General features: G+C 42.7%; 1 protein-coding gene across 1 annotated transcript; it reads right to left on the reverse strand.

Moving 5' to 3' along the window:
* Positions 1-37242: 37242 nt before the first annotated feature.
* FAM20C (FAM20C golgi associated secretory pathway kinase) lies at positions 37243-120618 on the reverse strand. Its single transcript, XM_065412385.1, has 10 exons — positions 120071-120618; positions 117566-117744; positions 105184-105262; positions 58488-58580; positions 55325-55440; positions 44444-44624; positions 43681-43790; positions 39870-39951; positions 38980-39039; positions 37243-37495 (listed from the first exon to the last, which is right to left on the reverse strand). The coding sequence occupies exons 1-10, from the start codon at positions 120616-120618 to the stop codon at positions 37243-37245; spliced, it is 1701 nt and encodes a 566-aa protein (XP_065268457.1).
* Between the last annotated feature and the right edge of the window lie 23561 nt (positions 120619-144179).

Below are 144179 nucleotides of genomic sequence, written 5' to 3' on the forward strand. Positions count from 1 at the left end.
TTTTCATGCATTGTTAATTGCAGAAACTGGCACAAATGGTGCAGTGCTTTCTCTTTAAGCCCGATTAATTCTTGTTGAATATAAGAGTAGGATTTGACCCAGTGCTGTGCTTTATGTACACCAGCATAAATGTGGAGTAACACCACTGAAGTCACTGGGGCTGATTCCCCATTGCTCGAAAGACCATTTACAACACTCTTGTGGCATAAATGGGGTGCAGTGGGAATACCTGCTGTGTAATGGGGCTTCCCCACTGTCATAGAACTAACTGACAGAGCAACCCTACCAGCTCCATTCCCACACCCCAGCATTTAGGAGTTTCTGGGACCAGTTCCAGGTGGGGAGAGGGTGTGGCCAGAGTGCACTGTGCTCCTGCCATTCGCTGCTTCCCATGGTCCTAAGGCTGATTTAAGTGACATTGGAGGACTGAACTGGCCCCCAAACGCAGTGTGCATGAAGGTGACTTAACACTCCCCCTCCTCCCCAATCTGCTCCTGTACCCAGCACAGGGACAGACTAATAATCAGGGCCCTTTAATGTGCCCTGGAGTTTCATTGTTGTAAGTGGGAGCATCATAGAACAGTGGTTCTCAAACTTTTGTACTGGTGACCCCTTTCACATAGCAAGCCTCTGAGTTCAACCGCCCTTATAAATTAAAAACACTTTAAAATATATTTAACACTATTATAAATGTTGGAGGCAAATCAGGGTTTGGGGTGGAGGCTGACAACTTGTGACCCCAATGTAATAACCTCATGACCCCCTGAGGGATCCTGACTCCCAGTTTGAGAACCCCTGTCATAGATGATCAGGTCTACGTCCTTCCTCTGCCTCATCAGCCGCAAGGCAAACAGGCACAGCGTGGCTGATGGCTCTTGGGCTCTCTACCCAGACTCAGCCTGCCTCTTTTCCTTGCAGCCACACATCTGCATTCCAGCCCTCGGCCTGCCTTTCTCCCAAGTAAGCTAAATTCCCAGGCCTGCTGCGTGTTGCCTCTTTTGCACTGCAGGGGCTGGGCTGGCAGCCAACGGAGGACTGTTTGAAGACCTGCAGCTCTCTGCCTTGCATCTGCCCAAACTGTAACTAACTTGTCCATTACAAAGGCATCATACGTTCACCCCATGGAATACTTAAAATAGACTTGTGTGTCTAACCCTGAGGTCAAGGCCACCACTCAGACCATTTGCTGATATGCACCAACTGGGTATGCATGTTCAGAACACACCCAGCCAGCTCCTTTGAAAGGGCTAGATGCATCTCTAACCCAGCAATATTTTGTTACAGGGCTCCCTCTATGCCAACTCACAAGTGAGATGGATGTGTTGCAGCCACAGTTAGGTCACTGTAGCTCAAGCTATCTTAGTTCATGCTTTTTGCTCTGGAAGTCCCTGGTTCAATCCCCAAGGGGTCAGTCAAGATGGCAACTTTCACATACCCTTCTTCTGCTTGCACCCCAACTACACGCTCATACAAAGAGATCTACCTGAGGGAAATTTGGCTGCCAGTGAGCCAAAAATACATAAGATAAGACAAGGAGAGAAACGTAGTGAGGACATGAGACTGGCCAAAGAGGAAAGGGGAACATTTTGGTTTCCTTTCTTCAGTGTTGAGTGGGCCAGCCCCTATGCTGGTGCATCAATGACTTCAGTCACCTAGCCTCACAGGCACAAAAAGTTCCTCTCGTGGTCCACAGAATTCCCTGAAACCTCCCCTCTAGTGACTGCCACACAGACCCTTCCTGGGCTGCTTCCTAGGCCTCAGTCTGGCTAGTATGGAGGATTGTCTCCATGCTGATCCCCCTTGACTATGGTACAGGCCTGCCTTTTAGCCTACAGTCCTGTCACCTGGCCTCCCTTGTACCCACCCTTTCCCATTTCCCCGCAGAGCAGGCTGCAGCGTGATCATGTAATCCTCCCGGGGTACTACAAGTTCCAGAATGCCTGCCCACAAAGGAGCTAAATGTAGAACAGGCCACAGCGACCCTTAAAATGGACAGACTGTTACATCAACTGAACAGCTATCAGAGGGTAGTAACTTTTAGCCATTACCAACCAGCATAGGCGCCAACTCCATGGGTGCTCTGGGGATGGAGCACCCACCGGAAAAAATTAGTGGGTGCTCTGCAGCCAATCTCCTCCCACCCCACCTCCTCCTCCTCCTCCTCTCCCGCCCCCCGAAGCACGCCGCATCCCAGCTCCTCTGCCTACCTCCCAGCGCTTCCCCCTGGCTGCCACCAAACAGCTGTTTGGTGGCGTGCTGGGAGGGAGGGGGGAAGGAGCAGGAACATGGCATGCTCAGGGGAGGAGGCGGGGCAGGGGCAGGGATTTGGGGAAGGAGTTGGAATAGGGGCAGGGAGGGGGCGGAGTTGGGGTGGGGACTTTGGGGCAGGGGTGGGAAGAGACGGGGCAGGGGCGGAGATGTGTGGAAGGGGTGGAGTGGGGGCGGGGATGGGGGCAGAAGGCAGGGTCGAGCACCATGGGGAAAGCAGGGAAGTCGGCGCCTATGCCAACCAGGGTGGTTTGAGGAGAGGTGATCCCTCATCCCATAGCCCATCTCCATTGCCCTGTAAATCTGATTTGCTATATTTGTCTTGAAAAAGTTAGCTTGTTGAGGTTTTTCTTCATTTTGGACGGGTTTCATTTGTTGGTAATCGTATCAACTGTAGTACTCGGTTTGCTTCCAGAATAAACACTTGGGGGCTGGTATGTCAGGAACACCTCATTAAATTTTCCAATGCCAGACACTTCAGCCCTTCTTCTGTGCCACTGAATTAGAATAATCACTTACAGATAATCATTTATCATCCTTCAGGTATTTGACCATCTATCAAACGAAAGTGACTCGCAACAGAGAACTCTCTGTTAACTTTGCATTTTGAGGCTAGTGCTGATGGTTCCTTGAAAAAGTTTACGCTCCCTGCTTGCGTAGCCTTTCTTTTCATCTTGTGAGATGATTAGTGATGTACGCGCGGGTTTCTGAAGAAAAATATGATTTAGTCTCTGCTTCCTGCAGTGTGTTCCCATCATTAATTTGACTGTCATTCAGGAATATGGGTGAGGACGTGTGTTCCATTTAGTGACTGGGGGAAGATTTTAAAAGCCACAGAGGGCAGTTGGACATTCATTGCAAATCAATGGGAGTTGGCGGCCTAATTCCCATTTTTGCTTTTGGAAACCTTGCCCCCTAAAGCTTTATTGGGGGATCCAATAGTTGGTGGGAATATAATTTGCAAATTTCCTCTTGGTTAAGTATTCATGTATCTGATGTACTCCATGGTTCGCAAGTCTTTAGCAAGGCTGTGAGCTATGCCTTATGTTTCTGTTATTGCAGTTGTACTTTATATGTGAGCTGGTTGAAAAATGGTGGGGGGAAATTGTAAACATTTCATTTAATTTCCACCCACTTTTTAATCAAAATTTTCATCAAGATTTCAGAATGTGAAATTTTGTTTACCAGATGAACTTTATAATTCTGATACTTAGCTTTAGTTGGATTTTTTAAAATACCTGTTAGAAACCAGATAGTTGGGATGAGGCACTACTTTGTTACCCATGGCATGACCTGTTCAGGCACTTCTTGGTAAGTTCTCATCACATTTCCTAATTTCAGAGTGGAAGATCTCCTTCTCATCCTTAGTGTCAAATTCTGTTGTACTTTCTGTCCAACCTGCTTTTACAATGGTTCTGTATGTATAGCAGCGAGCAGCGGTCGGCAAACAGGGCGGCTAACAGGGGAGTTTAAGTGGGAGTGAGTCTCATTGGAGGAGAAGGTATCTGTACTTGCGTCTGTCTTTGTGGTGCCTGTCTGTGTAGAGGCCTGTAGGGGCAGTGTGCTGAGCCCCGAGCCCTGATTAGGGGGCGGAGCTTGGCTGATTAGGGGACCTATAAAAGAGGCCTCCCAGCCAAGCAGCGAGCAGCTAGCAGCGGTCGGCAAACAGGGCGGCTAACAGGGGAGTTTAAGTGGGAGTGAGTCTCATTGGAGGAGAAGGTATCTGTACTTGCGTCTGTCTTTGTGGTGCCTGTCTGTGTAGAGGCCTGTAGGGGCAGTGTGCTGAGCCCCGAGCCCTGATTAGGGGGCGGAGCTTGGCTGATTAGGGGACCTATAAAAGAGGCCTCCCAGCCAAGCAGCGAGCAGCTAGCAGCGGTCGGCAAACAGGGCGGCTAACAGGGGAGTTTAAGTGGGAGTTTACAGGGGGAGGTGGAAGGGGAGGCAGGAGGGCGCGGTGGTCGGTGTGCTTTGTTCCCGCAGAGGCTGCAGGCAGAGACCATAGCACTCATGAGCCAGGCAGCAGGGGACACAATGCAGATGAAAGCATGTAGCAGCTGCGGTATGTATATAGTCCTAGCAGGTGCAACGGATCAGAGGTATGTTTGTATGAAATGCCGCCTACTTGCTCTGTTAGAGGAAAAGGTCCGAGGTTTGGAGATGCAGGTAGAGACCCTGGTAGAGTTCAGAAGGGGGTTTGAACAGCTAATGGAGCAAAGGCAAGGGGTAATTGAAGAGAAATGCTCAGGGGTGCAGGTGGAAGCGGGGGCTATGGTCTGTGAGGGGGGAATGTCGGGGGGAGAACAAGAGCAGTGGAAGCATGTGACCGTGAGAAGCAGGCCAAGGAAAAGGAGGGCTAGTGAGGGGGAAATAGAACTCAGGAACAGGTTTGGGTGTTTGGATAACGAGGAGGGGACGCAGCAGGTGGTAACTGATGGTGGGAGGCAGAGGAAGAAAAGAAGGGCAGCTAGTCCAATAGACAGGGGGGAGGAGTTGATGGAGACAGCATCAATACTCGGCCCCGGGAGGATACAGGATGGCAATAGGGGGACTATAAGGGTAAATGGAGACAGACAGGACTTACGGCCACAGGGAACAGGGGATAGACTGGTAGATTGCGCTGCCCCTAGGCAAAGGCAGGTGTATGTGATTGGGGACTCCTTACTGAGGAGGTTAGACAGGCCTGTGACCAGGGCGGACCCAGAAAACAGAAGGGTGTGCTGTCTGCCGGGCGCTAAGATACGGGATGTGGACCTGCGGTTGAAAAGGATCCTAAAGGGAGCAGGTAAGAACCCCTTGATCGTCCTTCACGTAGGAACGAATGACACGGCTAGGTTCTCGCTAGAGAGAATCAAGGGAGATTATGCCAGGCTGGGGAAGACGCTTAAGGAACTTGAGGCTCAGATTATCTTCAGTGGGATTCTGCCTGTTCCTAGAGAAGGACAGCAAAGGGCAGACAGAATTGTGAGGATAAATAGCTGGCTGAGGGAGTGGTGCTATAAGGAGGGCTTTGGGATGTATGGCCACTGGGAGGCGTTCGGGGACAGACAGCTGTTCTCGCGGGATGGACTTCACCTGAGTAGGGAAGGAAATAGACTTCTGGGAGGGAGGCTGGCTCATCTCATCAAAAGGGCTTTAAACTAGGAACTTGGGGGAGACGGTTGGGAGATGTCCAGTTAATCTCCACGCCAGATTCCAACACTGAAAATGAGGGCAAAGAGATAAGCACAGATATAGATAGGGGTAGGGAATTGGACATTAGAAGGAGGGGGCGGATGGACACTAGGGGGTCCGTACCAAAGTGCATAACTAATGGGAGAAAGGATAGACAGCATACGGTAAGATGTTTATACACCAATGCGAGAAGCCTAGGTAACAAAATGGAGGAACTGGAGCTCCTGGTCCAAGAAATGAAACCTGATATCGTAGGAATAACCGAAACATGGTGGAACTGTAGTCATGACTGGAGTACAGGTATGGAAGGGTATGTGCTGTTTAGGAATGACCGGAAAAAAGGTAAAGGTGGGGGTGTGGCACTGTATGTGAATAACGAACTAAAATGTAAAGAAATAATAAGTGATGGAATGGATAAGACAGAGTCTGTCTGGGCAATGATTACACTGGGTAAAAGAACTGCTAGAGCCTCCCCTGAGATACTGCTTGGGGTGTGCTATAGACCGCCGGGATCTAGCCTGGATGCGGACAGAGAACTATTTAATGTTTTTAAGGAAGTAAAAACTAATAAGAGCTGTGTGATCATGGGGGACTTTAACTTCCCGGACATAGATTGGGGAACAAATGCTAGTAACAATAATAGGGCTCAGATGTTCCTAGACGTGCTAGCAGATGAATTCCTTCAGCAAGTAGTAGCTGAACCGACGAGGGGGGATGCCATTTTAGATTTGGTGCTGGTGAGTAGTGAGGACCTAGTTGAGGAAATGATAGTAGGGGACAACCTTGGCTCGAGTGACCATGAGCTAATTCGGTTTAAACTAAATGGAAGGATTAACAGAAATAAAACTGTGACTAAGGTTTACGATTTCAAAAAGGCCAACTTTAATAAATTAAGGCAACTACTTAGGGAAATGGATTGGGCTAACATACTTAGAGAGCTAAAGGCAGATGAGGCCTGGGATTATTTCAAGCTGAAGTTGCACGAGCTGTCCGAGGCCTGTATCCCGAGAAAGGGGAAACGGTTAGTAGGCAGTAGAATTAGACCTAGCTGGATGAGCGGGCGTCTCAAAGGGGCGATTAAGAAAAAACAGAAAGCGTACAAAGAATGGAAGAGGGGGCAGATCGGCAAGGAAACCTACCTTATGGAGGTCAGAGCATGTAGGGATGCGGTGAGAAAGGCCAAAAGCCGTGTAGAGTTGGACCTCGCGAGGGGAATTAAATCCAATAGTAAGAGGTTTTATAGCCATATAAATAGGAAGAAAACAAAGAAAGAGGAAGTGGGACCGCTGAAGCATGTAAATGGAGTAGAAATTAAGGATAATCTAGGCATGGCACAATATCTAAATGAATTTTTTGCGTCGGTGTTTAATAAGGCTAATGAAGGGCTTAGGAATAGAGGGAGCGGGACAGAGGGGAATAAAGGAGGGGCGATTGACATTACAGTATCAGAGGTGGAAGCCAAACTTGACCAGCTAAATGGGACTAAATCGGGCGGACCGGATGATCTCCATCCTAGAATATTGAAGGAGCTGGCGCGAGAAATTGCAAGCCCCTTGGCGATAATTTTTAATAAATCTGTAAACTCGGGGGTGGTACCGATGGACTGGAAAATAGCTAATGTGGTTCCTATTTTTAAGAAGGGGAAAAAAAGTGACCCGGGTAACTACAGACCTGTTAGTTTAACTTCTGTAGTATGCAAGGTCTTGGAAAAAATTTTGAAGGAAAAAGTAGTTAAGGACCTTGAGGTGAATGGCAATTGGGACAAATCACAACATGGGTTTACGAAAGGCAGATCGTGCCAAACCAACTTGATCTCCTTCTTTGAGAAAGTAACAGACCTTCTAGATAAAGGAAATGCGGTGGATCTAATTTACCTCGATTTTAGTAAAGCGTTTGATACTGTGCCGCACGAGGAATTATTGGTTAAATTGGAAAAGATGGGGATCGATATGAAATTCCAGAGGTGGATAAAAAACTGGTTAAAGGGGAGACTGCAGCGGGTAGTACTGAAAGGTGAACTGTCGGGTTGGAGGGAGGTCACCAGTGGGGTTCCTCAAGGTTCGGTTTTGGGTCCGATTTTATTCAATCTATTCGTTACTGACCTCGGAACCGAATGTAGGAGTGGGCTGATAAAGTTTGCGGATGACACAAAGTTGGGAGGTATTGCCAATTCGGAGAAGGATCGGGATATTCTGCAAGGAGACTTGGATGACCTTGTAAATTGGAGTAAAAATAATAGGATGAGATTTAATAGTGAGAAGTGTAAGGTGATGCATTTAGGGATGACTAATAAGAATTTTAGTTATAAGTTAGGGACGCATAGGTTGGAAGTGACGGAGGAGGAGAAGGACCTCGGAGTCCTGGTTGATCGCAGGATGACTATGAGTCGGCAATGTGACGTGGCTGTGAAAAAAGCTAATGCGATTTTGGGATGCGTTAGGCGAGGTATTTCTAGTAGGGACAGGGAGGTGCTGCTTCCGTTATACAAGGCGCTGGTGAGACCTCATTTGGAGTACTGTGTGCAGTTCTGGTCTCCTATGTTTAAAAAGGATGAACTCAAACTGGAACGGGTACAGAGAAGGGCCACTAGGATGATCCGAGGAATGGAAAACCTTTCCTATGAAAGGAGACTCGAGGAGCTCGGTTTGTTTAGCCTAACCAAAAGAAGGCTGAGGGGGGATATGATTGCTATCTTTAAATATATCAAAGGGATTAATACCAAGGAGGGAGAGGAATTATTTCAGCTCAGTAGTAATGTGGACACGAGAACGAATGGATATAAACTGGCCGTGGGGAAGTTTAGGCTTGAAATTAGAAGAAGGTTTCTAACCGTCAGAGGGGTGAAATTTTGGAACAGCCTTCCGAGGGAAACGGTGGGGGCGAAAGACCTTTCTGGCTTCAAGATTAGGCTTGATAAGTTTATGGAGGGAATGGTTTGAAGGGATAACGTGATTTTAGTCAATTAGGCATTAACGTGCCATCGCGGGTAAAATGAGGGTCCGGCTGTAGAATCTTGCCTGTATGCTCGGGGTACTGCTGATCGCCATATTTGGGGTCGGGAAGGAATTTTCCTCCAGGGTAGATTGGCAGAGACCCTGGAGGTTTTTCGCCTTCCTCCGCAGCATAGGGCAGGGGTCGCAGGCTGGAAGATACTGTTGTGGGTGGGTCAGCTTTTGTGGCCTGCATCATGCGGGAGGTCAGACTAGATGACCATATTGGTCCCTTCTGACCTTAAAGTCTATGAGTCTATGAGGTTGGGGGCTTTTGGGTGAGCTGGTTGCTTCGATAATATTTGTTAGTCTTTCTTGGGGTTAGTGAATTGTTTGTGAGCTGATCCTGGTTTTCTTCTAATGTCTCCATTATTCACAAGTATTCACCTAACAGTTGAGAGCAGTAGTTTTCAAGGTTGTTCATGAACTGTTTGTTAAATGTTTACCATTATTTGGTCACCTAACTCATATGATTTTATTTCTGATCCCTGATTTGTTGAATGAATCATTTTCCATAGGAATAACAAATGATGAATAGCAGATATTGAATAAGGAATGATGCATTTCTGGCATGAATTTCTGGACAAATAATAATTTGGGAAACTTTACAGACTCATGGGCTCAGTGTTTGTTTGTCTACTCAAAACTTAACAAATATTATGATCCTCTGAATCACAATGAAACAAAGTTAACACTTTTACCACAAAGAAGATATTCATGAACCAGATTAGGTAAGATTTAGCGCCAATATTAGTGAATAGAGGCCACCAAGATGTACAATGTACAATGGTCTGTCCTTTTAAAGTTATTACACAGCTGTAACCTGAAAACTTCAGCATTGGTGGTAGAAACAGTCAAAATACTGCATGAGCTGTTACAGTGTGAAGCTGTATGGCTAGCAAAATAGTGTTTGTGCCCCATTTATTTCCCACACACTAGTACACAAGGCATGGCCACTAAGGTGGCCCAACACTGTACAAACAAAAGACTTCTCAGAAAGGATGACAGGCAGCAGATAAATGCTTGGGGTTGTGATGCATATGTGGGTGGCTGAGAGAAGCAATGACAGGACTCGGGAAATAACAGCAATGTATCTATATATAATTGCGAAATCTAACAGTAATAAGAATTTCAAATAATCTTTGCCAGAGTTTGGTTTTCAGTGGTATAAAGCAGAGGTTCTCTACTTGGGGGTCATGACCCAGAGAGGGCTCATGAACTGGTTTTAGGGGATTGTAACCACTCTCCTGTTCTTTATGGCTAGATGGGTGGGGGTCCTGAAACTTTTTCCTCTTGTAATTTGGAGTCACAGTATGGATAAGGTTGGAACTACTGCTATAGAGTAATTTTAATCATCCCAGGCCTAGTCCTGAGGATTGTATTTGTCTTCAAAGGCACACATCATTACACCCTGCACTGTCCATTGATATTAAACTGAGTATAGTCCTGAATATTTCCCTCTATCTCTATAGCTTATAGAAATCAAAGGGCTTGGACCAAATGCATACTGTGCTCATTGTAAGATCAGGAACAGGAAGCCCTGCTCTGCCAGCACTGCTCCTTCCTATGCAACATCTGGATTACGAGAGAATCCGAACATTCGCTCACTGACTCCGCTGATTCTTGCAGAACTGCAAGCAAATCAGTTTATCTCTGCACAAGTCAGAATTATTCACATACCAATTAGCTGTAGTGAAAGCAAGGAAATAGCCAGTTAAGCAGGAAATGAACCCTATCTCCTCCTGAAATCCCACATAATTCAAATTTATTTGGTTATATATTGTCTTGTCTACCTGAGCTTTCTGGCATAAATGAGTTGTTGGATTAAATTCATACACTTCTGTTTTAGGAGATCAGATATGCCCAGCTGCATCCAAATTCTGCTTAGCACTTAAGGCCAAATTCTGCCTTCAGACACATGGGCCTAATCCTGAGCCCACTCAAATCAATGGAGTCCCACCACTGTAAAACTGGCGTAAGTGAGGTCAGAATCAGTCTACACGTGCAGCTCTCATTATTGTCAATGGTTAGAACTTGGCCTTCTTTATGTAGCATACTTGCAAAATGCAGAAAGAAGCCTCTAACTGCTTCTGGATTCCAGGTCGCTGAAGGCAGGTTACATTTCAGAGGCAGCATGTAATAGAAACAGTCTCAGGAATCACTCAGATGTGAGAGGTAAATGGGTAGTTATGAGGGATAAATATTGACTTTGACAGAATTATGCTGTTCGGGAAGCAGGATTCGTTAGTAACATGGCTTAATACAGGCAGAGACTCCAGTCACTATGTATACTGCACAGTCACTGGTTAGTATGTAATGCTCTGGTCTTCAGGGAAAAAAACAGAGTATGGAATGCCATAGAGCCTGCTTTTGTGCCCCGCTGAGCTGTTTTGCAACAGTTAGGCCTGGACAGAGAACATTTTCGGTCACCTTCTGTAATTCCTGCCACTGAAACTCGGTCCAAATCAGATACGAGGATCTGAACATTGTAGAATGACTGGGTTGCTTGACACTGGACCACGGATCTGAATTTTGACATGGCCTTTGTCTTGAGTGAGACTAAACAAAAACCTTGGAGCCAAATAACCCCAGATTTGGGATGTTCAGAACCCAGACCTGGATCCAGTTTGTGTGGCTTACACCCTTCCTTATCTCCTGTGAGTCTATCAGGGCAGACATTCCTTCTAAATAAGTCTCTGGTCTCACAACTTGTTCTTCACTTGCTACAGGATGGAATAGCATCAAGTGGCGAGCCAGAGATTTATTAAGAATGACTCTTTTCCCCCCTACAATGAGGCTCTAGGGGGGGAGATGTTCTTGATTAAATCTATATGTGTTTGGATAGTTTTGGCTGTTGGAATCCAGATCTGAAGTTTGCAGCTTGGCTCCATCTCTAATTTATTTATTGTTGTAATGGATGATTTGGGAACACTGATTAGACAGGCCAAGGCTTCAGCATTATTTGAAGGCACAGAAGAGGTCCTGTCTATAATGCAAAACAGAAGCATGTTTTAACCATGTCAGGGTTCGACCAGTTGTACCCACAGCGCCCCCCTCCCCCCCCCCCAGTTATATTTGTGAGGTAGGAAGGATAGTCCAGTATTTAGGACACTAATTTGGGAGCCACGTGCTCAGTTCCTTTTCTGACAGAGGCTTTGGTGTGACCTTGGGAAAGTCATTCAGCCTCTCTGAGCCTCAGGTCTCCATCTGTAAAATGGGGATAATAGCATGGCATAAGGCTGTTGTAATGATAAATATATTAAAGATTGTGAGGTGCACAGATACTCCAATAATGGGAGGCATATAAATACCTTAGATAGGTACGTAGATAGGCCCTTAGTTGAATTTGTATTGGCCTTTAGCGATGATGTTTAGTTGAAATAAAATAACGGTGTTATCATTATTATAATAATAAATCTGATTTGATTTAGAGCCTCTCCAAATTTCCCCAGGACAGTGCAATTCTGCTCCCAACACTGTCTTGCACCTTAATAGCACAATCTGGCCTCATAATCACCTCAGCAATTACCTAGTAAAAGGCGAATATTATTCGGTGACAATGTAATCTGCTAATTAGAATGTACAATTCTTACAGAGCTGCATGATTCTATTTCCATAGTTCCAACAGAAAAGATGGGTCTTCTGGCTCACATTTTAAAAATAGGCTGCCTGCTATATGCATATTTCCAGTCATTAATGATAGGTGTCTAGCAGGTCATAGGTGCATGCACCTGTGTGTGCGCACTTGATTCAACTGTATGCACAAGTTATGTGCATGCATTTTGCATGTGCAATTAAACACAATTTGCATATGCAATGAGCCACAATGTTACAACTTTTGGAAGATGGTTCTGCTTTCTTTTGGGCTGTCAATTACATTGTTTTTTCCTAGTTGTAGAGCTTCCCAGTGCAATAGTATATGGTATCATTTGATATAAAATGACAATGAAAAGTAATGAAAAATGAAATGGTGCTAGTTTAGAGTGTAAAAAAAGGGTTTGGCTGACAGATCCTGTGGCTGCAGTGATACGTAAAACCTCACAGTCTGCAGTAAGAAAGCAATTCGCAAATCATTCAGTAGGCAGCATTTGAAATTTACAATTGATTATCCATGTTAGATTTATTTAATGTGATGGGAAGGAGCAGAGCTGCCTAAACATGCCAAATAGCTGAAAGAAACCGTTTGATGAGACTAACGCAATAGTGGCTAATGCAATAATCAGCGGCCTTGTAATTACATGAGGTCATTGACAGCTATGTCATTTTTCAAGCATCAGTGTTGGATAGAATTCAGGACTTTGCAGAACTGCCTCTGTGCAGCACGCTTCTGTCACTGTGAAAATGTTCTGCAGCCTTCCCGACCATTAAGAGCTCTGGTGTGCCCTTGGGGATGATGAAGAAGTGGACCAGCCAGCCAATGAGAGCTCTGGGAGGTGTCCCTGAAGCAGGGACTGTGCCTCCTGGAGTTCCGTGGAGTGCAAAACCTGCGAAACCCTATGCAAGTATACAGTGGGTGCCTCCGCCTTGGTGCTGGATTGGAAAGAAAAGCCCCAAAGCCCCACTCCTTCCTCACCCAGTTTGGCGATAGTAGCCCAGCCCTTGTCACTAGCTGTCACCGTTTGTGCTCAGAGGAGTGAAATGGCTAGAACTGACTGAGGAAGAATTGAGGTTGCTTATGCACTCTTTCCCCATTGCCCGTTGAGGCACACTCTTGCTGTTAATTGCCACGTGCCAAATTCTCTCCCACCCCCTTGCAGGTACCAAAGACCCTAAATGCTGTGTGGTTCGTTCAGCTACAGAGAGACAGAGCGGGGAGACTGCACACCCTGGAGGGTAACTTTGGGGGCTCATTTCATGGTCTTTATTAGCAGCTGCATTGGTGCTCTGTGGCCTGTTAAGGAAATGTTTCTTTGCATAAAGTCCATTTAATGTAGCGCTGAGTGGTGGCCCAAGATTTGGCCCTGTGCAGAAAAGCCAGATTGCTTCTTTATTATTAGGCGAACTCCCATTTGGGGGTAGCCAAATGATGCCTCCTCCATGCAAACTACAGCTCCTCCTGCTGAGAACTCGGGTTAATACAGATGAAAAATGTGTGGGATCACAAAACCAAACCAAACCTGTTCTTTGGAGCTGTACAACAGCTGCAGGCGAAACTTGTTAGAGCTTGCTCACTTTCCGAAATTTTGTTCCTCCAATAAGCCAAAGGAAGACGATGTTCTGATTTTAGGCTGGAATAATTACACTAAAATAAATCAGTAAAAGAGTTTCTGGCTTTATCTTTCCTGGATGTGGCTCTGGAGTCTAGCTTCAAACCACTCCTCGATTGTCACTGATTTTACTTGGGAGTTTTGCTTTGATTGGGAACAGGCTGTTGCTCATAGTGATTACGGTGTGCTCTGACATTAGCGGAGTCCCTTCAGTAATCAGACGAAACGTTGATAAATAATTGGAGGGTTAAGGAATAGATAGCTATAGATAGATATTAGCACCTGATCGTTATGTCCCTGTCATTCCTATCACCATTTTACCTGTATATTTTATCCTTTTCCCCCTACTCTCTGTTTTTTGCCTTTTGTCAGCTCTTTGTGAGAGGGCCCATCTCTTCCTAGAACATGTTGTACTCTACCAAAACAGCCAGAAGGGAGAGGATTGTTCCTCATTGCTCCATCCAGATCCCCAGTGCTCAGTTCGGCTGCTTGGTCCGTGGTCTGGGAACTGGATTTGCCCATTTGGGGTCTAAACATTCTAAACATCCCAGCACTTGCAGTATTTTCCGATTCACAAGTGACCTCAGCTTCATCCAAGATTTCATAGTTCACCACCTCTCCCTCAGCCGAAGAGCACATTTATTAATAAAGTAGCCCATGCTAATAGCCTAGTAATAAACTGATTAATAGTTTGGTTCATCAGTTGTCACACAGCAAACCGGGAAATGCTTCCCTGCTGACTTAAAGGTTGCTATTGAACTAAATGTGAATATTAAATAAGTGAGCCCAAGAATCTGCATGCAAGTGCTGGCTCCATTTTTGTCTGCTCAAATGCAATAATTAAGCTGAAAAGGTCTTGTGCTGGGTTATGTAGTTAAGATAGGTGTAAGATAAGCATGACACCTATCAGTTAAGAGATCGGCAAGAAAAGGATTAAACCTCACCCTGCCCCACATGTAAGAAGGACCACAATTGCTTGGCCTAAGTAAAGGGGCTTCCAAGTCCCATGGTTGGACCAGCTTTGGGAAATTAATCAGTTATCCCCACTGGATTCTTTGAGAGGGATGGCTTGCAGGAAGTAGGACTGTGAAGGTCAAGGAGGATGGATCTTTCTAGAAAGATAACTGGGGTGCTGTGCTGGATGGGATGGTGGGAGGTTCTGGTTGCTGGAGTGAGTGGCGTTCAGCTGAAATGAACGCCACCTAATTTTAGATCTCTGCTTTGAAACAAGCCACTTGTTGACCTTGATTTTGGCAAGACATCCTTAGTAGTAAAACCCACCAGGAAACTGTGTAAGCTTCAAGGTAAAAGTGCAGAACCCCTTTCCTGCTTCAATCAGCCTGTCACTGGCCTACAAAACAAAGACTTATGTGAAGTATATTCTGCATGAACAACAATGCTGCTTGGTCCTTCTAGTGGAAATGTGTTGCTCTACCAATCAGGCAACATTTCTTGCTATTAAAGGAAGCAGTTTCACCTAGTGGACGGGCACTGGATTAGAACTCAGGAGACCTGGCTTTAATTCCTAGCTCCACCCCTGGCCTGCTGGATGACCTTGGGCAAGTTACTTTCCCTCTCTATGCCTCAGTTTCCCCTGTATTATTGTAAAATAGGAATAACGATACCGACTGCTTTGTAAAGCACTTTGAGCTATGCAAAGATAAGAGATAAGTGTTATAATTATTTATTATTAAAGCATCTCATTGAGAACAGACACAATCTTCAAGCAGCAATATGAGCCGCTGGTAGGAATAGATTTTTTTTTTTTAAAAAAAAGGAGGCTAGGCTGTTACAGCTCTATATGTAGAACCTTCATGCTACTAGGTTATCTTTCTAGAGTAAAATGGCCTCTTAGTCAATGGAGAATCAGTGAACATAAGCTAGATGTGGATCCACACAGTACAGTGCAAACTCAGACAAGATTGATTTTGCAACCAGCGTTTAAGGAAAAATTAAAAACCATGAGTCCATTTTTAAACACAATGTCCAAAATATGCAGGAGTGTGAACAATATATTTCCTCAGACAGAAGTGTTTAACATGATCCAATGGTTGGAAGATGAAACTCGACAAATTCAGGCTGGAAATAAGATTGAGCTTTTTAACATCGAGGGTGATTGACCAGTGGAACAATTTACCAAGCTTTGGGGCGGATTTGCCATCGCTGGACATTTTAAAATCACAATTGGATTTTTCTTTTTCTAAAATATCTGCTCTAGTTCAAACAGGAATAATTTCAGGGAAGTGCTCTGGCCTGTGTTATGCAGGAAGTCAGACGAGATGAGCACAACGGTCCCTTCTGGCCTTGGAATCTATGAAATGTATGAGAAATGATCAAACACTTCATGTAAAAATGACAAGGAAAAACTGCAAGACACAAGGAGAAAGGAAAGAGATGGCAAGAAAACAGCATCCTGTACAGAAACTTGTCATTTAATCAGAAGTGGACAATAATGACAAATGGACATCAACCAATATTGTGAAGTCTTAACCTTGTGTGAGCCCTGGATGTAGTGTATGGAGTTTATGCCTTCATACATTTTGAAAACACTTCCATAGCTCAGAGGGGTAGCCGTGTTAGTCTGGATCTGTAAAAAGCAACAAAGAGTCCTGTGGCACCTTATAGACTAACGGACGTATTGGAGCATAAGCTTTCATGGGTTAATACCCACGTCGTGCGTCTGATGAAGTGCGTATTCACCCACGAAAGCTTATGCTCCAATACGTCCGTTAGTCTATAAGGTGCCACAGGACTCTTTGTTACTTCCATAGCTGTCATGGAAGTAACAGTCTTCTGAATGTGCACATTGCTTTGAAGCTGATGAATGCTCAGTAGTAGTACTGCTCCCAACAGAACAGGAAGACAGTGACATTTTATAAATATTGTATTTTCGGTGTGGCCATACTTTCAAATCAGGTGCAGTAGAATCCAAATTATTCTTATCCTTTTTTAAACAGTAATTTATGTTTATAGTGATACCAATTTGGCACTCAGATTGTATGGAGGTAGGAGCCCTAAACAACCCAGATTTGAGAGAAAGTCATGCTATTCCTTTATTCTTCTCTAGATGGTGCACTCTGACTAAGAATTCAATGGAGGCCTATGTATTACAAAACATTATTGGGGGTGTGTGTAGAAAGAGAGAGAGAGAGAGGTTTTTATTTGCAGGGGCAGAAGGGCATATTGTTAGGAGCTGAGGACTGGAAACGCCATTATTTTGAAAACTTCCTAGTTAGAACGAGAGCCAGGTTCTGTATCTTTTGCGTGAACATTTCTTAAGACATTTCTTAATGCCCTAAACTGCATTGAATCTTGAACTATTTTGCATGCCCAAGATTCTCCCCTTGTGATTTTTTTTTCCTCCCAGAGTTTGAATGCTCAGAATTTTTCCGACAGTTTTAGAACCCTTCCACAGGGCAGGTTGGAAAATATCACAAATGTGAGGGAATCTTTTTGAACAAAGCTGGGTCCAGTTTCCAGGTGAAAATAGCTTTTGAGTCAAATCATGCACAGATTTATATTTTCACCAGTTTTTGATGCAACCTCCTCGCCCATTTTATATATACTTAAAACAACATTTATAAGGCTGAAAAATCATAAAATGAAAAATGGCCAAACAGTCTATGGGAAGTCCTGCGAAACAAAACTTGTTCTTTGCAAAATTCTAATCAGGATTTACATTCTGGTGTCAAAAGTAGGTTCCAATCTTTGCAGAGTTCCTTAAAGCCCATCAACCACAGATTACTAGGTTCACTCGTAGATCCCAATGGTCAGTCGTATCAGGAATCATCCAGAGGTTGTTTCTAACTCACCTCTGGACTTGTAAATGCTGCTGTTCCAAACACAACTGTCTGGCAATGAAGGTGAAACTGATGATGACTTGGAAAAATTGAGGCTGATGGTATTATTGAAAAGAAAAACCACAGACATCGCTGAAGAAAGAAGGGGAGAGAAAATGGCTGTGTAAAAGGGGATAAGTGGGATAAATCAGAAATTTACTTTTCCATCTTGCTCATATAGTTTGAATTTAGTTGCTATTAAACTCAGGTCTGGTACATTTTTAACTCCCCTCTTAAATGCTATCTGTACTTTGAAAACATTGATATTTTTACATTGACTGTGATGATCCATTAGGAGGTGCTAGAGCCCACCAGTATGATAAAGTTTAAGGCGGCATACGTGACTGGGAAGTCATGAGATTTGGGTTCCATTCCCAGGTCTGCTGCAGATTTTCTGTGCATCTTGGGGCAAATCACTTAACCTGTCTGTGCCTCAGTTTCCCCACCTATAATACTTACATACATCATAAGGGTGCTGTACAGTTAAAATAGTTACCAGTGATCTGAGATCCTTGGAGGAAATGTGGGATATTAGCATGAGTGAAAATTAAAATTAAGTGGAAGGGCCAGATCCTTGGCTTCAATGGATTTAAGCCTATTTACACCTACTAATGATCTGGCCCAACAAGTCTGCTTCAGGATACCTGGTGGAGCTCTGTTGCTGGGATATTATTAGTTTCATATTCGAAAAACACGTTAATTCCTTGTAAATGATGATGATATGCCAAGCAAAAAAAATGTTCTTTTCTTGCACTTCCAGTGACCTCAGCCTTGACCTGTTAGACCTATCTTCACGCTGGAAGAGACATGGTGAGAGGAGTTACTTCACCAAAGCAGCTGGGAGTCCCTTCAGTGCAGGGAATGCAGTAGCCAAACATATGGTTGTTTTTGCAAAAGACTATAGACTTCAGTCCAGTGGGTTTAAAAAATGTGTTATCAGAAGTGAAAGGCTGCTTTTAAAAATGGATAAGCAGAGGCTCACAGCGCTGCGTGCCGTCATTCATAATTCACCCATGCTCATTTCCAAAAGAAGATTTGATATTTTTATAAGGTAAATGTATTTTAAATCCATTCTTTAGTTTGCAGTGAATATGTGATTCTCTGAGCTTACCAGAAACAGGGGGGCTGGAAGGAGGGCAGACAGAGAGGGATTGATGATTTTTTTGTAGGTTAACCAAGGGTGGGCAAAATTTACCAGGTTTGGCCCCATAATTTAGTTATAGATTTTGCATCCCTACAGCAACTTTCCTCCAAGAATCCAGTGGCACATTACAAAGGTGGATGGGTGACTGGGTGTTATTAATCTCATTGTACGGATTGACCAGGTGAGGAGGGAGTGGAGGTTGGGTGCATGGCCAGGGTATGCCTATGAACCAGAGGTTTCCCAGCAATGCAATAGCCCACATGTTCTCTTGAAGCCAAGACACAAGTTATGGCCAATCACAAAGTTGCTCCAACATGCACCCAGGGCTAAACTAGCCCCCAGCAGCTGCCCAGGATAGTGGCGGCACAAAATACAGCACCCTCAGACCCTGGGACAGGCTCAGCTCTGAATAACTCCCCCCAGAGAGTCTATAGATATGTCTTCCCTGCAGGGTTAACTTGGCCTCTTACTTGGGTGTTGCCTCTAGCTTAGCTGGACCTCCTCCTGCATCCACACACAAATCCCTCTCATCTGAGTTTAGTAGTGTTTTCAAGCCAGGCCTGCTGGCCTGGCTGAGCCTGTAGGCTAAAATCCATGTGAGCTTTCACTCATGCCAGTAACCTGCCCCCTTTGTAGTGAGGACCGAGGTTACCTCACTTGAGTGCTGATAGCCCTCCACTGTGTTTCGATGTGTGCCAAGAATAGACAAGTTCTCCCACAAATCGCTGTGAAGGAATCATAGAGCAGTTCATCTTGCTGAAGAACAAAAGAAAAATGGGATATGTCCCCCCAAATCCTAGCAACACATGTAGGGGAATTCAGCACCAATGAAGTGGCTGTAACTTGGGTAGCACTTTGCAGGGGGCTGCTCACACCCAGGCTATGCTAAGCCGGGTGCCCAGACTAGGTGCTGATCACCCGAATGAACTCTGCAGTGAAGACATACCCTGATTTACCCTATGCCACTTTCAGTAGCAGAGTCAGGAACAGGACTACAATCTAACCAGGACCTGGGCTCCACCTGGGGTGTTGTAAACATTATCACATCACACCACCCACCCAGCAGACCATCCGCCTTGGGAAAGGAGTGCAAGTGGAAGTGTAGGGTCAACATGATGGGCAAGTGGCCGATCCTTTGCTGTCATCCAGGCCTTGGGGATCAGTTCCCAGAATGCTAGTCTCTTTCTTGGGCAGTGTCATGAAGCCTGTGATGATGCTTCAGTGCTGATGTCAGCACATAGTTATCACCGCGTCTGCTGAACTCAGCCCTGTAATGTGAAGTCTGTCTGATGGTGCAAACCACCCTGGATCAGATATGTTCCTATGATCCTTCAAACCATTTACCCAGCCCTAATTTTAGCCCTGCTTATCAATGTGAACAGTGTGTGTGTGTGTGTGTGAGTGAATGATGTTTACTCTTCAAGAAAGAGCCCCATTGTTTCAGCCCCCACATAATTAACGGTAAAGTACTATTAGAGCACCTTCCCTGTACCTATTATACTGTCACAGTGTGAGGTGCAGCCATTAATCAGACAAACTGCTGGAGAGAACTACTAATTGAGAGAGATTTGAGTCCCTGAAGTTCCTTTCCTTTTTTTCTCCCAGGGTTTAAATATATAATTAGTTCTATATCATTGGCTCTCATCGGTACATCGGGAGGTTGTATTGTTATACTTTTGTCCTGTGGGAGGCCTAGGGGTGTTTTATTATTTGCATTCATTGTGTTTACAGGAGTTATGCACATAGGGTGAACCTTCATACATTCATGAAAGGCTATCACTGCTGTGGGGGTTGCATTCCAGTTCGGCTGGGTCCAGTGAAAAGTGGGTGGCTAATATTTCCAGGGGGGGCAGATTGCACGCCCCTTTACTCTCATTGGTGCCTAGACCTAAGGTGCCATGTAGAAGAGAAAAGAGTGAGTTCTCTTTCCCCCTTGTTCCCCTCCACTGGCTTACAGTCCCAGCCGCAATCAACCCTCTTTTCTTGGTTGGGGAGATAGGCCCGAACACATCTTAGCACAAATGAGGACAACTGGAGGCACTGAGTGTACAAAAAGCTGGTTTCAGTTTAATCTCCACACCAGAACTTGCTCTCTTCTTCTGCTCGGCTCATTTCCCCGCCCCCCTTTAGGCGTTGTCTAGAGCTTAACGATGAAAGCCAGCTTCATTCCCTCGAAGGATCCAATGCTCTTGGCCTGTTTTCAAGCTTGATTTATATTTATATTTACTAATTGTTCTCCTGAAATCCTACCGATCTCACAGAAAACGCCAAAGAAAGAAACCTTTGATGGAGAGCAGCAGATTTCAAAGGATGACATACCACCTCAAAAGTTGGCAGATAAATAGAAGATTGAATGTATTTGGGTTGGGAAGCTGTTTGTTTTCCTTTCAGATATCATCCAAGATAGCTTCCCCCCCCCCACATGCATTTTAAAGAGTCTGAGTCCAGGCATGAGGCTCCTGTCTTTTTGGCTTTAGATATTCTCTTTTGTTCTTTGGGCTCTGTTCAGGTCTTGTGGGTCCTGCTAATCTTGGCTTTAATTAACTTTAATTTTCAGTGTCCAATGAATTCTTCACAGTCACATTGTGCTTCTCAGCTTCAGAGTGCTGTCCAAGCATTAACTAATTATTTCTCCCCATTTCCCTGGTAGGCAGGTACTGCAAGTATAATGCCCATTGCATTGGTAAGCAAACTGAGGCAGAGACGTTTCAAGTGACAAGGCCAGAGAGGGAGTAGGGCTGAGTGCTGGCATTAGAACTCATAGACGCATAGATTCCAAGGCCAGAAGGGAACACTGTGATCACCTAGTCTGACCGCTGTATAGCACAAGCCAGAGAACTTCCCCAAAATAATTCCTAGAGCAGATTTTTTTAGATAAAACATCCCATCTTGATTTAAAAATTGTCAGCGATGGAGAAGCCAACACAACATGTGGGAAATTGTTTCAACAGTTAATTGCTCTCACTATTAAAAATGTACACCTTAATTCTAGTCTGAATTTGTCTAGTTTCAACTTCCAGCCATTGGATCGTGTTATACCTTTCTCTGCTAGATTGAAGAGCCCATTATTAAATATTTGTTCCCTATGTAGGTACTTATAGACTGTAATCACCCCCTAACTGTCTCTTTGTTAAGCTAAATAGATGGAGCTCCTTGAGTCTATCACTATAAGGCATGTTTTCTAATCATTTAATTATTCTCGCAACTCTTCTCTGAACCCTCTCCAATTTATCAATCTCCTTCCTGAATTGTGAGCACCAGAACTGGAGACACAGTATTCCAGCAGCGGTCGCACCAGTAAAATAACCTCTCTACTCCTACTCAAGATTCCCCTGTTCATGCATCCCAGGACCACATTAACTTTTTTGGCTGCAGAGTCACTCCGGAAGCTCATGTTCAGCTGATTATCCACCATGACCCCAAAAACTTTAGGGGTCCTGGCTCCCAGCCCATTGTTCAGAGATGCTCATTCCCAGTCAGTCTGGTTCCATTCGAGATACCAGCAAAAGCTTTGGTAATGGTCAATCACTTTTCACTATTGTTTGGGTTGGGGTAAGCACATGGATTTCTAACAAAGCCAAATCGTTATCTGGCACATCACGTACATCATATAGGAGACCCACATCAAAAGAGTTTGCACTTCCTTAACAAACTGAGGTACCCCTTTTGCTGATCACTGCTAAATATCTCCCCTGCCTTCTTTTGGTTTCCAGTCATGTCTTCCTTATTCTGATGTCCCAGTGCCCACAAAATAGCATTTTCCAGTTAGTTTTATGTGCCAATTTTAGATTACAGCCCTTTCCATTTCCTCTCTCTCTCCTTCATGCTCCCTTCTGGCAATATTCTGTCCTACTTATGGATAAAGCTCTGTTTAGCTCAGTTGGAGAATGTCTCTCACACAGGCTATTTAACTGAAAATGTAGGTCATCTTGCTTTTGTTCAAATTAATGTCACATTCTCCATTCTTAGCGTTTCTTTTTTTCCCATCAAACTCCTGGTAAATCAGGAAAATGCAAACGAGAAATGCCCTCCTGTAATCTCCAATAGAAAAATGATTTAAACGGCACTATCCTCTCCTCCTGCCTTTGGTAAGGAACCAAATTCTTGTTCCGATACTTGGGAGCATGCTCCTCCCATTGTGACAAGCTCCACCCACATGCATACCCATGAGGAGAATAGATTTGCACAAATGTATGCAGGGTAGAATTTGGTCCAGCATATAAGATGGGAACTGCACATACGATTTGACCCAACCCTTTAAACATATTATTGGACAAAGTGGATGCTTCTCTTCACAGACTGCTAGATCCAATGAAATGCTGCAGATGTTTGCATTCCTTTGCAAATCTTTCACGTGTCTCAGGGGCTTCTGAGAAGACTCTGAGGCTTGATCTACACTAACCCCCCAAATCGAACTAAGGTACGCAACTTCAGCTACCTGAATAACGTAGCTGAAGTTCGAAGTACCTTAGTTCGATCTTACCTCGGTCCACACGCGGCAGGCAGGCTCCCCCGTCGACTCCGCGGTACTCCTCTCGTCTAGCTGGAGTACCGCAGTCGATGGCGAGCACTTCCGGGTTCGACTTATCGCGTCCAGACAAGACGCGATAAGTCGAACCCAGAACTTCGATTGCCAGCCGCCGAACTAGCGGCTGGGTATAGACGTACCCTAAATTTGTAGACCTCAGTAAGACTCAAGTGTCACACTATACTCTTATCTAAGCTATGTCATCTCTGGGTCTGGAAGCAGATGACTTCACTCTGGCCTTTATTCATTATAGTGCCTTTAAGACCATTGCACTATACAAAAAAGTAGCTCATTAAACATTGGAAAGCAGAGGGAGTGAGGGACCTTTCCTTTGATACGTCTGAGAGGATGAATGAGATTGCAAAAGTCTTGCTTATAGAGAGAAAAATACCACTATAGTAAAGGCACAATTGACATTTTTTCTTCTTTTTCATTTGTTGTATATAGACTGCTCTGCCAGGCACTGCAACTAGCTTAAGCAGACTCTTGCACTCGTATAATTAATTAATGCTCCTCTTCAGGTTCTTTTACCAGGTACATCACCAGGTCTAAACACCTCTTGTAGCTCTCAGTTAGGCAGGTCTTTCTTGTGTACACTGTGTCATGCCAAAGCTTGTTTTGCCGGCTTTTAGTTTGAATATTTTGTTATCTTTTCACATTTATATTCCTAAAAAAAAAATTCCAGGAATAAGGAATTACTGGACAATTTTACTGATACCATGGCTGCATATGTCATTATATATTTGTGTGTTTGACAGAGAGCGATTTGTTACGGTTACTGCAAAAAGAGTCTAGAAGAAACCCTGGCTTCAGATTACAAGCGGGAAACTGCAATGCAAAGTTGTTTTTCATTGATTCTGACTCGCAGATCTTCAGCTGGTGCATATTGTCATTGTGCCACTGAAGACCGGAGTCGACAACTCAGCTTCTCTGGCAAAATGAAACTTTCTAACATAAGGGCAGTACAGGAGGCAAAGTCTTCTTGGGGGCCAGTCTGAGTCTGTGGAATGAACTTGCACAGGAACTAAAGACTACAGCAAATATCATTACCTTCTGCTCCCAGTGCAAGGGGCACTTTTGTGACTCTTCCTTCTTTAGTATAATGTGTACACTTAAAAAAATCCCCCAAACCAAAATCCTAACAAAATAAAACACTCCACTGCACACATAATTCTCCCCTTGGGGTGAGGATAAGAGAGAGAGAGAGCCGCACAAGACAGATGTTAGTCACATCGCTTAACGCATTACTGGAAGGTGTTCGGATACTACAGTGACAAGGCGTATAAGAACCTGAATAGAACAGAATAGAATAAAATAACTTGCTGAGCAGAACTGATTGAAATTTGACATTGTAATGACGTGGCCATTTAAATAAATAAATATGGAGATATACCTATCTTATAGAACTGGAAGGGACCTTGAAAGGTCATTGAGTCCAGTCCCCTGCCTTCACTAGCAGGACCAAGTACTGACCCTGACAGGTTTTTTTGTTGTTGTTTTTTGGTTTGGTTTTTTCTTTCCCCAGATCCCTAAATGGCCCCCTCAAGGATTGAACTCACAACCGTGGGTTTAGCAGGCCAATGCTCATTTGGACATTTTTGTAAATAGTCTCGACATTTTCTGATGAAACTTTGTTTTTCACTTTTTCATTGACTATTTTGACGTTTGATTTTCATTCTTCATTTTCATTTTGAGTTCTGCTTTCAGAGAGGTTCATGCCGGTTTGGAGTGGCTTAGTGGCCGATGGGATTTAGCAAAAATCAAACACCATTTAATAAAAAATAAGAGATAAAAATGGATTTTGGAATGATTGCTTTTGGGAGGTCCATCTGTACTGCTGAGCACCCACTGCAAGACCCTCCCTGGATCTGCCACACCTTGAGCAGGAAGTGGAGACCTGGATTGCATTCCATGCATTTTCCTGATCTTTCTGACATTCCCTCCTATCCACCTTTGCAGTTTCAATCCTATGTCCCCACCTGTACTCTAGCTCTTTATATTTTCAATATTGGAGTTGGAGTGAGGGCTGGGGGGAATGAATTAAAACTGCCAGTTAAAGAGGTAGTCATGGACATAGCCAGGATCTTTGTTTATACTGAAGTGATTTGCACAGCTTTGAGGTCCTTCAGCATTTTTCAGAAGAGTGTAAGTGACTGATTTGTTTTTTCATCTACAAACACGGCACAAATTACCATAGCAAGGCATGGAATGACTCTGTCATGACCAACCCTTATTTTCACCATTATTCATGCTGAAATTAAAGATTGACATCTTTCTCCACAGTAGAATACTTATCTGATCTATTTCAATGTATGAAAGGACCCTATCTGGTGCTTTAGGCACCGTGCAATCATTATGAAGACATCCAATTATCAATGCATCATTTTAGTCTTGATTAAATGGTGGTAATGATGAATAGCCCTATTTATATTATGTCCCAGGCCCCTTGTCATCTACTTTGAGGTCCTCAGATGGAAAGTGCTACAAAAGTGTAAAATGTAACTGACAAAATCACACACTCAGCAGCTGATGGTCATGAGATCAGCAATAAATTTAGGGTTTGATCCAAAGCCTTTTGAAGTCAATGGAGCCTTTCCATTGACTTCAATGGGTTTTGGATCAGTCTCCAAATTTGAAGTGTCAAAGAATGTAGCTTTAATAGCTTGATTTTCCAAGCACAATAGACTCCATACTTCTAGATACAGCCAGATCAAGCAGATATATATTCAAATAAGAAGATACCATCCGGAGCGGAAGAAAAATTATAATCATACCCAGTTTTGCTGTTGCATTTGTCCTCTAGGAGCTAAAACAAGATTTCTAATATATTTATTACGAATATTTGCATCTGCTTTGCTGTTTTTGCATAATGAGCACATTCCTGATACTTAAAAATTAGCTTCCTCACTCTCTCCATGAAATAGACAAAATGAAGCATGCTGTTATTCATGTATTTATTTATTCATTCATTCATTATTTTTCCTTGAAACATATTGGGATATATATCTAGTTCCCAGGAAAACCCCAGGGGATAAGCAAAGACTTGGCATTCAGTTGTGAACTCAATTACCACACATCTTATCCCATAAATTAGAACACATTTTCAAGGCCAGGAGAAAATGAAACTCCCAATTTCTTAAGGGTTATAAATTCTGCAATAGAGAGAACAAAAACACTTAAGGATGGCAGCTTTGTGAAACACAATAGGCGGAATTTAGGGAAGATCCCCTCTATCATTGCTACATCAAGATGAGATGCTGCTCGGGGCAGTTCCAAACACATTTTGCCATGTCATGATTTGTTACATCAAGCTGAGATCAGCATGGCAGCAATAAGCACGCTTGACATAGATCAACATCGGCACTAAGATCTGGGACACAAACACGATCCTAGCATGTAAGGAAAAGAGCTTGGTTTGCTCTTGAGAGATCTAAGTCATCATCTTGGTTTTTCCTAGCTAGCACAGAACGTTCCCAAAAGATGTTATTTTCAAATATAATTAAAATGATAAAATGGCATTAGGAGATCCTGCATTCTGATAGGTTGAGTGTAACAGCCCTGGCGACATCTTGGCACAGAGCCCCCCCGTGCATCTATGTTTGTGTGTTTATTGCCTGAAATATTAGTGCATAGGCCCAAGCTCCAGTGCTCACTGCTCCCCACACCTAGTTCTGTGACTCCCCTCACCACCACGGCAATAGGGCTCATTACTTTAATCCTAGGCTTAGAAAAGGTGCATGTAGGGGCTTTCTGTCCCTCTTGACTGAACTGTGCAAGTGGAAGCATGACCTGCCAGTCTCAGGCCCAGCAGCATAGATGCGGGAACTAGGGGTGCTGCAGCACCCCCAGGTTTTATGTGGGCCCCTTGCTGCCGGCTCTGCGCCCTGCTCCCCGGCCACTGGCCCCATGCCTGGGGCTCCAGGCCCAGCCCTCTGCTTCCAGCCCCGCATCTGGGGGCTCTGGCCCCGCTCGCCAGCCGCTGGCCCTGGGCCCAGCTTCTGACCCCACTCCTGGGGTTCCGCTCCTGAGGCCCTGCTTCCAGCCCCCCACTCCCGGGGTTCCACTACCAGGGTCCTGGCCACTGGCCCTGTGCTCGGGGCTCCATTCCTGACCCCATGCCTGCCCCCAGCCTTAGCCCCCTTGTCTCTGTCTGGGTCTCCCCCTCCCAGAGACATGGCCCTGCTCCCAGCCCCAACTTTGAGGGATGGGGGGGGGCTTGGACAGGGGCAAGGGGGGGATGAGGTAAAAGGCTTTCAGCACCCCCACTATTAAAAAAGTGTCCCAGCGCCACTGAGCAGCTGTGTCAAGCACAGTCCTCTCTGCCCCCAAACCATCTGGCAACCCACAACATGGATTTTACCTTTTTTAAACCTCTCACTTTTGGGGTTGTCTTCTGGGGGGGCTGCAAATCCACTTTTCCAGTTGGTGTTGGAGAGCGCGTCAGACAGCTGTGCCCATTCAGGTTCAGTGCCCTGTGCTTCTGACCAACACACCCCAAATCAGGAACTCCTCATTCAGCTCTTCTCATCCCTCTCGGTACTTCTAGTGGGCCCATCCCTAGAGCACCATATACCTGAGGGAAAGATCACATGATTTTTTCCCAAAGATAAGCCAGCTCCTCAGCTAGTGCAGCTCAGCATAGCTCCTATCATCAACCTCCAGCGAGGTCTCTGATCTCATGTTAGCTACTCAGCTCAGTGGCGTCTCTTTTGTGGCACACTTCCAGGAAAATAATGCCACCTTATGTTTTAGTTATGTTATTGGGGGGAGGCAAGAAGGTTCTTATGCCATTTTCTACAGTTATAAAATCAGCACTAGCTAACAGACATGATGGTATCTGAGCTAACCACACTTTCCCCCTATAATTGGAGATATCAGTGGCAAGTGTACAGTAATGGGTGGTAAATATTGGCTTTTTGATGGCTTAACGAGACCTGGGCACACAGTGGTCTCTGGTGATAGTGAATGTTACCCCTTAGGGACGTCAGTCAAGAGCACCATGTGACTGTTCCCAAAGAGTCCCTCCCATGGGACAGTCAGTCTCCTTGCCCCTATCTATAGTATAAAGTCTGGCCATGGAGGAAAGAATAGCCTTTGAGACCATTCCAACCTTGCATATTCAGGGCTGTGAAGATGAGGCCAGACATCACTCAGAAGTGATGAGAGGCAGTGAAGAGCATGGAGTACTGTTGCATGCTCTGGTATGATAAGCCTCTTCTGGTCCATCCTCCAGGCAGGCAAAATGCATGATGAATATTAAATTAATGAGTCCTATCATTGCTGCAGTGATGTGGGGGGAGGGTGTGACATGGAGGGAAAGGTTTCGATACAGTGGCACTAAAGATCTTCCTTTTTAAAATAGCAGATATCTCTAGGTTTTTTTTTTTTTTTAAATTAACTCTATTATGCTTAATGTAAAGGATGTTGTTATTTAAAATATATATTCTAGTTTTATTACTGATGGTTTCATTATTTAAAATTATTTGAATCAAGCTTTGTAGAGGGTCACAGTTATATCCCTTGTTATGCTCGAAGCTCATTACTTCTTGAGTGGCTGCAGGTTAGAGTAGAAGGCTGAGGACTGAACAGTGGACCCAAGAGATGCGAACAATACCCCAGCATGGCCTACACCAGGCTGTGTCATATTGACTTAGACCACTTCCGGGTCCGCTGCAGAGGAGTTTGTCCGCTGAACAACTGATAGATAAACAACAAGTGTGTTGTCTGGAAGTAATGGTGGCTAATCAGTCAATTCACCACAATTTATAGCAAAATAGATGAATGCATAATGACTAGGCTGTCATGCTGGCGTGGGATGTTATTAGACAGGAAACATACCCATGAGTCCTCTGCACTGAATGTCTGAATTATCCATTTTGTGGCGCAAAGGGTGGAGACCAGATAAATAAATGTCTGAAGCTTTTAAAATGCTAATCAAACATGACAGGTCAGAGGTAAGGTTCTGTAATAAGAGAGAGGACATGTGCAATGCTCTAATAAATATGCAGTAGCCTGTTAGTCGGGTTGTATTCTCTCTCCAGACTACACAAAACTTGATGCCTTATTTATTTTTGCTTTGACTTCTTGGCCTCATTGCTTGATGCCTATTTTATTTATTTCTCACCTGTTGCAACACTTTGAACCCCATACAAATAGCTAAAGGGTTATTTCTTCACTTGTAACTACAGAGAGAAACACAAGAGCAAATAAAATGCTATCACAACCATCGACCCTTTTAATTTTCAATATGCTAATTTGAAATGTGTTTTCTGAAGTCTCACGCAAGAACCTCTGTTTCATTGATCCTCACAGTCATTGAGGGCCTGATCCAAAGCCCTCAGAAGTCAACGGGAGGTTTTCCATTAACCTCAATGTGCACTGAACCAGGTCGTAAAATGAGAAAATCCTACTGCTCTTCTCTGGGACAGTTCTGATTCACAAGGGATGTGGCAGGATTTGGAAGCGCCATGGAGGGGGAGTCCACGTCTTGTCTTCCATGGAAGCATCCTGTGCGTCAGGGAGAAGTGCGCATTTAAGAGTGGGCCAGGTGAGAACGTGGAGATCCCACAGTCCTGTCTCCACCCATCTCAGAACGAGTTTAGGCTGCGGTAGGTCATCTCCAAAGCCTGCGGGAGGTGGATTTTTCCCACTCACTGTCTTAAATCAATAGGAAGCCTACAGGCTGCACTAACTTGTGCTGCCTGCCAACAACCCTACAAGGCCATTAAGGCAGCCAGGAATCCCTGGAGCTCAGGGACACACCACCCTCAACTCCTTTCCCCTGGCTGTCCTCCCCAGTGCTAGCCAGAGGAAGGAATATGGCATATGAGTCTCTCTGGCATTACCCAGTGATCTTCTGATTCTGGAATAATCCCACTCAGGTTCCCAGCAGTTTCAGGCCATCTTTGCAGTAGTGGAGCAGCCCAAAGCTGCGCAGTGGTTTCCTGTGGTCTGTTAGGATTGCCAGGGCATAGGGAGAAGTCCATTCCAATAGTGCTTGCAGCCTCTGTCCTGGTGAAGACAGGCCTGTGCCATATTTAATGCAAACAGACATTCTTTACTGGGGCTGTCAGACACACACAGGCCCTGTAGTTCTCCCTGGGTCTTTAGCCTGTCCTGTGTGGTGTTACCAGAAATTCTGACCTGGATTAATCATTTATGAAATACAGTGATCTGTTGATCAGATACTTTTTTTGATACACCCAGTTCTAATAAGACTTATCCACCTCAGAGATTTTGAGAGGCTCACTTCATTAATGTCTGGACATTTCTTTGAGATTCTTAACTGGAAGGTGCTACAGAGCACAATTTATTATTATATACAGACTTTTTCGCCTCTCAGGGAGATTTAATCAACTTGTCTGAAAGTGACTTCCTTTCCATATAGGATCAAGATACAGAAACTTGTTGCGACTAATTTCTTCTAAATGCTATTGTCATCCTTTAAATGAAGCTGCAATTACAATGCAGGGACCCAGCCATGGATGCCTCGATTTATAAATAATGAATTTAGGAAAGGTTATTCAGGCCAAGAAAGCATCCTTTAAAAACGGCAATCCAGTGCAATGCAGTGAAGCAAACAGGAGAATAAATATCCAAAGCTATATAGAGAAGACAAATAATAATAAAATCTTCAAGCATATAACTAAGAAGCCCATGAGAAGGTCAGTGAGATCATTCAGCTGTGAATGGGCAGTCAAGGAGGAAATTGGGCCTAATCCTGCTTCCATAAAACTCCCATTTTCTTTACTGATTAAGAAGGAATTATTTAAAATCAGCAGAAAGGGCCATTCATATGGAGAATGGTACAAACTTCACTCTACGGACTAACTGCAAGAGACTTTTATCTTAGTTCTTTGTAAAATTCTCCCAATAGCAGACACTCTGGGTGCAGGGATAAGACTTAAACCATCCAACCCTTAGCATTCAGGGTGGCTCTAAAGAAAATACCACTGGAGAGTATATTTCATAAAGCCCATCTCTGACCAAAAAATATACATTTTTTTAGCTTCTGTGCAGTGTGTCTAGGGTTAGAGAAATAACACCGTGAAACTTGACATCTTGGTATTCCATATTTATTCTCCATCAATGACTTGCATATCAAATTTGCTCAATTTACAAGTCAAAACAAGATTTGTTTCTAACTGCCAGGGCTCAGTCTGAGACCAGGACATCAAGCTATGTTCCTGGCTCACACATCAGCCTGTGATAAAGATCCTAGAATGAGCTTGCCATACTAGTTTTTATTTCTGCTTGGATCTTCCACAGCTGTATATCTTCTGTGGTGTTGACAGCTTTAACATTAATCTTTTGTCCATTATACACTATTCATCCTTTGAACTATGCACATAGGACTGAGAAGATGCACACAGAGTGTAGGTATTAAGTGATATATAGAGCCTTTTGCAAACATCCAGGTGCTTCACAGAACTGTACATATATAGAGAGCTTCCTCCACTTCAACATGCAGCCACGTCTGGAGTGAGATGCAGCAACCATTAAAACAGCACCAGTCTGGTGGTGTGAGCTTTTAAATTGCCTGGCTTACTGGTGGTGAGTTATCTTGAATTGCACTGCTTTTACTATATATTTTTAAGCTACGTTAAGGTTACCTCAAGTGTATGGGTAGGCAGCCTTTTTAGCATTTCTATAAATGTAATAAATCAATCAATAAATATCTTACCTAGCTAAACTGGAAGGGGAATTTAAGTAAGTAAAATATCCCTGTCCTACCCCCCCAGATCACCAAAGTCTTACACTTGGGGGTTTCATATCCAGATCTGATGCTTTCCAAATTTTGGGGTGTTCTGATTCAGCCCAAGCTACCAACTCCAATCTGAACCTGGATCCAGAGCTGAGATTTTGAGTTTGGGTCTACCTCTAGCGGAGACCCCACTGGTTAACAATCCTGTTCTTGTGTTAAATGTAATTGTGTTAAATGTAATTTTTATGGACCACAGCTAATCAAGGTTTCAGTAATAAGGCTTGGCTGAAAGACAGCACCTCTAGCTGCCTGCTCATCCTTTAGCACAAGTGTTCTCAACCATTTTCATAACGTGGAATACATTTGAATACAGAGACTGTTTAGTGGGCCTACCTCCCCTACCATTCACAATTCCTTAACATCCACGGGGCAACTACATTAGCTGCATGAATGAAAAAAAACCCAGGAAAATATTTAATATATTTTAACGCAATTTAGCAATTGGAAATAAGGCAGAACCAATAAAACATGTCCTCAGAGAGCTGGGTGGTCACAAGTGGCCCCCAGACCATAGTCTGGCAAACTCTGCCCTAGCACCAGGCTGGCATATCAGTTCAGTAATGGAGGGAAGAGTGACAATTACTAAATCAACACCACCATTGCCAGCTTGCATGTAGGTTTTCCCCTGGAGGCCTTCTAACCAAGTCCTGACCAGGTCTGAGCCAGCTTAGTTCTTTAGGTCTTTTGACCTATCAAACTGAATTGCTTATAATTTTTCCACACAGTCCCCAGAGGACTGGATGGGTGTTTTGGCGATATAAATACAGAAGCAAATAGTTAATCCAATCTGACAAGTCCACAGCCTGAGGTGGCATAGCTGTAGGCTATCAATGTGCCACTCTTACAGGCACATTTCTGTATGTAAAAATACTTGCAAATAGATCCAGAATCATCTAATAGGCAAAAAAATCAAAGACCCTTGATGCTAACTTGCCCGGTGCTGCTAAAGTGTTTCCTCCTATATTGATTTTACATTTTAAAATGAATTTGTTTAGACTCTGCTTGTGTCTGCCTAGCAAACAAGTGCACCAGCAGGAGTGTTCATGGACACTAAATTTTAAGGCAACATTGGAAAAAAATTCATGGGAAGTAAATTTTTAATCTGCAAATGTGTTAGCCCTGGAAATCTGATGCTAAGAATTAGGCTTATTCAGGCCCCAATTCAGCAAGGTACTTAAGCATGTGTCTAGCTTTGAAGAAGTGAGGCATCCCACTGACTTGAATTGAGGGCCTCAACACACATGAAGGGCTCCAGTCACAACAGTGAGAATGCTCATGGTGCTTATTTGACACTCCTCCATCTCTTGTATAAGACAAGTCTCACTCGAGCTCAGCCCTTGCCTGCTCATCCAGTAGGACACTGGGAGACAGTCTACTGAGTTACCTCTCATTTCCAGCCATTGTTTGTTTCTCATGTGGGAAATAAACACTTTGTGCTGTTGCAAGCTCCTTAAGGTAGGCATCTTAGCTACCCCATGCTCTGACCAGTGCTGACCAGGTTGGCAGCATGCAACAAATACTTAATTCACACTAGAACCGTTTATTTGTGAATTTCCTTTGACGGTTAAATAACAAACAAACAACAAAAAAGTCTCTCTCACATCTTGATTACTCAAGAAAACAGCATCACTATTCCAGGTTGTCAGGTAAATTTGCAAGTAGGCATTTTAAAAGCCACATGATGTATCTGATCAAATATTTACTGTGAATACCACATGCATTTTGCTGAACATGTTATGTCCCTGATAGACTGTAGAAGCTTCTTTGGGTGTATTCTTCACATATCTACACATTCTAATGTATGGTATTTTGAGTAAAACTGCATTCAGGTACTTTTTTCTATAGTGAATATTTGGCCTGATAGATGTGCAGGAGTCCTAAAGAGATGTTCTGCTCTATCATGTTAATCCTCCTTAGTTCATGGATTATTGACCTAATCAACAATGACAGCCCCTTCAGAGCCATTGCATCTCATTGCATTAATCTGGCTGTCACACATGCTTGATAAAGTGAACAGCCTCCATACAGTGAGCACGTATAACTTCATCAACCTTAACAGCAGGTACACAAGACCACCCATAGTGAAATCCACCCTGTGCAAAGGGACAACACAAGGCCTATGTGCCAGTTAAGTCCCCAAAATAGACTTTACATAGGATTTAAGTGGTTCATAGACCTTGGGCTGGCTCTTTGCATGTGGATTTCACCACAACATAGCAAATCCCTTTGTTTGATGGGAAAAAAATCAGTACATATTTTCAGTGTTGAAAGATAGGGACAGATCCTGAACCCAGACTTCTGTCCACTTTGCATCAGCAGCAAAGAGGCAGAGAGCTGTCCTAACATGGCACTGAGTCCTCCTTAGGCTGCTCTAAGCTCCTGGGGGAACTGTTTTGGGCCCGAGCATCAGGGTAGCAGAAAGGTGGCGTCAAGTCACATCCCTCCCCCATGTGCATGTACAAAAACTAAATAAATCAAAATGTTGAAACAAGACAAGTCAGTAATTTGGGGGTTTCCCCTCACAGATACCTAAAAGCAGCGAAATGAAAATTAACACACAGTCCCAAATTCTAGTTCCTAGCCTGAGCTCCTGCACATTGATGTGAGCTTCTTGTAAGACATGGAGTAAGGAACTCATCCAAAGCCCATTCAAGTTAATTAATGAGAGTCTTTCTATTGATTTCAAGGTGCTTTAGCTCAAGTCATGAGTGCCCTCAATTCCCACTGAAACAAAGCTGAGGGTGATCAGCAACTTGCTGGATTCTAGCTGAGGTACTTGCCTGCCCTCTGGTTACCAGAGCATTTGATTTGAGTATCAAACAATCTGTAATGTACTTATCCTCACAATACCCTTAGGAGGTAGGGCAGTGCTGTTACATCCATTTGACTGATAAGGAACTAAGACAGAGAGAGACTAAATGATTGGCTGAAAAGAAGGAAGCCTGTAGGATAGCAGGGAATTGATGCCTGGTCTCCCAAGTCTCCGGCTAGCAACCTGCCCATGGGCTAGCCTTTCTTTCAGCTAGACTTTGATGTACAGATCATAAAAAGGTAATGCTATTCTGAAGGTTAAAGCAGAAGGGAAGCCCTTCTGGTTTTTGGAAGTGTAATAGGTTTTGGAAATGTTTTAAACACAGGAAGGCATTTATTGGGTTAATTACAGAGCTGCAGCATTATCACACTATGGTCATGCCATATAGTCAAAGTGTAGGGAAAGAAACAGAGAGCAAAGAGTCAGGAGTCCATTGAAATATAGGAATAATGAGTGAATTTTAGTCTAAGATCCCATAGGAAGGCAGTTAACAACTTATAGACCAGCAGCAGTTTCATATAAAATAAACATCCCTCTATAGATTCCCCCTATTATAACTAAGAAATCTTTTAATGGAAGCCCTTAACTGGAATCTACCAACTCTCAGAACCAGAGTAGGCTCCTGAGCTACTCCACACTTTCAAGAAGAAGAGATCTTCTCGGCTATGCTACTCCCCCCAGGCTAAACTAAACTCTTGAGGTGTACTAAACTCACAAGCCGGAATGAGCTTTCTCAGGACTGGGGGCAGACTTCTGACACAACTGAACTCCTATGCTAGAGAAACCTATCTGACCTGAGGCAGAGCTCTGTAACTGAAATCAGCCCCTTCCCTGTGGAGCAGGCTTTATAGTCTGTTAGCCCCAGGTTCTAGCCAATTGGGTTCCTCCACCTGACTCAAAATGGAGTCTCACAGCTAACAACAAACACTACAGCTTCTCCTGCTCCCAGGAAAATCCTACCAATGCATTGTCTACCTCTCAGTTATTTCAGAATAAAGGCAATTAAGAGAAGGAAAGGAATAAAATAACAATAGTAATAAGCCCTGTAGAGTGCACCCTGTGTTTGCTCTCCTTAGCAGTCATTAAAGGATTTGAATATACATAGGTCCAAGGGGAGGGGATATAGAGCCTTCTGCCCCTTGTGGGGAATATTGACATTTTGTGCTTGGGAAGAACAAGGACTGCTTCCTCTATGCACTCCTAGGTTGGCTGCAAAGGGCAGGCAGGGAAGAGGTGGGGATATGGCTCTGTTAAAACTTCTGTACCAGTCTATAGAGCTAGCCCAGCACACAAGGAAAAGCAGCTGCACTGTGTCAAAGGGGACTGGAGAAATCAAGGAAGCACAGTGGTTCTAGGAGTCATGTTACCTCCCAGAGCTCTTCCTAGGCCAGTAACCAGCTGCATGTCCCTGTACTCAGGGCTGTAGCTAAATACCACAATTGCCTACACAGTAGCAAAGCTGCTGCAGAATTTTCAATGTATATTACCCATCAGTTGGCTGCTCTGGCACAACCATCTCTATCTAGAACTGCAAAATGCCCTCACAAATTAAACATCTACTTCCCAAATATGTAGTTAGTGTATATTTTTCCTTTGAAATATATTTGCAATTTAAATGAATCCATTTAGACACTCTGGCTACACATTTGCCATATCTTTATTGCACTTTTACCACATTGCAAACAATTCCACAAAAATGCTGCAAAAGTAAGCCTAGAAGCTGCCGAAAGCAGCTTTTACCCATATATGTATATATTTACACAAAACTATCAAAAGCAAAGTTGGAAAAGTAACAGCCCTACTACGATAGTCTAGAAAGATCAGAGCTGCTACTTTCTTATGGATAAATAGTACAACTTGTCATTTTACATCACTCTGTAAAACCAACATTCAAGTATTCTTGTCAATGCACAGTTATCGAAATCCCCTTCCAGCTAATCACGGTACTTATTCTTGTTGTGGCTGTTAGTTTTGCTTTTAAAAAGTTCATGTGTCTTAACCCTTGAAATGCTGAGTAGTTGAAAAACAAAGCATTCAATTTAAAGTAGGTACAGTGAATGAGAGCACTTAAAGGGTTAACACAAAATACTAAGTGGACTGTCACCAAGATTAAATTGTGAGTCACAAAACTATGCTGTCCCTCTTTTGTTAAATTTGGTAGGTAGGTGCCTGTGGTTTTCATAGATATACCATATATAAATACAAAATATTAAATAAAGGCCTCCTTTCTATACAAAAAGAGTAGGAGGTGTTTTGCCATCAGACTAGCGTCACCTGTCAGTGACTTCAATATTTTCCAAAACTTTTCATATTCTGATTTAGGAACTATTTAAAAGCATCACATTAGACTTATTTTTCTTAATTAACTAATCCTTCACAGAGTCTACACTTTACCTACTTTGGGAACAATTATATCTCATTTTTGAATTCACTGAATTCACAAAGTTGCATACACAGTCTTTTGCAAGACTTTTTTATCTTCTTTACTTAGCTAGTAAAAATGCAGTCATGTGATTTCACTACCTCTTGGTTGTAATAGTGTTAACATCAGTGTCAAAGTCATTTTCAACCACATTAACATAACCATCTTTTTCTATACAGTCACTAACAGCTTTGAGAACAATCCGTAGCCTCCTGTCCATTGCCTCTAGGTGTAGCTGGTAAAGGATGGGTGCAACTTTATCTTTTAGTAGAGATTCCTCCATCAAGTGACTTAGTTTGTATTCCTCCTTGGCTAATAACTGTAATCGCAGATAGGTAGACTTCCTTATTCTAGGAATGAAGGAAAAAGAGTAAATCAGTATTTGAGTTACACTTTATTACATGTGGCATAAAAGACAGAATTGAAATAATCCTTCTCATGATAACGGGAAGACACTGACATAAGAAAACATGGTACATACGTAATATGTCAGGCATATATTCTTAACGAATAGCCAACATTTTCAAAAGTCTTTAGTGGTTTTGGGTGGCTCAATTTTTAAATGCCCTCTTGAGATGTATTAAAAAGGCCTGATTTTCAGAAAGTGCTGAGCACCCACCATCTGAAAATCGATCCCCTTTAAAGTTTCTCAGGTTGGGCACCCAAAAAGTAAGGCACCCAGTATCACTAGTCACATCTGAAATTCTGGGCCAGTGACATTAAGGATAAAATTTCCAAAACTCTCTAAGTGAGTTAGGAACCTAAGTCCCATTTTTCAAAATGACCTTAGGTCAAAGAGACTTGACAATCACAAAAAGTTGAAGAAATGAGAAGTTTGCTCTGGTAGTAACTGAAATAGTTTTGCTGAAAATCTCTTTCTACTGATGCAAATGAGGTATGTACATGAAAAAAAGACTTTGAGGGCAGGTCTACACTAACCCCCCAAGTCGAACTAAGGTACGCAACTTCAGCTACGTGAATAACGTAGCTGAAGTTCGAAGTACCTTAGTTCGAACTTACCTCGGTCCACACGCGGCAGGCAGGCTCCCCCGTCGACTCCACGGTACTCCTCTCGCCGAGCAGGAGTACCGCAGTCGACGGCGAGCACTTCCGGGTTCGACTTATCGCGTCCAGACAAGACGCGATAAGTCGAACCCAGAAGTTCAATCGCTCGCCGCCGAACTACCGGGTAAGTGTAGACATACCCTGAGTAACATTTCAAAGTGCTTAAATGGCTTAAGAGCCCAAGTCTCATTTTCAAAAGGGACTTAGGTGCCGAACTCTCTCTGAAATCAGTGGGATTTAGGCTCCTAAGTGCCCAAAGAGCATCAGTGCAGAACTTTTTAACAAGAACATACTGCCCATAGCTTTTAAATGAAATTTCATGGAAGACTAAAACCAACATTTAGAGACGATTTCTGTGCCCAATAAGCAAGCATTAAAAAAAAACCACAAAACAATTAAGCTGGAAAGACATGCATATGAACTTCTCAGGCAACTACAGTACATGGGCAGTGGTGTACAATCTGCATCTGAAATCCCCTCTTCTAGGTCGAGCTCAGCATGGTGCACATCTAGATGGGAAATCCATAGACGGAAAACCTCTTTTGCATCTGTTTTCACCACATTTGACTGTTGTCACTGCCTCAGCTTTGTAAGCGCCAATTAAACAAACAGATTGTGTTGGTCAACAATAGACGCCCAACAATACCCAGAGCACCTTAAATGAATGGTTTATTAAGCACATGGCTCACTCCTGAGCATTTCAGTCCTGCCACCTGAAAAAACACAGGGCTCATTACAGATTAGGAATAAATCCCAAAATAAAACATACCTGCAGCACTGGTTTAAAGGCACCAATATGGAGAGTTCATCATGGGAATATTTTCCAAACCTATTGAAAAATAAAGGATGAAATGACAAAGGGTATCTCAATGTCTAATTCACACCTGTATCTTTTCATTCCAGAAAATTAAAAAAAGCTCTTTAGGTATATATGGCCTGCTCAGTGAAGGCAATGGGAGTTTTGCCACTGGGTGTACGATCAAGGACTGACAAGATGGGGAAAAAGGGAGACAATTGTATCAAGTCCCTGAGCTTAGCTCCCCGCTCCCCCCCCCCAGACATCTGTAATTGGGGTGAAATGTGGGTGAAGTGGGAGCGGGTGGGGCCCCAGCAAAAATGATGTACTAGAACCTCACATTTTTCTCAACAGGCCTTTTCAAGCCAAAGAACAAAACAAAGATTGTGTCTTAAATTGATGGGGATTTACTATTCTGGGTGAAAATTGAATGTAGGTAAATTATATTACCAGAGCAGAAGAATAGTCTTATGATTAATGAACAGGACTGAGGCTCAGGACATCTGGGTTCAGTCCCACCTGTACCACAGCCTTCCCCTATCAGCTCAGGTAATTCATATAATCTCTCTTGGTCTCAGTTCCCCATCTGTGAAATGGGGATAATAATACTTCCTTTCTCACACTCTTTGTCTTATCTATTTATATCAGAAGCTCTTCAAGACAGGTCTGTCTCATATCTATGTTTGTACAGCATCTAATCCTATGGATCCCTGATTTCAGTTAGGGCCTCTAGACATTGCTGTAATACTAATAATTAATAATGTATATAGTGAAATGTATAAATTATCTCCATAGCTGTGTTGTCATGAAGTAAGTCTGGCCAAAATTATTCCATTGATCAATAAAATTATTAACATATTTACCCTCGTCCATTATCTAAGTGGATAATAAATGTTTCATTTCCAAACTTTTCAAAGGTTTCATAGTGATGTCGATCCATGTTTCCTAGAGAATAATAAGAAGAAGAACAACAATGATAATAATAATAGTGATAATAATGATAGAACAAAACACCACCACTCTACACTGTTATTCCTAAAGTTTTGTTGCGGGGAATGCAAATCGGCAGATAGTCCAGAAGCTGCTTATTTCAGCCATGATCAGAATATTTCTGACTTCCTTAGTTAGCTATGAAAAATTATTGTAGTTAGTCATTATTAGCTATGAAAAATGCTAAAAGATGTGGCAAATTACAGAAGAAGATATTTTTGTTCAATACTTTTTAGCTTGATTCTATATTATCTTCCAACTGAGGACTTTGCACATCAATTGAGAACTCTTTAATATTCATTTCTTTTGATTTATTAAAAATATCACTCTCCTTTCATTTGGAAGCTTTTATATAATTTACAATGTACATTCTCATATAACAACAGATGATACATTTCACCTCAGCTGACCTCAACTTCACAGGGAGACAATCTCTGAAGTAACCAAGTCCTAAACCAGTAAGACCTTTTACAGTTAAAATCAACACTGACGCTCCACCTCCCAGGCAGCCAGTGAGCTCACAAAGCACCAATATTGTATTCTCTTGGTGTGAAGCTCTACTCAAGGAGCCTGTGTTTACACTGGACAAAATGTATCCCATTAGAAAAGGCATTAACTAACATGACTTAACTAACCTGATGTTAAACACGACTTAGTGTCCAGGATTAACCATGACCAGCTAAACCCAGTGTTCTTATCTACACTAAGGGTGAAATAATATTTAATGTCATGCTATCCAAATTTAGGCTGCTAGATAAGAGATTGAAGTCCAGGACCTCCATGGTAGCATTCTCTGAAATGCTTCCAGTTCCTCACGCAGGGCCAGTTAGACAGATAGAACTGCAGGGTCTCAATGCATGGATGAGACAATGGTGTAGGAAGGAGGGGTTTAGATTTATTAAGAACTGGGGAAACTTTTGGGAAAGGGAGAACCTATACAGGAAGGATGGGCTCCACCTAAACCAAAATGGAACCTGATTGCTGGCACTTAAAATTTAAAAGGTCATAGAGCAGTTTTTAAACTAAGGGCTGGGGGAAAGCTGACAGGTGCAGAGGCACATGGTTCGGACAGAGGCATCCCTTAGGGGAGGATCTATTAATGGAGATTCTCTATGTCCTAGTAAAGAGGAGAGGATGGAAGATGATAAAATACAGGAAGGATCTGATGAGAAACAGTCAAATGAAAAAGAGTCCCATTCTGTAACGGCAGACAGCTAAAAAGTGACAAGTTTTTGAAGTGCTTATATACCAATGCTAGAAGTCTAAATAATAATATAGGTGAACTAGAGTGCCTCATATTAAATGAGGATATTGATATAATAGGCAGCACAGAAACTTGGTGGAATGAGGATAATCAGTGGGACACAGTAATACCAGGATACAAAATATATCAGAAGGACAGAACAGGTCGTGCTGGTGGGGGAGTGGCACTATACGTGAAAGAAAGCATAAAATCAAACGAAGTAAAAATCTTAAATGAACCAAACCGTACTATAGAATCTCTATGGATAGTAATTCCATGCTTGAATAATAAGAATATAGCAGAAGGGCTATATTACAGACCACCTGCCCAGGATGGTGATAGTGACTGTGAAATGCTCAGGGAGATTAGAGAAGCTATAAAAATAAAAAACTCAATAATAATGGGGGATTTCAACTCTCCCCATATTGACTGGGTACATATCACCTCAGGGCGGGATGCAGAGATAAAGCTTCTTGACACCTTAAATGACTGTTTCTTGGAGCAGCTGGTCCTGGAACCCACAAGAGGAGAGGCAATTCTTGATTTAGCCCTAAGTACAGCACAGGATCTGGTCCAAGAGGTGAATTTAGCTGGACGACTTGGTAATAGTGACCATAATATAATTAAATTTAACATCCCTGTGGTGGGGAAAACACCACAGCAGCCCAACACTGTCACATTTAATTTCAGAAAGGGGAACTACACAAAAATGAGGAGATTAGTTAAACCAAAATTAAAAGGTACAGCGCCAAAAGTGAAATCCTGGCAAGCTGCATGGAAACTTTTGAAAGACACCATAATAGAGGCTCAACTTAAATGTACACCCCAAATAAAAAAACAGTAAGAAAACCAAAAAAGTGCCACTGTTGCTAAACAACAAAGTAAAAGAAGCAGTGAGAGACAAAAAGGCATCCTTTAAAAAGTGGAAGTTAAATCCCAATGAGAAAAATAGAAAAGAGCATAAACTCCGGCAAATGAAGTGTAAAAATATAATTAGGAAGGCCAAAAAAGAATTTGAAGAACAGTTAGCCAAAGACTCAAAAAGTAATAGCAAGAAATGTTTTATGTACATCAGAAGCAGGAAGCCTTCTAAACAACCAGTGGGGCCACTGGACCATCGAGATGCTAAAGGAGCACTCAGTGAAATCCATGGTACACCCATAGCTTGAATACTGCGTGCAGATATGGTCGCCCCATCTGAAAAAAGATATATTGGAATTGGAAAAGGTTCAGAAAAGGGAAACAAAATAGTTAGGGGTATGGAACGGCTGCCATATGAGGAGCGATTAATAAGTCTGGGACTTTTCAGCTTGGAAAAGAGACGACTAAGGGAGGATATAATAGAAGTCTATAAAATCATGACTGGTGTGGAGAAAGTAAATAAGAAAGTGTTATTTACTCCTTCTGATAACACAAGAATTAGGGCTGAAATTAAATAGGCAGCAGGTTAAAACAAACAAAAGGAAGTATTTTTTTTTAAACAACGCACAACCAGAGGATGTTGTGAAGGCCAAGACTATAACAGGGTTCAAAAAAGTACTAGATAAGTTCATGGAGGATAGGTCCATCAATGGCTATTAGCCAGGATGGGCAGGGATGGTGTCCCTAGCCTCTGTTTGCCAGAAGCTGGGAATGGGCAACAGGGAATGGATCACTTGATGATTACCTTTTCTGTTCATTTCATCTGGGACACCTGGCATTGGCCACTGTCAGAAGACAAGATACTGGGCTAGATGGACCTTTGGTCTGACCCAGTATGGCTGTTCTTATGTTCTTAGTTAGACATGTTACTTGGCATGTTTTCTAACATCTTGCTCTCAGTGGGCAGCTGCAATCTGTACTGGCTTCAGTTTCCAAGTGGTCTCAAGCTGTAGCCCCATGTTCAGTACATTACAGCAGGCCTAGGATATGTTACTCTTGTCTAGTGTTTGTAAGTATTTTATTACTGAATGGGTTGCACATAAAAAAAATACTGTTTGTGGTGTGTTCTCCATCTTTCCTGATTGAGAATCAATAGTCCTCTGTTTATCTACCACACCTTATGCACTAGCACACAGGTGTACAGAGATCTACCAATAATGTACAGCCTGGACATGTACATGTAGAAAGCATCCATTACAACAGAATGACATTCACTGTAAACTGTGTTGTAGAGGCTCTGAATTTCCATGAAGAACATTTCATGTGACTGTCAAAAAGGACATTAATCATTGTGCTTATTTACAATATAGTTCTATAAATCTTTGTTCTTTTAATCTGCACTGATGCAAATATGTCTAAATAAATGTGCAATATTTCACAATTACCCAAATTGCACATACAAGTATATGCAATTCTAGGTGTGCATCAGAAAATTGCTGAACTATACAAAACACTGTATGGAGAACTGGTTCTTACTATAATTAAACACTGCATTTAATTTTAAAAGATCTGAAACATACCCATTAGAAAATCAAAAATTGTCATATCCATTATATCCAAAATTCTGGTCCCACTGTCATAGGGTGGTGTTTGTTTAACTTCTTCACAATAATCCGGATCAACTTCCCATCTGGAAAAGAGATATTGTTGATTGTTTATATCTAATCTAAAAGTTACTCGGTATAACAAAACCTTTCAAAGATTTAGTTGTACTGCAGTGGGTTAGAATTAGCACATGTACAACCAACTCTACAGGCTATTTTAAGCAATAAAAATTCTGATAAAGATTGTGCCTGATGAATTAAGGTAAATTTTCTAGAATTCCTAGAAGAATCATGAGTTTAAGGAAAATATCTGGTTCCCAGACCCAAAAATTAGGAGATCAGGTGTGCCTTCTAAGTAATTACAAAGTCAGATATCTAAACTACTCAACACTTGTTTAGGACTGACTGGTTCACTACTGGACACAGATACAGGCCTTGATCCTGAAAAGACTTATGCAAGTGCTTGTCTTTAGACATGGGCATAGTCCCACTGAAGCCCATTCAAGGATCAGGTGTTTCTTGCAGATTCTAAATATTTTTCCCCCCCCAAGTACATCATTGTGTAGGGGCCTGATTTAATGCCCACTGAAGGCAATGAAAAGGCTCCCACTGACTTCAATGAGTTTTGGATTAGACCTCTGCAGAATTTGTGTTTATTTTTTAATTAACCACTGCTTATATCCTACCCAGCAATACATTAGCTCTGCTGCTGGAAATCCCTTTGGTCTCCACTACTCACTCTGCTTTCTTGCGTTTATGGTAGGAGCGCCGCCATGGATTTCTCCAGGTTTTCCTTTTAGCTAAAGACAGGTCAGGTAGGAAAGCAGCGAGAGAACCTTCGATCTGATCTGGTTTTCCACAAAGAGCATGCTCGGTTGAGCAGTAGTATGAGCACTCGCCATAGAAACAGATGTTGTTTGCTGACAAAGGAAGGGAAACATCTGAAAACTTTCTCTTTTATTAGTGTTTTAGAGTAGGTAAAACACATAGAAATACACAAACAACCATGAACAAATATACGATCCTGACTCAAAGCCTACTGATGGCTGTGGTAGTCTTTCCATTGCCTTCAATGAGCTGTAGGGGCCTGATCCAGTGTCCACTGAAGTCAATGGAAAGGTTGCTATTGATTTCAGTGGTTTGGAGCGGGGCCTGGATCAGGCCCTCTGTGAATATTTCCAATTTATGTAAAATAAAAAATAGTTTCCTCTACACTTTTCCAACTTCAATATGCCTTTTGAGCAATATTAGTCCCTACAGACACTGACGGTAAGCTCTAGATTTAACATAGTTCCCTCAAATACAGTACCTGAACATTAGATAATAACCAATATTGCTAAGAGTTTGCTCAGCACTTTCTGGAAATCAGGTCCCTTTGATATGTCTCAAGTTGGGAACCTAGAAATTAAGGTATTCAAAATCAATAGTCACTTTTTAAAATTCTGTCTCATTTCTTTGAACACTGACAGCATTTTTTGGTATAAGATGTTTTCATTTTTACAAGGGAGAATTGTTTGTGATACATACCCAATTTTCCAGGGAATCATAGAACTAGCTTTGGGAATAGATATCTTAAATTTCCTCTCTGCATGCTGCATTATTCCATTAGCCAACAAACAGAATGCCTCAACAGCAACTTATCATATTTTACAGGGTCTAGTACTTTAAAATCTCATAACTACCATCATATATTTGAGTTGTACTAGGAGTGCCGTAATCCACTTCCCAAGGGAATACACTAGAAGGCTGAAGGATGAGTACTTTACCCCACGAAAGAAACCCAGATTATTAGCAAGAAAAGCAGAGTGATGTTCCTATCATTGCTGTTTTACTACAGGACTTTAAAAATTTGCTTTGCACAAATGTGTAAAATATAAGTTGTGCAAGATCGTGTCCTCTCCTTACGCTACTGTGCCACAGAGATAAGGAGTAAGAAGCTCCACTCTTAGTACAGCTCACCGCAAGGCCACGCAGCGTAGCACCGCTGGGCTTGAGTGCTGGTTGCAGAGTTGCTCTTCCTAGGGAGCAACTCACTGAAAATGGGGCAGGGATGGGTGAAGCCAGGGCTCAAACACACACACATCCCTTCACAGGCTGGCCTGCAGAACCTGCTGTCGGCACAGGCAGCCAGGGCCGGCTCTAGGATTTTTGCCGCCCAAAGCAAAAACTATTTTGGCCGCCCCCCCGTTTTTTAATTACACCACCCCCGGCCCCGCCTCAACTCCGCCCCTTCCCCAAATCCCCAGCCCTGCCTCCTCCCCCCAGGCTCTCAAGCCTGGGAGGGAGGGGGAGAAGCGGCGCCCGCGCCGCGGCCGCTCGGGATCTCCCCCTCCCTCCCAGGTTTGAGAGCCTGGGAGGGAGGGGGAGACTCCGAGTGGCTGCGGCGCGGGCGCCGCTTCTCCCCCTCCCTCCCAGGCTCTCAAGACTGGGAGGGAGGGGGAGCAGCGGCGCGCGAAACGGCCGCTCGGGATCTCCCCCTCCCTCCCAGGTTTGAGAGCCTGGGAGGGAGGGGGAGACTCCGAGTGGCCGCGGCGTGGGCGCCACTTCTCCCCCTCCCTCCCAGGCTCTCAAGACTGGGAGGGAGGGGGAGCAGCGGCGCGCAAAACAGCTGTTTCGCGCGCCGCGGCCGCTCGGGATCTCCCCCTCCCTCCCAGGCAGCAGCAGCGGAGGTGAGCTAGGGCGGCCGGGGCACATTTTTAGGGGCGGCATTCTGGCGCCGGCCATGCCGCCCCTAAAAATGTGCCGCCCCAAGCACCAGCTTGTTTTGCTGGTGCCTAGAGCCGGCCCTGCAGGCAGCTCCGTGCTACACTGTAAAGAAGTGTGGCTAGTTACTTTCCCCCTAATGCCGTAGGACAGTTCAAGGTCTCTGAGGCCAAATGCCTCCTGGAGCTTTCTCTGCGGTGGTGCAGCTCTGTATAACCATTTCGTTGGAGCTCTGTGCTAATGGCATGATCTAACCCCATAGCAAAAGAAAGCATCCAAAGTGGAAACAGAATAGTGTGTGGACATAAGGTAGGTAATGCAATGAGGAGAAAAGGTAGGGAGGAAGAATGCTAGCACTGTACTGTCAAGGACCACATTGCATGTTTAAAGAGGACACTCCCTCAGACAGATGAAGAAGCTACAATAATGCTGATGTGTCCTTTTGTAAAGTAAGGCTGAACATACTTTTAAATTCAGGAGACTATGAAAGTGCAGTAAGCTTGTGATGATTCCTTTACTGATTGGAATTGCTCAGGTCTATTATTTAGAGGACAGACTGATTACCATGAAATTGTCTCAAACAATCAGAGTGCAGGGTTGATGGATTATTACTTAACAGTTTTTCCTAGTTATTCATTTCCAAGCATTTTGGTTGTGGGCATCTGATTTGTGCATTAACCCTATGGTTATTACTCAGTGGCCACATATCATGCAAATCCCTGTACTCTGATAGGCTGGCATCCATTATTAGTCAATGAGGGTACATGAACAATTCCCTAATTGTCATATATCGTGTCCTCAATGTTTACTTACATTGGCTAAGTCCCTTCTGATTTGGTTCCGAAACACAATGTAAACAAATATATATTATGTTTACCCTGAGGGCAAGAGCCTTTTTGACCAGTAGAAAGAGAGAGAGAGAGAGACAAAAAAAACAGTAAAAGAAAAAAAATGAAGAGGAGAAATGATAATAGGGGGGAAAGAAGAGCCAAAAAGATATTTTTGAACTTGAAATAATAATAATAAATATCTTATGGCAATTTGAGCACCCTTCCTTTTAAAAAATAGTTTTTCCTTTCATTTAAAATGTGAGCATTGCCTTAACAATTTCAGGATAAAAATAATAACTTCAGGAGATTTCCCGTAACTCAGAAATAACCACATCCTTGGCTGATAAACCCCTTGGGTTGATTATTTCCTATAATCACCTTAGCCTTCAGTCTTGCTGCATGTTCAACAAAGGATATGATTAATAGATTTCAAACAGGAATAACACTCAATTTATCCTTTAAATAACTTGAAACAGTCCTGTAATTCATATCTATACACTGGCACCTTTGGAAAATATCTTTCACATTGCATAGTAATACAGATCTATCTATGTAATCTATCTATCTATCTATTCTACAATTTAGCTTAAAAGTAAACTACTATAGGCCACAACACCAGGAGCCACAGTCTAAAATGTGTACGGGGGTTTATTTCCTCTCTTACGGCTCTCCTCCAAACTGCCGCTTTAGTGCTAGTCTGGCTACAGTTTTCCACAAGGCTACACATGCACTGAAGCTTTTTAGCTTTGCCTTTGATCACGACTGTTAAATCAGGAGGGTTTCATGCGTCCATCTGAATATTTTTCATAATCCATAATGAAAGGGGGATGTGGGCTGAACATTGGCTAAATGCTACGGTAAGCTGCAGTGAACTAGGAAACTGGATTATCGCATTGTACTAGGCAGTGGTACTATTAGCTAATAACTCCTGAGGAAAAACATTTGAGATTATGCCTTTGAAAGAAATTAATCTAGACAAACTATTGCAATAGACACCAGGCTAAACACAAAAGAAGATTTGCACAAAATCACACACAGGATCAGATTGTGATCCTTGCTGTAGGATAAAATAGGGGAGTGAGGGGACACAAAGAGACCCCCTGCCTTCCCCCATGCTTCCTACCCATATTGAAGGGGGCAGTGCAGTGGGAAGAACAGCCACCCTCTAGCTACTACTCCCCATCCTGTACTGGTGGGCATGGAGTGCGGAGGGCAGGAGCAGGGAATGGGCAGACCCTTGGCACAGCTTACTTCCTCCACGGGAAGTCAGAATTGGGTCTGCGCTCTCAGGGGTGGTGCTAGGCATAAGCAGACTACGCAATTGCTCAGGGCCCCAAGCAGATTAAGTGGGCCCTGCTGTAGTATTACCCCCCAAAAACCCTTCATCTTATTTAATGTGGACTTTTTAACAAATGTATTCGTATGTGTTGTGTTGGTATATTTATTGGTTTGAGGAAATAATACAATTAGTGTTTTAGGGGGAGGGGCAAGGGCCCCCCAGAAAGATTCCTGCTTAGGCACCCCAATGGCCTAGCACCACTTCTGTGTCTGCTCCTGGGTCAGCACAACTGTGCGTTGCCCCATACTTGGGGCAGATTGTAAGATTGCCATCTAGCCCCCATGTTTTAATTTAGTCGAGTGCCAGCGTTGCCTGTTCATTTGCTGATGTGGATAATCCACTGATATTTGTCTTGATAGTTTGAGATACTTTCTCTTTAAAGTCTACATGAATCTGCTTACACCTGGAGGGAGGAAACTTATCATCCGCTATCCTGAACCATAACTGTTTTGTAAAGAGCAAAAGACACAACAATGACATTCGTCTGCTGTCATATTTGCCTTTCTTAGAAAGGAATGACATCAAATACCACACTTTGTACTGCAGGATGAATGAGAGTATGACTTGGAATCAACAGAATGCAGTCAGCAGCTTTCCATATTGTTAGTGCAAGCAACCGGGAATAATAATTTGGCATTCATCACGTAGTAGTATCTAAATAAATCCACAGCAAAGTTTCTGGCATATCACCACAATCACATCAACCGCTGCATGGGATGACAGAGCTAACACGAGACGTGCTGGCTGCACTGTGCTTTCCAATCAATCATTGTTCTTATTGGGGCATATCCAGCTATTGATTTTTACACAGAACTCCCATTGACTTCAATGGTCGTCCCACGCATTGAAGGATGGCAGGATATGTCCTGTTGTTAGGACAACAAATCTGAAGCAAACCCACAAGAGTATTTCTTGGTGATAAGTTACAGTCAATAACAAGGCCTTTACTGCCACCAATTGCATTCTCTGTTGGCCCTGACTTGTGGCCCATAGTTCCATTGGCTTCAAAAGGCTTGCGCAGGGGACTGCAGGATTCTGGCACTGTAGCTCACATTTTAGCATCGTTGAAATGAGAGAAATGCGTTGTGCAAATATCTTATGAATGGGCGTTTTGCCATTAAAAATATTTCTACCGCTTCTTGCATGCAGGGACTGAGGCGAGGTTGGGTTGTATTATTATGGGGGTATATCTCTCTGAATAGCATTCTTCAAAAGGATTTCTTAAAAAAAAATATTCAAAAACACGGATGCCGAATATTGGTAATAATCCACAAGCCCCGTTAAGATAAATTCAAATAGGTTTTTTTTAAAAGTCCCCTTTCGATTAAAGTAGATCATCTGCATTCCCACATGACACATTTATGGACAAATCCCACCTTCCTATGATTATACAGGCGAGTCTCATCTTACGCGGGGGTTCCGTTCCGCGGTTAGCGCGTAAAGCGAAAACCGCATATAGTCAAAATTACATTGAGCTGAATGGCGGGCGGAATCGTCCGCACTACAAGTACAGTATTAAAATTGTTATTTTTCTCTCTCTCTCTCTTTTTTTTTTTTGACAACCACGTAAAGCTGAAATCGCGCATGTTAAATGTGCATAAGATGCGACAGATCTATATAGGACATTAACAGGAGCCCCCTGTGAGGACCCAGGGCAGTATTGGGTTTTTTTAATATATTGTGTGGGGATGCAGCCACAGGGGGAGCACAATACATCTGCAAAGGATGCAACTCTGGTGCAAGCTGCTTGCACTCTTCTAGTGCAAAGGGTGGTGGGGTGCATCAGCATTGGCACCCCGGAAAGGGAGGGGATGCTTCAGATGGGTGGATGCAGTGAAACATTTCTGCTGTGTCATGTATCAATGTGTAAACTTCCATTTCATTAAATAAAGAACATGAGCAGCAACATTTTGAGGGGCCCAAAGCGATACTGCAGTACATTTGTGCTATACTTAAGGCATTTGAATATGAATTGACAAGATTTGTGGGTTTTGACAAACTGCCTTGTAATCATAATCAAGTGATCGAAAAATAGGCATATTAAGGCTCAGCCTGATTATTACAATTAAAATTCAAAATGTGTCTGTGCATCTATCCATCCATCTTGTGGCTTTCATAATGTTACCGGAACAATAATTCTGCTCAGGTAGAAAAGAAACATTTCAAGATGCTTTACAATCAAATGACTTGGCAGTACCTTTATTTCACTGAAAGTAGTGTTACTTTTAATACTGTGCATTTAGCAATCTCTTTGCAATCACAAGTCTAGAAAGAGGATATAATCCTGAATGCTTACTACAGCAGCACATGAAAAGATCTTTAATCTACCTGCTCAGAATAATAACAGACCCAGATTTGCTATTGTTTGCTGGGGGGAAAAACCCCATCCACAATCCCCTGGAATTGGTTACTCTATAATAATAATTAATGGAGATATCCCATCTCCTAGAACTGGAAGCGACCTTGAAAGGTCATCGAGTCCAGCCCCCTGCCTTCACTAGCAGGACCAAGTACTGATTTTGCCCCAGATCCCCAAGTGGCCCCCTCAAGGATTGAACTCACAACCCTGGGTTTAGCAGGCCAATGCTCAAACCACTGAGCTATCCCTCCCCCCTGAATGAAAGCGCTAGTGCTTACCAGCTGTGTAACATGGATTTCTTTAAACTGCTGCCTCAATTATTCCTAAAACGATGGCTGACATTAATATGTCTCTTTTTGCTACCTTAAGAAGACCTGTGCATAAGCTCGAAAGCTTGTCTCTCTCACCAACAGAAGCGGGTCCAATCAAAGATATTACCTCACCCACCTTCTTTCTTTTTGCTAGTAAGTTACTATTTATTTGTAAGAGTACTAGAGTTTCCATAGCCTCCCCTGCTGCAAAGGATGTAAAATTAATTTAAATGATTACTCGTCTATTTCCATGTCTCATGTTTAGTCCAAACCGCCTGCAAATGCACTTTTTCTGCAGTGTGCTTTCTCTTGGAAAGCAGTATAACGTATTGACTGACCCTATTGTTGTCTGATTTCAGGGTTTTACATTTCTCAGCGTAAGAATGAATGCTTCCCTGATGTGTAGTTCCAAACAAGAGCTGCCTGCCAGTTATTGGCATAGCCTCCTATGACAGATAGCTCTGTCCCAAGGGACAACAGTAGGAGGTGGCCTCGGGCATGGAAACTCTGTGAGGGTCTTTCCCCAACTTGTTCCATTGCCGGGATGAGGTTTGCACACTCCACACATCATAGAACAAGCTGAGGATTTGGCCCTAACACCTCCTGGAGTGATCATTAGATGCACAAAGCCATTTGAGGGTCTGTGCCTCTTCATGTGACTCTCTCCACACCCCTACTTCCAGCATGCTGGAAGTGTGGGTCCATTGGATCCATGCAGCCAGGGATTCCCCAGTAAGGGATAGTTTCCTAGTCTCGTGGGGGCTCTGTGCAAAATTAATGCCACTTACTGCTGCAGTGACTTTAAGGGGTGCGTGTGGGGAGTTATGTTTATGGAGGAGACAATATATGTCTCCACAGCCCTTACCTCTCCCCATGCTCTGGGATAGAGCTGCAGAGACAACGTACTCTCTCTAACATTCAGCTACGGGGGGAATCCCATGGAGATCTTGAGAGTTCACAGTGACACAGAGATGTGAAGTATTCTGTGGTTTCTTATTATGTTCATATTGTATGTACTGAATCTAGCCAGTTTAGCACAAAATACGGCAGAGGAGAATCTTCTAGAGGCAAATCAAGCCCCCACCTACGCTTCTGTAGAGGTACCCCCTGAGAATAGGGGAATTTCTAATTGGGGAAGCTGAGGGCTGGCTTTGATATGGTCAGATGTTTCACCACATCAAGAATCCTGCAGCAGGGGTCTATCAGAGCTATCGAGACTCCTTCAGCTACTGAGGTAGCCCCGGTTGATATCTGAGGATTCCCATTTGTGAAGCTAGCACTGAAATCAGTGGGAGCCTTTCAAATGGGCTATTTGGGCTGGGTGTTAAGTCCCTGGATTTGTCAAACAGTGCTTAATTTAGGACCTTTATTACTTCTGGACCCCACATTAATTAATTAATGCCTTTTAAGGACAAGTATGAGATACAAGATGCAGGCTGTTCTTACAGTAATGTGAGTCTGGCTAATTAAACTACGGATTTGCAGAGAATGGCTTTGCAATTCACTAACATGCTATAAGGAAGGTATATTGATTTAGAAAATCTATAAAGCAAAAACACACAGGTTAAGCATTTTATTCTCCAGCAAAGCCTGAGTCACAGTTAATCAAATATTTTAATTGGATGTATCTGAATCACATAAATAGAGGTGGATAAAGGATTATGCTTGGACCTTCCTTTGAATGTCTAAAATTGTATCATGATGAGATAAAGAACTTTATCTTAACTCGCAGTCTTATCTCTGAATTTTGTTGCTTCAGTTGCTTTAAACTGCTCAGATATTTTAGCATTGTTTTATGATTCTACTTTCAGAAATCACACAAGGTAGGTTTCCCTTAAAACCTTGAAATCTAAATTGGAAAATCCAAAAAACAAAGGACCATACACTTTCAAATCTTGCTGACAAGCACGGGAATACAGTGGTTAACATTTCAAGTGAGCAAAACAAACTACATTAACTTAACATTATCCACCAGATTTTCAGCCTAAGTCTTATCTCTAAATTTTGCCCACAGTATTTGTATCCATAATTGATTGCAGTGATTGTGCACTTATTTTGTGCATGAAACTTCACATTACTCCCTCAAGGGCTTGACTGGAGTACCCGCATTCCTATGTGTGTACTCAAATTGGCTGCATACCTTGGTTTGTGAGCATGGTCAATTAGTTGTATATGTAAAAATGGACACTCAAAACGTGAGGGCAGATTTAACTTTTTGCAGTTATACAATTTGCCAAGTGAAGATACTGCTATAAATAACAGCATGTTAAAAATGTGCATACAACAATGCTGAAAATATATCATGATCTCAAAATGTAAACATCACAGATGACTCTATAGGTGATTTTATGTGCAGAAGTGTGACACACACAATAAATAGCTATTTTTGTAATGAAAACCCAAAATGGAGGGTTATGGTTTTCATCTGATGCAGGCATGTAACAATGATGTTCATGGAAATTGAGTGATTAAGACTTGGGACTAGGACTCAAGAAACCTGGGGTCAATTCTCAGCTCTGTCAGAGATTTCCTGAATGACCTTAGGCAAGTCACATAGACCCAATTCAGGAAAACACTTAAGCACACGGCACATCTTGTAACATCACTTAATAGTAAAGTCAAGGGGAATTAAGCACATGGTTTTTACTCTGTGTTTGCATAGAGAGTAGCCCTATGGGGTGTGTGGAGTATTAAACTCTTAAGAATGAGCCTTTGAAAATTCAAATGTTGCATTTTATGAGGCTACTAGAGCTGGGCAAATACCGAAGAAAGCATTCAGGATCATACTGTGAATAACACCCACCGGTTCAGGGGCAGCTCTATGTTTTTTGCCACCCCAAGCACGGCAGTCACGCTGCTCACACGGATTCGGCCGCATTTCTGCGGGTGATCTGCCGGTCCCGCGCCTTTGCCGTACCTGCCGCCAAATTGCCGCCGAAGCCGCGGGACCGGTGGACCTCCCGCAGGCATGCCACTGTAGGCTGCCTCACTGCCGCCCTCACGATGACAGGCACGCCGCCCCCCCCTGGCTTGCCGCCCCAGGCACGTGCTTGCTGCGCTGGTGCCTGGAGCCGCCCCTGCACAGGTTCACTGCAATGATATTCACAACCCCTTTTATTGGCTATCCTCAATGTGCAATTTTATTATTTACAAGAATGTTTATGGAGGTTAATACTCTCCCTGGTTCAGACGGCCAGAACAAGGGCTATGCACCAGTTAGGTCACAATTAAACCCTATTCTGAGGATATAAATGGGACTTACATGCTACATAGGCCCTGTGGTAGCCTTTGGAACATAGCTGAATTTCACCTGGAAGGAGTGTCCTTTGTACATATTTGGTCAAGTGTCACACTGCCTTGTTATTGATACCAATGTAAGAATGTGTCCATGAGAATGTTTGGGACCGAGATGATATATTCAGTTCCCTTCCCATATATAAAAGTTTCAGCCATCCAATCAGGGAGCAGAAACAATAGCAAGTAACCTATAGTGGTGATCAATCATATAGCAACCAATAGCCAAGCATAAATAATAAATGTGCTAAGTGATAGTTGTTTTGAATAAACTGCAAGTATCTGATGAAAATGCTTTACATAAAACACTTCTTGAATAATTTGCATTAACAAACAAATACACACAAATAAAACTCATTTGATTATTTGTGAATGGCAAAAGGGACAATGTGGGTGAGGTCATGTCCTTTACTGGACCAACTTCTCTTGGCGGAAGGTACAAGCTTTCTGGGGAAGGAAGCAGAGACCTGAAGAAGAGCTCTGTATAGCTTGCAAGGTTGTACCTTCCACCAACAGAAGTTGGTCCTATAACAGATATTACCTCACCCACCTTGTGTCTTTCATATCCTGGGGTCAGCTCGGCTACAACAACACTGAAAAAAGGGACTCAGTTCAATACAATAAATTGTTTGCTGTCAATAGAGCTTGACCTGATCCAACAGCTCCCCGACAAACCATATTTGTTTTTATTTAAAGGTATATAAAAAGAGACCTCATATTACAATTAAACAATAGGTGTCTCCCTTGTGACATAGGAAGAGGGCAATGTAATGCATAAAACTACCTGGTGAAATGAAAAATGTCCTCCACAGTTTCTTGTCACGAGTAACATCCCTAATTTCTCTGGTCATATTAACCAATCTACCTGCAACAGGTGGAACACGACGAAAATCTAGGATCCTGGAAGTGAAATAAAAGGGGCAGTTTACTTTTAAGATTCTTTAAACAACAGCAACAACAACAACAACAAAACCTCTGATAATTCCTGCATCTAAAAACGTAATTGTGATGCAAACTAAAGAGGTACATTATACCCAGAAGGCACCACCTACATTTTTCTGTGGCCTTCATATTTCAAAGAGCCCCATCAAGTTTAAATCAGATCATCCATGGTGCATAGTATACATGCTCAAGATGTAATGTTAAACGTACTTTGTTACGAGTCCCGATTTAGCCTTATTGTATAAAGCATAAGAACGGCCATACTGGGTCAGACCAAAGGTCCATCTAGCCCAGTATTCTGTTTTCTGACAGTGGCCAATGCCAGGTGCTTCAGAGGGAATGAACAGAACTGGTAATCATCAAGTGATCCAAGCAGAATCACTATATGATTAAAAGTATGGGCATACAATGTTTCATGAAAAAATTAAACAATGTAAAATCCTAGAAATCTAAGATACAAGAGACCAGTTTGCTAGTCCAGTCCAACTGCTCACCAATGCAGGATTGTTCCCTAAAGAATGTTATCCATTGCTTTTTCACTCCTGTTTTGAGTGACTCAAGACATGGGGTTCCAATGTCTTCCATTGGTAACCTATTACCCTCATTCCAGGATATCCAGAGAGGCCCAAAAGGCCCCAACCCTAACCCTTGTCTGGGTAGCCCTAAGGGCCCCAAACCTAACCCTAAGCCAAGGAGGCCTATAGGCCCCAGCCCTAACGCTACACAGGCTCCAACTCTTACAGCAGGCTGGTATTCCTAAGGGCCCCAAATCTAATCCTAAATAGAGAGTCCCAGGGGCATCAATCCTAACCCAAGAAAGGAAAGCATGGTGGGCCTCAACCCTAACCTGGAAAGCCCTACAGGCCCTAACTCTAAACTGGGGAGCTCTACAGACCCCATGTTTTACACTAGGCTGGGGATCCCTAAAAGAAGAGTCCTATGGGCACCAACCCTAACCCTAGGTTAACTAGTCTTACGGTATGTCTACATTGCAGCTTGGCGCAAGCTTCCTGACCTGGTAGACAGACCTGTGCTAGCAGGGCTCTTGCTAGTGCATTAAAAATAGTTACAGGGACATTGCGACACTGGTGGAGGCTCAGGCTAGCCACCCAAGCTCAGATCCAGGGTGTAGGATGGGCTTGAGCTTGGGTGGCCAGCTCAAGCCTCCACTGGGATGCAACATCCTCACTGCTACTTTTAGTTTGTTAGTGTGAACACCACTAATGCAAATTTGTCTACTGGGCTAGGAGGCTTGCTTCCAGATGCAGTGTAGACATATGCCTCGGGGCCCCAAACCTAACCTTAGACTAGGGTGCCCTATGGATCTCAACCCTATCCTTAGGGCAGGGAGTTCTAGGGACCCCAACCATAATTCTAGACTGGGAAGCCCTGGGGACCCAATGCAAACCCTAGATTGAGAAGTGAAATGAGACTCAACCCTTACACTAGGTCAGGGAGCTGTATCAGCCCCAATCCTACCCTAGGCTGGGTAGCCCACCAGATCCAAGGTCTGGGAGCCCTATGAGTCCCAATCCTGTACCTAGTTGGAGAAGCCTTACTGCCCCCAACCCTAACCTTATGCCTGGAAGCCTTATGGCCCTCAACCTGTCCCTAATCCCTACCATCCACTACCATAATCTTAGCCCAGGAAGCCCTATATATTGCAATCCTAACCCTAGGATGGATAGCTCTACCAGCCCCAAACCCAACACTCTACCAGCCCTGACTCAAACCTCAGGCCAGGAAGCCCTACAGGCCCTGACACTGACCCTAGGGTGGGCAGTCCTATGGCTCCTAACCCTAGCCATAACTCTAGAATCCCTATTGGCACAAACCCAACCCTGTATGTGGAAATTTTATGGGCCCCAACCTTTATCTGAGGCCTGGAAGTCCAAGAGGTTCCAACCCCAAACCTTGATCTGGAAGCCCAACTGGCTCCAATCATTACCCTAATCTGAGATGTCAGATGGGCTCCAACCCCAACTCTAGCCCAGAACAGTCCCCCGGTCTCAATCCTAGTGTAAACTATGGTATCCAAATGGTCTCAAACCATCATCCTAGCTCCAATTGTCACTCATATCTGAACTTTAACTCTAGCCTGGTGAGTCTCATGGGATCCAACTGAAACCCTTTCCCAGGATTCCCTACAGGTCACTACCCTAACTCTACTATGCATTGTCCAAGAGACTTTCACCCTACCCCCTAGGCAAGAACATTTTATGGCCACCAACTCTGCCCCTAACCCAGGATGTGTAAGAAACTGCAACCCTAATCCTAATCCAGAAAATTCCACGGTCTCTAACTGTAATCCTAGATTACCAGTAAAACCCACCCATAATCTCTGCTCTGGAGGCTAAATGAGCTCCATTCCAAAGGCTATCCTGGACACACAGATGGCTCCATCAGGGTCCAGCCCTAATCCTGTCCTAGACCAACCAATGGGCCCCATTCCTCATTGTAACTGTGCGCCTCGTTATGACCCTAATTCTAAACTTTGTGCACAATGGCCTTCAGCAGCTGGTCCCAACCCCAACCCTATAAAACCACCATCTCTTCTCCCCTCTCTGTTCATCATTTATTTTACTCTTCTCTGAGTGCTCTCCTGTTTATCAATATCTATCTCATATTCATGTGCCTAGAACTAATTGAAGTAGGACAGGTTCAGTCATACCAATGCCATGTATCACCCATGACATGAGACCCTCTCCATATGCAACTCAAGATCACATTGTCATGTGTAGCATTAGAAGCTTCTCTTTAATATCGCCTCTAATTCATTTTGACCATTACTTTTTTCAGGTATCTTCCTCCCAAAGTAAACCTTTGTTTCTAATTATTATTCCCCAGTTTCATTCTGTTCCATTCATTTCTTCATGTCGATTGCTCACCCTTTTTATGTTATTTTCTATTTTTAAAGTAACTAAATTTTTGCCAGGCAGGAGGGTTTGGAATAAAATGCACATCACATTTATTTTTTCTTTTAAATATTATTTCGTTTTACTTACCTGTCCAAATGAAATGCTGCTATTTCAGCATTATGCCTTTCATAGTCTGAGAAATAAAAGAAGTCAGGCGGGGTTTCCTGTTCCCTGGTTTGCCTGCAAAGAAAAACAGGCATGACAAATAAGGGTTAGTATTTATAATGAGCAATGCTCAAAAATCAAGCCCTTTATTCAAAAGTTCAGTACTGGTTGCTTAATCGAAGGCCCTTAAAAATACTTCATGTGCAAATTATTCACCATACATTAATTTTATCTTTCTTACTTCTGTAACAAAATTCTGAATCCCAAGCCTAACCTCCTGCATGAAGGCTGCTGTCACAAGTGTTGTTCCACTCAAGATGCTCGCTCTATTTAACAAGATCTGTTTTATTACTCAAACATTTCATTAGTGATAGCAGTGAAGAGAATGTCATTTCATTAAATTATCATTAACTGTAATTATAAAATTTCCAAAAGTAATAAAATTTCGCTTTCATCTTTGGCAGTTGTGGAGCTGCTATCTAAAATATGACTCTTCTTTTGTATTACTTGGATCCAACAATGACACGTTTTCTTCATTTCAGAAGAAATGGAACCATTCCAGTTTGACTGCAATGACATATGTCACATTTCAAAGAACATTAACAAGACTGTGCTCCACAGAAGTGTCAAGAATTTGTTGTTCCTACATTTTAAGCACAAATAAAAACTGTTTTTTTAAATCGAAAGATAAAGCTCAAACATCAAACTCTGCTAAAAATGGAAAGATCATTACATGTAACATAGGGGCAATCTTTGGGCCCTGTGAAGCCAATGGGAGTTTTGCATTAACTTCAGTGGGTCCAGGAATTGGCCAGGGGATGAAATTCACCCTGTGCAGTTGACCAGCACAAGACCTATGCCTCAGTTAAGTTCCACTTATACCCTATTTGGAGGACTTAAATGTGACTTAAGTGTTGCATAGATCTTCTGTAGGCCATCTGCTTGGGGTGAATTTCATCCCAAGAAAACTGCCCTATTTATAGGCATTGTTTTTCTTTCTACAGTATTTGTACACTACAAAGTAGTCCATGCCTTAAATGAAGCATAACTGCAGACACGTAGAGACCATCAACATATTTATTTTCATGTCACGTGTAGTTCAAATTGTGGCTATTTGTGGGCCATAAGCATGCCTACTGAGGGTACAATACTAGCACTGCAATCGTAATTTTCACACATGTGGTCCCCTGCTCAGCAGAAGTGCTGCAGTGTGGCAATCAAATAAGCAATCACTGCTCTCCATTTGCTCCTGTTGTTGCAAAAAAGGCAGTAAAGGATAGAAGCTAGAAGAGAGACCAGGACAAAATAAAAATAATGTTTTCCAAATAGGAACAAGGAAAAAGGTGAAATAGCCACAGGGACAAATAAAGTTGAGTTGGCTTATGGAACAGTATATAATAAAGACAAAACAGCTAGGTTAGCTGCAGCCTCATTGTACTGTTCCATATCAAGTGTATGTTTTAACCTCAGTACTAGAGAAATGAATTTTGACTGTAAATTTCAGAAGAAAGAAATTAATATATTTCTATTGGGCAGAAAAGGATTTTGATTGTTTATTTTTTTCTGATTTTAATAAATTTTGGTAACTAATTGAAAGAGAAAAAGACACATCTCCAGTATTTTGCAAAGCTTACACCAGTCACTCAATGCAGCTGATAAGCTTCAGAAAATATTAATAATTAGCTAATCAGTACCATCTGCTTTTTATCTTCTAGAGAGATTAAATATATCATGGTTGTTCCTTTAAAAAAAAAAATCTTGATTGAGAAAATAAGTCCCAAATAAAGGGTAGATCTTAATCCTGAAAGTGCAACTATCCACAGAAAACCATCATAGTTTCTTACTGCTGCATATCTGACATATGGGGCGATCAACTCACTACATAGCTGCAGGAATAGTATATTATCACAAATTTCACTTTTCTATTAGCCCCTTGAAGCTCCAGGCAAAGGTAATGGATATTATTAATTGTAGAATCAGTACTTTTTTCCCTAGAGGCTTAACCTTGTTTATATGGGTTTCTTTTCTGTCGTTATTCATTTTCAAATGGCAATGCACCATCCTAAAGGCCATGATCTTGGATATGTAGAGGAGCAAGACAAGTGGTGGGCAACCTGTGGCCCGTCAGGGTAATCCGCTGGCGGGCCGCGAGACAGTTTGTTTACACTGACTGACTGCAGGCACGGATGCCCGCAGCTCCGAGTGGCTGTGGTTCGCCGCTCCCAGCCAATGAGAACTGTGGGAAGCGGTGGCCCATGGGATGCAGGTTGCCCACCACTGAGGAAGACACTCATGGAAATGCCCAAATGATTGGACAGGACACTGAACTCATGGCTAAGTCTGGACACAAGAGTTACCCATACCTTTTAAATCTTGACTTGATGGCAAAAATTAACTACAGACACTAATTATTTAAAGTCCTGTTGACAGTCCAGCTCACCTGCTCTCTCTATATATACAGAAAAACACCTGATCAGCAGAAGTGACCAGCATGCATATTCTCTTCCTGTATTTTCACAGAAATAAACATTGGGTGCTTTTTGAATTGGGCCCTGATTCAATATAAATCAGAAGGAAGATTTTTCAAGTCCCAGAATTTCTGCAAACCTATGCAGAGCCAAGTTGGGGCAGGCATAGAAGAGCCCACTCAGGGGCCTAAGAATGAAACTCCTCTCCCAAACAACCTCAGCAGGGTCTTCAAATGACCTCAGTGTCCTCCCTAGCATCAGAGTTCCCCCAAGATCCTAGCATTCTATAGTGACCTACTAGCACTTTATTGACCTTAGCTTGAAAGCAATTAGAAAACCCGAGCATCCTTTGGGGTCTGATCCCAAGCTAGAACCCACCTGGCATCCCGAAGCCTTCATCTCTGGTGACCTATTGTAATGTCCCGTGGTAGGAATTGACTACTGATACTTAAGAAGGAAATGACTACAATTCATATTGTAAACATCCTCTTGGGCTGACTTTGATATCCCTCAATTTTATTTAAACGCCTGTTTACAGCTAACTGCAGTACACACTAGCAACTGAAAGGTTTGTTGACAACTCCTCAGCCACCAATGAGCTGGATGCCACTCTATGTCTCTAGAGAAAGGTGTAAGAGATGCGATGTGCGTGACACTAGGTACGCTACAGAATTTAAAAGGCCATCTGCACCTGGCACCGCTTTTTGACAATGCTTTCTGAAGAACCAATGGTCAGTTCCCAGGGACTGTGTTTATCTGTGTTACAAAGGCATGAAACATCAACAGACGCCCACAATTTAAATATTCTCCTTATTCAAGTTTGTATTATTTATATTTGAATTTATTTTACCAACAATTCAAAACCCGAACCAGTGTGACTATTATCTGGTGTGTGCAGTCAAATTGCTTGGCAGCATGGTTAGATAAGAATTCTCTGGGCCAAATTCTATTTGGATTTGTACAAGTGTAGAGTCAAAGGATCAAATTCAGCTCTCAATTACACTGATGAGACCCCATTTAGCCCTATGGATTTACTCTGGCTTTAGATAATTGTAAATGAGATCTTAATTTGTCGCCCAATCTCTAAGTAAAGTGTTGGGAAAGGAGTCCTGATTTTGAATCCGTTCCAGGTCAATTACAATATTACATGAAACCACACTTGACTTAATCCCTCCTGTAGCATGTTTTAAAGCAGAATTGCATTTTTAAATAAATGGGGGAAAAAAAGCCTATTGTTTCTGGTTTATTAAGTGATGGTTATTGAACAAAGACTAGCTCATACAATGACAAAAGCAATTAGATATTTGAGCAAACAGACCAAGAAGGTAAGACCTCTGCAGAAGTTTAGACCTCTGACTGATAATACATTAAGGATAATGGCAGGAGCTGCTCAGTGCCAGCAATAAAATCGCACACCATCCACTATTTCAGGATCTACTGGTTGCGGAGGGTGGGAGCGAATTTCTGGCTGGTCTTCCTATTTTGCAAACAGTTGGAATCCAGTACTCCTCACTTTGGGGGAAGATTTGACAGATTTCTATAATGACCGAATGGGAAGTTCTGGAGGAGAGACAGCTGGAGTTCTGTTCATACTGCATACAGTCAGAATTTGTTCAATGGCACTAGACCAAATGAATTACAACACTAGTAGAAGACAAATCAGAACTAGCAACATTTGTAGAGGAGAACTATCATGAAAAACCAAAGCCAGTGAAAATCCTGAACATACCTGGGAGAAAAATAAGAACAAAGCAAAAAGTGGAATTTTAAATTAATGGGAACACATACGGTTTTACATATGATGAGCTTTATCCATGATCTGACCTAGCAATTCACGCTAAAGAAGGGAATAACTAAAACCATTCAAATTAATGAATGCTTTCTGGGATAATCATGGAGAGCTGACTCCATTTCTATTATTATTACCACATGCTTTGTTGTTCAAGAACATTTTGACATTTGACATGACAATTTATGTGCGAAAATATTTGCAAATCCCCCCAAATTTAAAAAACGTTAGCATACTCTTTTTTTGGTTCATAATTTTATACCTGAACTGCAATGTTCATTGTTTCCTGTTCATTACTGGCAATTCATGAAACTCATCCACACATTAAGATCAGCAGCAAAGAAAGCTCATGCTCCAATACGTCTGTTAGTCTATAAGGTGCCACAGGACTCTTTGCTGCTTTTACAGATCCAGACTAACACGGCTACCCCTTCGATACTTGACATTAAGATCATAAAGCCATCTCTGGCTCGTTGGTGTTTTTCAGAGAAAACTTCTACAGAAACTAAATCTTTAGCCTAGTAATCTAAGGCTAGCTTCCAAGACCTCTCTCCAACGCCTACCTGTTATCAGTAGTATTAAAATGCAGCACGCCTGTGGGTTCCTCCTCACCACTCAATAGAATTCCATCTACATGTCATACTTCTTCAGCACAGACTGCGGTAAGTTTCAAATCATATGCATAGCAGTCAAAAAGCAAGTTAGACATTACTGATATATATAAGGCAGGGGTAGGCAACCTATGGCACACGTGCTGAAGGCGGCACGCGAGCTGATTTTCAGTGGCACTCACACTGCCCAGGTCCTGGCCACCGGTCCGGGGAGGCTCTGCATTTTAATTTAATTTTAAATAAAGCTTCTTAAACATTTTAAAAACCTTATTTACTTTACATATATAACTAAACTATTGTTGTATTATAGACTTATAGAAAGAGACCTTCTAAAAACATTAAAATGTATTACTGGCACGCGAAACCTTAAATTAGAGTGAATAAATGAAGACTCGGCACACCACTTCTGAAAGGTTGCTGACCCCGATATAAGGACATACACAGTTTGCTGACAATCCAGAGACATTCCAGAAGCATCTTTGTATCCAAACAACTGTATTTTAACTAATCAAACTAATCAAAGGTCTTGTTGTTGGTTTATTATTATGGATTCAGAGGCCATTTCTTTTTAAAAAGGCCATGCTTCCTACATTTTTTTTTAAAGGAGCACCCAACAGGAATCAGCAGAATCAACTAAAAGGATTACAGAGGACCAGTGGATTACAACAGCATACATCCACAAGGTATCGATACGGCTGAGTGGCTGAGTACAGCGAACAGGTGTCTGGCTCCTTTTGTATGTCATACTCTGGTTTCAGATGAGAATCTGAGCTCTCCAAGGGCAGCGACTATGTCTAGCTGTTGTAGACCATCTAGCACAATGGGGCCCTTGTCCTGACTGGACATTACCACAATACACATAACAACAATAAGTATTTTGGCAGCAGAGAATGGGATTGTTTGGGGAGGAGCGGTGTTAATTCTACAGCAGCAGGACCAGTAAGAGACTTAACCGGCCAATGAACATGGATAAGAAAGTAGTTTGGGCTTTCTAACAGATAATTGGAGATTATCAGGATGTACCCACAGGTATCACTTCTTATTATTCTCTTTTTGAAAAGCGATGTTCCTTTGATATGTCTATTCCCATCCTCTGTGAAATATTTAAGATGCTCAAATCTTGTTTCCTCTTAACTGAAGACACTTTGGCATAACATAAATACAATAAATAAATACAATTATCAAATACAATGAATATAGTACTAAAATATGCCACTTAGTACTAGCTTGCTGTTTTACTAACCATTTTTCATGAACTTATTCTTCTGACTAGCTGAAGAAACAGAATGGAAGTCCAGTGATGGCTTGCCTTTTTTTCTTTTTCTTTTCTTTGTTTCTTGCTTTTTCTTTTTCTTGTTGTTATGTCAAATTGGATTGTGCAGCACTGGAATCTAAAGTGCCCCGAGATAATCTAAAGCTTATTATTCTAAGTGAAGGAGGCAGCCGATAGAAAAAAGGATGTCTCTGAGGCAGCTGCAGTCCTTAGTAGGGCACTTAAATTTTGCATGCAGTCATATCACCAGGGAGAGCTTTCTATCAGCATTTGGCATCAGCTAGAGCAGGTGGAAAAAAATGACACTTAATTTTATAATACATTTTAGGGGCTTAGTATGTCTTTAGGAAGATAAATGATGTTGCTAATGCATTGACATCTACAGTAGCAAAGATATCTGGCGCCTATTTCCAGCTCCTTATGGAATCTTGGCAGCTGATAGCTTTGGCTTTATCAAAGCATTCTGTTACAAAGAGCACTCCTAGGGACTATCCGAGCTGTTTACAAGAACAAAATATGGTCCCGAAAATGAGTGGCCAATCCCGGAATGCAAAGACATGCAATTTAATGTGCTACAGAAAGGATGTTTGGCCCACTCAACTGCTCTCATCCAAATGACAATATGGATTTTTGCAAGATGTTTGGACTTCTCTCATCTCACTGCAGTTTTATTATTAGAAAAATGGAAGAATATTTACCATGGCAGAAAGGCAGAAATTCACACAGGGTTGCAACAGTATAGGAATAGATAACAAACTGCTAAAAGGATAAATTCCAAGACCATGCTACTGCATGTGGGCCTCTTTATTTTCTTTTTACAGTATACAGAAAAGGAAAGCTTGACACATGCCCAAAGACTAGCTAACTTAACATGAATAGCAGAATTGCAGTCAGATGAATGGTGTCCAGCTAAGGAAAGAGAGAAAATTGTATATAGAAATCCTATTGTTATATACAGAAGAAAAACAAACAAACCATGAATTGTCCACTGAACCATCTAAAATGCAGTTGCTGAGATTATTTTTCCTTTCCCACTGCTTTGCCCAATACGTCTTCCTTCCTGAACGCGCATGCTGGCTCCACTCTTCTACCATGTTAAGTTCAAGGTTTTCCTCATTTTCAAAGATCTCCATGACTTTTCCCCTTAGCACATCTCTTATCTTCATGTCTGCCTGCCCCATTCGCCCTCCCATGTTGCTCTCCTTATTCCACCAATGCTCCCTTCTTGATTCTCTTTTGCAGACTTTGTGCCATCTTTCATACTGCCTTGTACTCAGGGCAGAACATCTCAACAGATGCTTGCCAAACTTTCAAAAGAACCTGTTCTCTGAAGTGTTCTATCTAGGGCCCACGTGGTTCTCTGCTTGTGTTCTGTGCTTCATAATCTTTGAACTTGATCTTTCAAGGTGCTGAATACCATCAGTTCCTATTGCCACAGTGCTCAACACCTTGCAGGCTTGCAAACATTTCAAACTAGGGGCTCCACTGATTCGTTAGCAACAGTTCAGCTGTTGTGCAGAGCTGTGCATACTGGCTGGCCTGTATACATGTTAACCCATTGGGGTTTTTTGTTTGGTTCATTAGAACAACATTACAAAAAAATTAGAAATGGGACAAAGCCAGGACCATTTATTTTAACACCTCCTTCTCTCCAAACTTTAGTGGTTTGGATAATATGGAATCCAGATGCAAACAAACCCTGATTTGGGTATGCAAAACCAAAACTCATCCCAGGAGGTTTTGCAATACCCATACCTCCTCAGGCCAATGGTAATAAAATGTTACTCAAATCCTACCCCCCAAAAAGAGAAAAAATACAAATATCATGCTGCATAGAACACAAGTTACTAACCTTGATTGTAAAACCCTATAAAATATAACTGCATGTACAGTCAGGGTTACTAACATGTTTCAATGTCAGAAAAGCTATGTAAAGTTATTTAGGGATCTCCAGTAAAACATCAGAAAAAAATTAAGAGGGTCTTTACAGTTGTACATTTTTCCAGCCATGAGATTTTTATTTTCTCTTGTAATGTTCTGGATTTGGGGCCCAATCCTTCCCTGGTTTATACTCTGTCCATCCCATTGACTTTATTGGGATTGTGCTGGGTATAAAGTCAGGGACCCAGTTTGGCATACTGGCTCTAATCTAAAACCCTATATAGTTTATCAAAGAAAGGGTCATTAAAGCAGAAGATAATTCTGTGAGACGGAGCAGTTTTTACAGTCATTCTGTCTTGCTTTCATATGCACAGAACAGGAAGGGAATTTTTGATTGGAATAAGAAACATGACGTTTGACCAGTTTGGAAAATGCAATTCTATTTCAAGATCTGCCAAACAAGTAGCTGCACTTCCTCATGAGAAAAGCAATGGCAAAATATTAGTATTAGTGTAAGCGCATTAGTGAAGATGTCTAACAGATCTATCAGACTTTGGCATGAGCCGGGCAATATTTCATTCTCATTCTTTCTGGAACCCACTTGACACACCAATGCCACACCTACAAGATTTCAAAGCTAAAACAAAAAGTTAGCTTGATGGAAAATATATTGACAGGAAGGTGAAATTTTCAATTCACAGATTTTTTTTTTTTAATTGAGAAACCAACTAAAAAGGATACAAAACAAAATTAGATACAAACCATGTAAGCCACACTAAACAATTACAGAAAAAGGAATGGAATATAATGATACCTAACTCTAAGCAGATGTATATGCGTACATTTGCTGTGTACACTACATGTACCACAAGATCAAATACTCTGCATTCTGTGGTAGCTTCTGACATAATGAGATCAGACAAGTAGGATCATTTCTTAGACTTTGTCTATACCACCCTTCTTTTCTGCAGCAAATATTTTAAATCTAACAGTCAGGCCTACAGTGTTTAACCACGCATGCAAGTTTAAACAGTTGAGGTGAGGTGAATTTTTCCAATGTCATGGGCTAGATTCTGCTCTGGGTTATTATTACACCAGCGCAACTCTGTGGAGTACTGGTATGACTGAGAGCAATATTTGGTCCTATGCTTTTTTAAATTACTATTTTGTATTTATTTAAACATATATAAAATACCATAACAGAGGTGGTTTTCCTCACTTGTAAAGGTCCCCATGACTTTCCCCCCTTGGTGCATCTCTATTTTCATGTCTGTCTATTCCACCCTTCCTCCCATATTGCTCTCTGTGTTCCATACATATATGGTTGGAACTACCAGAGAATACAGAGTATTTGATCTTGTTGTACATGTAGCATATATAGCAAATTTACATGCATACATCTGCTTAGAATTAGGCATCATTATATACAAACACCATAACAGAGGCTCAAAATAAATGTATACCTCAAATTTTAAAAAAAGGGTAAGAGGAGCCAAAAATATGCCACCATGCCTAAACAACAGAGTAAAAGAGTCGATGAGAGGTAAAATGGCATCCTCTAAAAATTGGAAGTCAGCTCATACTCAATAAAATAGAAAGGAGCATAAACTCTGGCAAACCAAGTGAAAAAGAATAATTAGTCAGATAATAATTTGTAATAATAATAAATAATTTGAAAAGCAACTAGTAAAAGACTCAAAAACTAACAGCAAAAAAAAAAAAAAAAAAAAAGTAAGTGCACCAGAAGCAGGAAGCTGCCAAACAATCATTGGGGCCACTGGATGATTGAGGTACTAAAGGAGCACTCTAGGAAGATAAGGCCATTGAGGAGAAGCTAAATAATTCTTTGCATCGGTCTTCACTGCAGAGGATGTGAGGGAGATTCTCACACCTGAGCCATTCTTTTTAAATGATAAATCTGACAAACTGTCCCAGATGGTATTCACCCAAGAGTCCTGCGGGAACTCAAATATGAAATTGCACAACTAGTAACAGTGGTATGTAACCTACTGCTTAAATCAGCTTCTGTACCAAATGACTGGACGATAGCTAATGTGATGCCAATTTTTTTTTTTTTTTAAAAAGGCTCCAGAGATAACCCTGGCAATTACAGGCTGGTAAGCCCAACTGTAGTACCAGGAAAATTGGTTGAAACTATAGTAAAGAACAGAATTATCAGACGCATAGATTAACATGATTTGTTGGCGAAGAGTCAACACAACTTTTATAAAGAGAAATCATGCCTCACCAATCTATTACAATTATTTGAGGGAGTCAACAAACATGTGGATAAGGGAGATCCAGTGTATATAGTGTACTTGACTTTCAGAAAGTCTTTGATGAGATCCCTCACCAAAGGCTCTTAAGCAAAGTAAGCAGTCCTGGGATAAGAGGGGAGGTCCTCTCCTGGATCAGTAACTGGTTAAAAGACAGGAAACAAAGGTTAGGAATAAATGGTCAGTTAACAGAAAGGAGAGAGGTAAATAGCGGTCCCCCCCAGGGATCTGTCCTGGGATGAGTGCTGTTCAACATATTCATATATAATCTGGAAAAAGGGATAAACAGTGAGGTGGCAAAGTTTGCAGACAATACAAAATTACTCAAGATAGTTAAATCCAAAGCAAACTGCAAAGAGTTACAAAGGGATCCCACAAAACCGGGTGATTGGGCATCAAAATGGCAGATGAAATTCAATGTTGATAAATGTAAAGTAATGGATAATGGAAAATATAATCCAAACATATAAAATGATAGGGTCTAAATTAGCTGTTACCACTCAAGAAAGAGATCTTGGAGTCATTGTGGATAGTTCTCTGAAAACATCTGCTCAATGAGCAGCGGCAGTCATAAAAGCTAATGAATGTTATGAACCATTAGGAAAGGGATAGATAATAAGACAGTAAACATCATAATGCCACTATATAAATCCATGATACGCCCACAACTTGAATACTGAGTGAAGTTCTAAAAAAAGATATATTAGAAATGGAAAAGGTACAGAGAAGGGCAAGAAAAATGATTAAAGGTATGGAACAGCTTCCATATTAGGAGAGATTAAAAAGACTGGGACTGTTCATCCTGGAAAAGAGACAACTAAGGGGGGATATGATAGAGGTCTATAAAATCATGAATGGTGTGCAAAAAGTGAATAAAGAAGTGTTATTTATCCCTTCACAAAATACAAGAACCAGGGGTCACTCAATGAAGTTATTAGGCAGCAGGTTTAAAACAAAAAAAAGGAAGTACTTCTTCACACAGTGCACAGTCAACCTGTGGAACTCATTTCCAGGGGATGTTATGAGGGCCTAAAGTTTTATTAGGTTCAAAAAAGAATTAGACACGTTCATGGAGGACAGGTACATCAGTGGCTATTAGCAATATGATCAGGGATGCAACCCCATGCTCTGGGCTTTCCTAAGCCTCTGACTACCAGAAGCTGGGACTAGACAACAAGAGATGGATCACTTGATAATTGCCCTGTTTTTCCCTTTGAAGCATCTGGCACTGGCTACTGTTGGAAGATGGGATACTGGGCTGGATGGACCATTGATCTGACCCAGTATGGCCATTTTTATGTTCTTAATAGCTGCTATTAACAATTCACACACACACACACACCCCTACACATTAATTGGTTAAGTAATTAATTATTATTATTATTATACGCAATGGCCACTTCTTGGTCAACACTGGGGACCTACAGTGCGACAAGCATGAGACTGTACAGCTTGAGCTAAACTCTCAGGATGAGAGCTGAAAGAAATCCTCCTTGCATCAGGCACAGAGGGTGATGCATAACACACTTACCAGCAGGTTACATGTACACACTTAAATTTTGTGTGTTATTACAGACAAAAGGATGTATCTATAGTGATTTACTGTAAATTCTCTTTCTTTTTTAGATGGGTGGGGGGAAGAGGATCAAGTGGGTATCAAAGCCTCATAGGCTAACTGGCTATGCACGTTAGAAATAAAGGATTCTTAGCCATCAGCCATAAACCGCAGTGCTTGTATGAAAATGAAGGACTCATGGTATGAAAAGAAAGACAAGTGCTGGGAAGCTCCTGTCACTAATTTACTTTGTGAATAAGAAAAACCTTAATCCAGAAATAACATTTGATGAATCTTCGAGATAGAAACCTGGCTTCACATACAGGAGTCGGAAGATTAAGAGGCACTTGACAGCACTACAAAACAGTTCTCTGTAACCACATTAATATGGTCAATGTTGTTGCCACAGCAGGGAGAAAAGAGTCTCGTAGCAATTAAATAAGCAGAAGAGATCATTAACGAGGGGCTGCAATGATATTTTGTGCATCTATTTAATGCATCTGCATTAGGAAATTGTAACACATGCAAATCTTTTTGCCTATATAATTGACTTTCTCTTTTAGATGCGTTCATTTTATGAAGATGGTGGTGTGTGCATTTTTGCCAGGACTAGCCCATGAAATCTGTCATTTCTCTCACACACACCCCATCTCCTTGGAGGCCCTAGTTATATATTGTCTGCTCACCATAAACAGCAAACATGAAAAATGATACAGCTGCAAAAAAAGGGCTTTGCAAAAAATTGCCAATGCAAACATAAGTGTAGTTTGTGCTCTTGCCGTCTCAGATTTCCTTCAGAGAAGGAAATATAGAATATTTTGTACAAAGAAGGGGTTTGAATATTTAAACATTTGTAGTGCTCTGGCATGGATGGAAGAAAAACACCTATAAAATCAGAGGTTTAAGCTGTCCTTCAGCACAGAGAATGTTGTATAATATGTACTGTGTCTGGGGTCACTCAGGGGTAAAGATTTAAAGGAACAATAACATTAAACGAATTAGAAACACCAAATAGCTCGAGTTTCCTTTGACAAAAAGGGGGAGATTTTTGCAGTACAATGCATGTGCCACAGATACTCCAGGTTTGAAGAGAACTACTTCTTCTATTTCTACATACATTGCAAAAAAATAAAAATAAAATAAAAAAATAAAAAAGACCCTTTGAATATGTTATGAACATGATGAACTGAAAATCAGATATATAATGTCTGTCAACCTATTCATCAAGCTCCTAATGTAGCCCCCACCACTGTGGTATCTTACAGCATCACAAATATTAATGAATTTATCCTCAAAATGCCTCTGTGAGACAGGAAAGTGTTATTCTTATTTTACAGGTGAAGAACTGAAACACAGAGATATTAAGGACTCAGGTCTGCCATGAGTAAACTCATCTAGCAAAGCACTTAAGCTCATACTTAACTTTAAGCACCTGAGTAGTCAATGTGTCTAACCACGTTCCTTACAATTAAGCACATGCTTCAGTGTTTTGTTGGATCTGGCTACAACGCTCAGTACTTTGCAAAATCAAGCCATAGGTGACTTGACTAAAGTCACACAAGCAGATTTTGGTAGAGCCAGAACCTAAAGCTCCTGACACCTGGTTCAGTGCCTGGACTTCAAGATCATCATGCTTTCCACTGCATGCATCCGATGAAGTGGGTTTTAGCCCACGAAAGCTTATGCCCAAATAAATTTGTTAATCTCTAAGGTGCCACAAGTACTCCTCGTTCTTTATGCTTTCTTCTCTTATTCATGGTACCAAATATTTTGGGTGAAATCCTGCAAACCCATGAAAGTCAGTGATATATTGGCCAGGATTTCACCATTTAGATTTCATTCAGGTTTTTGTGCAGTGAGTTGACACAGCACAACATGTAACCAAACACTCAGCAACTTCAGAATAATTAAGTGCACACGAAACTCCTCGTTTGCAATGTTATTTACTATGACTGCTTGTGTAAGTAAGGGTACGTCTATACTACCCGCTGGATCGGCGGTTAGTGTTTGATGTATCGGGGATCGATTTATCGCATCTTGTCTGGACGCGATAAATCGATCCGCGAATCAAGTGCCTGTACTCCACCTCGGCAGGAGGAGTAAGCGGAGTCGACGGGGGAGCCACAGCAGTCGACTCGCCGCCGTGAGGAGGGCCAGGTAAGTCGAACTACGATACTTCGACTTCAGCTATGTGAATAGCGTAGCTGAAGTTGCGTATCTTAGTTCGAACCCCCCTGCTAGTGTAGCCCAGGCCTAAGATGCGGAGAATTTGGCTATAAAGAGGCGTCAAATCCTGGCTCTCATGTTTTCTCCATGAGGGATACACATTTACCACTACGACCCATAATATCTCTACACTGCCCTCTGAGTGCCAGAGACACGTAGACACCACGGATGAATAGGATGTAGTGCAAGGACATGGACACTAGTCCTAACCGATAAGATCAAGCAAACTCCTCTGCAGCCTGACACATAGAAGTTGCATTAAACAAGTGTTGGAGGAAGTAGAAGTGGGTCACAGTATTTACACTTTGTACTGCTCCTATTGGCCAGAGCTTTTGGGGTTTCAGAGTGGTAGCCGTGTTAGTCTGTATCAGCAAAAAGAACAAGGAGTCCTTATAGCACCTTAGAGACTCTAAGGTGTCTCTAAGGTGCCACAAGTACTCCTCGTTCTTTTAGCTTTTGGGGTGTATTTCAAAATGTAGCTCAAAGTCAGAATGTCTTCCTCACTCTGTCTCTTTCTCTATATATTAAATGAAGTGCTTGTAATTCTAAGATCTAATAAGAACAGATTTCCGTCTCTGTTAGCTGTAACATGCAATCTCACCATTACATTTTATGGTAGCATTGCAAAATCAATCAATAAATAATAAAAAGTCCCTCAAATCCTGGTTGTGAAATGGTTTAGTAGCACAATATCCATCTCTCCTACTACACGGTACCTCCAACATCGGCCAACCATATATTCACAGCTGTTCCAGGAATGTTCCCATGCCCAGTGAGTTCCAAGCAGCTGAACATTCTGCAAAACAGAATAAGGTGGGCCTCTAGGTGAGGGCAGTGCTCTGTATTTATAGTTTCCCATTGCAGGGCTAGCTGATAATTGTGTTGTACTGAGCTATGATATTTATTCTGACAAAAGCCAAGTGCCTAAGATTTTGCAAATATATCTGTTATCAATCAAGTGTGGAACTACATGTCCTGTATGTATATACTGAATATAGAGTGGAATCTACTGATATACAATAACAGTTCTCCTTTCTGCAGAATGCCTACCCAAGGTTTCTTTGCCACTTACTAGTAACACCTACCTCTTGTGTAGTGCTTTTTAGCTATAGAGTTCAAAGTGCTTTACAGAGGAGGTCAGTATTATTATCCCCATTTTACAGATGGGGAAACTGAGGCGGGAGAGTGACTTACCCAAAGTTACCCAATAGGCACAGCAAGAAATAGAAACCAGATCTTTTGAGTCCCACTCCTGTATTCCATCCACTAAGCCATGTTGGCGCTTGCTTAAGTCCTCTTTAAATCCTCAAATAGGGCTTAAGTGGGACTTGTGTAGCTCACAATTCTTGTGCTGGTCATCTGCCCAGGGGAGAATTTCACCCTTACAGAACTGCAAGTTTTCTTTCAAGATTGTCTTTGTACAAAATCCAGAAAAATCTTCAATAATTATGCCATAGATGAGAGCAGGCCTGTGGTTACTGCAAGATAATCGCTCCCTAGGGCTAAGCGTTTCTAATTCTTCAGAGGTGTGATTGCCCAATAAAGTACACACACCCTTGAACTTGCTTTATTAACATGCTTTAATGTGTGGCAAAGGGTGATATGCCTCTCTGAGCTGGAAAGAAGATGTAATTGCCTGTTTCAGACTCCCTGGTGGTTACAAAAGAAATGAGAATTGCTTTGATATGGTATGATATTTCATTACTCTAATAAAACAAACTGTTCCACCGCCCTCTTTTTATTGTTACTTTAGGTCTGCTGTACCATTGCCGCTCTTCTGCCTGGCAGCAGATGTGATCTCTGCGAAGGGTATCTAACCTTTTCTGTGCTTTTGACTCACGCTGTGACTCAGGGCAAACTTCCATTTCTTCCACTGGAAGTTTTGCCTAAATGAGGAATGTAGATTAATACCCCCATTTACTTCATTGCGTCTCCTGTCTTTGTGTGGGCTGCCTCTAACTCAGGCTGTATCTCAGCAGAAAGATGAAACATCCATAGAGCTTTAAAGCCTTGTATGGGCATGGGCCATCTACTGCTATTGAAAAGAACGCACTATTGATCTGTTAATCTGCTGGGTTTTGTTTAATGGATGGTAACACACATCATCTACCATGGCTAAGCCATTCTGTTCAAAGTGTTACATGTTTAGGAGTATCATGACATCACTAATTTGTCATTCTGAACATTACAGATTTAGGAGCACAAATCTTCCAATGGACTTGCGCTCCTAAATCCTTTAAGTCCAGATCCTCAGAGGTATTTAGGTACCTAGATACCTTTAAGGATCTGGGTGTAAGGTGCTGTTGAAAATCTCGCCCCACATCCTATCTGTTCCAGGCTATCACAAACGCCACTGCTAGCCTGTACTGTAAATCAGGAGCACCACGTTACTCACAAATTAGACTGGAAAGTATATATAAAGATCCATTCAGTTTCCTATTCTCTGGATAAATGGCTGGATTGCCCTCTGCTAGCCTCCCCATCTCCCTGTACCTGCAAGGGCCCTTGCCTTACGGGAAAGCTTTATTCACCTCCAGAGAAATTCAGGCAGTATTGGTAACACTGCCCTCCTTCGCATTTCCACTGAGGAAGGGGTGCTGTGACTTCTCTGAAGGCTGCAGCCGGGGTGCGGGGAGTTAGTGTTTTCCTAGCTCACCAAACAGAACAATTTTCCAAGTGTCACTGGAGAATTTTTAAATGTTTTACTAAAAGATCTGCTCTAGGAATTATTTTGGGGAAGTTCTGTGGCCCATATAAAACAGGAGGTCAGACTGGATGATCACAATGGGTCCTTCTGGCCTTGGAATCTATGAATAGGATGGCTCTCTACGTTTAATCCTAGTTAGTGGACGTTGCCTTCATTAGCTAACTGATTGTGAAGATGGAGAAGAATGTAAGGAGCTACAATACTTTCCTTATTAGACGGACTCTAGGGGTTGGATATTCAAAAAGTGCTCAGTGTTAGCCTAATTTTACCCCCATTGAAGTCAGTGGTAAAACTATTGAAAACCTTTAAAATCTTACCCTATAAAGAATAAAGTGCACTAGGATACCAGAATAACTATGCTGAGCAACACTAGGTAGAAAGAAATAATCTTTCTTTCTTTCTTTCTTTCAGCAGGAACTCTTGAGGCGACTGCTATTTGATATAAATATCTGCCATCCAGTGAGAATGTGTTCAGTGAACTACCGTTCTCAAAGTGCACAGTAGTATATTTATTCATGCTCCATGGATCACAAAATGTCTACAACTAGACTTCAAGCAAAGCTTAAGAAGGGTGGGGGAGGGAGAGGAAATACTTACACTGAAATGATTGAGCTCCGTAAATGTAAAATTTGACACAGGTGTGCTGGTTTTAAATCAGTTTAGGTCAATTTTAAATGAAAGTGCTATAGTGTAGATTGTTTTGTAAAATGAGAATAAGTACATGTTAAGACCAACAAAAGTAGGATACAAAAGAAAAGAAAGGAAAGTTTATGAAAGTTGTGCAGTAAAACACATTTAAGTGAAATACATTAAATACCATTGTTGCCAGCAATGTTTTATTAAGCTGATTTATGATATGCACTGCTTTTCGGTAACTGTATATATTTGTCAAGTATCAGAGGGGTAGCCGTGTTAGTCTGGATCTGTAAAAAGCAACAGAGAGTCCTGTGGCACCTTTAAGACTGACAGATGTATTGGAGCATAAGCTTTCGAGGGTGAATGTCCACTTCGTCCGACGTGTGGACGAAAGCTTATGCTCCAATACATCTGTTAGTCTTAAAGGTGCCACAGGACTCTCTGTTGCTTTTTACAGATCCAGACTAACACGGCTACCCCTCTGATACTTGACAAATATATACAGTTACCGGACTTTCTGTTGCTGTATATATTTGGCCACTCCTAGAATATTTAAGTTTTATTAAAATGTCTCTAAAATATGCAACTTACTTACAGTACAGTGTCATATATATGTGAAACCCACATGAGTTCTTGATCACTGACATCCACATCTAGTGAGTTATCCTCATATTTTTATAGTACATTTAATGGACCTACCAAAATATGCACATAACAAAATTGAACGATCATCTGATTTTAATACTATCCGTCCTTGTTCCTCTCCCCTAATATTTATTATTATTTCGCTGGTTCTGATCCAACACCTCTTGAAGTCAGTGGAATGCCTCCCTCTGAGTTCACGGAGCACTGGATCAGGCTCTTTTAGAGCCATGTCTTAAATTAGGATCCAATCCTTTACACACTAGCACAGCACCTGATCTAATGCCAATTGAAGTCAATGGAAAGTTGCCCATTTATATCAGTAGGCTTTGGATTAGGCACTTGCTTAAGTCAACACAACTACACATGATATTAAACACTATATAAATACTATTCAGATCTGGCCCTATGCCTTTGATCAGACACTATGATAAGGCAGGGACCATGGCATATCTATATAAAGTGTCTAGCCTAAATTTGGTCATTGCATAAATAATTATTAGACTCTAGTAACCATCAGGCTGGATGCCCTTAAAGTGAAATATAAACAAGAAGGGGTGAATGGATTCTCATATAATAATTAAAACTGGAACCTCAGCCCTGTCTCACAACCCATCAGGCCCTTAGCATTTTTAAGGTTGAGATCTGTGGACAAAAAAATAATCCACAAATGATGTTTGCATGACTTCTAACAGGTCACTCCAATATTCTCCTTCTGTGTCCTCCGATAGGAGGGAACTCCCAGCTGCCAAGGCTAATTCCAATAGAGCTGGGTGAATATCTTAATTTTAGCATGACTATTTGTTTTAATAAAACATTGAATTGGTTCTGGATGCTTTGCTTTCCAGGCACATTCTTGCCAATGAATTTGCTGGCAGGGATATACAAGGAAGCAATGAACTTTCAGCAAATATCAGAAAACTTTCTTGGAAAGTGAATTATAAACTCGTAATACTGAATATTTGCATTGGACACCTGGTTCTAGGGATTATGCTCATCCAGTCAGGAGACTGGAACGATACCATGTGACCTGCTCCAGTCAGAACTAACCATCACATTTCAAATTATGAACACCAAGTTCTCACAACAAATTGCTCGTGTCCACTCTAACAGGCTGAGGTTTATTCAGGGAAATTATATGGCAGATAATTTTTCAATAACGAACTCGACAAAGCTGTAATCTGCTTGTTGACAAATTGCAAATAGAAAAAGAGGCTAAACTCATTGAGCAAATTATTCACTGCATATTATCATCCACCCTTTCAGAGGTTTTGACCCCTTCTTCACCTGCTACCTACACCCTGGGGCCTTGCAAGTCTTTGGTCCCTCTCCCAGGCCCTAGGTTGGGCCCCACTGATCAATTCACACACCTTTCTCTGTCAATTTCTCCTTGATTGCATTGCCTGCCAGATCCTTCCGTCTCCATTACAGCTTTTGATCCTAGCTGAAGAATGACCACCCAGTGCATTCTAGGGACATAACTAATGGGAAATCCAAGATCATTTGATTTTAATGGCTGACCCAGACTCCTCCAATGGAGTGAGAGATCTGCTGAGCCAACAGTAAAATCTTCAGAAAGCAATAGTGGTATTTAATCTAAGTTGTCACTGTCAATCCCAAAGCTTGGTCTGGGAGTGTGGCACTAAAGACTTTGTCACCTTCTGCTCCAAAGGCAAGATGTACTTCTTCAACCTCCCTTCTCTAAAAATAAACACAGAGCCGTGTATACATTAAAAAAACAAACTCACAAAACACAACCCTACCAAAACAAACCAGTAAGCTGCATTTACAATTCTTCTTCTGTGGAGAGGATAAGAAAGAGAGAATGAAGCTCACATGATAGATGTTAGTCACATTGCTCAATGCCCTACTGGAAGGCGCTCAGATACGACAGTGATGAGGGCAGTATAAGAACCAATATAGAATAGAAAAGAATAGTGCTGCATGGTGCAGTGGTGGGAGCCAAGACTCCCGGCTGTTATGCACTAATTCAAGCCCCTTTATAGTTTGACAGCAAGAGCTCCAGAGTGATGGCACCAAAGGGTCAATCTTTAGAAACTCCCTTTCAATAAAGTTATTTCTTAAACTGTGCAGTCCAGTGTGAATTAGTGTATCTGAACAGAATGCTTCCGATTGATTTCCATTCATTTTTATCTACTGTGAAGATCTTTTAAGGTAACATTTCCAGACATAACCTTTCTATCCCAACTTATGGTGAGTCTTGAAACTGTTTCCAAAATCAGACTTCCTTTGTAACAGTATGATAAGCTGGTAAGTCAAGTTACTGGGCAAATAACGCATCTATTTTTAACGTAGCCCTACAGGCTATATTCTGCCCTTAGATATGCGCACACAGCTCCTATTGACTAAAATGGGAGTTGCCTCTACAAATCAGAGCAGAGTTTTTTCTAATGGTTAATGTGATATAGTTTCATCAAGTTTAATTAAGACATTGTTTCAAATCATTGAAAAGGCAGACGGTGCTTGCAAAACAAGTTACTTGCTAGAGGGATGGAGACTCCCTGCTGAAACAAATGATTATTGCTGCACATTATGCATTTCCAAAGACTTGGTCATACTAAATTATTTACTTTTGCCTTTTAATTTTATGCTTTTGATTGTTTTTCTTGTCCTTGTGCTTTTCCATTTAGAAGCGGAAGTTAGCTACAATGCATCATTAATGATAATGACTACGTATTACATCTGCGTTTGTATTGTTTTTGATACCTCGTTCTGCAAAAGGCATCAAAGAGCCAGTGACTGAAGTAATTGATTTTAATCATAAAAGTAAAGATGAAAAATCAGATAGAGACCTTTTCTTTAAAGCAGCAAGTCATTAGGGCTCCTTGAGTCATTCTGAGAAATCCAGCAGAAACTCTTTGAAGCAACAGTGAAATTTAAGGAGGTAGTCGAAATCTCATTTTGTCACCCCTGAGCAAAGGATCGACACAGGGCTTATGCACTAGTTAAGTTCCACTCAAGCTACAAAAATGGGTCTGTTACAAAAACACACATCTAGGATTGACAGATAGGAAAAAGAGACAAACTTCCTAAAAGTGGGTGTGGTCCACTAACAACCAGAATAAGTGCATCCAGGTTGGCAAAACTGGTCAAAGTGCTCTTCATGCAGCATCCAACTAAATCACTTTACCTTGGTGATGGAATAAGTAAGGCACATGGATATATTTATCTGCCTTGTAAGGGTTTTAAGCAGATCACTGATCCACAACTCCCTTGCACAAGAATAACTATGCAGCCAAATGATGGTCAGAATTCATGGGCTCACAGGAAATAGACAGAATGTTACCCTGGATTTTGAAAATGGCAACACCAAGAAATCTCAGGGAATTGTTTTGTATGAGGGTGCCAAACAGAGGCGCCGACTTCCTGAATTTTCAGAGGGTGCTGGACCCCCACTTCACCCCTTCCCCCAAACTCCCACCCCCTCCCTGCCCCCTCTCCTGCCTCTTCCTATCCCCTCTCCTCCTCCTCACCTCCAGCACCTCCTGCACACCGCTGAACAGCTGATCACAGGTTCTGGGAGAGAGGGGGTCGGAGCTGATCAGCGGGGCCTGCCAGTGGGCGAGGGGGGTGGGCGTAGGGGGAGAAGCTGATCTACGGGGCTGCCGGTGGGCGAGGGGGGTGGGGGTAAGGGGAGAAGCTGGTCTGTGGGCCTGCGGGTGGGCGAGGGGGGTGGGGGTAAGGGGAGAAGCTGGTCTGTGGGCCTGCGGGTGGGCGAGGGGGGTGGGGGGTAGGGGGAGAAGCTGATCTGTGGGGCTGCTGGTGGGCGAAGGGGGTGGGCGTAGGGGGAGAAGCTGATCTGTGGGGCTGCTGGTGGGTGCTGAGCACCCACTATTTTTTCTGTGGGTGTTCCAGCTCCGGAGCACTCATGGAGCCAGTGCCTATGCTGCCATAGAAGAAGAGTGTTGCTTCTTTATAAATGCCGCTACTGTAATGTTATTGAACTAAAAATAACTGTCAATTCTAATGCAAAATTGATCATCCCATAAATAGGCAGATCATTTTTTCCTCTTCTAGGTACATAATTCATTTACTTTCTATTTGCCACATGCATTTAAACTCTGCTCATGTGTAAGTAATGCTTGTGTATGATAGACACTCAGTTCTTTTCTAACGTACAGTGCACTCCTATCTAACAAATAAGATATTCAGGACTCAACTTTGTCTTTATGTGTTGGATGATCTTTGTCTTCTTCACACTGCAAGAATTAGCAATTCTGTTCTGAAAAAAATATTGTACGTTGTTAACGAGGGGCGGGGTATTTCAATTACAGGATGTGTTCCTAAACAAACAAAGAGATCTGTAATTAATTCATCACGACCATTTAATTTGAAAATGGTACAATCAAAGTTTCATTCTTATCATGGCTATTGACTAAAAGGTATAGCCAACTAACCGACTATGCTTGCAGGTCAATATTAAAAATGGCCAAGAGGCCAAGTACCAAGCTCAGCCAAATGTATTGTCTAAAGAGAAAGCAATGTGGTACAGGAGAGAAAGAGTTAATACATCACCAGTCCTTCCCGAGAAGTGGAGTCATGCAGCATATTCAGTTTACCTTACACAGAAGATGTGCTTCCCAACTGCCCCCTTAAACTAGCCATCTTTGATAGCATGGCTGTTTACAAGTTACAGACCACGTTCACCTCCCTTAAAGTTTACGTTTAACTAGCCAGCTTGTGCCAGCTTTGTCTTTGGTGCCTCCCTGTACTCTCCCATCTTTCATTGGAATATAAAATTTCAAACATTAAGAGGCATGATATTCCCTGCTACAAAGCACTCATATATCTTACCTTCTTTCCTGGTACCACATTGTACCTTTGTTTCATAACACTCATCCATCTAGCTTTTGACAGTTTTCGTACTTGCTTAAGCCAAATGCTGAGCTATATTTATCCCAGGGCATTGAGGAATATATACCTTAGCATAAGTGAGCAAGAATAAGCATGCTTCAATTTAGCACAAGTACCCAACACATATATATATTAATATCACATGCATAATACCTATTAATGTGGTGTGTATATAACCGAGATGCACTGGCTAACATGGCTACCAATTGTATGTATTTGGGATGTTGTAGGGGGAGCAGAGACATGCTTGGTTTAGGATATAAATAAACATCTCTGTTTATTTTACCACTCCAAATCCCAGTACTAGGTTTATAAATTCAATGCCCTCTTTGATGGATCACAATTTAGATTTGAACCACCATGTATTAAGTTAAATGCCAGTCTCATTCCTCGCTATAAGTATTGCAAACAATTTCATTGTATTTCATTGAATTGAAGCTTTATGTATTAGCTGATGCTGTTTCTGTCACTGTTCATCACATGAACATTCTTTTTACCTGCTGTGTGTGTGTAGCAGAAAGAACCCTGGGATTTTTAATAGCATAATATCCTAGGAAGAACTGAAAAGCAGCACAGCATGCTTTGCATTATTTATAGATGGAGTCCTACGAATGGCTAGAAAATATTGTAGATTTCCTGGAAGATAAATATATTCATTACACTGGAGTCTTTCATATAATATACTGCATGTCACTGAAGGAATTTAATTACTATCAAGAAAATATCTCCATTTCACTAGATTTGTAACAACAAAAGTTGTGATAAGACACTTCCTAATTCAACTGCACAAGAATCCTTGCCCATCCAGAACAGAAAAATAACCCATGTTGATAGATTGAGCAGTATGTCCCACTGGTGTTGCTAATCAGTAGAAACATCTGAGCTTGAAATAAATTGTTGGTCTTGCCAATTGGGAATACTAATGACAAGAACCATAAACTATTTTGTAACACCAATTAAAACTAAAGGGAAAAGAGAGTTTTATCATAGATCAGCAGAATATTTTGGTACTGTGCTTGATTTAAAAGCAGGGCTCCCGTATATGATCTGGGAGCAGATTTGCAGAGAAGGATGCTCACAAATTTATAATTGGCAGTTACTTAATGGTGGTGATCCCATAATGCATCTGGGGGATACATGGTTAGCTAGGATTTGGGGCGCAAGCTCCATTTGGGTCCTACTCTGGCCGAGACTGATGATTTGTCAGATCAGACATTGAGTGAACCGCCGCCAAAGTCCACTGAAACCAATGGAAAGATTTATACTAAAATGGAAAGTTTTGGAGGGATAGCTCAGTGGTTTGAGCATTGGCTTGCTAAACCCAGGGTTGTGAATTCAATCCTTGAGAGGGCCACTTAGGAATCTAGGGTAGAATCAGTACTTGGTCCTGCTAGTGAAGGCAGGGGGTTGGACTCAATGACCTTTCAGGGTCCCTTCCAGTTCTATGAGATAGGTATATCTCCATATATTATTTAGTGGGCTCTAGATCAGGCCCTGAGCCAGTCTGCTATATGCGATCTGGTCATAAAAAGGGATCTGATAATTGGGAGAATATCTTTTTCCTGAGCCTCAGATACACTTGCTTACCATCCCTGAGCAGAGCAGCCATCTTAACAATGCCAAACAGCCGGATCCCATGCTAAGCAGTAATACTGCCTTCTTACCTAACAGATTACGTTCTACAGCATTCATCAGAGGAAGTAGCCATTTTCTATTTTTCACAGTAAAACATAAACAACAGTGAATTTCAGTACAGTGATGTAATTTCATCAGCCTAGCTTACAACCCTACTCTTAGGTGTTCTCGTTAGTAATCTGTTCTGAAGTGCCTGTCATTTTAAAAATTCAGAGGCCAAAAGATAAACTGAGAGCAGGAAGAAAAAGCACTGTAAGTTACAAAATAAAATAAAATAAATATATATATAAGACCCCTCTCCCCCAAATTTAAGGGTAAAATCATACTTGCCTTATTCACACAAATAATGCCATTGACTTAATGGGACTAGTCATAAGGGGAAACATCAGTACTGCCAACTGTTGCAAATTCATCATGAGTCTTGTGATATTTGATGAGTTCCTTACAGCCCCACTGGCTGAAATGAAGAAACTGCATGAGAATCTCCGCTTTCTTTTATTTTTTAAAGTAAGTTTCTAGCCCTCATGGCTGAAGAGAAAAGCTTGAAAACACAAAGCTAGTGCACTCTAAAGGCTCAGAACCAGAAGGCAAACAAAAAGAACCAAAAATGTATTTAAATTTTTTTTTCATGATTTGTAACACAATCTCATGAATTTTTGGGGGGCTGACCCATGATTTTTGCATGCGGAAGGTTGGCAATATCGGGAGAAATCCAGCACTGTACAGCCAACAGAAGACCCATGCAAGCCTTAAATCCCACAAAAGTCCTCATAGTAGGTCATAAATGAGGACATAAGGAATGCACAGTCCTTGTGCCAGACGTCTCTGTAGAATTTCACCCAAGGCAAGCAACATTTTCCCATAAATTGGTTAAAATAAATCTCTCTCTTCAACACTGAGAAAAGTTATCAGTGTTCAGCTGACAAGGTTCCAGCTAAATAGCGCTTTGCTAATGATGTCTGCATTTAGATGACAAATCACACTATTTAAATTGCTTCAGCATCCACATCCTTTACAAACAGGGTATCTAGGTAACCATTCTAATGCTGCCTCTAGGTGGGAGGGAGAAGGGAATAGCTAATTTCTTCAGCTAGGTGGAAAATTATTTCTGAAGAGATTTATCTAGCTTGTTATGGTCAATTTGAAGAAAATCAATTTAAAAATAATTATTTAAAATGTATTTAAAATGTGTGGTTATGCAAGAAGGAACAGAATAATCATAGTTTTAAAAAACTTTAATTTTCAGGCTTACCTGTGCAAATATTTTTAAAATCTATTTTTTTCTCAGCATAAAGCCTCTGATATTTTAAAATATTTCAGTATTAACCCACTGAATAGATAAGGGCATGACTGAAATATTTTTATGTAGAAAAGAGGACATTCAGAAACATGAATGTTGAATTTCAAGTGTAATTTTTAATCACCTTTTATTTAGTTTTACTATACAATTAGATCTTTTAAAAATACCAGCAACTACTTTTTCTTTTCTCCAATGACATGGCAAGATGAAAGTGTTAACACTTGGCTAAAGATGTGTTTGGATTGATTAGCTAAAAACAAGCTATTTGGTTCCATTAGAGCACCATTTGGAATTCTGAGTTACACTTGCTCCTTGCTTATATTACTGCTGGTTAAATCTTTCAGATCTTGCCTATGATGACATTTACCTGAGTGGGGACAGCTGGCCCTCTACAGTACTTAAACCCTGCACAGGGCCTGTTCATGGCTCCATTCACTAAATGATCAGACAGACATTCCTACACACCCTTTACATACTGAAGAATAGGTCTTTCCACTGGCCATTTGTAGATCAGCATGGCAGGCCACATTGGGGATGGGTCAGGAGAGGAAAGAGGAGTTGTACAATAGACCCACATCCTGGTCCTGGGTTTGAGTGGGTAGATTTCTCCTCTTCTGCACTCCATCCACATGGAGTCAAAAAAACATGGGCTTTAGGCAGGTGGAGTGGATTACATCTGCATATTTTTTGCTGGATTGGGCCCAATCTTACAAGGTTGTCTGTGAGTGAATGTAACAGATGTTATCAACTTGGCTTTCCATATAGCTCCTGTTGAAATCCTTCCATCATTTTCAAAGGGAACTGGGTCAGCTCCTAAATCCCTAATGGCTAGATGTCACAGCCTTATATTCAGCCGTGTAGGCGACTGAAAGGGGAGTAAGGTCCCTGCTCAGATCACAACTTGACCATGATGGGGAGAAAGGGGCTGCTCCTCCTATTCCTCCTGCCTCCTATGAGCATGTAGGCAGAGAAGGGGTAGACAGGTGCAAGGAGAGGGAGAAGCCCTGGCTCCACAACCCTCCAGCTCACCTGCCTGAGTACCTGTCTGGGTATGCAGCGGGCAAAAAATGTTTATCAGAAGTATCTGAAGTAATCTACTCCCTCTGCAAATTAACGGGGGGAGCTGGGGCGGAAATGTCCCAGTCACAGTTTGCACCCTTCTCTGGCCCTGGATTGGTGCATTTATGCCTTGCCCCTTACTCAGGGCAGACTGTAAAGATATTATGTAGCTATAAATTTTCATTCCCTCACCAGAGCAATGATAATGTTTAGAGTCTTTCTTGTTGCTCTGCTTAATCTGACTCCCTTTTGTAATGCTGTAAAATTTTAAAATACACATGAGATCTATTGTAATATCAACTGCACAATACAAACAACTTCTGATATCCCTTTCCTTGAAAACAATTTTGGAAAAAGTGACTCATTTACTTCTCTTCTAAACAAGAGAAGTAATATTTTCCAGTCCTCCCTGAGGATACATTTAACCAACAACTAAGCCAGATGTAGAAACGCCTGCAAAGCTTTTGATTCTCTTCATAAAAAAGTGGCAGAGTGAGGGAATAGGTATTATTGTGTTTTAAAGCACTGTTAGCCTTTTGGTTGGCCTTAAAATCAGATCAGATCACAAAGAAAACACAGTGTATGACCAGCTAGAGAAGGTCACATTGAAAAGGAATTCAGGTGGTCTCATTTTTAACAGCTAACCTAACAGAAGCACAAATTCTAGTCACCACCTGGTTCATCAATTGCCACGTATAATGTCTGATGAACTGAAACATCTCACTGCTACAGGATCAATTCCCAGCAGGCTATGGCTGAAGGAACAGCCACACAGTTGGGGGGGGGGGGAAATCTTTCATTATTACAGCCGCCACTTACTTTATTCACCAGAATTAAAACCTCTTCACGGATAAAACTAGGGGCTTTTTTTCACCCTACAAAGTAATTTTAGATTTCTATAGACTCTTTCAAAAGCAAGCTAATTAAAATCCTGCTCCTGTTGTTGGATTCATATTCCTCGCAGTGAGAGCAGTTTTTGAAATTCAGGACTGTTGTATTTAATTCCTTAGAGCTCAGGATACCAGAAAATTCCTACCACACATTCACAGATATTAAAATGGATTTGGTAACACCAAAATACCTTGCAGGCCAGCAGGTATTCAGATATAATGACCCATTGCTATGAAGAACCAATGTAACATAATTTCCTTTTTTTAAATGGATGATTCTTTTTCTGGGGATAGAGAAGCTAATAAATACAACAGCAATACACTTAGGTAAGAGGGTTCTATCTATCTATCTATCTATCTATCTATCTATCTATCTATCTATCTATCTATCTATCTATCTATCTATCTATCTATCTATCTGCCTTTAGATTTGTTTTTATATATATATAAAAAGTTTAGTAGGGTTATATAAAGAAAACAAATCTAAAGCAGCATCCAGACACAACCTTTGTCATGGCCATGCAGGATGAAAGACAAGTGGCAATCGATGTGCTTTAATTAGGCTGCAACTTTATACACTTAACATAACCAGGAATACCCAGCAATAAATCCTACAGAGCAGGCCATCATTCTTTCCTTAATCATTTCCATCTATGTGGGAGTACTGCCTTCAGCCCCTCTTCCTTCCCAACCTGGTCCCAGTCATCCCACTGCTGAGACGCCACCACTGTCCCCTCATATGAGGGTTAAGGGGGACTGGACAAAAAGTAGGGGGTTGCCTCTCAGCTGTACCAGAGGTTGGGAGACCAGTATTCTTAGGGGATGCCTCCCCTTAAATCCACTTCCAGCTCCTGTTTATCAGGAAACAACGAGTACCTGCTACTATAACGAGTACCTGCACTGGACACCTACCAAAAGGAAGTGCCAGCAATTAGCTTGTCTGCTTACCCCCTCACTGGGTTTCCAGATAGTTAACAGTTGCCTCCTTAATATCAGCCAAAACTATCTCCACTCCCCAGCTGGAGAGGTATACCCCATCGTCCCTCGATAACGCAGGTACCAAATATTGAGATATCCAGAGAGTCCCTGCAGGGTATAAATACCCTCCCTCACCCCTTGGTGCACATGGTGGGTCAGTGGTCCCACCTTGTCCAGCCCCTTCCTTTTTCCCACTTGGATCTACTCAGTTAAGTCTGTCCCCAATTCTTCTCCCTCCTAACCTAAATACAATGGGGACCTTTAAAGGAGCCTCGGGCTGCTGCCACGACAGAGTCCCTGCATCCAGTGGTGGTGAGTAACTTAGACTCATCTAGGGCTGAGATCTTCAATCCAAATGTGCCTTGAACGCTGGTGCTTGTTTTGGCCCCCTCCTTACCTAACAAAGGATTCTTTTATTTTATTTTTAAAAGTTAATTCAGGCAACTGCCAGCAAAAATAGGATACCAGGAAGGTGTAAAGTGACAGGGTTAATCTATTCAATCTGAAACCACAGGGGCAGGGGGAATGTGGTACATGGTGCATTGTGGGTGAAGTAATATGAGCTGAATAAAAGGAACAAGACATGCCAAATATTCTTGCTCCTCAGAACTGCCTGTCATACTAATGCCATCTTGTACACTGGGCAGGGCTCTTCCCCTGACAGATGCTGCCACGTAGCAATAGGAGAAGCACTGGGACAACAATAGATGATGCAAATCTTGGTAAAGCACTAGCTAACAACTGATAGGTGACTGGCTATATCGGCTAATTGACACCACTGTATTATGCATATTGGAGGCCTCTTGATTGGGAAAGCCTTTCTGGAGGCTATGATATTTGTGGACAAGCAGGTAGCAGAGGTTCTGTTTTTAGACCTTGAAGGCAACCCCATATACAGCCATTGAATGACTGTATTGTATGTCCTTGAAAAGCAAAGGCAGGGAAGGGAAATAAGGTAGAGCTACAACTGTGGTGTTCTCTGACTTATGAGACCATTCAAGGCTACAAGGCACAGGTATGAAGCAAGCTCTAAATAATTAGGGACAAGTTTGTTTCCCAGCTAAATTGGTATAAAACTTGACTGAGGTCAATAGAGTCACTCTGGATTCACACTGCTGTAGATGAAAGTAGAATCTGGTCCTTTCATTTCAGTTCTACACGATGATACTGTGCAAGTTTAGACAGTGTTTTATGCAATTTGGTCCAATCTGGGTGGACAGAAGCAAACCATTTTATAAACAACTTTTGGGAAAAAATACTTTTAGGTGGGCTTTTCCTGTCCAGAGGCAGGACCATTCCATGTTAAAACTGAGATGACAGAGCACTAGCCTGGGACTCAGGTGACCTGACTTGCTGGATGATCTCTCTGTGTCTCATGTGTAAAATAGGGATAATAGTACTTAGCTCCTGTGTCAAGCACATTGAAAGCTGCTGAGTCAAAACACTATAGAAGAGGTAGGTATTGTTATTACTAATTGTGTTGAGCAACCCATGCTTATACAGAGCCAATTTTATAGTGTAGCTGGAACCCTTATTGCTCACAGATCTAAACCCTATATCTCAGGCGATAAGATGAGATGAAAAGACGATGAAAAAAGATATATATATATGCATCCGAAGAAGTGGGTTGTAGCCCATGAAAGCTTATGCTCTAATAAATTTGTTAGTCTCTAAGGTGCCACAAGTACTCCTGTTATTTTTGCGGATACAGACTAACACGGCTGCTACTCTGAAACCTGATGAAAAAAGAGTTTTTCACCAACCTCAGGGTAATGGATACGTATATATTTCCATAGGCACGAAATCATGTTTGTATAGAGGCTGCCTGGAAATGAATGTGGCAGAAGTGAGGGGCTATAAAAGGTTTGCTTACCAGCTCTGCCCTCTTTACGAGCTTCTTTGGTCCAAAGGCCATGCCAGTCTGAGAGGGACCTGTGGTGTAGTGCAAACATAGATTCCTAGGTTCAAAGGAACCATAGAGTCCAGGCCTACAACCACAAGAAGTTCCTTCCTCCCCCAACCCCTCCTGATGGGATGAAAGCCAATTAGTGAGCTGTGAGTCAGCATGGAGAGCACACAATGTGTGAGAGTCCATTAATGGCTATTAGCCAGGATGGGTAAGGAATGGTGTCCCTAGCCTCTGTTTGTCAGAGGGTGGAGATGGATGGCAGGAGAGAGATCACTTGATCATTACCTGTTAGGTTCACTCCTTCTGGGACACCTGGCATTGGCCACTGTCAGAAGACAGGATACTGGGCTGGATGGACCTTTGGTCTGACCCAGTATGGCCGTTCTTATGTTCTTATGAGAGTAACTGAGCTAAGAAGCTGTTTTGGTGGTTGTCTTTGACAGGCCCCCCTCAGAGCGTTTTCCTCACTTTCCCTAACTTACTTGCGGGCACTGAGGCAGCGAAGCCTTTAAACACTGCTGTGCCGCTGTTCTCAAGGAGCCCCCTGGATGGTCTCCAATCCACTGGGCATCAAAATGGAAGGCAGCTATGCCTCTGACTGAAAGCGAGTGCGGAGCTGCTCTGGATTAATGCACCCTGGGAGAAACATCTAATTCTAATCCAAGCACTAACCCTTTTTCAGTGCAAAACATCTGGGAAAAATAAAGGGAAACTCATTTCCTTGGGGGAGGGAATCCCTCCTAAAAGGCTCCTCCCCATAGGGTGTGGAAGAGGAAAAATCAGCTTTCCTCAGGGGAGAGGGAGACAGATAGTGGGGAGGGTGTGGTGGACAGTTTAAAAAACATGCCCACAGGAGGGTAGGGATGGAGGGAGAGGCGCTCTCTCTGTAATGTCTCTGGTGTGATATTAGACTTGGACACAGCTAGCACAGACACACAACCCAGGGGGTTCCTTTACTGCTGCTTACTCAGAGGTCACGCTGCAATTGCATGTGCTACACCTGGATCCAGCCAGCTGCACTTCCTAGCGTGGGCAATCACCCAATCTCTTAAAGGGACAGTCCTGTACTCTCCCTCTAGTTGGATTAGCTACAAAGCCCCATGACTTATTACTTCTTTCTGTCCAGAGCAGGGAATCAACTGCGGGAGACAAACATTTTGTGACCATGAATGCTAAAATGTTCTCCCTGAATAAAGAGCTGATGGATTAAAGACAACACCTGAACCTCTATTTTATTTAGTTTACAAATCACTCAGATTGGTTAGAGGACATGGTTAACTGATGTTTGTGAAATGTTATTGTGCCTGTGCCTGAAATTATATGCTTGGCACTACAGTGCCATCTATACTGCTAAAGGGAAAACCGAAATAAATAACCCTAATGTACTCTGTGTCCAAACTGGATTTAAGGTGTCCTTATTTCCTTCCGCTCCTCTCCCTGTGGAACTAAAGAGATATAACCTCAAGATGGACAGCCATTTGGACAGTCACAGCTAGAAGTTCTGCCCTCATTACCCACACCAGATGAACATGAACGGTCTCTTGGCAGCCAATACATTCATGCCCATCTGTTTGGATGGCATTGTGCCTGCTCACAAGTTGTCAGACACTTTAATGGGTGCCAGAAGAGCATGGATTTGAATCGGTAGCCAGAATACATTGCAAGAGCCATCTCTTCTGCACAGAGCCCTGCGTCTCTAACAGCACAGAAACATTGGCTGTAAACATGCCTCCTTATGCTTATGGAGTTACTCCCGCCTTACACTAGTATGAGAGGAGAATCAGGCCCATAGTACTGTAACAGTAAGTGCACAGACTTTGCACCTTCTTCTGCCTGCCAACAAAGCAAGGCTCTAATGTAAAGAGTGCCACAATAATACATAAGGAGCAGCCGCTAAAACACATGGTAGGATAACTCCAACTCATCATGGTCTAACCTGAAACCCAAAGGACTGGCTCTCTGAGGCTAAGACACAAGACGAGCAAAATTACTGAGAATTACTTAGTCAGTGAAGGCTATGTCAGGCAGAGCAACTAGGGCACATTTGGGGCCAGATTCTTAGTTACTGCATTCCTGTGCTTGGGGCAAGAATGGTGGGAAAAGTAGGAGTAAAAATGGTTTTAAGATATCTTTGTGCTCCCTGAATTCTGGGGCTGTGCAGGGCCCTACTCAGCACCCCTGCCATGCATGTTAGAGCACCCTCAGGGCTGCTCTAAATGATGCTCTGCTTACGAGGTCTTTCTGTGAGCCCTGTGAAATAGAGAATAGCTATAATGCAGTGCACGCTTGCCACACCCTCAACTTGCACGCAGCACATCCCTATTTCTCCCCCTACATCTTGGACTGGAAACAGGGATGGTTTGGAGCTTTATGCCAGCTCTAGGGTTGCCAACTTTATACTTGTACAAAAACGAACACTCCTTGCTCCGCCCCCTGCCTCGCCCCTCCTCTGGGGCCCCGCTCCTTCTCCAAGGCCCTGCCTCTTCTCCGAGGCCCCGCCCCCGCTCACTCCATCCCCCCTTCCTCTGTCACTCACTCTCCCCTCTCCCCTCTCCTCCATCCCCCCTCACCCTCACTCACTCACTCATTTTCAGCGGGCTGGCTCAGGGGTTTGGGGTGCGGGAGGGAGTGAGGGCTCCAGCTGGAGGTGTGGGCTCCAGTGTGGGAGGGATTTGGGATACAGGAGAGGGCTCTGGGTTGGGGCAGGAGGTTGGTGTGCGGGAGGCGGGGTGGAGGGCTCCGGCTAGTGGTGCGGGCTTTGGGGTGGGCCTGTGGATGAGGGGTTTGGGGTACAGGAAGGTGATCCAGGCTGGGACCCGGGGGGTCTGGAGGGCAGAGGGGGATCAGGGTGTTGGGGCGTGGGAGGGGTGCAGGCTCTAGGCGGTGCTTACCTCAGGCAGCTCCCGGAAGCAGCAGCATGTCTCGCCTCTGGCTGCTACGCAGAGGCACAGCCAGGTGGGTCTGCATGCTGCCCTGTCCGCAGGCATCGCCCCCCCATCTCCCATTGGCCACGGTTCCCGGCCAATGGGATCGGCGGAGGTGGCACTTGGGGCGGGGTCATGCTGGGAGTCCCTTGACTGCCCCTATGCCTAGGAGCCGGAGGGGGGGACATGTCACTGCTTCCGGGAGCCACGCAGAGCCAAGGCAGGCAGGGAACCTGCCCTAGCCCCGCTGCACCGCCAACCAGACTTTTAACGGCCCGGTCAGCAGTGCTGCCCAGAGCCACCAGGGTCCCTTTTCAACTGGGCGTTCTGGTTGAAAATTGGACAGCTGGCAACACTAGGGCAGGGCAGCTCTGTGCCATCTGCAACCCTCTGTGCTGGGGGCATTCTTTGCTTCTGCCCTCTGCTTTACATTGACAGGGTCCCATAAAAAGGCCTTAGCATAACAGAGAATCAGGCCCCTTTATTCTAGAGAAGAAAGATCCCTGATAGTGGGAGGCACAGCTAAACGTCAGAACAGAGAAGACTGACAGCACGGTTCTCTCTCTGAGCATGCTCTGTTGAAACGCCATCATGGCATCACATGGATCTTCTTTCTATATCTGGGTATGGGAGAAAACGTGGCCTCCTTTTTGGTGGAGTTGTCAAAACTTAAATGTTCAGCTTAATGAGAGCTGTACTGAGAAACATTTAGTTCCTAAACATAATTGAAGTCTGAAAGTCTATGTAAACTCTGTGGCTTAAATGACAGGAATCAGACTTTCTGGTGAATAAAGCGCTAAAGAATCAGATGAAAAAGAATTCTTATCCAAAAGGCTTAGCCAAATCATATGGTCTTCCATACACAGTAATGTAAATGACAATATAATATGTTTCCTTTTGGACGTGGGAGGGTAATGATTGGATAATATGACAATAATGATAAGCTGGATGTGAAATTTTATTACCTTGCATCACATCACAGTATTACAACAAAACCAAACAACTACAAACAAAAGAAAATATAATAATGATTAGATTTGCCTCTAAATGAGAGAATTAATATAGCATTTTCATCTCCTTTTTTGATTTGGTGGTAGCATAGCAAATAGGTCCAAAATACAAGCAATAGATATATTGGACAAATTCACTTATTTCTGAAGTCAGTATTTCTGCCAACTTTTATATATGTCCTCTCTCACTCATCTCCTTAGTATTTCACTGGCCAGGTAACTACCGTTGCAGTTGGAAGGTGGACCACAGATTAGCAAGATTTACAAAGAGGTTTTATAATGCTGACAGAGGATCATCTTGATTCTACTTCTGTGAGTACTATCTGGCTTAAGTGCCAGTGTGAGATATTTTACCATTCATACGGCACGAATGAATGCATTTATTTACAACTGTTCATATGCACACATAGAAAATGTATTTAGGGCTTCTTTTTTATTCTTGCATGCAAATTAGTTTTTCAGGCCTTCTCAGTTTTACATACCCACATGCAGAACATTATCATTGACAAAGCCCTGGCTGGGTTGATTTAGCTGGGGATTGGTCCTGCTTTGAGCAGGGGGTTGGACTAGATGACCTCCTGAGGTCCCTTCCAACCCTGATATAGTATGATTCTATGATCATAGGCTGGAAAATTGTAAGCAAAATTGTACTATCATTATTGAGATAGACACTTGACATGACAGAAGGGTCCAGAAAGTCTTAAAGATATATTTTAACACATTACTTAGTGGGATTATTAAATGCACTTTTTTTTTGTTATGTGAGTCATTGGCAGCATAATTTGGGCAGGCACTGTGCAAGCTCTCCTAAGCTTCTCAGCTCTGTCAAAGCCCTTCTGTCTTGACCTGCATCACCCTCTTATTTCAGATCTGGGTTTCTCCTGAGCGGAAGCTACCACTCATGCCACAATTGCAGGTTGTTTTTTGTGTCACTAGCCAGTGTGGGACTGTGTCAAGTAAACTCATCTGGCTCCTGACCTTTGGCAGATTTGGACCCAGGTCTGCAGAAATTATAGATGCTGCCTTGTCACCCCTGCTTCACCCACTGCTATTTGTTCCCTTTTCCTCTTTTGAAAAGCCACATGCGGGATGCTGACTGTTACTAAATACATATGCAGAAATGGGAAATGAGTTATGGAAGATGGAAGTTTAAGGAACAAACATGAAGCTAAAATAAACAGTTCAAAGAACCAGATCCCCAACCCTCTTCCCCCTTCCCCCCCACCCTATTCCCCTCCTCCACAGCAGTGGAAGGTCCCAGATGCAGCAGAATCAATGCAGTTCTATTGCATGAAGGGACAGGATGGAGACGGGGCTAGTGAACTTGTAGACCCCAAGCAGGGGTGCCGGCACGAGCAAGCTCTGCTCCATATGGATTGCCTGCACATCGGTATGAATTGTGGACGCAGTGTGGCCTAGTAGATAGAGCACAAGACAGGAGACGGGCGTTCTATTCCCAGCACTACCACTGGCCTGCTGGGTAACCTGGGGTGAGTCATTTCACCCCATAGGTAAAATGGGATAATAATGCTCATCTTCTTTGTAAAGTGTGATGGCAATGCTAAGAAATAGGTATTATTAATATGCAGAACTTGCTTGCTTGAAATGAAATACTGATGGCACTTCTTTCATGGAGTAACGACTAGGGTTGCCAATTTTGGTTGGACATATTCCTGGAGATTTAATCACATGACATACTCTTTAATTAAAGATTAATCTTTAATTCCTGGAGACTCCAGGCCAATCCTGGAAGGTTGGCAACCCTAGTAACAACATGACATTAATTAGAGAATCAGGATCTAATCCCTGACAGTAAACTGTCATTCAAAGCAACAAGCAAAGCAAATAGCAAACACCATTACCTCTTCACTCCCAAAGACTAATTAATTAGAGTCTACAAACACCTATGATGGAGAGAGCTAATCAATAGAGCCCTAAAAAATCCAAAGTCATGCTACCAGTATAAAACAAGGCTACCCATTTAGTTACAACTCAGAAAGCAAGCAGGTACTGTCAGTGCCAAGATACTGTGGTGACTGGTGCTATATAAATGCCTTAGTGAGACAAGAGCACGAAATAGATGTTGTAGTGTTCCTGGACCATTAACAGATCTTTCCAAGCCTGCTGGAGTGGCTAGGGACAACCTCACATTTGTTGTAGCCACTGTACGAGGCCCATTTCAGGACAGATCATTCTGGAAAGACGTTTATATCCACGGGGGTGGGGGGACAAGACCATCAGTTTGGGGATACATATACATTCTAATCCTGCATCCTATAAATCCTTGTGAAATTGGGGTCAGAGAGTTAGAAAAGGAAGTGCTTATCAGTGGGACATAAACATTTGTAACCCCAGAACATCCCACTCAAATGCAAAGGATCCCGGTCCAAGACTAGGGTTCCTAGATGCTACGATAATACAAAGAATAAATAATTAAGAAGAAGAAGAAGAAGAAGTAAAAGGCTTGCATGCAGGCACATTCCAGCCTTGACTCTGCAGATGCTATTAATTCTGCCACCTGCACAAGTTGCAGAGATGCCTAAGTCCCCAACTTCTCACTGCTACCTCCTGCCGTCTGCCATTACACCCACCTTTGTCAAGAAGTGCTCGTTATACAGAAAGCATTGTCAGAAGGAAGCAAGACGCAAGAGAAAGAAATTGCTAATGTTCAACAGAAAACAACCAATTTGCTGAAAACACACGTCTTGAATGATTGTTACAACCGTCGACTGGAATGACCCATTGGATAATCCTAAATAACGCCACCATGGGTTGAGCACAATATTGCAGGTGTGGAGAGACAGGAAAAGGTGTTCCCTATTTTCCTATTGTCATGGCCACCAGCCAAGTGAAATGGTCCAGTTCTGATCTTGTCAAGTGGATCTTAACCAATGATCTCACTTAGAACCTCTAGGTGGTACAGTTCTATGACTACCACTCATAACAGAAAATATATGTGCTGTGACATCATTCCTCCAGAGGAGAACATTTCAATGAAAACCCTTTCTAAAGATGATCAAAAAGATCGGATGAATCTTGGTATTACACCCTGATGATACTACAATAATAAATAAACATCGGGGATGTTTTCTTGAAACTCATCTCACTGCACTGAATAATCCTCCTCTAAGTTACCTTGAGTATGAAAATGTTTACATGGGAGTAAATATCTAATGATATTTCTAAAAATCTTAGAACAAATTGCACTATGACTGAATGGGTCTAGATACCAGCCAAGACTTTCATTTCCAGAGGTGAATCTCCATGCAAGGATGGAATACACTGAATGGGCAATATGGAGGAGATTGCATTCCTATTTGCAATGCTATAGAGCAGTGGTTCTTAAACTTTTGTACTGGTGACCCCTTTCAAATAGCAAGCCTCTAAGTGCGACCCCCCTTATAAATTAAAAACACTTTTTAATATATTTAACACCATTATAAATGCTGGATGCAAAGCGGGGTTTGGGGTGGAGGCTGACAGTTCGCGACCCCCCATGTAATAACCTCATGACCCCCTCGGGGGTCCCAACCCCCAGTTTGAGAACCCTGCTATAGAGGAATTTAGTCTGAACAGGGCTATCAACTTGGGCCCTCTTCAAAATCTCATTGAAAATATTGGAAATTCTCCAGTTGACTTCAATGGTCCTTGGATTGGGTCCCCTCATGATTTCTAAATCCATTTAAAATTTGTATTGAGATGATGTTTTATATGGAACAAGTACAGTCTGATGAAGATATGATAGGGAGAGAAACTAACTTAACACGCAGTATGTGGGATGTTTAGGTAGAAGTTCTGTTTTATGCTACTACGTGCGCTGGCGAATGTACAAGCTAGGGGCCAAATCCTACTGTCCTTACTCAAAGTCATAGTCACATCCCACGTGTACTAGTGTAAATTTGGCATAACTCTCTCAGCTTTCTCCAGATTTACACTGGTGCAAGTGAGATCAGAATCTGGCTGTCAGGCAAAAGTCCCAGTAGGGATTGGAGAGGGTAAGAACAGGAGGATTTGTCCCTACGGAGCCAGTAACTCATGTATGGGGCCCTTGGAATGTCTGTTTATTGACTGATACTTGCATACCCAAAACAAGGTGTTTCCTTTTCATAATTTTGTGAGATGTGATGCCTATATATTTTAAGCAGGCAGATAAAAGCTGAATAGTGTGATTATCAGTTTCAACCCTTCGTGTCAGTTTGTCACTCCATATGTCTGAAATAACAGCCCCTTACAAGGTGCTAGATTTCTGCAGTGACAATCGCAGTAAAAATTGCTTCGAGCTGATTCACCAAGCAGAGTGGTTTTGTTTGTGCCTAGACCATGGATTGCTTAGTAGGGCTTTATGCAATGGATTCCAATCTGCCAAAGTGATAATCCTGATAGGCAGATAGAATAGCAGCTACTGTATGCATATCTCACTTCTGTAGCTGCAATTTGATTTAATTGCTATGTTGACTTATAACAATACTGTGCAGGAATTTAAATTTGACCCCTTTTGGAGGGGCATGTTCTGTTCCCCTGCCATGGCCTTAGGCTGGGAAGAGCTCACTCTCCCCCCACCCACAGCCGGGCCCCAGGAGGAGCTTGCTCCCTCTTCTCCCCCCCCCCACCACCACCTTGGCCCCAGGCTGGAGGAGTTCTGTACCTCCAACGATTATGGTGGGGCTTGCCCACCCTTGTGCACGCCCTGTAACAGCATGTTTATATTGGATGCCCACCAAATCAAACAGCTGAAACCCAACAGGTTTGCAAAATGTATTTCCTCAAAACAGCAATATATGCAATGTACTAAGGCAAACGAATCATGCAGTGTGTATAGACAATTGGCCCTGATTCCGAAGTTCACATATGCCTGTGTAAATCAGAAGTAATGCCATTGAAGTCAATAGAGTAACACCAGTGTAAATGAAATCATAATCAGGCCTAGAGGCTGTATTTCACAGGTAAGTAGTCACACTACAACTTCAAAATCTGGATATAATTGTAGAAAATTAAAGCAATTAACAGTTGTTTCTATTAGAGCGGTTTTATGTCCTATATAATGCCACTATCCTAAAATGCAGTATTTGTATTGCACTCTCAAAGGGCAAATCAAAGAGAAATTTTAAAAATGCTGCTAATTGTTTATTTGTAAAAGTGTGCAATTTAAAAGCCAGTAAAATAGCCAACACATTTATTTGAGCATAAGCTTTCGTGGGCTATATATATAAGCTTATGCTCAAATAAATTTGTTAGTCTCTAAGGTGCCACAAGTACTCCTGTTCTTTTTGCGGATACAGACTAACACGGCTGCTACTCTGAAACCAGTAAAATAGCTGTCCTTTGCCAACTAAAACAACAATATTCATTTCCCTACTACCTTGGTCTGAAATAGCCCAAATTTAGTGACCTTCAAACTATGGTGCAAAGCCCCTCCCTTTGAAAGGAATTCGAGGCGGTCTGAGAAGATAGCCTTTTAAAGGAATATGAGATGGGAATGTATTTATTTTATTTTATTTTTCCTGCCTGGCTATTTTTTCATTCTGTGGGAACTGCCATCATTTTATTTCATCTGTTGTTACAGATAATATCTGCAAGGATACTTAGAGCTTGTCAAAGATGAGAAAATGCACGGTATTAACTAAAGTGCTAGTTAAAATATGTTTCTTGACAGGTCTCTAACACGACACATTTTTCCAGTAAAGACAAATCCTTAGACACCAGGACTCCTGTTTTTAAGGAGTTAAATTGGAATGTAAATAATTAAAAATAATAAAATTCTTGCACCTGAAAAAAAATGGGAGTACTGGACACTGATTAGCTACAATCTTTTATAGATGACTATAATGATGCACCTTTTATCTATCCTGTATTGGTACTTACAAAAATCATGCACTTATAAGAAAAATATGTATAAAAAACATGTAAGGCTTAATTTTAACCTCCTTAAACCACTGTAAATCTGGAATAAGATTCTGGTTTCATCCCAGTTTAAATCCAGAGTGACTTCACTGATTTCAAGGGCATTTCTCTGGATGAAACAAATAGGGGTCTACTGACATTATTCTAAAATTCACAGATTTCATAGTGAATGGTGCCCTTTGTATAGGGATTTTAGAAACAGCCTGTAAAATTGTATAGGAAAGATATAATTCTCTATTAAATTCTGTAGGATGGCTCCAAAAAAAACTCTAGAAAAGATATTTTATGTTCAGTTCTACCTGGGAATTTTGCCATTGACTTCGATGGAGCAGGCTTTCACCCTTCCAAAAAAAAAAAAAAAAAAAAAAAAAGAAAGCCTCCAAGAGAGAAAACCGTTGTCTCTTTTGTTGCTAAGCCAGCTGTTTCACTCCCCCAGTTAACAACAGCAAAGAGAAAATACATAAAAATATAAAAAGGAGGGTAGTTTTTAGCCAGATAAGCCAAAAGCCTTTTAAATTTATGACCACTCTCTCTCGTTCTCTCTGAATAAGTTATATAAGGAATCTTGACTTGAGACATTGCTGGGCATCTCGATACATTTTGTTTACAAAGCTAATATAGTAACAGGACGGAGCTTTAGGGTTGGTGCGGTTTTGGGGTTTTGTGATGATGACAGTAATATAGTACAATACAGTTGTAACAGGTTGAACAAAGTTACATATTAACTGTTAGTCACATTGCAAGTACATTCAAACTTCCCTTAAGTTTGCAAGCACTATGATTCATTTCTGTGACTTCTATGATTCCTTTGCAATTAGCGATGGAACTTACTTTGGGCTATGGGATTTTTAAATAGAAATGGCTCACCTTGTAACGCTTTATGTGCAATTATTTCACAGTGGAAGATGCAGAGTGCCAAATAAATAAAATAATTGTAGATGATCAGGCTTTATTTATCACAGTGACATTCTCTTGGCAATTAAACTCCTCTTTCCTGATTTTGCTCTGCTTGCCTGAATAAATGACCCGATGGTACAAGATTTGTGAGGCACTGTCAAACAGTTAGCACAGGGGATGGATGGTTTCTCCATTTCCAAATACTGGCTGTGCTGAAAGATTCTTTCATGAGCTGGCTCATTTTATAGATGTAATCAACAAAGGATTCGGCAGCTGTGAAATGCAAACTAACCAAGGCCTGCTCATGAGTTCTCCAGGAGTTAGAACAACTTGCCAGTTTCATTTCACTGTAACACTGCTGCAGAAACCATCTCTGAAGTGCTATGGAATATCCATTTAGTTAATAGATATCTGCCTGCATTAGTAAAGAGTTAGCATGTTCTTCTCATTCCTCCCCATTTGCACCAATATCATTGCAACTCTGAAGAATACTGAGCAGGTCTACATGTGTCAAGAAGGGTTCACCGATATTACAAATGGAATCAAGTGCAGACAGGGGGCTGTTCCCTCACACACTACCTGAATCGGAGCCCTGCAGAAATAAGGGATTTAGCTTTAAACTGACTAGAATAATAGACAAATTGGGACACTTTTGATCAAGAATTTTCTTTGGGAATCAAGCTCAATATCCTGCTGGTTCCAACCCCTCTGGTATGTTAAAGAGTAGCTCAGTTCAAACTTCAGAGACAGAGTTGCAACTCTCATTGTCTTCACCCCTTTATTTGACAGCTGAATTGAGGCCATAGTATTTATTCACAGGCAAGAAATGCTACATTATTTAACTGCTGTTCAGACTTGGCTAGAAGCATGGTTGTTCAAAGAGAAAGGCATATCCACTCAAACGGAGACAAACACATCATGAGTCTTTCCCATGTTCCATCTCTGATGCTGGGAATATGCATCCCACAGGATTTCCTAAAGGCTAGAATAGCTATTGTGCACATCTCCAGAAACAGAAGAGGAAATGGTCCTGGATGACCTATGGGACTTCTTGTGTAGTGCATACTCCTACGTGTTGATCGGTGGAATGCAGTCATGTGGCTTGTATCACAATTATGGAAGAAGAGTGCAGGGGCCCATGATGCAGGTCACTTTCTTGACTATCAAAGTGAAAGTCTCTTCAGCTTGCCAATCCCAGAGCTGAGAGTCAGGGAGTTGTTTTGTGGTCCATAAGACTCCTTTAAAGGTCTTCTCTGGCTGTGACTAAGGTAGGGAGGAACCTACCCATTGCATTAGCACTGATGATGCCCTAAGAACATGTAGAACATTCTTTGACATCATCCACATGAGTATCATTGCCATATGACTAGGGCTCCATCAAATCACCGGCCACGAAAAACACGTTGCGGAACGTGAAATCTGGTCTTTTGTGTGCTTTTACCATATATTATACAGATTTCATGGGGGAGACCAGCGTTTCTCAAATTGGGGGTCCTGACCCAAAAGGGAGTTGCAGGGGGGTCACAAGGTTATTTTAAGGGGGTCATGGTATTGCCACCCTTACTTCTGCACTGACTTCATAGCTGGGGGGCAGCTAGCGGTGGCTGTTGGCTGGGTGCCCATCTCTGAGGACAGCGCCCCACCACCAGCAGCACAGAAGTAAGGGTGGCAATACCATACCTGGCCATCCTTACTTCTGCGCTGCTGTCGGTGGCAGCTCTGCCTTCAGAGCTGAGCTCTTGGACAGCAGATGCCACTCTCCAGCTGCTCAGCTCTGAAGGCAGCACCGCCGTCAGCAGCAGTGCAGAAGTAAGGGCTGCAGTACCGCAACCCCCCCTACAATAATCTTGTGACCCTCCCAACAACTCCTTTTTGGGTCAGGACCCCTACAATTACAACACCATGAAATTTCAGATTTAAATAGCTGACATCATGAAATTTATGGTTTTTAAAATCCTGTGACCGTGAAATTGACCAAAATGGACCATGAATTTGGTAGGGCGCTACATATGACACCTTACCTGGGAAGGAGTCAGACATAAAGCCTGAACCAAAAGTGATATCCCCTCAAAAGAGGGAACAGCTTAAATTTAGAGAAGGATCCTTTCTGCTGGATAAGGCCCTTCCATGGGAAGTCCTGTACATTTAACAGACTGTATTTTTAAAGTTTTAGGATGTTCAGTTCCATGGAAGGAAATCACTCCGTATATGTCACCAAACAATTCACAGGAAATAGATCATAAACTGTGGGAAATTGATATAGTCCCATTGAACTCAATAGAGCTACAGTAAAAGCTGTTTTATCCAGCACTTCACCAACCAAAAAGCTCTATAAACCGGCATTTCTGATCTTCAATGAAATTCCAGTTTATAGTCCAGTTGGCATGGGGCCAGCAGGGGTGTGGGGTGTGGCAGGGGGTGTGGAGTGCGGGCTCTGGGAGGGAGTTTGGATGCGGGCAGGGGGATGGGGCACCGAAGGGGGTGCGGGGTTCCGGATCCGGGGCCACTCACTTTGGGCGGCTCCCTGCAAGCGGCGACTTGTCCCGGCTGCTCCTAGGTGGAAACGCGGCAGGCGGCTCTGCACGCTGCCCCTGTCCTACCCCAGGTACTAGCAACACAGCTCCCATTGGTTGGGAACCATGGCCAATGGGACTTTCAGGGGGCGGCACCTGTGGGCAAAGGCTCAGGCAGTGTGCAGAGCTGCGTGCCACGCCTCCGCTTAGGAGCAGCTGGGACAGATCACCGCTTGTGGGGATCCACCCAAGGGTGAGCAGCCGTTGGATCAGACACCCCCCCACACACACACCCCAAATCCCCTCCTCCATCCAAACTCCCTCCCTCTTAGTTAACTGGCATTTTTCACATACTGGCACCCCCATTCCCCCAACTTGCCGGATAAAACCGTTTTTACTGTATATTGATTTGCACCAGCTTAGGATCTGGCTCCCTGTTCATAATGAAAACAAATACTCGCAAATGTCCTTAATAAAAAAAACTAAAGTATTCTACAGCGATCATCTGAAATAGTCGTGTTGCCACTGTAAGATGGAATATTTGGGAACACAGTTGTGGAATGCTGCAGTGGTTCTTTTTCTAAACATCTATTTAATGCAAAATCAGTTAGAAAATAGCATTTTAACACCCTCAAAATCAAGCTGAAGGGGTGATTAAGACATAGTCATTTTCTGCTGTTGTCCCCGTGGATGGCAATAATTGTTTCTGTATAGGAAACTGGTTATACATCCATTGTCATCCATCATCTTGCCAGTGGTGTATATAAAGCAGTACACATGGTAAACTTTTGATTTAACCTCATTAGCATTCCCAGAGCTACAATGTCGCAGCAATGATAATGATTTAAAATATCTGCATCTAAGTAAATGGAGACAAAAGGAATCTTGTACTATGTGGAAAGCCACCAAGGCCATCACTCTTTTACCTAATAATTAAAGACAGCTAGGCCCTGTCATGTTCTCAGAAATTTCCCAGGGAGGGAATAGTGATAAATGATTTGGAATAGTGATAAAATGTGTCAGATAAAATGTGCTGGGAAGGGAGTGGGGTGAGGAGTAGATCCTCAATGGTATCATGCAAACCAATGCTCTGAGCATTGCTTTTATAGTTCCAGTGGTTTTGGAATGGTCCATTTAGGACCTGCTTTGGCAACATCTCCCTTCAGACTTGTCTACATCATCTTATGTAGATTCCCTCTCAGAGATCTGAGCCTCCCAGCCCCACAAGAGGAACCAAGAAGAATGTGAATCCAGAGGAAGCCAGCCTGAATGGGAGGAATTTGGGAATAACATGGGACCACTGGGCCTTTGCACAAACACTTTGGGGTTCTGTGGATGATCTGAGATCTAGGGGATTTCTTCATAGATCTCAGGACGCACGTGAACAAGGAGATTGAAGCGAAGGAAACTCATTTACCTATTCCTTCTGAAGTCCATATAAGGCCTGATCTACCTTAGGCACTTATATGGCTTCTGTTACTGTAGTATCTGAGCATTTCACAGTCTCTAATGCATTTATTCTCACAATATCCCTGTGAGGTAAGGTACCTCCCTTTATTATCGCCATGTTACAAATGGGGAATAGAGGCACAGAGATAGTAACTGACGTACCCAAGGTCACATAGGAAGTCAGTAGCCAAGCAGGAAATTGAACCCAGGTGTCAAGCTAACCCCCTGCCCACTGGACCATCCTTCCTGTCTACATGTACAATATAAAACAAATACATACTGAAAACCACATGTTCTGTGCTGTTTTATTCCTTTACAGACCACCTTAAAGGAAATTAAGTGAACTTCCTTATAGGGGGAACAAAGAAAGGAAATGAGTTTATTATTATTCCAGTAATACCACTGACACAGAGAGTGAGTAGCTTCATTAAACATTCTGCAGCCTCAAGTGATTTTACTAAACCCTGTACACTAAGCACACAGTGATTTTCATTATTATAATACAAACATATAGGGCCTGATTCAGAGCTCACTTACATCAGTTTTACACCTGTGCAATGCCACTGACCTCCTGCTTTACACAGGTGTAAGTGAGAGTAAAATCATTCCTGTTCCATCCAAGTCTTTTCTCCTCACTCCTGCTTCTCAAAGAACCTCATTTTCACAGCTACAATACAGCCTTAGCAAACAGTAGAGTGCACCTCTAATACCAACAGCAATAAATCAAAGGATGAAATTATAATTCATCAAACAAACACTATTTATGTCTTCCTCTCTAATAAATCTATTCTGAAAACCTAGCCAAAACTCACACTCTTGCTGGTAACATTTCCAAAATAAGTGATGCAATACAAACTGCAAAATATTGGAGCAAGTGTGTTTTGAATAAAGATCCACATAAGAAAGGAACTTTGAGCACATCCTGTATTTTTGTGAGTCAAAGAATTCACAGAGAACAGTGTGCATGACATCTCATATAAAACCACAATATACCCGGTGTCATTTAAGGATCTAATCCAAACCCCATTGTAGTCAATGCAAAGACTCCTATTGACTTCATGTGGATCAGGCTCTAAGAATGCTGAAATTCCTCATGCCTTAACATGCCTCCTCTTCTTAACATGCCTACAATTTACATTCAGTGGGAAGCTTAGATAACTAAGCACCACAAACTTAGAAGACATTATGAGTGATCTTTTAACAGCTGTCAAGAGGGTAACATGCCACGGCTGTGTAAATCAGCTTTAAAATGGAGTGAAACATTTCTTACTTACTTCATTGGTTTAAACAATGCTTGTCCATAATTTTGGAATGTCATGATCAGTTTTAGTTGGGTGCCTCCTGATTTCATTGCTGTGGGAGAAAAGTAAAACCATTTAAAATCACAGTGTACATTTCTACGTATAGTCAGCAGTCTTACACTGAAATAGCACATCTCTCTCTAGCTAAGCTTTTATATGTGGTGTCTGAACACCCACTTATATGTGTATAGGGCACTCTTAAACAGGGATAAAGACTTCATTAGTGGATGAGTAGGGGAAATGCAGTCTAGAGTAGCTGCTCACACTGACTGAACTGGAGTAGAAAGGGAATCCTGCATCCTGCATCAGTTTTTCCACTGTTGGCCCAATCCTACAAGTGCAGAAACACCATTGGCTTCAGGGGGAGTTCTGAATGCTAAGCCTGTGTAGGTACAGGTCCCTACATTCTCACTTCCCCCACTCCCTATGTTCTTTCGACTTGCAACCATGAAAAGGGTGCATGATGGAAGAAGAGATTGGGTGTGTCTTGGCGAACACCAGAACCATGGCTGTATAAACGAGTCAGTAGCAGCCAGCCTTTAATTAAAGGCACGAACAGATGTCAATTGCAACTCCTATATTATGCTGTGATTAAAGTATTTATTATTCCTGAGCAATATGTATATATATCTTTTATATTCTCCATGGGCATGATCCAAAGCTATTGAAGTCAATGGATATCTATGCATTGACTTCAGTGGGCTATGGATCAGGCCCTGCATTAGGTGATATGTACATAAGCAAGAGGTGACTTCAATGGAAGCTTTGAGTAAGGAATGAGTAGTGACTGAGGGCTTGGCTACACTGTGAGTTAGAGCACATTAAAGCAGCCCCGGGCACCCTAGCTCACTACCCGCCCACACTGGCAAGGCACGTAGAGCGCTCTGACTCCAGGGCTAGAGCGCTCCTGGTACTCCATCTCGGCGAGAAGATTAACGCTTGGTGCGTGTTGGCTGAAACGCCTGGGTGTCAGTGTGAACGAGGTGTTGCATTACTGCGCTCTGATCAGCCTCCAGAAACGTCCCATAATCCCCTTAAGTCAAGTGGCCACTCTTGTCATTGTTTTGGAATCGCTGCAGGAATGCGGCTATGCCCTTTGAAAGTTCCGTTTCTGACAACCGGCATGCTTATCTGCTCCGAGACAAAGCAACCATTACTGTGGAATGCTGTGTGAGAGAGAGAGAGAGAGGTGTGTGGGGGAGAGGGGGTCTGCTGCTGTCTGAACTTACAAGACAGCATGCTGACATGCTCTCAGCCCCCCCAAAACCCACTCTCCCCTCCCCACATACACACAACACACTCCCTGTCACACTCCACCCCACCCCTCCCCATTTGAAAAGCACGTTGCAGCCACTTGCATGCTGGGATAGCTACCACAATGCACTGCTTTCTCTGGCCGTTGCAAGAGCTGCTAATGTGGCCACACCAGTGCGCTGTCAGCTGTCAATGTGGACAGATTGCAGCGCTTTCCCTACTGTGCTCTACGAAGGCTGGTTTAACTCAAAGCACTCTACATCTGCACGTGTAGCCACGTCCTGAAATTTGGCTCATGCTGCACATTGTAGACCATTTTTGCTTGACTTTCAAACACCAGCTGATGGTGAATTACTGTAAGACTGACATTTATTCCTAGCAACTGCACCATTTGTACAATATCACTTTAACAGTCGAATGATGGTGTTTTTAAACCTGGACTGATACTTTTTTTGTATATGTGGAAAAAAACATGTCACTTAAAAAAACACACATTACATGAGTAAAAGAGTTCTCAAAGAGTATGTCTTATCTGATGATATGGTTAGTCAAGGGAGGTAAATATATGCTTCAGCAGACCATCTGCTCTCTTCCACCAGCCAAGAACACTTTGAGTAAATGAAATGACCTACACCCAAGCTCTTTAATTCACTTCTGCATTGTGCAGTGATGGTCATGTCAGTCATCTCAGTGTGTGCAATTTAGTTCTTTTTAATGTTTCCTCTGAATGATCAGATAATCCCCTTCTTTAGAAATCAGACAAAAAAGGTATAAATTTAAGAACTATGTAAAATGTCATGTTATCTTTTTCATAAATTTTGCCTTAGAGCTGGCCTTATTTGACCTGTCTAATGTCTACATTTGCTTTCCCTAACCAATACCATTAGTTACATGTCCTGTTAATTACTCCTCTCTGTGCCTTATTACTGATGGGTCACCAGCTCTCTTTCAGTGCTTGTAATCCGTATATTTTTGCAACAAAATGCTATGCAAATCTGGTCAGTTTAATTACTCTTCTTCTGGAAGAAAATCCCTCCTGCATTGCTATTTTGCTGACCCCTGCCTTCTACTGCATTACTCGGCTATCCCAATGGAACAAATAAACAATTAGAAATTAAGGGGCATTAAACAACTCACATTGAACAGGTAGACCAGAAACATGTGGTTTTCACATATTAGGCTCACTCTGCTGCACAGAGTAGGTGAGATCCTCATGTACACCTGAAGGGAAGTAGGGGAGGTATAGATGGTTTTCCAGCCACAAACACCCTGAATCTTGGGGGCAACTAGAGTCAGTTCAGCCCCTACCATAAATTAGAGCAACCTCAGGCTGCTGTAGTATGTGCTATCAGTAACATCTCAGGATCATTGTAGCACAGCTTACTCTGGCAACAGCTCTGCTACACACCTAGATTGTCATCTATACTGAGTGGTCAAGAGCATGGGGTGTATAATTAACTACCCCACCGTTACACCACCCAGGAGTCCCCAGATGGCAGTTTAAGCTAGCCTTCCATCACATTTCACTGCCAGAATAGTGTAAAGGACATAGAATGGGGCCAACGTTGTGACTCTCATTGGCCAAGTTCTATTGTCCCGTACATCAGTTTCAATCCAGAATGTCTCCATTAGGTTGACCAGATAGCAAGTGTTAAAAATCAGGACAGGGGGCGGGGGTAATAGGAGCCCATATAAAAAAAAAGCCCCAAATATCGGGACTGTCCCTATAAAATTGGGACATCTGGTCACCCTAGTCTCCATTGACACTCATAACAGAGATCAGAATTGCATCCTTAAGCTTAGATCCTCAGCTGTTGTAACTCAGTGTGACTCCCTTGCCAACTGTGAAGCTGCACTGATTTACACCAGCTGAGGAGCTGCCCCTTGTCGCTAAAGTTTTCAAAATTGGTCTTTTTTCCATTCACTTGCTAAACATACAAATATGGGGCCAATTCCTGCAGTCCTGTTCACTCTCCGCTTCCATTACAATCAATGAGAGTTTTGTCCAAGTCATTCTTGTAGGGTTTAGACGTTTATTCAAGGAGCAGTGTTGAGCCACCAATTGTTAAGCAAAACTTCCTGTTGACTTTAATGAGGATTTCTGTTTATAAATCGACGGCACAATATAGCTACGTATTTGCAAATAAACAACATTTGTTCCAAACTTTATTTTAAAAAATATTTAATTGACTGAATGTAATGCAGTACATATAAAAAGTCCCCAGCCAAAAGAGGCTGTGGAAAAGTCATCAAATACAATATGGCAGTGTTTCCCAAACTTGGGATGCCGCTTGTGTAGGGAAAGCCCCTGGTGGGCCGGGCCGGTTTGTTTACCTGCCGCGTCCACAGGTCCGGCCGATCGCGGCTCCCACTGGCCGCGGTTCGCTGCTCCAGGCCAATGGGAGCTGCTGGAAGTGGCGCGGGCTGAGGGACGTATTGGCTGCCGCTTCCAGCAGCTCCCATTGGCCTGGAGCAGCGAACCGCGGCCAGTGGGAGCCGCGATCGGCCTGACCTGCAGACGTGGCAGGTAAAGAAACCGGCCCAGCTCGCCAGGGGCTTTCCCTACACAAGCGGCATCCCAGGTTGGGAAACGCTGCAATATGGGAATGTTATGCCCAAAGCAGAATCAGTGTTTGAAAAGCAGGATCTAGTTTCATATCTCTCCACATAAAGCCGATTTTGCACCATTTCAACAGAATACTCCCATTTTACAAAAAGTCAGGGTTCTACACATGGCATGACCTGGACCTGATACAACCATTAAGCGTTATGCAGCCACATGATCGGGAAAGCCCATATTGATTGGGAAAGGGAGATTGTTCAAGACCAAAAGGGTGTAGAGATGGAGGAAAAAAAGGAGGTTCCCTCACAGCAATTTCTAAACACACAGTTTGGAATACTCTAAGGCCTGGTCTACACTAACCCCCAAATTCGAACTAAGGTACGCAACTTCAGCTACGTGAATAACGTAGCTGAAGTCGACATACCTTAGTTCGAACTTACCGCGGTTCAGACGCGGTCCACACGCGGCAGGCAGGCTCCCCGTCGACTCCGCGGTACTCCTCTCGCCGAGCTGGAGTACCGCAGTCGACGGCGAGCGCTTCCGGGATCGATTTATCGCGTCCAGACCAGACGCGATAAATCGAACCCGGAACTTCGATTGCCAGCCGTCGAACTACCGCGGTAGTGTAGACCTGGCCTAAGTTTACTAGGATGCACAGCACGTTAAAGCAGCACAACAGATTATTTGGCTAGCAACCTCTGTGGCCAATGACTTTGGCAACAAGAAAGGGGAAAACTTTATGTAAGGTTCATGAAAAATTGCTCTGATTTGTTACACAGGCGAGGCCTGATTTCCAGACCGAAAGAACTGGTCCATCCTTTGTGTGAGGGTGCAAGGAGAGAAGATTAAAGGTTCCCTCTGGCCTTGTCATACTCACCCACAGATTATTGTCTGCACAAGCTGAATTGGTTGCAGTAGCACTCTGGAGCACAAGGACTGCTGGAGTTTTGTGCCACTGTTGAGTTTAGATGTAGGACTTCATGCCTCCCAACTGGCCCTCTGCAGTGCACGGTGGGTGGACACATGCTACATACTGATTGAGGGTGGCACAGCAACCGCACTCCCTTTTAGCTTCTAGAGGCATTGTGCCTTGCCAGGGAACAATCTGCCCTATGTAGCTCCACACTGTCCCTTACTCTTGCTCCCAACCATTTTAACCCAAAGGCTATACAGTGGAGTCGCATCATAGGCGCATTTAACTTACGCGATTTTAATTATACGTGCTCGGCGAAACAAAACAAAAAAGAGAAAAATAACAATTTAAATACTGTACTTGTAGTGCGGGCGATTCCGCCCGCCATTCCACTCAATGAGCGTTTGACTATATGCGATTTTCACCTTACGCGCTGACTTCAGAACCTAACCCCCGCGTAAGATGCGACTCCCCGGTACATACAGGTGCCTACCTACATATGCAAAAATGAGGATCATTAACATGAATTATACAGTGCCGTAGTTGTGCATGACACGTCACAGATGAGAAAGAGGTATGGTCTGAATCCAATGTGCTTTCAATCTAAGGTCTTGACCCTGCAGACAGTGACATGTGTGCTTAATGTCTGGGATTGGGTGCATGCAAAAACCTTGATTTGCATGGGCCTATGTGGTAGTGCATGTCTAAAGCAGGGCTCACATTCATGGAGACTTTATCTGAACATTAGGCCTAGAGATTTTTCTCCTCCCTTCAATATCAAGCCTGCTTGCTTGGCTTCTTTTCATCTTCTGACATATATGAATCAGACAAGGAACATTCCACTTTCCACTTACGTTTCTCAGTTCAAACATGTTTCCCTTTATATTATGCCAAGGAATAAGAGTCCAATCATGTTCTAAAGCCTTGTTTGCTTGTTTGGAGATGCCCTTGAGACTTCAGCTGCTACCCAAATAAAAATTTCATAAGGATTTATAATACACAGGATTAGAACATACAGTATTCAGAGATGAACACATAATGACACTAAGCCATTACAGCCTGTCACGTCTATGATCAGCATACTAAGACATTTCTAAGAAGGCCTTAAAATATAAGGCTGTTCTGACTCCAAAGGTGTCCTCCCTCCAGGGTCATAATCCACATTTTAAAAAGTGTCGGAATATGCCTTTATGTTACAGACGATGAGCAGCTCTGGAAAAGTTCTTAAAAACTCGCTGACACCATATAGTACATCTTGAGTCAACTCTCGTCCAACAATTCTTGGACATATTTATATAATGGTAAAAGTAAATTCCAGTACAAAGATTACGTTTAATCTTTAGGCAATTCAACTTGTCAAAGAAAGAAATTGAAAGCTAAAGGTTAATATACTCCAGACTTAACATCCTCTTTCATCTAAGGTATTGCAAGAATTTTACAGCCTGATTTCCAAATTTCAAGAGGCTTTGGAACAAATCCTCAGTGGGGTTGACGTTACCAGGGACATTTGGGGATTGAGGGCCTGGTCCAAAGGCCACTGAAGTCCATGAGCGTCTTTCTACTGATTCTTCTGGGCTTTTGATTAACTGTGTAATGATTTTCTCCCATGCTCACCTGTCATCCTTCTCCCATGTGCCCCGGGGGTTCCTAGTCAGTCATACCTCCAACTTCTCCCCCCACCTAGTCCCTCCTGAAAACACATGTCCATGTTTTCTGCAAACCCTACACCTCCCCTTTGTGAAGTGTTCAAATAATGAAACCCTCTATGGAACTTATGAGATGTATGGCACCATGATCGCTCAGTCATGTTTTTATAGCTGTCCATATGTGGTTTCTTGCACCATCCTCTAAAGCATCTTGTACTGACTGCTGTCCAAGACAGGACATTGGACTGGATGAACCACTGGTGTGACCTAGTATGTAATTTCCTGGATGTTGTTGCAACCCAGCCCTCATCCTCCCAATTCATTTAGATCGTAAGCTCTTCTGTAAGGGCACTTGTCTTTGTAAAGTGTGCACTGTTGGTGTTGTTATAAATAATAATAATCACTATTATTAACAATGGGAGTGGCAGGGCCCTGAATATCAAGTTAAGATACTCCCCGTAGTCTTTTGCAACACCAACAGGAAGAGATAAAGGACAGAGTGCAAGCATTAAGTCTGAACTTCCTTTCTTTTGACAGTGTCTGACATACAATATTCCATGTACTTATGCTGCCGATATATGAGAGAGGTGGGACTGAACTAAAACTTGCGATGTGATAATATCTGAATAAGGGAAAGTTCAAATCCAGATCTAGATTTCAACTTTGTAAATCAGACCTAAGTTTAACATAAACACTTCCACCTCACTAGCAGATAATAGTCTGCACAACCTAGATCGGGGTAGGCAACCTATGGCACGTGTGCCAAAGGCGGCACACGAGCTGATTTTCAGTGGCGCTCACACTGCCCGGGTCCTGGCCACTGATCCGGGGGGCTCTGCATTTTAATTTAATTTTAAATGAAGCTTCTTAAACATTTTAAAAACCTTATTTACTTTGCATACAACAATAGTTTAGTTATATATTATAGACTTATAGAAAGAGACCTTCTAAAAAACGTTAAAATGTATTACCGGCACGCGAAACCTTAAATTAGAGTGAATAAATGAAGACTCGGCACATCACTTCTGAAAGGTTGCCGACCCCTGACCTAGATGCTTGTTTCCACACAAACTGTAATAAGGAACAAATTTCAAAACAAACTCAAGCCTCAATCACTTCTTAACTTGTTCTTGCTCAGCCACTGCTGCTGACTCATTTTTAAAGGCCTTCAAGATGATAAAAGCAGTTTTAAAAGGTGGAGAGATCTGTTAAAACATCCAAAGTCTTTGTTGTACATTTTAAGTTCTTCCTCTCCCCCTTTCCCCCAGCCCCATTCAGGCCAGTAAATTTAATCAATCTGCTGATTCTTGGCAGATTCATTGTTTTCTTATAAAGTAAATCAGTGGCGCTACATTTCATCATGTTTTTCACACATTCTTTCCTTGCCTTTTGACAAGATATTTATCATTTTACTGAGAGCCAGGATCTAGGTTCAGTATTCATAGCACTCTCTTTTATTTTGCTGTTTAGCCAATGTCTACCTTCGTTAATTGTACCATTTATCTACCACATCAGTAATTTTGTGCTCTAGCTTTCTAATGATTGCCTGCACAAATTGAATGCATCATAGGCTTTAGAAATGAACTGAATCAGGTAATGTTCCCAAGGCCTTTCAACCAGGGAATTAAAAAAAAAAAAACCACACAGAAGCCTGTTTTGCTCACATGCAAGCCAATGGCAAAACTCCTGCTGACTTTAATGGGAGCAGGATCAGGCCCACAGCTACTGAACGGATGCATCTAACTGCTCTATGCCATACAGTGCTTCTAGTTAAACTGCTCATGCTGCTGTTGTGATTATGCACATGCATAAATGTGCAGGAGAATGGCTAATTACAGTAATTTGTACGGGCCATTATGGCAATTCTCAATGCAAAGCAGGTGTGCCGTTCTGCATGCATATGTGCATCCACCTTTTCTGAAAATTGGGTTTCAATATTCAATAGAAAATATTAGTGTTTAGGCTCCTGTCTTGCTCCCTTTTAAGTCATCAAAAGTTTTGCTTTGGATTACATGAGAACAGGATCAGGCCCTTTGCACTGAACAAAATAAATAGCAAACACATACTGATAGGCAAGGCTTTGAATATATACTTGGCTTAAAGCTATTCTTAACCCTGTCCTTTTCAAGGCCACCTCTGGGTGTCACTGTGGGAACTAGATGTAATGTTCATATTCAATTTTCCATAGTGGCATCATCAATGGATTTGTTCCATTTAAACTTTAACCTCAAGGAAATGTCACCTTGATGCTCTCTGCTCTTGTGAACTAAGCAGTAATTGCTTCTCTCACCATTTTCATTTTAAGGTAACTGGATGGGTTACAGACTCTTGCAAGCAGTTTTGATTGATCCAGAGCTGTCTATTTGGACATGACACTTTCCAATTAATAATAAAATTAAGCAGATACATCTGACTTGGCTAAGAAGGCAGTTTTGCTACAGTTCAGGTTGCAAACAGTATCAAAGCCTGCATATCAAAACCACATAAGCCTATTAAAACCTATACATAACATATCAAAATATTAGAAAACCTGCTGTAGATAAGATTCCTTGCACTAAAAGGACTGGATAAGCTAACAGGTCTTTTCCATCTAACTTCTAGGATTCTATATATTTAATTGCACTGAATGTCAAAAGAAAATGATGATTCTCAGGCACTATGAAGATTTCAATGTGTTTTACACTTTTAACCTGGTTGTCATCTTCATAGCTGCCTTTCAAAACCAAACCACCAAAGGAACCATGCAAATTAATTTGGCAAATGTGCAGAATCATGTGAAACAATGCAGTGATCATTCATGTGTCCTTTGATAATACATGTCAGATTTTATTCATCCATTCAAAAGCTTTGGAGTCCTTATTGCTTCTACGCACAAAAAGTGAAAAGTGGACAGGTGTTAATATAATTAAAAAAAAAAAAAAAGCCCTAAGAATTTGCAGTGTAAAACAAAACATACTGCACTCTACAAATATTAATAATATAAAATAAGGTTCTTTCTTTCTTCAAACCTTGCTATAACCCTGTTACCAGAGGAACAATCATGGCTTGGTTGCCAGTGGTTTGGGCCGGATCCTACCATCTTGGTGCAGGCAACCCTCCAACTGTAGTCAGGAGTGGGCCCCCTGATTTTTATAAGCTCACTTTAAAGGGCTAGCTTGAGTTCATTTCTAGGAACTGATCTTTACCTATTTTTCAGACAGAATCTGCACTTCTTTGGTTAAGGAACATTGTCTAATGAGATGCATTGTTTAGTATTTTTGTATATCCAAATTGCAAGGCATCGTTGGTGTAAATTACTCTTATTTAGAATTTTATTGCAGCAACATCTTGAGCCCCAAGCTCATTGTGCAAAACACTGTACAAGCATATAACAGAATATCCCATATGCAATACATAATATAATAAATATGGTTTCGTGCATCTGTAGCCCTTTTCCCCAGAGGATCTCAAAGCTCTAGCAAACCTTTAATTAATTAAAGCCTTTCACGACATCTGTAAGACATATAAAGTGAAATCAAGGCCCCAGTGAAGTCAATGGCAAAATTTCTATTGGCTTCATTGGGGCTGGGATTTTTCACTCATAATTTTTATAATCATTTTGCTGATAGGTAACTGAGGCAGAGAGATATTAAGCAACATGCCCAAGAGTACAGAGCAAGTCAGTGGTTGGGACAGAAGTAAACTCTAATATTTCTGATCCTCATTCCCCTCCTTCAATCACTAGCCAACACACTCTCTATGACAACCTGAGAAAGACGATGTAATAAAATCTATTTGATAAGCATTACATTATGGTCACATCTGAGCATGCTGCAAGCCATGGTTTTCCTCTGCATAAGCAACATACACTATATTTAGATCTTGGAGAAAAATATATAGTTCAGTAAATTGTGAAGCGATACTATTCAGCAGTGCAGTATATTCAGCAGTGGCCACTTTAGTCCAAATGCATTTTGAGAGATGCATGGTGCTCTTACAGCAAATCAAAACATGGCTGGTCAAGTGTTTCAGATGCAAAATCTTAAAGGACCTGGGGTTAAGCAAAATTGTTGCCCTGAAGCTGTGCAAGGTGATAGATCACGGAAGTGATACCACCACTCTCTAGGGTATGGAAGGGGTAGGAGGGGACCCAGCTGATATTTCTCGTCCATCTCCTGATGGATAAGTGAGGAGTGCCTTTAAAATCAACATAGTAAGGAGCTGTCCCCACTCCCCAATCCAATTGCAAGATGAATATTCTGTACATCATTCCTGACTGAGTGAGTGGGTCAGGAAAGGGGATTGTTGTTCCCCGCAAAGACAAGGCAGTGAAAATCACTTAGAACTTGTTCCACTGTAAATTATTCTTGTTATCCCGAGGCCTAGACTGCAGGAAGATGAAAAGCATTCGGTATTATCTAAAGAGAGTGACTGCTATTTCTATTATGTTAGGTGTTATCTAAAGAGGGCATATATACGGCACGATTCTCAAACCTGGGCTCCTTAATAAAGCATCTCAATCCAGAGGTGGGGCAGAAAACCAGCACACATGCTCATACAAATGGCATTTATTTATGCACTTTACAGTCAATTTGATCATTCACTACATTGGTCTGGACATCCTGTTAAGGCAGCATGGTTTGAAAATTGCTCTCTTTGGGTGAAATTTCCCTCTACGCAGAGCACAAGGCCTAAGCACCATTTAAGTTCCACTTAAAGCTTTGGTGTGTCTCTCTGCATAAAGTTGAATTTCATCCACGTAGCATTCCCCAAATCCTGGCTCCTGCTATCTTGACTAACTAAATCAATCCCTCCTTTCTGATCAAGAATCCCACTTAATCCTAGTACTGTTCAGAGAAAACTATGGTTCATAGGATGGAAAATGTAACAGTGATGCTGATTTACTGGGGCAAAATTCCCATTAAAGCCAATGGAAGTTTTTACTGAATAAGATTTCAGGGTCAAAGCCCAGCGACCTAATCCGGTAGTGGAAATACAGATTATCAGCAGTTTTGTAGAGCTTCTACTATTTCATCATTGTGAAAAGGTGAAGAGTACTTAGTAAGTTGGTGTTTAATAGAAATTGCCTAATTTTTTATGTGCCTAAAACAACTGGACAATTATCAACCACCAGAAATAAAATTACATTAACCGGTTTAGAATGTCAGGACCCTGTTTTGTTTTCTTTCGTTGGTAACTATAAAGCCATATTCAAGAGCACCTAAACCTATCATTAATCGACCCCATAGCAAATATTTCCATGTGTTCCAGATCATTAAATGTACTGAATGGTCAACATAGTATCATCTCAATCATGGGTTTATAAACAGAACAAACAGAGTCGGACTATGGACCCCATCCTGCTACCCTGATGCTTGTTTCACTGTCTTTTGAAATCAGTGTAGATCTGGATGTACAAACACTGCAGCTCCGGGCCTTAAAGCTATAGCAGTACTGGAGCACAATGCAGATTGGCAAGAGCTATAGAGACACTGCGCTTTGTTGCTTCATTCTTTAAACACCTTCTGCAGGTGAAGATGTTGCTCTTCATCCCACCCACCCACCCCCTCAGGATATTTTTTAAACACCAAACTCTTTGTTGAGAAAATTCAAATAAAAAAAATCAGACTTTTGAAAAATTCAACTTGTTTTTTTACGGTTGAATGAGCAGTATTCAACCGTGTTGTAACTGTACCTCGGTAGTCAATAGGTTTACCTCAGGGATGAATCTGGTCTAATATGCTTTGCAGCTAGAATCTTGCTAGCATCCACAGCAATACAAACGGCTTCTCAAATATTCATGCAACACAGAACTGGCAAGATATATTTATGAAGCCTCTTTTATATTTAACAAGGAAAATAAGTGCAGACTAATGTAGCCAGGAAGCAATGTTTTAGGAACATCAAGTATAAGTAATGGAAAATACTCATTAATATTAAAACAACAATGAGGTCTTGAATAAGTAAATAGTCATAAAAAACATATGTATCTGAACCTACCAACACTGGTTATCTTCTGGGAGACCAGGTCTTGTAGCAAAGCCTCAATTGCAGGATTGTGTCTGGAATACAACTCATATCGATTAATACCAATGTGGAATTTTAACCAGTTTGGGTAGGAATCTACAGATGTTTCTGAGGTGGGTAAAAATTCTTCATCTTCATTACCTTCATTTTGCCTATCACAAAAAAAGGAGAGAGAGAGAGAAGTATTATTATTTTTTATCTGCCGGTTCTCCACAAAGCAACTTAAAAGAGGGCTTCAAAATGCAATGATGTGAAAAGCAAACAACATAGATGTGAGAGAAGGGTTTCAATTTGTCCCTGACGTGGATTAAAGGCCTGCTTCCACTTCCAGTGAAGCCATTGGGAGCTTTGCCATTGACCTCAATGAGAGCAGAGTTGTGACCTAAATTATTAGTGCTTGATCCAAAGACCATTAAAGTCAGTGGCAAACCTCCCATTGACTCCAATAGACATTAGATCAGACTTGGTGTTATATTGTACTGTTCTAAAACTCCAAAAGAGTGTTGGTTGAATTCGAGGTAGATGCAGTATATTTTATTTTTTAATCCAGGGTACAATGTTAAAAAAAAACCAACCCAGTGTTGTTTTTATTTATTGTAGAGTTGTTGAAAACAACTTGAACAAGTTTGAGACAAAAATATAAAGGTTATCCCAAATCTTTATTTAACAACGAACATGTCCTGAAATTATTTGATAATTGCGTTGTTACATGCAGATATTATACTTCATATTCCTTTTTTGATCTTATTATTCCAAGGGGATCAAAGAAAGTGAAATGACTTTTGACTACTTCCTAAATGCAAATTCTATTTCCCATGTCTGCAAGAAAGCTTGCTTAGCTTTAAGCTATTGTCATAGCAAAGAATGTTATGAATTAATGTTAACTGCTAGATTTGTTTTTAATTATTTAAACCTTGGGAGCAATAACAAGCAGAGCAGTAGTTATATTGGAGATCACATTGCTATCACATGTCTTGATTGAAGGGGTCAATTGTACCTTTAGCCATCTCTAGAGTATATTCCATACATTATTGTCATATGCTGGTGACAGAGATTTTCCAGAGAAATTGGAAGTTTTCTAAGCTAGTGTGCTTTAAGTTTGATTTTAATTATGATACATTGAGGGCCTTTGTGATTCATATAAACTTGAGGTTGGAAATGAAAACATTTACACTATATTGTTAAAGATTCAGATCCAGGCTGGTTGCCACACTGCTTGTCAGAGCTTTTGCCTGGTACAATAAAGCCGTTTAAACATTACAGAGTCACTGTGTTTGAAAGAGGGTGCTGTTGTATTAGAGACATGCCTTTTGATTGTTCAGCCATTCAAGTTTCTAAGCATTTCTTTTATATCATTGGGGCAGAGAATTTATAGATGAAACCAAATGCATTAAAAGTTAAAAGACAGAAGCACTGGGCTTTAGAATGTCAAAAAATAATTCAGAGCAGAAAATGTTGTGTCACAAGTCAGATCCTGAAGGTTGAAATCCCATTTATATCTGTATATTATGGACAGTTTTATGTCCTTTGAAGTCAATCTCTCTGCTTCTGAGAGAAGTTAATATTTTACTGCTCTGTCTTGTGTTCTTTATTTTGTTAGTTTGGGGGGGATATAACCAGCCTGCTTTAAACATGTTATTTTCTTATCCCATTTGTGACACCTGAATTATATCTCTGAAGCTTTCATGTAATCTGAAATAGCTGCTACTCCAGTCTTGTAAATGACCTGTTAGAACCTATATTTCTTTACAGACACAAAACAAATATTAATTTTATTTCCAGCTACTGGCTTTGACATATTTTGAAACCTACAACATAACACCGCAAATAGTCTCCGTTTTCTACTTATAATGCTATTTCTACCCTCCTCAGGGTTTTAATAAGAAACGATGGTGCTTCTTAAATTATATGTAATAAATGTGGTCTATTTTTTTTTTAAAGTACTCAGTAGTCTTAACATACATATCAGCTACTGTACTGCAGCTGCTTTTGTCACTTATAATTTTGCATCCAGGCAGAGCTTTTTGACACTGGAATGTAAGCGAACTGCATTGCCATTTCAAACCCTGTGTGCAAGAAGCAGTGACTCTGTTTCCTTCACACACCCAGTATATTTTTAAGGTATTGTAATTGAAAGGAAGAGCCCAGATCCACTTGCCACACCAGTGGCTGTTGCATCAGTAGCTTTACTCTGAGCAAAGTGAGAAGTTACCTCTCACCAACCCAAGGCAGGATCATACCATCCCCAGTCTCAGGGTAATGCCACATGAACCTAACCCCAATACTCTGCTGCTGGGGAGAAACCATGCTCTGCAGCGCTGCATACAATGCTGAGACTTTAGCCTTGCTGTTGCTAGCCTCGGGGCCTGATCCTGCGCCCAGTGAAGCCGATGGCTTTACATCCCCTTTGCTTTCAATGACAGCCCGCTGGGGACCCACCGCGTCGAGTCCCTCCAGCCCCAGCCCCGCTCTACTCACCAGTCCTGGTTCTCGGCCGCTTTCGGGTTAAATCGGATGTCGCTATTGACGTTAAACAAGACATCCTCCTCGGCCAGCTCCGGGGTGGCGATTTTGTAGAGGGGCTGCTCGAAGAGAGCCGCGAGTTTGGAGTACCCCATTCCCACGGGCTGGGCGTTTATACTCCCATCTTGGATGAGCGGCTTATGCCCCAGATCCCGGCTTATGCCATTTTGTTCCAGCCTCTTAAAAGCTTCGGCTTTCTCCGAGGTCTTCTCCAGCGAGTGGGAGGTGAGGTTGGAGCTGGGATCGCTGCTGAAATCCTGCAGGATCCGCAGCGTGTGCTTGTTAGGCCAGCCCGGATCCGAGCCGCCCTTAGTCCGCTGCTTCCCCCAGCCCTGAGCCTCCTCGCCAGGGGGGTGAGAACACGAGCAGCCCGTCTGGCCCTCGGTCCTCGCAGCTCGCTTCTCCAGCTTTGGTAACAGATCGATCATGATATGCATCGTGCAAGCGATCAGAAACACCATCAGGATCAGCACCCTGAATTTTCGGACTAAAATCATCTTCATGGTCAAGGGTCCTCCTAGGAAATGATAAGGGAGGGGGTAATTTAAATATTTAAAGGAGCTCTTTCACAGAAAAAGCTTGTTTGTTTGTTTTTGAGCGGAGAGAGAACAAACGCCAACAATCAAGTGCATAAAGTTATCTCCATCGGCTGATCGAAATAAATATTCTCAAAGCAGTCTCGTCTGAGTCTCATCAAGTACTGAGCAAAAAAAAAAACAAAAAACCAAAAACAACAAACAAAAGCAAGTCTTTAAAAATCAATAGGAAAAACAAAAGCCAACAGCAGTTCAATTTATAAACCCATCTGTCCAATTTTTCTTATCTTTTCTTTTTATTATTATTATTACAGGGATCACAACGGTAAAGCAAAGGGATTATTGAAGAGACACCAACATCTGAAGCTTTGATTGGGTAAGAAAAAAAGAGAGTAAGGGGAGGAGGTAATAATAATAATAAAACCTATTAAAAATAAAAGGCTTTCAGGAGAAGCAAAAATCATCCATAATATTTAGATGTGCTGGAAACGCTTCCTCCCATCCTTTGAAATTGACCAGTGATGCAGCAGTGAGACACACACTCTCTCTCTCTCTCCTCCGCGAGACTGTTTAAAAACATTGGCTGGAAAATGATTTTCTCAGACAGTTTCCAGATTCTTCATCCATCGCATCCAGTGCTTGGGAGAGAGAAATATTCAACTAGGATCAAATCAGGGTGGTTGCTGGATCCAAGCTGGGGTTCCGGGGTTGTTGGGTTTTTTTTTTTTTTTTTTTTTTTGGTTGCAAAACTGTCTGATGGCACTACTGCAACGTAAAGCTTAAATATGGCACGAAAAAATAGAGAGATTCGAGGAAAGAAACTAGCACAAATCAGTAGCGGTTCTTCTTAGCGAGGGAGGTGCCGTCTTTGATCTCTGCTGGGTCAAACAGATCTGCCTTGAGAGAGAAAGAGAGAGAAAGGGAGAGTCAGAGAAACAGAGGGAGAGAGAGAGAGAGAGAGAGATCTTTGGCAGGTGCAGAGTGAAAACCCCTTTCAGCTACACTGACTGCTTTAGACTGGTTGGACTAGGAGCGCTGAAGCTCCAGCCTTCAGTGGGTGTGTTAAATATTATGAGCATGCCATGAATCCAGACGTCATAGTTAAGAGATTGGCTAAATAAACGTTACAATGATAGTAACAGGAAAGCCTCAACCACAAGCTTTTCTTTCTTCCCTCCCCTCCCACTCCCCCCCCCTTCTACTGCAGCTCCAACTGGGGCAAGGAGAGGGCGTCTGTTTCTCAAAGGCTTTTTGGGGGGAGAGAGGGGGAATCTATGCTAATAGCATTGCAAAGTATTAGTACAGTCTGGCTGCCTAGACTCAGGAACATGAATTCTGCTATGTCATTGTCTGGAGGGGGGAGAGCATTTTCTAAAGCAAATCTGCTTCTTTGCCTTCCCTCCCCACCTCACCCCTCTATAACAAGGTCAAAATGTAAAGCTCTGCTTCTGTTCCTCCTAAGAAACAGATGAATAATCTTTATGTTGAATCTGGATCCTCTGGGCTGTAGCAATCTTCAAAGGTGCTGCAGTGTAATAATACATCCCTCTGGTTACATTAGCCGCACATGCTTACAACATAGCTTAATGGAAAAGGAGATTAGGTTACCAATATTGTCCTCCATCCAGGAGAGATTCTGAAAACTGACCAAGAGTTTCTAATAAGATAAATTAGAGAGGAAGGATAGGATTGCGACTCGGAAGATTTGGTTTCAGCTCATGGCTCTGCCACAGATTTCATGAATGTCCTTGGACAAGTCACTTTGGCCCAGATTCCCCCAAGGCATTTAGGCACCTAGATCCATTGAAATTAGGAGTTAGTTTAAATACCTTGGCGGATCTGGGTCTTTACTCTCTCTTTGCCTCAGTTATCCATCTGTAAAGTGGGGATAATCATACTCCATTTGTCTTGTCTTTGGGGTGGGGTCTGTCTCTTACTGGTGTTGCACAACAAGGCCTTGATATTGGCTGAAGGCTCCTTGTCATACTGAAAAGTAATAAGCTAAAACACTGATATCCACCACTTGCTATCTTTACACAGGAACACATAAAAGCTGTATCTATTTACTTATTTTGACATGTAATGTGTGCTACAAATGCATCACACTCTGAACCCTCATTATAAGACTGTTAAGCCATCAAGATATATTACAGTGCCTCAGGGCCGGCGCAACCCATTAGGCGACCTAGGCGGTCGCCTAGGGTGCTACAATTTGGGGGGCGGCGACCGTGGCGGTATTTCGGCGGCGGGACCTTCCGCCGCCTCTGTGGGGGGCGGCATTTCGGGGCGGGACCTTCCGCCGCCTAGGGTGGCAGAAAAGCTGGCGGCGCTCCTGCAGTGCCTTGTGCTTGCATTAAACATATATCTCTGCTCTTATAACATCGCCACACTGGAAAACTTTGTTTTCAAAGGTGGTAAATGACTCTGAAAAGTGCAAGGCTATATATGCCCTGATCCTGCAAGCTGCTCAATGCAGGTGTGCCTTTGTGCTCCTGCAAAACCTTATTGACTTCAGTGGAGCTTGGTGTGGGTGCAGTGGTCCATCCGCATGGACTGCCTTGCAGAATTGGAACCAGCATTTGCACAGAACATTTTTAATGCCGTGCTGCCATATAGCAATCTGTACCTTGAAAATTCCTCACTCTGTGTGTGGAGTGTGGAACATAATCTTTGGTAGACCGTCCACCACATTTCTATCAAATGCAGGCAAGGGCAGATAAGTCTTACAGTAAATCTTATTGAAGTAAAGCTTATTGAACTCATGCTGGGAATTGGGCATTATCAGTTTGTAAAGAATACCTAAAGTATGTTGTTGTTTTTTTGCCACTGCAAGCACAATATGAACAGGATATACATTCTGGGGCACATCCTGCTGTCCTTATTCAGGCAAAATTCCCATTGAGAATTGGATTTCCTGAACTCTGCAATTGATTTGTTAGAGATGTTGGGCAAAGCATTTACACCTCTAAATGCTTCATTTAGCCATCCATCAAATGGGAGAAATAGTACTTACCTACCGGAGTATAGCTCCAAGGATTTGCTTTCAGATCTGCTTAGTCATAGTTCCACTGGCCCTGCTCCACACACCTTCCCTTAGGCTGCCCTTCGCCTCCCCCACCCGCCAAGCACAGCTGGCTCACAGTCCTTCCATGATATTTTTAAACGTGGCTGTGGAGTCTACCACTCTGAGATCATCATGGAAAATCATGTTTCGAAATGGGCAAATGGTGATTTGTAGCCCATGGCATAACTGAAGTGGTCCAGGGGAAGATGGCAGGAGAGTTAGGGTAACTGAGCTGTCTCGACCTCTGAATATGAATGTCCATACTTTCAAAGGATTGTGTTTCTTGTAAGTGTAACCATGCAGAGGGTTGTGGGGAGTGAAGATTCCCTTCCTCCCTTCGCTCCACCATGAGCTGTAACAGATTCTTCAGCACCCTGACATCTCCAGCCTCCGCAGCCCACAGGCATTAGAATGCTCATCAAGGCACCAGTGCCCCATAGGCCATAGAGGCCCCATTGGGCTCCCCTTTCACATGAACCTTAGAAGGCTCATCATTCCCCTTCATCGGTAGTTTGCTCTTCAGTGGACAAGCTTTTCAAGTGATCCGTTGCCATTTTGAGGTTTAATCCACAGGGGAAAGGGCTAGACTCAGTTTTTAAAATGAATCCTGAGGTCTCCAGCAGTCCTTTGATTTCAGTCTAATATTGCCAGAGCCAACGTTCCCTGGAGTCATTAATAAAAGAGAGTTGTTTTAATTCTTTCCTCACCTTTCTTTGCTGAGTCACTCAGTTACAGACCCCATTTCTGTAATGGTTTATGTGAGATTCCACATACCTGAAATTACACCCATGTATGTATTTATTGGATCAGAGCCACAGAGATATCAATATTGCCACCAACATAAGCATCCTCTACTTGGAAGCTTTTTTTGTGTGTGTGTGGAACTTGCAACAGGGTTGTAGTTGACTAAGTCCATTGCTAATTGCTTTAAGAGATTTCCCATAATGGACAACAGTCTCTTCATCCTAGACTCCTAATTAAATGTGGGTACTTTTAATGGGTCTGAATAAGAACAGAGACGTGGGATTCTTTAAACACACTATGAATGAGTTTCCTTATGGTTGTAGCTTATCCTCTGCTTCTGCTAGTGCTGATGTAGAGTAAAGGACACCAGGGAATCCTGCCCTGGAGAACAAGGAAATACTGATTGCTCCTGTTTATCTCACTAACTTCTCCTATATGTCCTGGGCTATTCTTGTGTGGGAAGGAGGATATCCACACTCCCTGACATCATCCCCTTCTCAGACTCATCTGACCTTTAGGGAACCTACTACTTCCTCTTGGTTCATGGCCCCATTCTACGTGCTCTCCTTCACCGTCACCTTTTGTAGTCTATAGGCTCTGAGCACACTCATTTTCCCTTTGAACTGCTCTGTGCCTCTCATGATCAGGTCTTTCATATTTGGGATGACAGGGCAGTGCCGTCCAAAAGAGATCTTTAATTGGTGTCTTTATTCCATGGAAACAAATGTATAAAAAAGTCAAGGAATTCTCTGTGTTTCCCGATTTTGATATTTAGAACCCTATATATCCACAGAGGAACCATCTCCTTTGTATCAGAGGGGTAGCCGTGTTAGTCTGGATCTGTAAAAAGCAACAAAGAGTCCTGTGGCACCTTATAGACTAACAGATGTATTGGAGCATAAGCTTTCGTGGGTGAATACCCACTTCGTCAGACGCATCTCCTTTGTGTTACTCACAAGGCATTCTCAAAAACCAGCAAGTTCTTTCTGAATGTGTATATCCAGAGACTCAGTGCGGCTTCCATGCTTGTAGATCAACTATTGAGGAAGTCTTTGCACTAAGGCAACTGCAAGAAAAGTATCAAGACCGCTCTACATGGCCTTCATAGATCAGACCTGGCCAGCAGAAAGGGCTTCTCCCAGTTGCTAGAGAGAACTGTTTGCCCCCAAATCCTTCTCAATCTGATTCAATCCTTCCATGATGACATGAGGCCAACAGTACAGTATGATGGTGATCAATGTGACAGCTTTGAAAACCACAGTGTTATTAAACAGGGATGTATTTTGCCACCAACAGTCTTTGGTATATTCTTCTCTCTGCTGCTTTGTCATGCTTTTTCATCTAGTGCCAAGGGTGTACATCTCCATAGGCGATCAGATGAAAAACTCTTAAATATTGTACATCTAAGACCAAAAAAGCAAAGTTAAATACCTGATGCGAAGAGAACTTCTTGTTGCCAACGATGCACTGCTTGTTGCACAAAGTGCAGAGGAACTCTGGCAACTTTGTAATAGCTTTACACTTGTAATGAATTTGGACTAACCATCAGTTCAAAGAAGACCATGATGATGGCACAAGTTGCGTGGACAGTACCAGAAGTTTTAATAGCTAGCACCTTGCTAAAAGTTGTGCACAAGTTATGCTATCTGGAATCATCTGTTTCAGATAACTTATCTCTAGATGATGAGCTTAATTCTTGGATTGGAAAGGCAGCCACTGCATTTGGACAACTGACCAAAAGTGTGGAATAACTGCAAACTAACACTCAACACAAAGATACGGGTCTACCAGACGTGTATTCTGAGCATGCTGCAGTATGGTGGCCAGACTTGGACTGCCTACGGCATGCACAAGAGAAGTCTAAGCACCTTCCACACACACTTTCTTCATCGTATTCTAAATATCAAGAGGGAAACCAAAGTTCCTGACACCAAAGTACTTGAGAAAGCAAAATTGCCAAGTCTAACCACTATTCTTAAAGACAGACCTCTCCATTGGCTTGGTCACTGCACTGGATGGGTGATAGATGCATTCCAAAGGATCTCTTGTATGGAGAATTTCAGGATGTTCCCAGGCCAATGGGCCAACCTAGGCTCAGATTCAAGAACATTTGCAACAGGGACTTGAAAAGCTGGATATCACAAGCTGGGAAGATGCAGCTACCAACAGGCCACACTGAGGGGCTGTGCTGCACCAGGGAATTAAAGAGCTGAAGAGATGTGGCTGAGAGAGAGGCAAGCAAAGAGGAAAGCACAGCAGGTCTCAAGCACATGTCGTGAGCTGGCTTCATCCTCTGGCTCTGTGCCTTATGCCTACGTTATCTGTGGTAAGGACTATTGCTCGAGAATTGGTCTTTTAGCAGCATGGCACACAGTAACTGTACTGCTTTGGTGCTTACACCTTCGTCTTTCAAGATGGATGGCTGCCGTTGATTGATATATCCACCAACACCACTAAATAAACAGGACTGGCGAGTGGCTTGACCAGCAAATTACTCTATGGCTTTTGCTCTGAGTAAAGGGCAGCCCAAAGCTGCGCTGCCTCAGGGGCAGACCAAGTGGGGAGTTGTGACTCTCTGAGTCACAGTTCTCTCCCTGTCTCTTTTCTTACTCCAGTGTTATCTGTTGATACTCAAGTTAATGATCTATGCCAGCAGTACATTAATCCCCCTCTGCACCAGCTAAATTGTACTGCTTGGCAAACCAAGGGGATGGAGCCAAAAATCCCTGGCCTAACTCCTTTGTATGGGCTATTTGTCCGCAGGTTCCAATGCAGTGAGGAAACAGCCTCCCTGCCTCACATGCATAGGGGGTAGAGTAATGGTTCTGCTGGGGCTGCTTCCCCCCTCCAGCTGGAACCTGTTGGGTGTGTAGCTCATGCAGGGGATTAAGGGGCTGCTTACACTCCCTCACGGCCGTGTGTGGGTGTGTAGGGCTAGGGATGATCTTGGCTTATGTTTGCATTCCAAGCATTTGCCGTACCTGTACCTATGGGGCTGACAGAAAACTAAAGATTGCATTTACTGTTTTCTCTCATTCAAACTGGTGCACCAAACAGGCTTTGCTCGAGCGGGTCTATGTACTGTACAGCCACAGGGCCGGTATAATACTACCACGCTTAGATCGGTTCAGAAATTAGTTAAGATTGTGGGGTTGCTTGGTTTTCTGTTTTTTGTTTTTATTTTGGAGGCGTAGAGCTCAGTAAAAAAAAAAGTAAATGTTTCCCCTTATCTAAACTCCGAGACTGCAGAGGGAACTTTACTACAGGGCCAGCAGCTCTTCATTTCTGCTGTGTTGCTTGTTGGACGAACATTACCCTTGATAATTCCTAGCATTATGTAAACAAGGAACTAATGAGCTCTTAATGGAATATTATGACATTAATACATTATTGCACGCAGATCATTTCAATGAACTGAAGTCCCTTCCATTATCTTCTTTTGATTTTTTTGGCTATCGCAATAAATGCAAGTCCTCTGCTTTCTGTGAAGTATTAGTTGAAGGGGGAGGGATAGCTCAGTGGTTTGAGTATTGGCCTGTTAAACCCAGGGTTAGGAGTTCAATTCTTGAGGGGGCCACTTAGGGATCTGGGGCAAAATCAGTACTGGGTCCTGCTAGTGAAAGCAGCGGGCTGGACTTGATGACCTCCAGTTCTAGGAGATAGGATATCTCCAAAAAAAAACTTGTATTGAAATTTCACATGAAATCGCTATCATCACAATGTGTGATTGATTTGCATATGGAACATTTTGTGTCATGAATGAACACGGAGCATCTTTTTTTAAAAAAATAGGCTGGCTTTGGTTTCACGGTGCCGTATAAGCACACTGCAATTCAGGGGGCCATCCTCTTCATAAATCATAGCATTTCTTCCTCCTTTCTTTTGAGCATGAATTAGCAGTTGCTGATAAAGTCTAAGTGGAATCTTGATCTGTCTCATTTCTCTGCTTGCATTACTGAGTTATGAGGAGGGCTGCGATACATGACAGTTTAATTGGGTAAGTGAATTAAGCACAGTTTTTTGTGAGTACACATACTGCGTAATAAGGCCCAGATCCTCAAAGGTATTTAGGCCCCTAACTCCCATTGGTTTCAATAGGAGTTAGGGGCCTAAATACCTTTGAGGATCAGGCCTGTTTTTCTGCTGGCTTCTTTACAACCTTGTCATGTAAAGTTCAAACACAGTGGGGCAGATTGTAAACTAAGCCTGGTTGAAAATTTTCCATCAACACTTTTTTTTTTTTTTTTTTTGTTACTGGAAAATAAGGTTTGCAGCAACATGAACATTGTTGCAGAAAGTACCTTCTGGTGCTGAAAGTTCTGCTGCTTTGATGTTGCTTGCACAGTCTCTTCTGCAGGTAGTGTCATTATACAAAACTAGGATGCAGATGAACAGATGCTCTCCCTCCCCAAACAAGGACCAAACTGCTCACTCAGTTCTTCCTTGCTGCTCCCTTTTGTGAAGACACACTGCTACGTCCTGTGTCTATTTTTATTAACACACCCAACAGCAGGTAACACAAGCATAAAATGGGGGTTGCATGTTGGGCTGCTCCACTATAAACTAAGCATTTTTAAGGTTTGTGTTTGAACCATCAGTCTCCTTCCTGGTTTTCAAAAACAAGATCCCAAACATGCAACCTTATAATAATCCTGATTGCTGGCTTGTTTATGGAAGATGAGCTTCAAAAGTTTGCAGTTCTTGTATGCTTAACAGTAAAGCAAACATACCCAAGGCATCACTTTCATTGCCTTTCAGCATAGGACCTAGTTAGATGCTTTATATTTTTTGCCATCATGTCCAAATCTCCCAGAAAATCAAATACACTGCCTGGCTAGTCATCCCTTTCCCCTAATGGTTTTGCTAAGGTTGATTGCAGGTGCATTGAGCTGGGAGCCTGAGCTAAATAGTAATGAAAGGAGTGACATATGATAGGCTTTCATTGTTATAAGTTAAGCTGGGCTGCCCTGTCTCAATGTCACAATACCAGGCAAAGTTTAGCCCATTATGGGAACACATCACTGACTTTGATTGATTTCAGGGGGCCCAAATCTTCAAACTATGGCACATTCTCATTTCGAATATACACTTTCTTTTATGAATGCGTGCAAATGTTTTGTATGACCTAAACTGTATGTGCAAATTTAGAAACTGTTGGAAAATGGGACCCAGAAAATCCATTTGCTTGACTGGGTCAATGAAACAGAACTCTCTTGCCTGTTTATTTATTACTGAACAGCTGTCACAATTGCAGAGATAGGGTTAGATCTCCAGCTGCTGTAAATTGGCAGTGATTTCAATGGTCTAATTACACCAGGTGAGGATCTGGCCCAGAATGTTTCATTCTTGTCTTGAGCAGAACAAAGAATTGGCTGGCTGTAAGAAAACAAGACCTGTTATTGTTGTTTCTAAAGCAATTTGGTTTGGACTATGCAGGTATGCACATTTCCTCTATTCATCCTAGTGTAGCAGTAATCTTATATATTGCTATAAAGTAGGAGGTCTGAAAACTTCACGTCTTAAGTAATAGGATGTCATATAGAAGATTGTCTGTTAGGAAAATGTGTTATTATCTAAAAAAAAGATTATTTTAAACCAAGTCAAAACAAATTATCTTGACATGCCTGACATAATAGCGTACGCAATTTGAATGATCACAATTACATCCTGCTATATTAAAATTGATTCCTATAAAAAGGTGTGAAATCATATCTATTGCATTCCTTGTGGACTTTCTTGAAACATTCTAAACTCAAACAATAGCATATGAGTGTATATATATAAATTACAAAATATAGCTCAGTAAATTACACACAGAATCATTTTTGCAGCTTGATTGACGTCAATGGAGCTACGTCAATTTATGCCTGGAGAGAACGTGTCCTTATGTTAAATCAGAATATATAGATATACACACATACACACTCATCAGCAGAGCAGACCAAGCATTCGGGGAAAAGCATACTGCACTCCATTAAGATGGATAGCACTATGTGCATGTCTACTAAGCAATGGAGAGGTAAAGATGCATTTTGTGGGGCTCCCCACTGCAGGCTTTGTGCCTAACCTACTCTGTGAAGAGAGAGAGAGAGAAAGGAGACAGATGGACACACACAGCCATAGGACAAGTATTCTGGTGACTCAATATTGCAGTATTATTAAGCTTATTGTGCCCAGAAAATACATTAGCAGTAGAAGAAACAGCGTCAATGCTGTATTTTATTTATACATGTTGCAACCATGCTCAAGTGGGCCCAGCTGAGATCAGGGTTGCATCATGCACTTAGCCAGTTAATTTTACTTGAGCTGCCTAAATATTGAAGGGTAGTTTATTTGTTCATTGAATAGTCTCTATATTTCTGCAAGCTTTTTTCCCTTTTGTTGCTGTGCAGTTTTGGTTTCTTATGGATGATTTGACTCCTTATCTCGAGTCTTTCTCATCTTGTTGACTGAATTTTCAGGCAACTTGTAAAATCTGAAGAAGTCAAAAATATTTTATTACATCGAAAGAAATGTACAATATCATATGAAGAGTGTCCCAGCCTGGAATATAAAATGAGTGGTACAGTCCTACAACCCTTCTCCTATCTTTATTCCCAATCATGCAAATATGTATTCATGTAATTTTAACCAGAGGAGTACTGCCAATAAATGCAGTGAGACTACTCATGTTCACAAAAGTTTGAAAGATTGGGGTCTTAGAGTGAACACATGGATACTGATTCAGGAAAATACTGAAGCTGTGCTTAATGTTGACTTCAGAGGCACTACTCACATGCTTAAAGTGGAGCATATGCTTAAGTGCTTTGCTGAATTGGGTCCATATAGAACCAGTTCTATTGGCGAGCTATTGTTACTGACTGATAGAACTGGGTGGCAATTTTAATCAGAACAAAATGATGACATCGTTTATTATTTTCAGTTTTCTGATCAGTTCTACGGACAGGCAATTCCATTGAGTCCACTGTCCATCTGGAAAAAAGGATTTTGAAGGCAGCTGCCTGCAATGGACATTTGAACTCAAAGTGATTTTCCCCCCCTCAAACAATTACTCTAAACAAGGGATGCCAATAAAAACACATTTTTTAATACAGTGCAACCATATGCAATGCCCACTCTCCAACTCCCTCAAAGTAAATAATTATAAGAGCAAAACCCAAACCTGTGTTAAATAATTAACTTGGTGTGAGTTTCCTTTCTGATGCATTCCCTCCCACCCTTTGCTTCAGCCTGGTCCTTTTTGTTGTTCTGGTGGGTAGATCCTCATACCATTGTAATCCAGACACAGCAGGTAAAGGCACAAATTCTAATCCATGCCTGCACGATATTTTTTGTAAAAAGAATTCTCCTTTGATCTCTGAATTAAACCATTATGGCCTGTGTTAAGATGTGCCCATTGGTGGCCTGGTCCTGCTCTCATTGATTCAATGGGAGTGTTGCCGTGGAATTTTAATGGGAGTAGGTTCAAGGCCCAAATCTTAGACTCTACCTCTCTGTGAATGGGATGTGATTTTTAGAAAGCTTATTCATTTTATTGTCAGTGTGTCCAGCTTTGTATTGTTTTTTTGGTTTCTTTTGGGGGGGGGGAGTCATCGTATTCCAGGTCCTAATAGTATTTTATTTCTTGAGTTGTTGATATGATGTTTTACATGAGCCTTTACTGCATTAAGTTCTTGCATCTTTTCCTTGTTACGTCTGTACATGGTGCATGCTTTGTTGCGAGGTGACACTGTATATGGTTTTCATTGTGGAAGATGTGCTGTGATGAAGGAGGGGTGGCCTGATGGTTAAGTCACTAGATCGGAATTTAAGAGATCTGGTTCAGTCCCTGGTTCTGCCACAGACTTTTTGCGGAACCTTGGTCAAGTCACTTAATCTCTCTGCACCTTGGTTCTCTATCTATAAAATGAGGATAATAATACTTTTGTTGTCTACCTTGTCTCTTTAGAGTGCAGGCTGTTTGTGGCAGGGACTGTCTCTTGCTGCGTTTGTACAATGGCTAAGCACAATGGGCCTTGGTCTAAGTTGGGCCTTCTTGGCACTTGCTATAATATTAATAATATATGTACCTTACCTATATACCTTACCATGAGTACTTTGGGTCCACAGTGAAAACAGTTCGTCCCTTACCTTCTCTGTCAGAAAATAAAAATGTTGAGCAGTTGCAAAGATATAACTCTGGGGTGGGCAGCAAACATGAACATGAAAAATGCAAAGTGAAAGTGGTTTCTAGTGCATGCTTTTCCCCGCCCGAAGTCTTTGATGATCTAGGTAACTTTTTTTTTTTTTAAGGGTTTCCATGGTTATTATGAAACCAAAGAAGATAATATCAACTGTGCTTTGTTCTGGGTCCTCCATGTGTAATGTACGCTTCAGGGTAAATAGACCTGTGTGGTGGGTGACCTTTGACAAAAAAAAAAGAAGTCCGATTCCTCCCCACCCCCTACTAAGACTGCAATCACTGCAATGATTCACTGATTTTACTGCAATATTATGAGTCAGGGACAGGGTACAAATATTTCTGTGTAATGCAGCTAAGTAGTTTATCGACCAGTCCCCCTCAAATCCTTTGTTCTTTTCATTTCCTGACAAAATGTCGTGGCATTTGCACAAGGAAGCCAAGCCCACAGGAGTCAAGTATTGTCCATTTGAGGTGCCGTCATGAGAAATACAGACTTTCTTGTTATTGAGATGAATTGAATTCTCTCCTTGTAAAGTTTTTCCTATTATCGTTTGAATTAACGCTCTGTCTCTTCTGATTTCTGTCCTTTCTCACTGGAAACCATGTAGAACAGGCACAGACCAGCTCAGCTCATGTGTTTGAAAATATTTAGGCAGCTCAAGTAAAATTAACTAGATAAGTGCCTACCATGATGCAACCCTGATCTCAGCTGGGCCCTCTTGAGCATGGTTGCAACATGTATAAATACAATACAGCATTGACGCTGTTTCTTCTACTGCTAATATATTTCCTGGGCACAATACGCTTATTATTGTGCAATAATAATACTGCAATTTTGAGTCACCAGAATACTTGTCCTATGGATGTGTGTGTCCATCTGTCTCCTTTCTCTCTCTCTCTCTTCACAGAGTAGGTTAGGCACAAAGCCTGCAGTGGGGAGCCCCACAAAATGCATCTTTACCTCTCTATTGCTTAGTAGACATGCACATACTGCTAATGGGGTGCAGTATGCTTTTCCCCGAATGCTTGGTCTGCTCTGCTGATGAGTAGAGCACAGTGACTAGACTTCTGTCTGGCTCTTGTGTAGCCAGTGTGGGGTGGATGCTCCTTATACCCTCCCGTCCCTACCCGCTGTGCACCTGCCCAAGGGCTGGCAGAATCTAGCATTGTATGTTTGGTTGGTCTTTTTCTGCATGGGCCTAGTTTTTGCTTAGGAGTGGAGCCCTTCAGAAGAAGAAAGAACCAGTTTCACTTCACATTGCCCTTTTGTGATTCAGTGGTGTAAAGAGGTGCTAGAGGAAGCCATTTGCAGTGCATATGTTTTACTGGCCCTGCAAAACCCAGGAGCTATGCTACATGTTCTTGAATTCCACCTATTGGCACCTTATCTGTTAACTGTTTACATATATACAGGCACAGAATACTCCTGCAACAATTACCATCCCTTGGGGCTAGTTGTTAGTGGGCCCTTTGGCACATGGGTGCTTTCCTTCCTTGCAAAACACAGGTGATACTGATCGATGCTAAATAAAAGCCAGCGTGTTTGCTTTTTTAATTCCCTGCTTCCAATCTCTTCCCCATTTGGTTGAATATTCAGACTCCTCTTCAGCCATAGACACTAATCCTCTCCCTTTTGGGGCCATGCTACGCCTTTAAAGTGGAGACCTGGACTCCACCCAGCCATAATGCTTTCTATGCCAGTGAGAGCGGACCAGCATGCTGAGCGTTCTTAGGCAGTTTCCCAGCGTGGTAAGGTGACCGAGGCTATGTACACGCTGCAGCTTACGTGGGTATAAGTTATGTCGCTCAGGGGTGTGAATAAGCCATCCCCCTGAGTGATGTAAGTTACACGGACTGAAGTGCCGATGTGGCCAACTCTCCCGCTGACATAGATACTGCTGCTCATGGGGGCTGGAGTGATTAAGTTGACGAGAGAGCTCTCTCCCATCAGCTTAGAGAGCATCTGCACTAGCAGCGCTACAATGGTGTAGCTGCACCACTGTAAGCCATAGCCTCAGTTATGGATGTCTGAATGACAGGTCCGTTTGACTCAAGAAGGAGAGCTGCCTGTGCCGATTATTTGCCTTGTCTCCCTTCACTGACTGGAAGGTAGAAGTAAATGTTGGCCGTGCAGTATATAGCTTTCCTTGACTGACAGCATAAAATATCACTAAAAGGATGAATGCTGAATCACAGGCCCAGCTGCTTCCTTTCCTCGGGGGTGCTCAACTCCCCCGCTCAGCCTCAGGTTCCACCCCCACCCCCGCCCCATCTCTTCCCGCCCCAACTCTTCCCACCCACTTCTGCCCCTCCCTTGAGCGCGCTCCATCCCTCCTCCTCCCCCTCCCTCCCAGAGTCTCCTGCATGCCGTGGAACTGCTGATCGTGGTGGGCGGAAGGCGCTGGGAAGGAGGGGGAGGAGTTGATCGGCGGGGCCACCGGCGGGCAGGAGGCACTGGAGGGAGGAGGGGGGACAGCTGGCTGCCATTAATTTTTTGTCCATGGGTGCTCCAGCCCTGGAACACCCACGGAGTCAGCGCCTATGTGCTGAATGATTCAATATTTTAACCAAGCTAAAAAACAAAAAACAATCTTAACAGTTAGGTGCATGTAGGTCTGAAGGAGATGAAAGCCACCTGCCAAGTGTATTGTTGTTTAATTTTGTTCTTTTCAAAGCCTTGCATTATTAAGCAGGAGTAAATGGCTTGGTCAAGAAAATTCCAGACACCTACTAATTCCCCATTAAAACCAGGGCTGCCCCGGGGGGGCGGGGGGCAAGTGGGGCAATTTGTCCCAGGCCCCGCAGGGGCCCCCACTAGAATATAGTATTCTATAATATTGCAACTTTTTTTTTATGGGAAGAGCCCCCAAAATTGCTTTGCCCCAGGCCCCCTGAATCCTCTGGGTGGCCCTGATTAAAACTGGCTACTGGCTGGGGTGTATAGATCCAAATGGCCTTGGTCATTTAATAACAGACGTTTTCTTTCTGTATATCACCATATTCTGGCCCTGCAATGGACCCTGGTGCAGAAGAAAATTGGTTTCTGCTGACTGGACATGTCTACTGAGTAACTAAGGGCCTGATCCAAAGCTCATTGGAGTTAATGAGAAACCCTGAAGTGATGCCTCCAAAAAACCTGACAACGGTTAAGCTGCTGATATGCTGAAGCCACTTCCTAGCATGCTGACCAATATCGTCTCCTTGTTTCCTTGTACTCCCTTGTTGGTCTGTCTGTATCCATCTGTTCTCTCTTCTCTTATACTTGGATTGTAAGCAATCTGGGGCAGGAAGTGTCCTTTTGTTCAGTGCTTGTACAGCACCTAGCGCAGTGGGGTCCAGGTCCTGGGCTCCTAGGCCTATGATAATACAATTCAATAACCATAATAATTAATAATAATGGGCCTTTGCTTGTAGGGATTGATATTGCAAGGTGCAGAGCATCACTGTGAGATTGCTGGGTTCCCTCATCCCCATTGCAGGTAGTGGGAGTTGAGGGTGTTCTACACTTCACACGAGGGCTCAATTGCTTGCAGAATTGAGCCGTAAAAGCAAAGATCAATGTTCTTCAGAGCTTCTGTAACCTTCACACTAGGTGAGGTCACAAATATTTTCTATTGGCTTGAACCCATAAGGACCAGTGTTACATTCCGACCATCATAAAGAAACACTCCCGTGAATACAAGTACTGTAGAAAATGAAGCGGAAATTATCATAATTTTAAAAATCATCTATTTTGTAATAGGTGTATTTTTAGTATTTAATACTATGTAATACTATGTATTATTATAATAGTATGTAATACTAAATCAGTGGGGCCCTGATTACTATCTCATTGCACATAATAAATAAATCATCAATCAAAATAATAACACGTGGAGGAAAGAGGTAGCAAATACTAAAATGCTTCAAAGACAGCAAATAAAAACTGGGAAGGTTAAAAAGAAAGCATTTGGAAAGAAGCATTAAAAGGATAAACATCAAAGAAGGAACAAAAGGACATGGAGAGAAATAAATTAAAAGTACAAAACGTTTTATAATGAAATCATGAAAATAAAGGACATGACTAATTAAAGACACAAGGGAAGAACAAAGAATATGAGATGCTAGCTCTGAGTATCATTTGCATAAGTGCACATGGTCAACAGCAAACACTGGCTTTGTATTTCCTATTCTATTTTCTCATATTGCTTGTGATTCCTTAAAATAGAAGGAGAGAATTAAAGGTACCATACTGTGCCTTGCGCCTCTGGTATCTTAGGCCTGGTCTACACTAGGGGTGAGCTAAGTCAGTTTAAGTGACGCAACTTCAGCTATGAAAATAACGTAGCTGAAGTCGACGTACTTAGATCTACTTACCGTGGTGTCTTCACTGCAGTAGGTCGACTGCTGCCGCTCCCCCGTCAACTCTGCCTACGCTTCTCGCTCCAGTGGAGTACCAGAGTCGATGGGAGAGCGCTCGGCGGTCAATTTATTGCATCTTCACTAGTGCATCGATGGCTCCGGAGGTAAGTATTACGGTGACCAGACAGCAAGTGTGAAAAACCGGGACAGGGGGTGGAGGGTAACAGGAGCCTATATAAGAAAAAGACCCAAAAATCGGGACTGTCCCTATAAAATCGGGACATCTGGACACCCTAGTAAGTGTAGACATGCCCTTAGAGTAAAAATATGTCTATATTACAGCAGCACAGCTATGGCAGTGCAACAATGCTGTAGTGTAGACACTGTGTACATTAACAGAAGGGTTTTTTCCGTCTAAATAGTTATCCACCTCTCAGAGAGGCAATAGCTAGTTTGACTGAAGGATTCTCCTGTCAACCTGGTTGTGTTTGTGTGTGGGCTCAATCAACCTAACTGCATTGCTCAGGGTGCAAAATTGTTCACAGCCCCAAGTGACATTGCTAAGTCAACCTAAGTTTTAGGTGTAGACCAGGTCTAAGTCTACCCTACAATCAGATGTGTGACTACAGCAAGTGTAGACATACCTGAGCTAGTTTTGATTAATGATCCAGCTTGCAGTGAAGCTGCAGCACATGGGACCCTGGGCATGTACTTGAGCATTTAGCCCATGTTGCCACCTGTGGTGCTGCAGCTTCAGTGCTATTGTTATTTGAGCTGGAACGTGGCTCCAGGTTGGGGCAGCTCCCAGATTCCCTGCAGCTGCTCTGCGCACTGGTTACCCAGGGCCGTGCGGGTGGCATCCTGGGGCTGGAGCCTGCAGGCAGTGTAGGCGAGCTTGGGGTGCTGGTCTCTCCTGTTTGCCTGCGGGAAAGGGCTGGTACAAGCGCTGCTGAGCTGCCCTGGGTGAGCTGGAGGGGCTGGGCCGGACATTGCCTGGAGCCTGCAGGGGATCTCGCCCTGCCTCCTCCAGTTAGTGCAGTCTGCCCTGGGGCAGCAGTGAGAGGGCGCCTTGTCTCCAGCCCCTGCTGCCCTTGGACTATGCCCTTAGGAGCTGCAGCTGAGGGCTCCCTCTGGGGAGTGAAATCATACAGAACAATGCAAAGTGTTTCTTGGTATTAGGATAGGATTTGGGAGGTTCTCGCAGCAGTAGTACTTAAGGATTGGGTGAAGGAAGGTTGGAGGCAGTCCAAGAGAGGGAAGGGGTAGGGCCAGTGGCAGAGGTTCCATGAATGTACAGGTCCTCCAGTCCCCTAGCCACATGGAGTTGTGTAAAGGCTGTAGCAACTTTCCCGCCAATAGCTTCCTTGATTCTGTGGACCCAGGAAAAGAAGATGGGCATTGGCATGAGAATTAGAGCCGACAGATCCAATTCTGCAACTGCTGTAAAGGTGCAATTCCCACTGAAGCTCAGTGCACAGAGTGTAGCATTGACTTAGGAAACTGCATACAACAGGTATAGCAGGTGTATGACAGATGCACAGAGGTACCCCAGAGTGGACACATTATGGAATCAGCACAAATATCACAGAACTTACACTATTGCCCACCTGCTTTTATATTATAAACCTGGGACAAAATGGGAATATAGTGGTCACCAGATCTTCTGAGTCCCAGAACCCTTTGCTCTTAGGCCTTGGCTACACTTGCAGATGTATAGCGCTGTGAGTTAAACCTGACTTCGTGCAGCTGAGTAGGGAAAGTGCTGCAGTCTGTCCACACTGACAGCTGCCCAGCGCACTGTCGTGGCCACATTTGCGGCAATTGCAGCGCTATTGGGAGCGGTGCATTATGGGCAGCTATCCCACAGAGCACCGTTTCCCATTCTGGCGCCGTGGGTTGTGGGAAGGGGGCGTGGGTGCGGGGGATTCTGGGTCCTGTCCCAATGCCCCGTGATGCATCGCTTCGCATCCCAGAAATCCCTTTGTTTCCGTCCACCTTTGACGCCATCTTTCAACGGTTTCTGTGCAGCGCGATCTGTCTGCGGGAAATGGAGTCCGAACTGCTGAGGCGTATGCTGACGAGTCTCGCCAGCACATCACGTTTGGCTGTCGAACTATTCCTTAAGATCCAAAGTGACAGTGAGAGTGAGGGTGAGGAGTCCGACGATGATATCGAGCCGCGTAACGCATACGACACGAAATTGCTTGTGGCATTCACGGACATGCTCAGCACCGTGGAACGCCGCTTTTGGGCTCGGGAAACAAGCACCGAATGGTGGGATCACATCGTCATGGAAGTCTGGGATGACGAGCAGTGGCTGCAGAACTTTCGGATGAGAAAAGCCACTTCCATGGGACTGTGTGAGGAGCTTGCCCCCACCCTGTGGCGCAAGGACACGAGATTGAGAGCTGCCCTGCCAGTGGAGAAGCGGGTGGCTATTGCAATCTGGAAACTGGCAACTCCAGACAGCTACCGGTCAGTCGCAAACCAGTTTGGAGAGGGAAAGTCGACCGTTGGAATCGTGTTGATGCAAGTTTGCAAGGCCATTAATCGCATCCTACTCAGAAGAACCGTGACTCTGGGTAACGTGCAGGAAATAGTGGATGGCTTTGCACAAATGGGGTTCCCTAACTGTGGAGGGGCGATAGATGGGACGCACATTCCTATTCTGGCACCACCCCACCTAGGATCCGAGTACGTTAATCGGAAAGGGTATTTCTCTATGGTTCTCCAGGTGCTTGTGGATCACCGTGGGCGTTTCATTGACATTAACACAGGCTGGCCCGGAAAGGTGCATGACACACGCATCTTTCGGAACACTTGGCTGTTCAGGAAGATGCAGGCCGGGACTTTTTTCCCAGAGCAGAAGATCAAGGTAGGGGAAGTTGAAATGCCCATTGTGATCCTTGGAGATCCCGCTTACCCGTTAATGCCGTGGCTCATGAAACCCTACACAGGGAGCCTTGACAGCAGCAAGGAACGGTTCAACTACAGGCTGAGCCGGTGCCGAATGACTGTGGAGTGTGCCTTTGGCCGTTTAAAGGGCCGCTGGTGATCTCTGTATGGGAAGCTGGACTTGGCCGAAAACAGCATCCCTGCGGTTATATCCGCATGCTGTGCCCTCCATAATATTTGTGAAGGGAAGGGTGAAAGCTTCACTCAGGCATGGACCTCCGAGGTTCAACACCTGGAGGATGAATTTGCACAGCCAGAGAGCAGGGGCCCAGCGCGGGGCCAAGCGCGGGGCCCAGCGCGGGGATTAGGGATGCCTTGAGGGAGCAATTTGAGGCTGAAAACCAACAGTGATATCTGGTGCCCTGCACGGGAGTGAAGTGCAGTAGTTCCAATCTTTAGGAATCAGTGTTTGCTAAGCAGACAAGCAGACTTGCAGTGCCTGTTTATTTCCTGGGCTAAGGAGTCTTTTACTTTATGCAATAATAAAGAATGTTTTCAAAGCCAAAGAATCCATTTATTGAAAAGAAAAAAAAATTATTTATTGAAAAGAAACAAGGGGGTGGAGTGGGGAACAGTACAATCACAGATTCGCGTATGTCCTGTCAGGTGTGCTGTGCAGTGAGTGCTGCACTTCAGGACAGCTATACTGCATGGTGATGGGGGTTGAGTGCAGAGGGTAAGGGTCGTGGTTTTCAGGGCTGGGTGGTGAAGATACTGGTGTTGGAGGCAGCGGGTGGCATGAAGAACACGGAAGTTGGGGAAAGTGGGTTGGAGGTGACAGTGGGGCACAACGGAAAGAGTTTTGGGACAAGGGCTGTGGGGGGGGGTGTGGTGTTTGTGTTTGCGGTACTGCTCCTCTTTCTGCATGGCTACCAGCTCCTGGATAGCATCTGCTTGGCGCTCCAGGATGCTTATGAGCCTATCAGTGCTTTGCTGTCGGTGCGCGGTGCTTTGTCGCTGGTGCGGGATCCTGCTTTCTCTCTCCCTCCAGTTCTGTGCTTTCTCATTCTCTTTAATAGATTGCCGCATCACTTCTTGCAGCATGTCGTCTTTGCTTTTTCGCGGTCTCTTCCTGAGTCTTTGCAGTCTCTGAGCAGGCGATAAGAGGGACGGCTGAGGTTTCAAGTTTGATGCAGCTGTATAGGCAAAATGCAACATTTAACAGAGGCAGCATTGTTTATACCAGACAGAGTAATGATTCCCCCCACACTTAAGGAGTAGAAAACACACAGGGTCTACACAATAGCATAATTTTCCCGTCCGAAACAGAGCACACATATCCCACGGGAGCCTTAAAATGGTGAGTAAGGGGGACTGATTGTTTCAGGGCTGCACTGTCCTCTGGGTTTCTGTGCCTTGGGGAGAGCCAACGGCTTCAGGGGGCACCTACACTGAACACTGTCCCAACATTTTCCACAGGAGTTCGTCCTAGACGATATCTCGCTGCTGAGGGTGACCTGGGAAGCAAGGGAGGGTCTTCTACTGCAATGCGGCTTCCTCCCTGGCCCATATGCAGCTTGCCTGTGTGCAGGAATGGTCCCCTTGCGGCACAGTGGCACGGACACGTTAGCCTGGCTGGGACAAGGACCACGGTGGCTCTCCCGATAAACCTGCGCAAGCGCATTGCACACATTCTGGATGAGACATTCGAGGAGATTACCGAGGCCGATTACCGCGATGTGATAAACCACATCAATGCACTATTCTGCATCTAGGCATGCATGCCTAACCCTCCTCTCCCAAAGAGCCCGCACCGAAAAAATTCCTTCCCGGGAAAAAAAAAACGCTCTACTGTTTGTCCTCCACCAAGTACCGGCCGCTGCGACTGGCTACCTTCCTCCTGGCTCGAGAAGAGCTCCTGGCTGCATGGCTCCAGGGATTCCGGGGTGTCTCCATCCGGCCCACCACCATCACTCCCGTTTTCCTCCTCCTCCTCCCCCCCCCCCACCGGCTCTGAAGTGTCCATGGTGGTGCTCGGAGTGGAGGTGGGGTTAACCCCAAGTATTGCATCCAGCTCTTTGTAGCATCGGCAGGTCGTGGGGGGAGCACCCGAGCGTCCGTTTGCGTCGCGGGCTTTGCGGTAGGCACTCCGCAGCTCCTTCACTTTAATCCTGCACTGCAGGGCGTCCCGGTCATGGCCCCTTTCCATCATGTCCTTTGATACCTTCCCAAAGGTATCGTAATTCCTACGGCTGGAGCGCAGCTGGGACTGGACAGCTTCCTCCCCCCAAACACTGATGAGGTCCAGCAACTCGCCATTGCTCTATGCTGGGGCTCGCTTGGCGCGTGGAGGCATGGTCACCTGGAAAGATTCGCTGATAGCATTCCACACCACGCCGGGCTGAGCAAACAGGAAGGGGATTTTTAAAATTCCCGGGGAATGTAAAGGGTGGTTCACATGTTTGGTTACCTGAGGCCAGGGCAGTGGAGTTTGAACTGATGACCAGAGTGGCTAGAACAGGCATTGTGGGATACTGCCGAATAATTCACATTCACAGTGCATTGGGCGGCCACACTGGCACCGCAGCACTGCAGCGGCAGCGCAATACTCGCTATTCCTCTCGGAGAGGTGGAGTACATGCAGTGTTGCAACCACGGAGATACAGCGCTGCAAATGCCTTGCCAGTGTGGACGGGGAGTGAGTTACAGCGCTGGGGGAGCCTTTACAGCACTGTAACTCGCAAGTGTAGCCAAGGCCTTAAAGAACTTCAAGGAAAAGAGCCAAAGACCTTCTGTGCATAACCAAACATTTTGGTTTATTCCTGGAGACGAGCACTTTTTAAAACAGCTGTAAGGTGGTAAGAGCATTATAAGGTAATGAAGTGCAAATGGCTACACCCAAGGGGAAAACACTGGCACTTTGCATTCCCTGGTTTAGTGGTAGCTTCTTTTCCTATATGAAATGTATTGAGATCATGTTCATATGCAGCAGCATTTTGTCCCCCACTCATTCATAGCAACAGTGAGAAGCTGGCTAGGATAGTTATCACACTTCTGTCAGTACCACAGGGTAGGCACTGTCTAAAGTAATGCAGTCCTTCACTTGCTGGAACCTGATAACCAGAAGGGCTGAGAAACAGAAGGAAGAAGAAGTAAGAGAGGAGAAAGGACTGCGGCTTAGAAAAGCAGGAGGGACGGCAAAATGTTCTTCATTCTAATTAATGAAATGATCTCTGGAAAATTATTTTATCTGCAACTTTTCTCTTCAGACCCTAGCACTCAAGGAGCAGGTAGATATTCTGACTGCTATAAACCCAATTCTCCAGCTGCTGTAACTCCATTTGGAGTAATGCTAGAAGTCTGAGAATTTGCCCTATCTGTTGAATATGCACATTGGCAGTATATATGGGGCCCAAGTTGTATGTTTACTTAGTCTTCTTGATTTTCTCTCTCTCTCTCTCTCTCTCACACACACACACACACACACACACACACACACACACACACACACACACACACACACACACACACACACACACACACAGAGTCCCTGATGTAGAGAGAAACAGCTTTCCAGCATGAACATATGCAAACCATATGTCTTCAGCAATAATCTCCCATGAAAGTTAAAGCTCTAAATGACATTGGAGATAAATCAGAATATCGGTATTGCAATAAGTTAGGAATATGCTGTAGGTCTGGAAGGCCTATACTACTAACTACCAGTAGTAAAATACAGGAAAGAGGGTGTGCCAGCATTCAAAGTCTGTAGCTAGAAATCTGGAATTCCTGGGTTCAATTCCAGCTCTGCCATGCTTGGGTGACCATGTCAATGTCACTTAATTTCTCTGTACTTCTGTTTGTAAAATTCCTATATATAGGAGAGCTGAGAGAATAAATTTCAATAAGAGAGGCCATATTGCCCTGGTATTTCTGCAGTTCATTTATGTCAGTGTTTTCTTGATATGTGTACTTTAAAGCTATGTCCAGCATCCCTACAGTAGATGGACGCGTGTCCTTTTTAGAGCCCGATTAAGAAACCCTTACTCAAATCAGTGAAGCCAGCGGGACTTCTTGTGTGAGTAGCTGCTCTTCAGTATAGATAAGGGTTTCACAGCCTTGCCCCTAATGTTTATAAATCCAAATAAATAAAATAAATGAAAATAAATAATAGACTGGCACTTCAAGTGCCCCTGAACATTTTTTAAATTGCATATTTAATCATATCATCTGCTTATCTACACAAATTTGTGTGTACATACACACAGAGCAGTGTTACTCGATGCTTAGTCCATGTACAAG

The sequence above is a fragment of the Emys orbicularis genome, chromosome 10, assembly GCF_028017835.1.
Source record: "Emys orbicularis isolate rEmyOrb1 chromosome 10, rEmyOrb1.hap1, whole genome shotgun sequence".
Lineage (NCBI taxonomy): Eukaryota > Metazoa > Chordata > Testudines > Emydidae > Emys > Emys orbicularis.

Excerpts from the sequence above, each read along its gene's own strand:
- FAM20C (XM_065412385.1), bottom strand. The coding sequence starts at position 120,618 with ATGAAGATGATTTTAGTCCGAAAATTCAGGGTGCTGATCCTGATGGTG. Across the intron at positions 44,625-55,324 it reads GACATTTTTCATTTCACCAG|CAAACAACATCTGTTTCTAT; the intron begins GTAGTTTTATGC and ends TTCCTTTGTCAG. Across the intron at positions 39,040-39,869 it reads CACTTAGATAATGGACGAGG|GTTTGGAAAATATTCCCATG; the intron begins GTAAATATGTTA and ends ATTTTTCAATAG.